We start from the raw sequence: 144,179 nt of genomic DNA, 5'->3' as shown, positions 1-144,179 counted from the left end.
GTCATAAGTGGGAGGAGATGGGAGATAGGAACAATGAGAAGACTAATAGCAATAGTAATGCAGCCTCAGTGAATAGTTTGACAGTAGCAATAGCAATAGCAGTTAGACTTATATACCGCTTCGTAGGGCTTTCAGCCCTCTCTAAGTGGTTTACAGAGTCAGCATATTGCCCCCAACAACAATGCGGGTCCTCATTTTACCCACCTCGGAAGGATGGAAGGCTGAGTCAACCTTGAGCCTGGTGGGATTTGAACAGCCGAACTGCAGAACTGCAGTCAGCTGAAGTAGCCTGCAGTGCTGCATTTAACCACTGCGCCACCTCGGCTCATCGACAGTGGTGAGGGAATTATTTGTTTAGCAGAAGGATGGCATTTGGGGAAAAAAACTGTTCTTGTGTCTAGTTGTCTTGGTGTGCAATGCTCCATAGTGGCTTTTTGAGGGTAGGAGTTGAAACAATTTATGTCCAGGATGGGAGGGGGTCTGTAAATATTTGGTTTTTGTCTGTAAATATGTGGTTTTCCTTCCAGGTGTTTATTTTATTTTTTTATAACCTACATACATATCCAACACACCTTCCTCCTGTTTCCTCACAACAACAACCCTTTGAGGTGGCTTGGACTGAAGAGCGACTGGCCCAAAGTCAACCAGTGGCTTTCATGCCTAAGACTGGACTTGAATTCGTTGCCTTCCATTCTGTAGACCAAACTGGCCTTTACCATTTAACTACTGCTGCAAATTTAAGGGGTGAGGTTGGAGTTTTGTGGCCTCCACTCAGTGGTGGGTTTCAAGAGCCGAGATGGCGCAGTGGTTAGGGTGCAGCACTGCAGGCCACTTCAGCTGACTGTTATCTGCAGTTCGGTGGTTCTAATCTCACCGGCTCAAGGTTGACTCAGCCTTCCATCCTTCTGAGGTGGGTAAAATGAGGACCCGGATTGTTGGGGGCGATATGCTGACTCTGTAAACCGCTTAGAGAGGGCTGAAAGCCCTATGAAGCGGTATATAAGTCTAACTGCTATTGCTATTGCTATTCAAAAATTGTTTGAACCTACTCTGTGGGTGTGGCCTCCTTTGTGGGAGTGGCTTGCCACCCATGTGACTGGATGGGAGTGGCTTGCCGGCCATGTGACTGGATATGAAGATGCCGATGACACTTGTCAGAACCACCTTAAATTCCCTCACACACAGCACTGTCATGCATAAGAATAGGATGTAAACTTGTTTTTTAAAAGGCATCTTTGGTTTGCGTTAAAACAACTTCAACACACGCAATGTTCTGATTGCACCACAAACGCATTAGTCATCCTTACCTTTCACAGAGCCACTGAGTTTTATAAATATGAGCATGATAGTGTAGAATAATCATATCCAAGGACCAGTGGTGGGTTTCAAAATTTTTTGGAACCTCTTCTGTAGGTGTGGCCTGCTTTCCGGGTCCACTGGTGGAACCTCTTCTAACGGGTTCGGTAGATTTGACAAACCGGTTCTACTGAATAGGTGCGAACTGGTAGGAACCCACCTCTGCCCCCACTCCTTCCTTTCTTTTTAATGGACACATCTTTTAGACTGGAAGCCCAAGAGGAAGTACTCATATTTTTTTATAATAATAATAATAATTATCACACCACACCTGACATAACAATAGTTGAAAAGAAGAAAGTATGGTTCATTGACATTGCAATACCTGGAGATGCACGAATTGAAGATAAACAGCAAGAAAAAATCACAAAGTACTGGGACTTGCAAATTGAAGTTGAGCGACTGTGGAAAAAGAAATTGTGTGTTGTCCCAATTGTAATTGGAGCCCTTGGAGCAATACCTAAAGGGCTACCTCGCTATTTGGAAATTTTTAAATTTATCAGACTTGAACATTCTGATTCTACAAAAAAACACCCTACTTGGAACAGCTTCTATCCTCCGACGTTGCCTTAACAGTTCCTAGGTCCTTGGTTAGGACTCGAGCTGTTGAGCTACCAACCAGCCCCAAAGGTTGTGAATCTCACCAAAGATTAACCAAACAACAACAACAACAACAACAGGTAGTCCTCGACCATTATTGGGACCAGATTTTCCTTTGTCAACTGAATTGTGCCCGATTTTACAACTTCTTTTGCCCCCAGCTGTTAAGTGAACCACTGCAGTTGTTAAATTAATAGTGCCATCATTAAGCAAACCCAGGTTCCCCATTGGCTTTGCTTGTCAGAATGACCCTGGAAATGTCACAACTATCATAGATACATGCCAGTTGCCAAGGGCCTGAGTTTTGATCATGTAAATGTGGGGATGCTACAATGCTTGTAACTGTGAGGACTGGTTGTAAGTCACTTGTTTCAGTATCATTGTATGTTTGAATGATTGCTAAACAATATAGAACAACACAGTTGGAAGAGACCTTGGAGGTCTTCTAGTCCAACCCTCTGCTTGACCAAGAAACCCTATACCATTTTGGATACGGCTGTCCAATCTCTTCTTAAAAACCTTCAATGAATGGTTTATAAGCCAAGAATACCTATAATAATGATTATGATGTAACCATATTGATTGAAAAGCAAGATTAAAAAAATAATACTGCTGCCTCATGCAAGATTATAGCCATTACAAATTGTATGCCGTTTCCATTGCAATTTCTACATTCATCTGTTTTCTAAAATTCTGCAGAACTGAAAAGACAAATGAAAGAATGCAAAGAAACCTAGTGCGAGGACAATTTTCCCCCAGATCATCATTTGATACCTCCTGGATGTAAAATTATGGGGGCATCCGTTTTGCTTTGGTAAGTAATTGAGAACAAGGCTTCCAAGTTTTACGATTGTGGGATTAGAAAAAAAAGATGGGGGAACGGATTTGGACAATATGCTGAGTTCAAATATAATCCACTCTTTTGTTGGTCTAGTGGTTGTGTGGGGAAAAATGATATTGTTATGTGCATATTAAATATAAATACTGTGCCACATTGTGCTTTATTGCATGTGAGTTCATTCTTTTATGTTGTTTCAGTTAAGTTTGTCATGTTATGTAGATTTATCCAAAGTTGAGGTGGGGGAGAGGGTTAGAGACTGAATGCATCCTTTTGTTTGATGGAATTTCTATTTCAGCCTACCATTTTAATTGCCTTGCTTCTTTGTTTCTCTAATGAAAAGCTTTGGTAAGTAAATTTTAGTTTAAAAAAGCTTGCTTTCTTTCTTTCTTTCTTTCTTTCTTTCTTTCTTTCTTTCTTTCTTTCTTTCGTTCGTTCGTTCGTTCTTTCGTTCTTTCTTTCTTTCTTTTCACCAGACCTGGGGTAGAAACAAAAGCAGCTGATATATAATAACACTTCATCAAGCCCCTAATACCAAGACACTCTTCCACAAACACAATTACAGACATTCAAAAAATATAAAAGAAGAAATAGCGACAGCTCAATTGCCATTGAACTACAAAAGTTTTGCCTAAATATTATTGTTCTTGCAAAAAGTTCAGTAACAAAGAGGCTGGGTGTACTTCAGGGAAAGTGTCATGAGGGGAGTTCCAAAGCATTGGAGTGACCACAGAGAAGGGCTGCCTTCTGGTCATGAAACAAAATAAAACGTTTTTACAGAAACAATTTTTACTGCATTTCCTTCAGAAACTATACAAGGCACTCCCTTTGACGTTGAGCTAGTTGTCGAAGTGTCCACTAGGTGGCTCCACTAACCTGTGACAGACCTGTGCCCAACTGCTGTCTACTGTATATTCAGCCTGTTTCCTGCATTAATTAATTAATTAATAATTAATTTTCCACAACGATTACAACGATTACAATATCCCTGAAATATTTTGTATTTTCTTGAATGCATCTTTCATTCTGTTTCAATCTCACCACTGCACCCTATATTCTGCTGCAAACTCACTACTCATTGTTCCCAAATTGATCAAGGAAGGATGTAAATTAAAATAATACTTTATGTTCAAAGGTCCCAGGGTTATGTGATCACCATTTGCAATCTTCCAAGCCAGACTCTGATAAGTACGTCAAGGGCTGTGGGAGCCAGATATGCTTATCAACGCCATGAGTCATTTAACAATTGCACTGATTTCGTTAACAACCATAGCAAAACAGGTCATAAAACCAGGCAAAATTCACTTATCAACCGCTTTGCTTAGCAACTAAAATCCTGGTCCCAATTGTGGCCACAAGTCAAGAACTGCCTATAGGTATTTTGCGACTAGTGTTGCCTATTTGAGCTAGTTTCCCATGACAGCTGTTGTGTGAATGTATCTACACCATAGTGTCCAGATTCTAAATCTACCCATCCTCAGGCGCCTACCTCTGGACTATTTGCCTATAATCCCCAACCAATTTGGCCTCCTGCAGGTTTTTTAAACTGCAGAAAGCTATTTTAGAGAATAATAATAAATTTAGAACCAAAGAGCATAAATTATTATACTAACATAACTGATCATGTGAGGTATTAATACAGCTCTATAAAGCCTTAGTAAGGCCACACCTAGAATACTGCATCCAGTTTTGGTCATCACATCACAGTATAAAAAAGATGTTGAGACTCTAGAAAGATTGCAGAGAAGAGCAACCAGGATGATTAGGGGACTGGAGGCTGAAACATACGATGAATGGTTGCAGGAACTGGGCATGGCTTATCTAATGAAGAGAAAGACCAGGGGAGACAGGACAGCTGAGTTCCAATATTGGAACTGCCACAGAGAGGAAAGGGTCAAGCTATTTTCCAAAGCACCTGAAGACCAGACAAGATGGAAACTGATCAAGGAGAGAGTCAACCTAGAAAGAAGGTGAAACTTTCTGAAAGTGAGCACAATCAACCAATGGAACAGCATGCCTTCAGAAGTTGCCTTCATCATTGGAAGCTTTCAACAAGAGATTGGACTGCCATCTGTCAGAAATGATGTAGGGTCTCCTGCTTGAGCAGGGGGATTGGACTACTAGATGATCTACAAGGTCCCTTCCAGCGCTGTTATTCTATAATAATACAGCATTGTCCGTTTACTGCTTTTCGCGCCTGCTCCTTGTGTCTTTCAGCAACAGACTTCACAAAGGAATCCTTGTGAAAGGATCCAGTAGCTCTGGCAATGGTGAAGTGTGCCTGGTTTAGAGAAAAGCCAAGATTTTACAAAGCACTTAATTTCTTCCTATTTAATGGCTTGGAGGTGAGAAAGCTTGCAAGATCAAACCCCCCTGCTCAGCCTTTTGCATGTAATTTGCAAATAAGTTGTCTGGAGTTTGCTCTCCAGCAAAGGGGGGCACAGAGCAGTCACTTTCATTGATTTTGAAAAGGAAATCACTGTTTCCCTCCTAGGAAACCCGTTTCCTCCCCACCCCCCCTAAGCTTATCTTTAGATGCTGTTAATCTACAGACTACCACATTTACAGCTTACTATGCCAAAAGAAGCATCTTCCTCTATCGTTTTTCTTTTTTCTTTTAAACCCCAGTGCTTTAACATTTAACCTGGTTAACAGTTTGGATTACTTCAAAGGCTTGCTCTCATAAGAAATCTTTTCTGAGCTACATGCGAGAGCCGTGGCTGCTTAGTCTGTGCTTAAAAGCATTTATTTCCCCTCTCCTCCAATTTGGATCAGAGCCCTGGTACTACGTGGGCGTGTGTAACTCTTTCCTTCCCTTGTTTGTTCTTCTAACAGTAACGGCACGGATAGTCCTTGACTTACGACCACAGTTGAGCTCAAAATTTCGGTTCCTAAGCCAGACAGTTCCTAAGTACATCGTCCCTGATTTTACAACCTTCATTGCCACAGCTGTTAAATGAAACACTGCACTTGTTAATCGCATGTTTAACTTATGACTATCATTTGTTAGTTATCTTATGACTTATGATTGTATCTTATGTTTTTATCAGTTTGTTGCTTGCGTGTATACTGAGAGCTTTTGCACCAGAGACAATGTGGGTCCAATCATATTTGGCCAATGAAGAATACTCTATTCCAGTGTTTTTCAACCACTGTGCCGCGGCACACTAGTGTGCCATGACATAGTGTAAGGTGTGCCTGGGAAAAACACCCAATATACACTCAATATAGGCACAGAGTTATTTTTTTTTTAACATTTTCTAATGGTGGTGTGCCTCGTGATTTTTTTCATGAAAAAAGTGTGCCTTTGCACAAAAAAGGTTGAAAAACACTGCTCTATTCTATTCTACTCTATTCATTCCATCTCATCCCAAGGTGGTTTTCTGCTGGTTTGCCCCGGATTGGGTGAACCGGTAGAAGCAGTGTCGGTGTCTGGAGGCTCTGTCCACCTGCCCAGACACTTTTTTGCGTGTGCAGAAGTGTCACATGCACACACGCTCGCACGAGCAAACCAGTAGTGAAATAAATTGAAACCCACCACTGATCCCATCCCGAGTCTGGCTTCCCACTTTGTGATACAAAGACCTTTTTCAGATCATAAAAACCGCCCTTTCCTGTTAATCTATAGCCAGGATCTTCTCAGACAGCTGTACAGGTAGTCTTTAACATAACCACAATTGAGCCCAAAAAATTTCCATTATTTAGCGAGACAGTTGTTAAGTGAACTTTGCCACATTTTACAAATTTTCTTGCCACAGCAGCAAAGTGAATCATTGCAGTGGTTAAGTTCGGAACAGGGTTGTTGAGTGGACCTGGCTTCTCCATTGACTTTGCTTTTTCAGAAGGTTGCATGATCCTAGGACACTGCAACAGTCATAAGTATGAGAACAATTGTCAAACATCCGAATTTTGATCACGTGACCATGGGGATGCTGCAATGGCCACGTGAAAAATGGTCATAAGTCACTTTTTTAAAGTGTTGCCATTATTTTGAACGGTTACTAAATGAACAGTTGTAAGTTGAGGACTAAGTGATTTTTTCAAGAGGCTACATACCTGTCAAAATGGTGTCTGCACTCTCCACTGCAGACACCACTGAAGGTCAATACTGGGCTAGTAGAGCTGTCCTTTTGTCCTTCTCAAAGATACTGGATTCTCTTGATGCCTGTGGAAATTCTCAGTCATCCAGGTCATAGTTGTCTCAAAGGTGCTTTTTTTTTGCATAATATTTTATTTCCATTTCATTCTATACAATCACATGTTTACTGTGCATAACCGGAGCATGTAACATTGAGTAATAAACACAGCCTTCACTTATATAGAAAATGCCCCCTACAATACAAACCCAATATACCACCTTGGCCCACCATACACCCTCTTTCAGCCCCCTCCAACTTTCATTCTTCCTTCTTACATACCCCTCTACTACCTACTTCCCCTCCCCCTCTATCACTCCCTCTCTTCATCCATTCCCTCCCTTCCTTCTCCTCCTCCTCTCTCTCACCCTCTCCACCCTCCTTCTTCTTTCGCTCAACTCCTCCCTTCAGTTTACTTCTATTACCTTCCAATATATTCAGCTTGTTCTATTTTAACACTAACATTAAAAAGCCACAGTATACAAGTGCAATCATGTACTTTAGAATTTAACACATATTATATTTCCACCCTCCCCCCTCCCCCTAGAACCCCACCTCCCTTTCCTCCCCCCGACTTCCCAGAGCACATACACGGTATAACTTTTTAACAATCACAGTCTAAAATGTCTCTACATTGAGCTCAGCTTCTTACTGTTACCCAAATTTTAAACAATGTGCTTTTTGAAAAGGCAACTGAACTGTTTTTTCTTGAGGAAGACGCTTTGCTTCTCATCCAAGAAGCTCCACCAATTCCGGCAGGATGGTTGCGGGCAATGGAAAGATTGGTAGTCCTCAACTTACAGCAGTTCATTTAGTGACCGTTCAAAGTTACAACGGCACTGGGAAAAACAGTGACATGACTATTTTTCACATTTATGACCACTGCAGTATTCCCATGGTCACATGCTCAAAATTCAGACACTTGGCAACTGGTTCATATTTATGACGGTCGCAGTGTCGTGAGGTCATGTGATCCCCTTTTACAAAATCCTGACAAGCAGGGAAGCCAGATTCAGTTATCAGCTTTGTCTCTAACGTAACAGCTACAGTGACTCACTTAACGACTGTGGCAAGAATGATAATAAAATGGGACAAAATTCAATTAACAAATATCTCACTTAAGTTAACAGCAGAAACTTTGGGCTCAATTGTGATCATAAGTCGAGAACTACATGTAGTTCATCGTAGAGATTGGCCGCAATGGGGGACACAGGTGAACCCATGGCACAGGTGTGTTTTTGTCTGTAGAAACCTTAATTATATTTACTCCTGCGCCATTCATAGTGTTCAACCTTGCCTTCCCATGTACCCTTCCCTTTTTTAAGCTGTATAATTTTCCCTTCCCATCTGTGGATCAGGTGGAGCAAAGCAGAAGATTTACCTAGTATAGATATCCTGTTGGACATTCCTACCTGCATGCCTCTTCTGAAATCTGCGCCTAAGCTCCTAGGCCTCTTCCAGAAATTGTCCCACAAACTGTAATTTTGAATGTGACAGAAGAGGAAAATTCTTCCCACAGGGGAAGAAATCCTCCTTAAATTGCTTTAAATTAATTGAATTTAAAATTAAATCAAAGCAGTGGTCTTCATCTTTGTCCTGATTTGCTTATTCCATAGAGCTCACTTCCTAGCAAGCAGCCAATGAAAAAAGAAGTATACTTTATATACATGTGTGTGTGTGTGTGTGTGTGTGTGTGTGTGTGTGTGTGTATACCTCTTTCCTTCCGATATTCTCATACCTTGCAAGTCCTTTTGTGGTTTTGCAAACTTACTTGTTCTGTGCCTTCCTCCCCTTTCTACCCCAGCTGTCATTTCCCCTTTCCCCTCTATTCAAATATTTTGCATTGAGCTTCAGTCCCTTACATTTTGAGCTGGGCCAGAAAGACCCAGGACCCTTCCATTGTATGGCGTGTCGAAGCGTTGAAACACCTCTGTACGTTTTCAGGGAATTATTTTTGAACCTGGCATTTCCAAACCTTTTGGCAAGAGGGCGCCACTGGCCTTGATAGAAATTGCTTGCCGGCTTCCACAGCAAAAGCTTATCTTGATATTAATTCATGCGTTCCTGTCCTGCATCCTTGTGAAATGGTGGTAGAGCAGGTGAAGGAAACCATGCTGAGGTTTGCAGCAACTGGTAATGCTGGAGACCAGTTTATCTCCTTAATGGTGTACCCTCAAATTCTCCAGAGGGAGAGGAAGCAAAGAGAGAGTCTGGGCTTTCTTAGAAAGCCATTTTGATGGTTGAATTTGGGCCTACCACAGGCCGAATGTTCTGGAAGGGACTATCCAGCCGAGGTAGTTATGAGCAAGGAAAGGCTGTGGAAATTACCAGAAAAATCCAGCCTATCTAAACAAGTCTATTTCTGGGCTACCAAAAGGCCATTCAGGTTGGAGAGCAAAAGTTGTAGAAAGCAAGTTAACAATAAAAACCTACTTAATTATCTACCCCCCCCCCAAAAAAATTTAAATAAACAAGCGGCAAAGATCTCTAACTCAGATGTGGGTTAACTACATTTTTATGATTATATCAACAAGTACACACAATGGTAATTAATATAAATATAATGCTTGTAATATTATTTTTCCACGTTATTTGGTGCAACCATCCTGGAATGCTGTGGGATATCTGGTGATCTCATCTGTCCAAGCTTCCGACTTTTGCACCTTCCCCTTGAAAGCCCCTGTGGCTGGTGCTTCACCCACAGCACAGCTCCAAGTTCAAGGAAACTATGAATTTAATCAAAAGGAAGTAATTATCTTTTGCTAGGAGGACGTGCCGTGACCAATTGTACACCACTCTTTTTTGCATTCAGGATTCTACCTTGTAGCCTGCCTATTGCTGGTTTTTCATTAAGATTTTCTCCTGTTTGGTGCAATTGGTCCACGAAAAGACATAATTTTCTGTTATTTCCTTCCTATCTCCTCCCTTTTAACGTTTGTTCACAAGATACGTGAGCCTGTCAGCACAGCAATAACTAGGCTTTGGGTGAAATATATAAATTAGAGAATGGAGGGGCTGGTTCTTTGATTTTCCTGGAGCTTTTAAGAAACCGCTAGATGTGTTTGTGATGTGTCCAGCTAGAAAATGCAATGTTCCTGCAAAAAGTTAATTTAAAAAAGTACACACACCAAGTGTGATGTTCCAAATGACATTCATTTAAGATGTGATAAGTGTACAGAATACAGAATAAGTGTACATGCTCTACATGATCCAGCCTTCTATGGTAACATGTACTGAATCTTTATGGTCAAACAAATGGACTGAAAAAGCACCAAGCATGTCAGCCATGGGTTGGGCACGCCAGCAAGACTGAAATATTGGGATATGCCTGTGTGTGCCTATGTCGTAAACATGGAGGTTTGGATCTCAAAATAATTTAATTAATTCAGTTTGATTTCCAAGTTAAAAGGCTTGGAGGAGAGATTTGCAATTGTTGATACTTATTGTTTAATAAAATTGGATGACTCTTTTTTGATGTTGCTTCCAGGATTGTAATCCTGAGTTGTGGTACATGATCTGCTTCCTTCTTCACTTGGAAACTAATAAAATCAGTATTTTTTTTTCCACCGAGCAACAATAAAGAAAAAAATCCCCATGTTGTCCTTCGCTCACTGGCATTCAACCTAACAGTAAAACACATTTGATACAGTATCTACACTCCTCATTTCTTAGCATTGACAGACCTTATAATCACCAATTACAGCACTGTAGGCTAAAGAAAAAAGTCAAACATTTAAAGAAATAATTACCTTGGAGCTAAATGCAACAGTTCTTTATTCTCCCTCCCTCTTGCTTCTAAAATGCTTCACTGTAACCACCTTCATTCTCCATATTGCACAAATTGACATTTGTGGTTCTTTTGATCCCAAATGTGAATTTTAGACGAGTTTAATAATTGCACAGAACATTTCAATTTTCTTCCAGCACGTATGATATTCTCAAATCATGTATGAAAATAAGGACTGCATAAAGCAACAAAAATTTCAAGTTACTGAAAAATGTATGAATCAAATGTGTGTATTTAAAACTCAGGCAATGCAGTATTAATTCTGTAGGCAAGATTTTGAGACTCCTACACATAGCTAATGACCAATATGTATTGTAATATTTCAAGAATATTTCTTACAATTTTTTTGTTACGTTAGAATCTGATCTCAGTAATTTCGGAAGCTAGACAGTTATATGTTCTATAAAAATGTTACGGCAAACAACGGAATACCCACCTGAATCCATCCAAATGCATCTCTCACAAATATTGTTTGTAGTTATTAACTATTTAACTAATGAGAATTACCACTTCAATAGCATTAAATAGCAACACTGTAGCATACAGTGAAAATTAACAAATTAGTTGCCTAAAATCTGACAATTCAGCATTCAGACAAACATGGTATGACTGTGTCATTCATATGATATTCTTTAAGTTTAATTAAATTCTGCACCAAATGTTTGAAGATTTCTAGTTTTTTTTATGTAGCATACATAAAATCAAGCTACAGCTACCACTTTTATTTTTAAAAAATGTTTTGCAATAATTCAACATCATAAATATATAACATCAAAGAAGGAAATTGTATCATTCTGTTTCTGAAAATTAGTTAGATTCCTTGTTTCACATTTCAGCTATAATATTCAGCTACCTAAATGTATTTGGAAATTAAAAACTGGGTAAGCTGCTTTGCCAAATTTGTCTTTCATTGATATTTAGGGCGTTAAATGAAAGTTAATTTCCAATTAATGTAATAATATTAAATACTGGATACATTTCTTCTATTTTTCTGCTTCCTTAGTATGTAGAACCTAGAATTCTAGTATGCTGAATTTTATTTTGCATAGATTCATAGTTTATTTCTTATATTTTTTTGCAAATCCATATTACAAATCAGATCTATTTAAACAATACTATATTTAACATTTCTATCTGATTAGATCAAAGGAATTAAAACATTGCAAACATCTAATGAAAATATTTAAACATGAGTCTTTGTTTATTGTACGTTTCTTGCAAAAGTTACATTTCTCAATGTCATGTTTAATTTATACACACTCATTTCATGGTTTGGTTATTAATTTTCTATATTCACTGAATGTAAACTTTATCATTGGTTTTATACATGATTTTAATATTTGAGGAGATATTCAGCAAGCCAAATAATACTTATCTTAATAAATAACCTGTAGAAACTTACAGCATTTGGTCTTCCTATATAAACAACAATTTACCTTTTATAAATTTTAAATGAAATAATTTTGGATATTAATCCTTGATGTGAAAACACATTATTTGAAAAAGAAATCTAATTTTATTTGCCATTTAGAATTATTTTATTTACTATTTTTTCTGAATACTGTATTTACTATTTACATTTTTATGTGGTTAATATCTCTCTTTAATTGGTAGTAAGTAATGCTACTAAATGCTTTATTTAACAAAACAGACTTATTTTATTTAGATACTGTATTAAAAATATTCATCGTTCTTAATCAGAGCATACATTATTTTGTATATTATTTTAATTCTAGGTGATATGCAGGATTTGATCATTTTGGTACATCACATTTCAAAAATAGTTCATATAGTATTGTATATTTTTCTGGTATACAAAATAATTCTATTGATCTCCAAATAATAATATGATTCTTAAATATGCGTTAAACATAATTAATTATTTTGCATATGGAAATTATGCTTTTTACATAAGATTACCTTGCTGTTCAGAAAAAGATGATAAATACAGCTTTTTGACTAAGACAATTGCAGCACTGTGGTTTAGCATACTTTGCATGCAAACCTCTTTAATTATTTTGGTGTAGGACATGTGAATAATTCTAAATAATATACAGAAATATTACTAATGTTATGTTTTGTATCCAGCAGTCCCAGATAGAACATTATTTTGTAAATTAGTTTTAAATCTGAATATGCACACAATATTTACCACTATTTACATACTACCTATAATATGTGCCTGTTATTTGGAATAATGGAATAGCGTAGCTTTCTCAGCAGTTTTTACTAAAAATTCTAATCATCTGTATATTTTTGCATATAATAACTGAAGGCAATAATTTTAATCCTGAATGCTAAATAGGTTTTTTTAAAGTGTTTGTTTTAATGTGCTTAGTTTCCCTATAATTATTGCTTCATCTCCTTTGAATAGTAATTATATTAAAATCACCAATATGCACAATATAGGATGTTTAAATTTTGATTTAATCTTTTCAGTATGTTGCATTATGTTCATAACCAGCAGATTTTTCCCTATGGTCCCTTGGATGAGGAAACATGCTGTAGCATACTTTTCACTTCCAAGAGATGGGCTTAAATTAGAAGAAGCCAATTATGGAAGGAAAACAATTGGTTATTATTAGGACCTTTTAATTCTTATGCCTAATCAATGAAAGTACAATATTGCAAAGAAGGGGTAAGGTATAACATACCAGCCAATGAATATTTTTTAAAGGTTTAGTTATATACATGTTATATATTATTTGCATATTCATACATTTAGTAATTCCAGGATTCTGAATTATGCATCCATAAATTTAACTACATTTAATAATTAATTGGTATGAACTTCTCTCCACAACTTCTATTTAATGCACTCAGTTTTAAATTCGGGGTGAATTTTTCCCTTTAGCTCCCTAAATTTACAGACATTTCACATCCTGTCAAATCCTGGAACCTTTTTCATATTCCCTTTATAGTTTATACCATTTGTTAGGATCATCGTATCTTAAAGTTGGGAAGTGCTTATCTCCTATGCCAAATTTTGCTATTTCCCGTCATTATCTATTTCTAAAGACTTCAAATCTTAAACTGCCCCCACTTCCTGAACTGACCCTTCCCCCACATTTTTCCTACCCCCCCCCCAATTTAAACTGTCTGGGTATTTTCTTCTATCCCATCTTCTCCCCAAATCTTTCTTTCTCTTTCCCTGTTCTGGAACTCTTCCCCCCCTCCCATGGATTTTTTTTATAATACGGAGGGTCCCTTATTTCTTCCCTCCCCTTCCCTCATTTCCAACTCCCCCCCCTCCACACCTCCGACTTTGATAAGGGCTCCTTTTCAGGCGCGCCCCCTCTCCATCCCCATCTGCTGTTGCTGCCCTGACCATCTTTTATCCTGGTGCTGATGCTGCTGCATCTTTCTCGTTGCCCGGGCAACCGTCGCCGGGAATGGGGAGGGGAGGGGGGAATTGATGGAGAGAATCCAGCGCGCGCCTGGGCTCGCGCTCTGAGTGCTGCCGCCGCCGCCGCCGCCGCCGCCGCCGCTTCTGCTATTGCTGCTGCTTCCCCCCTCAGTCCCTGTGTATCTGGGCTGCCCCCATGCGCGCATGGAGGAGTCAGCTTGCGCCCACCGATGGAAGCAGAGGTAGGTGCAGTCTCTATGCAATCCCCCCCCACCCCGCCTCCTCCTTTCCGTCTCCTTCCCTCTCTCTCCCATTTAAAAATCTTTAAAACTTTGCATATTAATATCTGCACTTTGCATAAATCTCACCCGCTCTTTATTGATTGCAAAATGCTTAATGCAGCAGCTGGTCTGTTGCACACACACGCAGAGAGACACGGCAGTCTATTCCTTTCTCTTCGTCTCTCAAACCGGCAGCTGCAATTGTTCCTTCCAAGAGCTTTCTTTTTTTCCTCTCTCTGGCATTTTTTTTTCATTATTTTTTTTTTAGATGGTGGTGTCCGTGGCTCAACCTTTAAGGAAAAGGACAAAAAAATGCAAACAGGGAAAATAATAACGGACGATACATACATATAAATAGATATAAAACAATGCATTTTTTTGAAAAAGCAAGTAAAAGGCAGAAATTATGCTGGCGTGGTTTTAAAAGACATTTTTATTCCTTGAAAAAAGGGAGGTGTTTTTTTCCCCAATGGTTACAAAAAAAAGGCAATGTGTTTGCTTCCTGTTATTTCCTTTTACAAATGGCTTTGTGCATTTTAAGCAAAGGTCGTTGCTTTTTAAAGCGTTCGCTAAAGAAGTGTTGCATGGATAAAAATGAAATAAAATCGGAAGACGGAGGAAGAGCTTTAGCGGATTTTCTGTAGCTGTCTTTTCGCTCTCGGCAGCGGTAGTTCGGCTTTTCTGATACTCTGGCTATGGAAGAAAGAAGGGAGGGGAATTGGAAGGGAACGAGGGACCCAAGGAGACAGGGCGTTCGTATCCCCGGCGTTTCCGATTTTGAAAAGCGGGCAATTAATGCTCGGTAAATATGCGTCGTTGCAATATTAAGAAACACCTCCCCCCCCCGCCTCCCCGTGTGCCCTGTGAATGGTGGGTGCTGGCTGTAGGGGCGAAGAACGGGACTGAGGCTATATGATTTTCGTCTCTTAATAAAACTCAAGTTGCGTAAGAGGAAAAAAGGAAGCTGGAAAGCTTTGGGCTATCCGGAGATCTGATGTGTGTGTGTGGGTGGGTGTGTGGAGAGGGGTGCGGGTAAGAAAAAAAAATAAGGGGGGGGAGGTGCAATGGCCGAAGAAGGGAGGGGAAGCAGATAAATACAAGGAGAAGTGGACTCTTCTTTTGTCCGCGGAAGGGGGGGGGTGTGATTGAAGAAGAGAAGAGGGAGGAAAGGATGAATGTTATTAATAATTATTAGTAGCCCATGGCAGCTATTGTTAGGAGCAGGAGGTATTGTCAGGAGGGGAGGATAGGAGAGATGGAGGGGAAAGGATGGGTGAAGAGGTCATATATCCAGACCGGGCCTGGATGTGGCGGGGCAGTGGGGTGTAGAGAAGGGAACCCATATTTAAGGAGAAGGTGGATAGAGGTGATCCAGGGAGCAGATGATGTGGCAAAGGAGAACAAACAGGGAAGAAGGTTAAAGAGGGTTGGTAGCTATCAAAAGCTCCAGGACGAAAGAGATGGGAGGGGGGGGTGGGGGGCATTATGCTGGAGCTCAAATATCAGGCACATTGGAGGCAAGCGAATGGAGAAAAGTAGAATATAGAATATATATGTAAGTGGGGGGATAGGAGAACAGGATTTAACCTCTCTTTTCCCTAAAAGAAAGGAAGAGGCTGGCTATTACAATGGGGCTGTTAGTTTCCGTTCTCCTGGCCCCTCCTGATCCAGATTCAACCCACCCCACCCCAATTCCTGCACCTGGAGCTCTGCAGTTTTGCAATCCTTGAAATGTTACTTCTTGCATGCTGGAGAGTGTGATTTTGCTAGGCAATCCTGCCAGAGAAGAACCTGTCTGGCTGCTGCTTCGTCTGCCTCAAACTCTCCGAACCACAGATTTGCATTTCTAAAGTTCTCCTTAGTTACTTGGAGTTCATAGCAATGATTTCCGGGCCTTGAGACGGAGGGGTGCTTGTACCTGGTGGCGGTGGTGGTGTCACGTGGTGGGCACTTACAGGAGGTTGCCATGGGGAAATTGAATCCCTGTGCCTGTGCTACCAAGACCCCTGCTGAAGAAACCCTCAAGAGGAGGGTCTTGACACGTGGCCCCTTCTGATGGGGAGCGTGCAAGGCTCCTTGACACTGACTCGCGCCTCCTTCCCGCTTGGGGAATGTACTAATTTCAGACATTACTTTTTTTTTTTTTACTCCTGGCTGCTAAATTGCAGTGTTACTGCTGCATTGTTGGTTAAGGGAGAGTTACAAGTCTCTTTGTATGCAGGGGGAAATAAATGCATAAAGGACAGTTGGGACTGGGAACATTTCTAAGCCAGGGGAGCAAGGGGAAATGACTGAGCCTGAATTGTGTGTCTCTCTGTGTATGTGGGCCTGGGTGTGGTGTGTAGGGGGAGGAATGGGCATGTTCAGGTATCCTTGGCTTACAACCAACCACCTGAGCCTGTTGTTAACTGTTAAGTGAGTTTTGCCCCATGTTACAACTTTCTTGCCCCAGTTGCTAAGTGAATCACTGCAGTTGATAAGTTAGTCACCTGGTTGTTAAGTGAATCTGGCTTCCCTTGCTTGTCAAGAGTCACAAAAGGTGATCACATGACCTTAGGACACAGGGACAGTCATAAGTATGAACCAGCTGACAAGCATCACACGTCATGGTTGATGCTGCAGAGGTCATAAGAGTGAAAAATGGTCGTCCTAAGTCCCTTTTTTCAATACTTCGAACAGTCACTAAATGAACTGTTGTAAGTCAGGGACTACCTGTAGTGAAGAGTTTCTATGAATTCCTAGACCTTTGTAAAATTAACCCCGCTAAGTTAAATATCCTGATCAAGATCATTTGAGGGTCACCCTTCAGGAGCGCAGACTGACCTCCGGAGAGAAGAGGTTGCTATGACAGCCTGTCTTTCCCAGTATGGAGTGGATTAAATCACCTTCTAATGTTTTTGTTCCCCCCAAAGTTAAGTGAACCAGTATGAGTAAATCAGAAGGCTGCACACCTTTTATTCCATAGCAATCTTTAAATATTTCTGTTCCGTGCTTTGGTGTCCATACAGAGGTAGGAATGGCCATTGTATAACAGCCGGAATTAGATACTATACTAAGCCATAACGGATTTGCTTTTGGCTTGTATGAACCCAGCATTGTGACCAGCAAACTGTGTTTGATGGTTTAGCATTGAGTGTAAACAAAAGTATTATGGCTTATTCAGCAAACTGTGGTTAAAGCAAACTGTCGCTTTTTGTGATAAGTGAATCCACTTCTGTGGTAGGTACTCTCCCATTGCCTGAATGTTCAACCCAAATACTCTGGGTTATTTAATTTGGAAGAGCTAACATTCTCTGACATGAAACAGAATCCTCATTTCTTGTACAAACATTGACAAAAGGGTAAAAAACCAAACCTGCCCTTTATCTCTTTGACTCGGCCTATAGTAAGGTAAGAGGCACCAAGGCTCTTTACAGTTATTTGCATTAAATCCTCTTGCATATGCACAGCGAGTATATATTAAAGGATGATTCAAGCATATGAAGGGGTAAAAACATCCTGAGGCCTTGAGTAAGTGCTAATGTAATTGAGCAGGTCCTTTTCTACACAAGGACTCACAAATTCTCCTCCAGAGCAGTTGTCGCTTTTCCTGTCTCCATCAGCTTCTCTATGGGGTGGATCTTGATAACTGGAAAGGTTGTGTTGAAGTTCGTGCTGAAGAGTATTGCAATTTTGGATCTCCTTTAGATTCCTTGCTAGAAGAAACCCACTCTTCAGTCATTTCCTCTGTATATGCAAAACTTCTTTTTCATCCTCCGGAAAAATTATTGTGGAGCGATTATCATATATTGTCAATAGCGGTGATTTTGATGGCAATAAGCGAAAGAACTGAGAGCTACCGTTCCCTTTCTATTTGTGTAAAAATTGCTAGGATTCCTCATTTTGTGAGGGTTGGAATTAGTCCTCAGGAGTCCTCGACTTACAACAGTTCATTTAGTTACTGTTCAAAGTCACAATGGCACTGACAGAATTGACTTATGGCCATTTTTCACACTTACGACCTTCGTAGCAGCCTCACAATCATGTGATCAAAATGTAGATGCTTGGCAATTGGTTCATACTTATGACCGTTGCTGTGTCCCAAGGTCATGGTATCACTTTTTGAAAACACCTGGCAAGCCAAATCAATAGGTAAGCCAGATTAACTTAACAACTGTGTTACTAATGTATCAGCTGTAGTGATCCACTTCATGTCTGTGACAAGAAAGGTTGTAAAATGGGGGCAAAACCCACCTAACAAATGTCTCATTTAACAACAGACATGTTGGGCTCCATTGTGGTCTTAAGTCGAGGACCATCTGTACTTTCTGTTTAGCCAATGAAGATTCCCCCTTGGTTTCTCATACTGTGTAAGAATTCCTCATTATGTATTAGAATCCATTCAGCCGCCCTCATTCTATGAGTGGTTGGTGGTTTTTAAGAGGTATATAATGCCACCACAGATGAATGCGTAGAAGAATGCAACCAGCTCTGGTTTATGGTGATCTTACTTTAATACATAGATGTTTGGTGCATCTCAGCCGGCTATGAATTCAATGTTTCTTTAAGTGTGTTTCCCGCCTCCTCCTCCTCTTTATAAGCCAGTACCTATACATCTGACATGGTTCACACTGTTTTGTGGTGTATTCTATCAGTGGGTGGGTAGATGTGATTGCTTGTGCATGTGTGCGTCTTTGTTGGGTGTGCTTCCGTTGTTGTCAAGTGAGACCTCATTTCTCTGCAGTGACCTTTTTTATTGATGCCTGGTGTGTGTGAGTGTGTGTGTGTGTGCGTACGTGAATGTGTGCACTTGTGTCTTTACTTCTCAGTAACTCTTTCACTACTGCAGGGACTCTGCCCCTGATCTTCCTCTACAGCTCCCCCTACTGGTATGGCCTAGCAGTGAAGCTTGATGGAGCTGGCCTGCCATTTCTCCAGGCAACCTGCTTTTCTGTCCCTCATTTATGCTCCCTTCTCCGACATTTCAACCTTGGTTATATATCACTCTAAAGCTTATTGCTGTTTACTGAGCAGCAGCTCACTTCTTTATCTGAGGAGGTGTATTCAGTTTGGCTCCAACAATGACCAGTTCCTTTTGCCTCAACGTTAGGACGTCTAAGGATCCGCTCACGTATTTCTTTTCTTTCTTTCTTTCTTTCTTTCTTTCTTTCTTTCTTTCTTTCTTTCTTTCTTTCTTTCTTTCTTTCTTTCTTTCTTTCTTTCTCATTGTATCTTTACACTCTTTTCAAACTGTGTACTGTTTTTTCCCCCTGGTCAAATATTATATTTTTAAAAAGCCTTTTTTCTTGCATTTGGACACCTTCCCTTTATTTCCCTTAAATATGTTTTTGCTACTTTCTTTCCAATGCTCGTTGTATTCTTTTTCAGTTTTCTCCTTTTCTCTTCTTCACAGACATTTGTGTCCCTCAGTGTCTATTTTGACTTCTTTTTTTTCCCTTTCGAGACTCTTTGATAGAACCCCCTCCAAATTCTATTCCTTTCTTGTCTCAGTGCATTAGCCCTTTTTGTCTAAATAACCTTTTCCCCCTGAAGTCCACCCTCCCCACCAGAAGTAATATTTCCATTGGAAGGGAAAGTATCTCCTTTTCTTCCTCTTTCTTGAAACCCAGAATATGAAATGTGACAGTACAGCAATTCTTAAAAATGAAAATGAAGACAAAACAAAACAGCATTTTTCATGTAGGGAATCGGAAGAGAGAGAGAGAAAGAGGGACTCTGATTTAAGCTTTGTAAGAGGCAGTGAACCTTACACCCAGTCATAAGGAATTTTGCTTGAGTGGAGAATTCTGAGCCACAGTTCTCCAGTGCTACGTGAAAAGCAGCCATTTCCTGGTCAAGAAACTGACCGCCAGCTCCATCTCACCCGACAAAGAGTCCAGGTCATTTATTCCCTGAATGTCACCTGGGGAGGGGGAGAAAGGAAGAGAAAGCAGTCATACCCTCAGCCATCAAACACACCATCTCCCCCCACCCCTGTCTTGTCCTACTTTGGTGTCAGTTTCATAGGGAATTAGATGCTTCCCACCACATCCTCAAGCACACTTTTACTATATATATTTTATCTGGGGTGGGGGGGAATCATTAGAAGGCCCGTTTCATTGGCGATTTGAGCGTCTGTTGTATAGGGAGAGAAAGAAAATATATCTGGAGTCATTTATCAGAGAAAAGAGCCCCACTCTTGAACTCAAGTAGAATGGAAAAGCCAGAAAAAGCAGCAAAAGGTGAATTAAAATCATTTCTCCCTTCGTTCGTCTTGAATCTCCTGAATGGGTAGACGGGCGTTTTAAAAGAAAGAATTGAAATTACAGATTCTCTCCTGTCAAAGTACAGAAGGGAAGATGTACAAAAGACGCTAAGCATCTTTAAAGAAAAAAGCTCCCCCCCCCACTCCCTTAACAATTAACAAGAATCTGTTGTTATCTGTACAATTTACTGTATCTCTTATGCTGCTCGAACTGGCTAAGAGATCCATTTATAAATGCATGTTAAAAGGAAGCTAATCAATTTAATTAATAGTCTGACTTATTTTCACATGTAGTGTCAAAGTATAAATGGCAAACCTATAAGGATAAATTATAATTTCCTGATTTAAAAGGTTTTGAAATTTAGTTAATAAAGATAACTATAGTTCGCAAATACACAAAGACACTTCACCTACAAACAGAGGGTTGATTTGTACACAGTAATTAAAAGTTACAAAACATTCCTATTTTACAATGTTAAGAGAATCTTTTTGAACTCCGTTACTCCTATATATGCATGCACGGACGCACGCGCGCGCACACACACACACAAACACACAGTGCAGTCTGAATTTTTCTTTACAAAGCCTTTCAACGTGTCTCTTCTTATCAATATTATTTTATAGATCTTAGGATAGGTACATATAATAGGTGTTTTGCTTCAGATTGGCACAGCTATACAAAAGATCAGTGTTTCGGTGATAATAGATAGAAATTCTCATTTGAAAGTATGTTTTGTTTTGAGTATCTGTAAATGGGTCTGTCAATAACAGAATCAATTGGTGAATTCATTCAACTGTATCAATAATATCCAGTATCTTTCTCTAGAACACAGTTCAATAAATAGAAAAGGATCGATGTATAAACCTATAAATAATATACATCACTACACCACATCCTTCATTCTCCATTACACCAAGAACACTTCAAAGCACTTACGCCGTGTAAAAGGACTACTGTATTATAAAACAGCCGATCGGGCCCCACTGGCTGCAGATTTTAAAAAGCACTCTAACCAGAATGAAGTGCTAGGCCAGAAATACCTGTTTTTTTAATATTTTTGCATAGATCTGCATAGTCATTTTGAGAGGCAGACAAATTATATAATTAAGTGCTTTCAATTGCCTACTAAATTGTAGTGTCTTCCTGTTCCTCCCCTCCCATTTTTACTCTGTCGTTCCTCATTACAGCCAAATTAAGCATAGCCCATAATCAGGTAGCTTTGTTCTAAATAATACTTGTATTACTTGAAGATGAAGACTTGACATGAAGCGATAGGGAGAACAAGATCTCTTACATTGGCTCCGCTGATCCTTACTCCCCTTCTTTAAAACATACTTTGAAATAATTGTAGCAGTTGCACAAGCTTGTAAATATACAATTGTCCTAGCTTAGTTTAAATATATAGATACAGATTATTGGTTTTTAAAAGAGATGCATTTGTATGGAAAAACTGCATGCCATATCATTTTAATATGCCCTTCTCATGCCAAATCTTGTAATCATTCTTTATAGGTACTATAATTAAGATTTATCTATGGTTCAAACATTTCCTATACTTTTGACATGATTCAAATTTATTTGGAATTAATGGCCTTCTGTTATATTCCAGATGCAGGAGGAGACTGAGGTTTCTATTTTTTGTTTAAAGTCAGCCACTGAAATTTGGGGACCAGATGCATGTATGTATAACACACCCAGATATACATATCTTGCCTTCCAATAAATTTGCCAATTAAAATTTGCTTCAGCAGTTGTATTTCAAAAACATCATCAATCATCTTTCATATAGTTCTGAACAGAGAAATTAAAACATTATTTCCCAGAAACGAGCCATCTAACATGAGCTAGAATGTTTTAGGAGAAGTGGTCCTGGGGTTTGGATAAGACACTTAAAAACTAAAAAAAAAATGTCAAGGTGATCTGAGAACGGGATAGAAGTAGTGAGAATTAGACTAATGGATGAAATAATATTCAACATTAGTGTTTTTGCAGAAGAAGAGCAGCTGGTGTGAAATTTGGATGGACAAAGACCTTTTATAATATAATGAGGTTTTAGACAAATTCTAGGCATGTATTCTTTGGGACTTTGCATTCTCCTTCGCAGAGGTAAATACCACTTCTCTAGTTACAATAATCCTGCAGCCTAACAGTCTGGTACACTTCAGAGAAAGCACAGTCACTCCTTTCTTCACCATGCTGGGCAGGATGTTAAATTTCCCCACAGCTGTGAAGACAGCCACGGCCACCTCATCTTGTAAGAGCGAAATGGCCTCCATGTTCTGAACGACAATGCACATTAATGGAATCCACTGAAAGAAACAAACAGTTCTGCGCTGGGGGAAAATATACATATATATATGGTGTTTGTGTGTGGATGTGTATATACAGATACACAGATAAATACGAATTCACACAAACATCTATCTTATGTATATTTTGGCATTATCCAATTGTCTTTAATTCAGGCCGCTAAAACAATTTGGGTTGCCTTCTTTGATTTTTGGTTTGGAAAGTAAGGTTTCTGAGGTAAAGATGCTATAATTTTTTTACCATTTTGGCTTAATCACCATACATGTGTGCAGTACAGGCTGATCCATATCTCTGTCTAGTTTCCCCTTTGCTTTTGAGGGAATGAGAAAATGATGGGTCCTTTGCGAATCACACCTGGACACTCCATTGTGAGCACATTTACGAAGGGTTTACAGTTGCTTCTCTCACTTGTCTTCAAACCATCTTCTGGACTAGACATAAAAGTGGCCAGGTAGGTATTCATGGATTATGCTGCTTTGATCCAGTGGCATGACTTTATTTCAAATGAAATGTATCCATGTCGATAGGGAGATAAATAGGAATTTTGATATTTAGTTTATATCTTAGTTTTAAAAAGTGGAATAGATTAAATCCAGGTATTTCAATTTAGTTATGTCTTGATTTATAATAAATGTTACTGTTTCTTTTCCCATAATGTTGGCTTGTATTTGCTGGTTTAGACATCATCATAATAGCCCTGATAATTATCAATATACCCAGCTTTGATCATCTGGGTACCATGGTGAGCTCTGGTAGAAACTGTTCCAAAATATATCCCATCTCTTGGCATTTTCCCCATCCCGATTTTTAATATTGTTAAAAGCAAGCCTGACTTCAGACTTACTATTTCAAGAAGACAGAACCAGAAAAATGTTTCTTTTTATCTTCTGAAAAATCCATAGGCCACTACCTAAGGTAGTATCTTCTGATTTCACAACGTTTTGATGAATAATAAAATATACTTTGTTTTAAAGCTTTTGAAATCTGCTCATTGCAAAATATATTTGGCTGGAATAAGCCACATACAGTATGTTGCTGTTAATAATATTATATCAAGCATTCCTGTTTTTTTCTATTGAATAATTCTGTATCTTAAATTCTATATCCACATTTAAGATGTGCCTGATTATTTTTAAAAAAAGCAGCTAAAATTGGTGATTTTGTTGTGGACCCTTTCCCTCTATTTCTTCTACTAATTTTGTTCCATATAAAAAGAGGTTTTTAATACATAGATCACATTGGAGGGGGGAAAACACTTTTTCTTTTCTTTTCAAAGACGAGGCAAGAAAGTATAAGTCTTTGGATTCTTGCATTTGATATTGAAGATTTTTAATATATATAATTTAAAACATTCGGAATTAAAACTCACATTATTGTTTTGGAATAAGAAGATCATGTTCCTTTTGATAGTTGGGGCAAGTGCTGTATTTTTTCACTCAAACCCCCCCGTAGGCCAATAAATCTGGACTAAATTAGCATTATTTTGAAGTGGATTGCTAACTTTTGCAAATGGATTAGAACTTGATTTAGCCCATACTTGATTGCTGAAAGAGACGAAAAACCTGTTTCATTTCCTTTTTAACCACCATGATTATGAGTCTAGATTTGCTCAAGTGCTTTTTAGCAGTAATTAAATGGTGTCAGGTATTTTGAATAGGCACTGTTTCAGAGAAGGGCTTCCTAATTAAAGTCCCTAAGAATTATGAAAGGCAGTTTGTTCTCTATTGCTTTTCAATGTGCGCCAAAGTGGGAGAAAACCATTGTCTTGGGACAGAAAAACAAGGAGAAGGCTATCATAGGTAAACATGTTCCCAGCATTTTCAGTCCAGTCAATAATCTGTCGGTACATTTTATTTTCATTTTGTGCTCTCAGTCAAGTAATCAAGTGACGAAATGTATAATTCTTTCTTCTCTTCCTCCTCCTGGTCTGTTTCAGACTGTACACCCCATTTTTTTTAAAAAAAAATCATTTTTGGGAGAATTTGAATGTAAAATCAGGGATGGCTTTAAATCCATGTTAGTTCATTTGTAATGAAGTTCTTGGAACGCCCCTCTCCCCCAGTGTAATCTGAGTTTAGCAAAGTTCCCCATTAGCATCTTTTTTAAGGAGCACATCGTACATTAAAAAAAACGATTGTTCCTTGTTTTCAGACCTTACAGTTTCTTTGTCTATACAACATACCTATTTTCAGGAAACTGCCCCTCGGAAGAGGCAGGGTGAAGCAGAGAGGGTATGTGAGAGGGTCAGAACAGAAAGCTTGAACTTCTTTGCTGTCGAGATGGGTCGTGAGAATGTAAAGCTTCAGCAGAGGAACATGGTCAAGGTAGAGGAAGAGATAAGGCAATGTGTTGTACCAGCAGCCTGGCGTGTAGAATCCTTGGGAAATAGATAATGCCTCTCCCTTAGACAGACAGAACAAATGGCGTGGCTGATTCCTGTTTTGGTGCCAAGCTTGCGCTGGGCTTTTAGTTTTGAATTTTTTATTTTAAATGATATAATTGGGGACACTGCTGCTATTTTTTAAAATCGTATGACAGAGGAGCAATGGCAGAATAACAGAGTTGGAAGGGACCTTTAAGGTCTTCTAGTCCAACTCCCTGCTCAGGCAAGAAACCCTTTATCATTTCAAACAAATGGTTGTCCAATCTCCTGACAAGGAAAAACTCAGCACGGTCAAAATTTCCAATCTCTGCTGAAAAAGCTACACAAATCGTCCTCAACTTACATTCCTTTGTTTAGCCAACTGTTCGAAGTTACAGTGACACTGGGAAAAATTGACTTATGATCTGTCCTCGCACTTATGACCATGGTCCTGTGATCAGAATTCCAGTGCTTGGGAACCGGCATGTATTTATGACTGTTGCAGCCTCCCGGGGGCCAGATGGTTGCTACTTGTGACCTTCCCAGCCGGCTACCAAACAAGCAAAGTCAAGGGAGACAGCTGGATTTACTTAACAACCACGTGACTCACTTAACAACGGCAGTGATTTGTTGAGCTGTGGCAAAAAAACCCTTAAAATTGGGTGGGACTCACTTAACGCCCGTCTTTCTTTGCGATGGAAATTCTGGTTCCAATTGTGGTTGTAAATTGAGGACTAGCTGTACCTCTTGAATTTCTGCAATTTTATCTAGCTGTTTAAAGTAGATTTTTTCTACTAGCGAAGGATGTGTGGCTCTTGTTGTTTGTTGGAGCAAAAGAAAAAGAGCCTGTAATTTGCATGAAGAGGAAAAGAAAAGAAAATTGTCTGTACTTTATAACTAATACCTGCAGCAGGTGGCAGCATTTGGCAGGCCTTGTCTGGGCCAGGAACTGAGGGTCAAGCCTGTTGACATGTGAGAGGGAGGCCACCAGAGAATGTAGGCTAGACAAAAACTAAAAATAAATTGTTGAAGAAGAAAACAATGAGCCAGTGCATGTGCATGTGCCTGTATTTGTTGCTTCCTGAAGACACTTTTAACTTTATTTTAGTTTACATCATGATGGAGAACGATTGGATGGGAGACCACCCAGAAAGCTTAAGAGTTGTAGACTGGGTTATTAAAAAAACAAACGCAAATCAAGGGTGTAAGCAGTGACCAATCATGTACGTGTTACTGCCTAGAAACCGTATAAAAGCATCTATGTAGACTTTGGGAGCTGAGTTCAAGTTAAGGGGGAACAAGGACTTGGTCCCTGGATCAGCTACGGGCTGAGGCATGCCAGAATCCGGGCCACACAAACAAATGAAGTCCCATCTGCGTGATACAGGCAGTGTGTGAAACCACGCCCCCTCCAGTCCGCACAAAAAAAAACATCTCTTCATAGAACTGGATTTCTAGTGTCCAAAAGGTTGCGGGGCGCTTCTTTAGATAGCCTGTTGAAATATAGGGATGCCTTTGATTTCAGTAGCATGCATTTTCCCCCCCCAGTTTTGCGCTGTTACAGATCTTTTGCTTCCTTTACTGTTTTTTGGCCGATGTCACAAAATACGTTAGGCTGAAAAACAAATTGGCTGGTTTGTGGCACAGCAGGCTGTGCGAAGACAGAAAACCTGAAGTCAGAGGGTAAAGACAGTGGTTGGGTATAATGTGGTGGAGCTGCTGCAAGTTTCGAGCTTAAGGTGATCTCCAGGTGTCTCCCAGCCCTGTTGGGTGGAGTTTGGAAGTTTTGTTTATTAGATCATCTGAAGTGAAAACTGTAGCTAAACCAAACATGATTTGAAGTTAGCTTGTGTTGAAGCATCCCATAGTTTAAGCTGTTATCAATAAAAATTGTATTGGTTCAGACAGTGCAACATGCTGGGGTTAATCACCTAATAGGAAGCACAGACTTTCTTTACAGCTGCAACTGCAGGCTCACTGCAGCTTTCTATGCTTAGCTGTGGCTCAGGGTAATGTCCACCTATGGCCATGGTGAATGGCCTTTCTCCATGGCACACTATATTAATTTATTCTGTAGTTGCTTGCCCTGCGGGGCTGTCTGAGACAAATGCATTGTTACGTCCATTGTTTACAAAAACAGAAATGCTCAATTTAATATATGAGGTACATGTGGTTCATATTAAATAAATATCACATGATATAACACACACAGGACTGGACATTATGCATGGAATGGTGTGTGTGATCACCCTGGCGACATATATTTAAAGCTGGCACAGCACTGAAAAGGTTCACAAGAGGAAGGAGGCAGACAATGTTATAAGAGGGTTTCAGGACCAGAAACAGTGGACAGCGTTTGAGACAAATTGGTACAGCTAACCAAGTAAAAGGAGAATTTATCCAGCTCTCTGCTTTCCTAGACTAGGAAAGGACTAGACTTTCCAAGGACTAGGGGCAACATAATAGCAGTGTTCCAATATCTAAGGGGCTGCCACAAAGAACTTTAAGCCTGGTGGACTTCAACTCCCAGAATTCCCCAACCAGCAAAGCTGTCTGGAGAATTCTGAGAATAGAAGTCCACCAGGCTTAAAAATTGCCAAGATCGAAGCCCCCTCTGCTCTAAAACACATGAAGGCAGGACAAGAATCAACGGATGGAAACTAATCAAGGAAAGAACCAACCTAGAACTAAGGAGAAACTTCCTGACAGTGAGAACAACTAATTAGAGGAAACGGCTTGTCTCCAGAAACTGTGGGTGCTCCAACATTGGAGGTTTTTAAGAAGAGATTGGACCAATGTTTCTCTGAAACGGTATAGGGTTTCTTGCTTGAGGAGTAGGTTGGACTATAAGGCCTCCAAGGTCCCTTCCAACTCTGTATTTCTGTTATTCTGCTTCCCATATTTCTGGCTGGGGATGGATGTATCCTTGCACGGTAGAAACCTCTGGCTTCTGCAAGTATATGTGGATCCTCTAGGAAGCTTGCAACTATGGGCAAATGTAATTATTCATGAGAGGTTTCATGCTGCTGTGGAGTGTGTTGAATCGGGATATTGCCGAGACTTCTGGTCCCCATCATAACTGTAGGTTTTTGTAGACCAAGAGTATTACTGTTAAACTAGGTTCAGCACTTGTAACGTATATAATAAAAGCAGAGGGAGAGGACGTGTTCTTTATGAAAGAGAAAGGAGTTCTCTACAACCGATGTCAGCAGAATATAGCTTATTTCATGGCATCCGAGGAGAGAACTCTACAAAAATTTCATGAATGTGATCCGTTGGGGTAAGTATGGTTATTTAAAATAAGAAGAGCAAAATGGAAATCAGCTTTCGAGATTTCTTCAGATGTGGAAATTGCCTTCATGTAGGCATAGAAATAGTGGGAATCTAATTGGCAATTTCTCAATTTGACGCTGTTCTCTTCTAGCCTTCCTCACAACTATGCTGTCTCTTTCTAAGGGGTTGGTTAAACAAAGCTACCTTTTAGTGGTACATTTAAACATTCTGGGGCATGAGAATTGATAGATTGATTAGAACAGTGTTTTTCAATCTTGGCAAGTTTAAGATGGGTTGGATTCAACTCCCAGAATTCCCCAGCCAACAGTGTGGGAGTTGAAGTCCAACCATCTTAAATTTGCCAAGGGTGAGAAAAACTGGATTAGAACATAGTTGATACCGGTCGGATTAAGGTGATTAGTGTTTTAAAAACCACTCTGTACTTTAACTAAAGATGGTAACATAACCAAAGGGTCTTGCCCAAAATCACATGAGAATTTTGTTGCAAACAGAATGAATCAATCTAGAAACTCTGATTCTCTGACTGGAATAGGGTCCATTGTTTCTCTCTCTCTACACTTTTATAATTAAAAGAAAAGGGAGCCTCATATCGTGCCCAACAGACTTTTACAAGTTTTCTCTTATTGTTAAACCTTCTGTAGATGTACAAAGGGAATGTCAACGCTAGCAAGATTTGAAGGGAGGGCAGTTTATCTGAAGGAGGTTAGATCAGAGAAGTGGACTGCGGTCGTGTAGCAATCACCCAAGTGAGTTCCTTAGCCGAGCAGATTTGAATGCCAGTCTCCTGGGTCTCCTGTAGTTTTGTTATCACTCTTGCTCATTCATGGTTTGATCCAACGACTTACAAAAATGAGTTTTGGACTTTGGACAGAGTCATTGGAGAATGCTACAGAGGCGGGTTAGAACCCACAAGCACAGAAGACAGTGGGCCATTATTTAGAGCAGTGTTTCCCAACCTTGGCAACTTGAAGATGTCTGGACTTCAACTCCCAGAATTCCCCAGCCAGCATTCGCTGGCTGGGGAATTCTGGGACTTGAAGTCCAGACATCTTCAAGTTGCCAAGGTTGAGAAACACTGATTTAGAGTCCCTGCGCAGTTCAGGCAAAGCCTTGCCTTGGGAAAATGACCTAACTAACACTCTAATCTGCAGTGTTTTTTTGTGTTGAGGGCTACATTTTTTAGTGTAGCCCATGGTAGCTGCATGTTACATGAGTTGAAACAAAAAATGGGTGGGCCAAACCCCCAAAGTAGCTTTTCTCCCCTGGTTTTTCTCCCATCGTTTCTGATTGTGACATCCTCTTCGCTTTCTCCAGTAGGGAAAAAACCGGGATTTCTTTCCCGAGACATCAACTTTTTAAAGTGAGGCCTAAGGGTTTTATGTAGCTTGTCCACCTTTGATTTACACTAGTTTTCTCAACCTTGGCTTGCTTTTAAAAAGGGTGGACTTTGCCAGCTGGGGAATTCTGGGAGTTGAGTTCCACCCATTCTAAACCAGCCAAGGTTGAGAAACTCTGATTTATACTAGAAGACGGTCATGGTGACAACCAGCTTTCTTTAGAGAATCTTGTTCATAACCGTAGGTGTTTTTTTTTAAACAAAGATTGAAAGCTTTAATGGAAATACTTTCGACACACATTTGGAGAGCACTGGAGTATGCAGGATCTATGCAATTGATGTGAAACAATTAAGCCCACATTTGCCTCTTGAAATGCCTGTTGCTTATTCTTTCCTGCTCTGGTCTAGTCTATTCTACTTAATAATTACACATGGTTGCCCTTCGTAACCAATGTAACTCTGGGTGACAACCAAGAACATTAAAAAAAAATGCAGTCCAAAACAATGTGAAAACCTAGCTGAGGTCTCTTTCACAATTGTCTCAACATAGAAGTTCTGGACTCTACTAACATCCTAACCCCCAATGCCTGGGGGAAAACCAGGTCTTGCCGTGGGGTGGGGGGGAGTTTGTGGAAGGTCAACAGGATTGAGTCCGTCCGAATCTTGGTGGGAGGAAAGTTCTTCTACAGGGTAGCTGCTATGACAGAAGGCACACATGTAGTCCTCAAGTTACAACAGTTTTGTTTAGTGACAGTTTGAAGTTACAACGGCACTGAAAAAGTGACTCACGACTGCTTTTCACACAACCTTTGCAGCATCTGCATGGTCACGTGATCAAAATTCAGCTGCTTGGCAACTGACTTGTATTTATGACAGCTGGAGTGTTCCTGGGTCCTGTGATTGCCTTTTGCAACCTTCTCACAAGCAAAGTCAACGGGGGAGCCAGCTTAACGTAACAACTGTGTTACTAGCTTAACAACTGCAGTGATTCACTTAAGAACTGTAGGAAGAAAGGATATAAAATGGGGCAAAACTCAACAGTCTTGCTTAGCAACAGAAACTATGGGCTCAATTAGGTCATGAGTCGAGGACTACCTGTACTCCCTGAATCCCTCCAAGTGAGTGTTTCACAGAGGTGATCCAAAACATGCCCACCATATCAGAGGTGGGTTGCCAATTTTTCTACTATTGATTTGGGGGCGCTCCGGAGCACGGGGCGCTTCTGCGCATGCGCAGAAGCATCAGGGTGAGTGGACGGAGCCTCCTGCCGCCACTACTTACCAGTTCGCCTGATCCGGGCCGAATTGGGAGCACCCCACCTCTGCACCATACCAGATCTGGTTGGATGGGCATAAACCGCCATCATAATATTCTCATAGCAATAGCAATAGCAGTTAGACTTATATACCACTTCATAGGGCTTTCACCCCTCTCTAATCGGTTTACAAAGTCAGCATATTGCCCCCACAGTCTGGGTCCTCATTTTACCCACCTCGGAAGGATGGATGGCTGAGTCAACCTTGAGCCGGTGAGATTTGAACCGCCGAACTGCAGCTAACAGTCAGCTGAAGTGGCTGCAGTTCTCATGTTTACTTCACTGGTTGCTTTTCTTCTGTTTTCAGTGGAAGTGCGGGGGCTTCTAATTCCTACGCCTCCTTCATATTTTCTAACAAGATAGGCAATGTGGATTCTTTTCAAAAGTTGAATCTTTCCATCTAGCTGCCTAGGAGGACAGGAGCAGCTATTCCAGAGGCCTGTAAGAGCCGCGTTTGATGAACTGCGTTTGCTGAACATTAAATGTCTGGGTGTACCCCTTCCCCAGTTCTTGTTTTGTAATATTTTGATACACCGAGTCCCCATTTTTAAATTGTCAGGAAGTTACTGGGATTCTATAATAACTATTTCGGAATTCAAAACTGCTAAGAACAGGCTCCTGCACACCATACCGCAAAAGGTAGTGTAGAAATGATAAATAGTAATATTGATCTTTCTGTATGTCCCTTAGGACAGTATTATCAGGCCTTCCAGCTATTAAAAGAAATAAACCTCTCTCCATATAGAGATGGTAAATCTACCGTCAGAAAGGGACTTTCTCATTTTCTAGCTCTCCTTGTCGAGGCTAACAACCTTCTAGGAGACTAAGGGATCCCATTTTCCTGAGCCAAGGAAAATCTGGTTCAAAGTTTACCAAAACCCACTACCTCTGATAGGGGTGAATGTTGGTTTGGTTGGCCAACCAACCAAATAATTTTCAGGGGGCTTTGGGCTGCAGATCCGGGAAGACCCCACTTTCTGAAGAGGGTCCTTTGTAGACTTTCCTAACCAAGTGTCTTCCTAGACCCCTAGCTGGGACAAGGTTCCTACAGGGGTTTGTAATGGTAAAATATTAATTTGTTCTCCGCCTCTCTTAAAATGAGCAAAAGGTCACTGACGCAAGTCTTTAATCAGTCCCCAAAACAGCTGGATTGATCTTGGCACGTTACTTTTCACAGTGGAGGGGTGGGGGTGGGGCCACCCAAAGGACAGCTGCCCATCTGGTTTATGTGGGCTGTAGAAAATCCATCAAATACTTCCAGGATCTTGGCTCACTGGATACTCAGCTTTAGCCTGGTTGTATAAAAACTTTGCATTGGCAGAAAATTATGCAGGTAGTCCTCGACTTAAAACAATTTGTTTAGTGACCGTTTGGAGTTACAACGGGGCACTAAATAAAGTGACTTATGACTGTCTTTCACACTGACAGCAATTGCAGCATCCCCATGATCAAAATTCAGATGCTTGGCAACTGCCTCCTATTTATGACGGTTACAATGTTCCGGGCATCAGGTGATCCGCTTCTGTGACTTTCTGACAAGCAAAGTCAACGGGGAAGCCACATTAACTTAACAACCATGTTGCTAGCTCAACAACTACAGTGGTTCACTTAATAATTGCGTCAAGAAAGGTAATAAAATGGGGCAAAACTCACTGAACTGTCTCGTTTAGCAGCAGAAATTTTGGGCTCAATTGTAAGTTGAGGACTATGAGCCACGGTGGCGCAGTGGTTGCAGTGCAGTACTGCAGCTACTTCTGCTGACTGCCGGCTGCCTGCAATTTGGCAGTTTGAATCTCACCAGGCTCACAGTTGACTCAGCCGTCAGTCCTTCCGAGGTGGATAAAATGAGGACCCAGGTTGTTGGGAGCAAGAGGCCGACTCTGTAAACCGCTTAGAGAGGGCTGCAAAGCACTGTAAAGCAGTTTATAAGTCTAAGTGCTATTGCTGTCTGTACCGCTGGGGTTGCTGGCTTTCAGACCGAACTGGGGTATGGTATTAAGCAGTTAAAATTCTATTTCTGGCAAGAAGGCTTCCAGAGGCCTAAGAACAGGAACTTTCTGGAGCAGTTCTTACCACAGACCTGTGTGGAAAGCTGGAAAGGACAGTTTGAAGCCTGTGATTTCTCTCCCTGATGGTTTTCAGAAGTAGGGTGAGTGTAAGCTGGTAAACACTGGTAGTCCTCAACTTAAAATGCTCTCAGCAGCAGTCAGAAGGAATAACCTTTCACAGGCCTGTCCTCGGTGAATTTGTTCAACACGCCCCCCCCCCCCCTCCATTCCTTTCCAAGCTGTCTAAATTAGTGGCCATCACCATACCTCGTGCTGGTGGTTTTCTATAAGTTAATTACATCCTTTGCGAAGAAGCTCCGTCTTTTGGTCTGTCGTGAATCTGTCCTGCTTAATATATGAACGAATATCTCCTGTTCCAAGCAGAAAGGGAAGGTCAAGCAAGAAGTTGACAACATGTCTTGCATCCATGCAGGAGGGGTGGGGGCGAAGTACAAGCAGTCCTCGGCTTACAACAGTTCATTTAGTGACCATCCGAAGTTGTAACGGTGCTGGAAAAATTGACATATGGTTGTTTTTCGCAGTTGTGTTCGTTCGGCCATCCCCATGGTCACGTGATCAAAATTCAGATTCACATTTACGACGGCTGCAGGGTCCCAGGGCCACGGGAACACCTTTGGCGACCCTCTAACAAGCAAAGTCAATGGGAAAGCCAGATTCACTTAACAACAGTATTATTAACTTAAGAACTGCAACGATTCACTTAGCGACTGTGGCAAGAAAGGCTGTAAAATGGGGCACTTAACAGAGGTTTCACTTAGCAGCAGAAATTTTGCACTTTATTGTGGTTGTAAGTCAATACCTATACCGTATGTCTCTTTTTTTCTTCAGTTGGGGCTTTGCAAAACCGGGGGATGCTGGGAAATTTTTTTGCTGCCCTTGATGACATGGGGATATTGCAATGGTCGTAAGTGTGAAAAATAGTCATAAATCCCTTTTTCCACGAACCATTGGAAGTTGAGCATTATCTGTACTTGGTTAAGAGCCTTTTGCACAGGGCAGGGTATCAAAGAAGGCACTGGACCCATAAATGGCACAAATAATTTGAATCATGGGACCGGACAGGCATTAATAATCTGATAAATTCAGTCAACCCGCTACCCCTAGATTCAGATGTTGCAAGCTCTCAGTCCTCTGTGCAGGTGCAACATAGAATTTTCTTTTCATTTTTTGAAATGCCAGCTGGCCGTGTTTTCATAAGGGTTCATGCGCATGTTTTAAATAAATCAAGATATAAAGAAAGGAACGTAGATGGCTACACTGGTGATTTAAGCTTCAGCCTCCGATTGAATCAGCTGGGAGTAAAATTTGAGGGTGCAAAGCCTGAGCTATTCTGCAGAATTTTAGGTGCTCTAATGGGAGGAATAATGCCTTATTAGACCAGTTCCTCCTCCATGACAGGGATTTTGTGAGTAGGTAGGAGCTTAGGCTATCTTGGCAACGATAACCGTCCTTTCTGATCAATAATACATAATGAACACCACGTCATTAAATAATTCATTCGCAGCAAATAATTTCTGTGCCCTGAGGAGAAGGAAAAAAAAGCCATCTCTTTAATGCCCCGCTGGGCCAGCCTTGTGGTTTGAGGTGATTAATTAGTTTTATTTCATAATTAGCCCCCATTCTACTGCCCTGATAGAAGATTCCCTTGCAGAAAAACTAGCTGGAAACCCATGGGGTTTTAGTAAGAAAATAGATCAGTGCTTACCAAATTGGACCTGATGTTTGGTTTAGTCTCCCTTCCTTCCTTCCTTCCTTCCTTCCTTCCTTCCTTCCTTCCTTCCTTCCTTCCTTCCTTCCTTCCTCCCTCCCTCCCTCCCTCCCTCCCTCCCTCCCTCTCATTTCCCCATCCATCCCTTCATTGTAAATAATCTCCCATCCACACACTCAGCTCTGTAAAATCTATTTTACAGCCAACTTTGTTGCTACAGTTTGTGTCTTGTGTGTGCATGTGTGTGTTTGTTTGTTTTGTCCGGAATTTTTTAAAAGGGGGAGCAGGGAGGTTTCGCAAATGTCACCATGATCTTGACGGTTCCTGGACTGCAGGAGGCCTGGATTTGCCTACCTTGGCCCAATCCCATTGCAGAGTCTTGATTTGTAGCTTCCCCCTATCTTTGCCTCTCCTCCCGCTCTCCTTTCCTAGAATAAAGCATTGGGCTATAACTGAGTCTGCTAACTAGATTTCTGGAGCAGATTTTTACAGATTCAGCAATTCCTGACTGAGAATGTTGGGCCGTACAGTTCAGTTTCCCATCCACATTTATTCTGATCCAGCAGTTTAAAAAGCAAGGGAAGAGAGCGGAAGCTGAGGTTACACCGTAGATTTTTCTTTTCTTTTTTCTTTCTTTCTTCAAGGATGTCTGCGTATCCTGCCTGGGTACACAGTAGAGCAGTTTCTCTTCCTTTGACCCTTGTTTGGTTTCTTGTTAGTTTCAGAATGAGTGGTGTTCCTCCTTCTGCAGAAAAAGACATGGGCGACAGCTGCCGTACAAAATGAGATATTATGCACGTCGCCAGCATCCCTGAGAGCATGCATTCAAGTTTGCAAACATTAACAGAGGTGTACAGTTGAGCCCAGCGCCCAGCCAAACCCCCCACTCTCCTTGCTTCCTGACTGTTGGCAGCATTTCTGGATGAGTTGCACCTACGACCCAACGTGCTGTTATTTTTCTCAAAGCGCTTGGGAGCACATGCGAATGTAAAATACATTTCAACTGTGCTGGCATGCTGCTTTTAAAATAAGACACCCTACTAGAAGGTATATTTACATCCATGAAGGTTATTTCACCCTACAACAAAAGGCTCAGAGCCGTTCTTGAAAATGAGACACCCTGGCATGCTTTTAAAGGACTCTGCAATCTTCCTTTACCAGGCTAAATATTCATCTTATTCACCATCCTCTTTCCAAAAATAACCCATGAGAAACCCACAAGCCAGATTTCAATGGGTCTTCTCCTTGGGTCCTCAGCACGGGAGTAGATCTTGGCCTAATTTGGAGGTTTCCTCTATTTATCCATTCCAATTTGACTTTAGTGCATTTGAAAGTGCAAATCCTAGGAAGCAGCCTTGAGCTGAAAGTGCTTTTTCCAAAAAACAACTGGACTTTGTTTTTCCTTGAAGACCTGTCACTTCTCATTCAAGAACCTGAAGAAGCTTCTTGGATGAGAAGCGAAACAACTTCAAGGAAAAGCCAAGTTGTCTTTTGAGAGAGAGAAAAAAAACACTTTGGGGATAACCATAACCTGGATGACTGAGAATCTCCATAGACGTTGACCTCTTCTGCTTTCTCTTTTTTTAATTTTATATGTTTATAGGTTCCTTTATTCCGACTCTGGAAGGTAGTTTGGGAAAAAAAGAAAAGAGAGGCGACGTATATTTTCTTTTCTGGAGAGCAGGCGTGGCAGGTTTGAATAAACTCACCCCAAACCTGCCTTTTCAATGACCATGATGAGAAACACTGCCTCTTCGACCATTTTCAATCCCCGAAAAAGCCATAATTATTTATGTCCCACATCCCCAGGGAAACGAATTAAAAACCACTGGAGCAAAATCATTAACATATATACTGTTACTTACTCCAAATACACCAAGAGAATGTATTTTCTCCTTTGCTCCATGTTTTGTAGCATGGATGAATTTCCTACTTTGGTAACGGTGCCGGCTTGTCTGTATTTTCTCAGATGTATGACTTTGGGGGGGGGGGAATCTATGTGCTATATTGTTCTGTTTCTCACTGGCTTGTCCCAGACATGATTCGGTTGTGTGTGTGTGTGTGTGTGTGTGTGTGTTTCCCCCTCTTGCTCATTTTTAGACCTTGGCATATTTTGTGGCCAATGGAAATATCGGGCTCCTCTCACCAATCATGTCTCTTAGCCATTATTCCTTGCCTGCCCTCGTGACCTTTACCACGATGGTTTCGAATTCATATTTATGGGGTCATAAAAGGTGAGGGTGGGGGAGGAGTGGCAAGACAATGGGATCCAGGGCAAACATGACCCCCACCGTACCCTGTACATTACCAGCCATATGGACACTCCACAACCCATACTTGCAATGTAGCCTCCGTCCAATCCAGGAGGATGCAATTGTGGGGGGTCGCCTTTAAACGCTGCCTGGAAGTACACAAAGCACCCCATTAATTAAACACCCTCAAAACGGCTAAAGTCTCGATGCCGTCCCTGCTGTACCTTATCCTGGCATGTTGCTCACGAAAGAAAAGAAAAAGGGGAGGAGGGAAACCGGCTCGGAGTTGTTGGAAAAAGAGGGTTGGGTGGGTGTTTTTATTTTTTTTTGCAAGGTATAAAAAACAGGAGTTGCAGCTGAATGCAGTTGACCTATTGGGGAGGCCTAGAGGGAGGTTGAAAAAGTCAGGATGGCGGCCACAGTCATGTGACCAGAGCCTCGCCCCCCCCCTTTCTTTTCTTTTTTTGCACACGCCGCCGTGACTTCACCATCCTCGAATCTGATGAAATATTTGTGCCAGAATGGGCTGCTGGTTGAGGTTCCTGCAGCCTGTTTTTCTTGCTCGGGGTTGGCAGAGATAAAAAGGGAGAATCAATCTCTTCTTTTCTTCATCAATATTACTGAATAGGTTCGAAGTTTTGTGTGGCTGCTTTAAGCCCCTCCCCGCCCAAAACATAGTAAGATGCCTTTATCCTTTATGTTGGTTGCTGGGACTGGAGCTGGATATTTGTGAGTCCCAGTTACAAGTCATCCTCAACTTACAACCACAATGGGGACCAGAATTTTTGTTGCTAAGTAGGACGGTGGTTAAGTAAATCGCTCTCGAGTTGGCAGACTTTTTTTTTTGCCACGGTTCTTAAATGAAAGGCTGCAGTTGTTAAGTGAGTCACATGGTCATTAAGCAAATCTGGCTTTCTCCATTGACTTAGTGCAGTGGTTCCCAAACTTGGCAACTTTAAGACTTGTGGACTTCAACTCCCAGAATTCTCCAGCCAGCAGAGCTGAAGTCCACAAGTCTTAAAGTTGCCAAGTTTGGGAACCACTGACTTAGCGTGTTAGAAGCCACCTAAGAAGGTCGCAAGTGTCAGTCACATGACCTTGGGAGGCCACACTGATGATGTTACCTAGTTTGGTCATGAGACATCTGCAAGAAAACCACCAGGCTCGGAGAGCATCAAGGACCCACACAGTTTAACCCTGAGCTGCCAATATTCTCTCCTCTCAGTCAATTACTTTGGAACTGAGTGAGCAGCACAGGTTTTGTAAGTTGGAAAAGAGTTCTTTTCTCTGTTCAGTTGCTATCTGCCATACATCTGGCACAGATGTGGTCTCCTACTTGAAACTTTGTTCTAAAAGCAAATGCATTCAAGGAGGTGGGATTGCCGCCGATGAGGTTAGTGCCGTGGGTGATACCTCAGCAATCAAGATTTAAGTTACAACTTTAAATGTTTAAGTATAAATCAGATCGCAGTCCCTAAACTTCCCTTCAGTCCCTTGAAATCCTCACATTTCTTGATCTCTTTCTAATGTTCTTAAGTCACTTTATAGTAGGAAAAAGCTCACCTAGAAAGCTGGATCCACGCCCCTCCCACCTCTTTGATGTCCTATATTTTCCTGGTTGATCACTGATGTTCTCACAGATCCTCCATGGCAGACATGGTGGACCATGAAAAGATTCAAAATGCTAAATTGCATTTCTTTTTTTTCTTTTTTTTTAAAAACAAGATGTTTCTAGACCTCAGGATTCCTGCTTCCATTTTTCATGGAAGCAGGAGTGGCCATTGGTTGGAAAATAGTCACTTGAACCGGCCAGCAGTGGGACAAAAAAATGGTGCTGCAATTGTGAACCTTTTTAAAACAAAGATGACAATAGAGGTAGGCTATTAAGGCAAATCAGTTTAGCCAGGACTCTTCAGTTTGGGGGACTTTGGCCCCGAAAAAGCAACTGGCAATGGAGTGACATGTTGAGCAGTTGTTCCCTGTTTTTCACAGGCTCCACGTGGGTCTTTTCCTATACCTCCTACCTAACCCACAGCCCATGTATTTCCCATTGCCCTGTTCCTGTCGATAAGTTAATTGTCCAGGGTCAAGGTTATTGACAGCCTGATTAGTGCCCCTGTCAACTCTCTACTACGCTAATCTAGGCAACCACAGCCTAGAAACACCAGCACATTGATTGGGGAGGGGGATTCCCAGTGACCCCCACTCTGACACATTGATCTGGCTCTGGGGAACGGGCGCTCCGTCAGTGCCTCACAGGAAGCCTTCCTGTCTGAACCACTTCTAGTCAACCCCACACTTGCAAGCCAGTCTGGGAGGAGTCTTGCCTTTGTAACGAAAGGATTTTCATAATATCCAGTGCACTGTCCTTTGCTCTAACCACTAGGCCCCAGCTGCCTCTTCCAAAAGGGCAGGAGGAGCAGCGTCTGACCCGCTTCCAACCTCGGTTTGAGACCCAGTTTTGAAGTGGGCCACTCTGGAGCTGCACTGCCCGTGAAAGACGAGCTTAAAATGAGGCTCTTTGATATCTCCTTCCTAAATAAGGCCCAGGATAATATAACCGAATAACAGAGTTGGAAGGGACCTTGGAGGTCTTCTCAGCCAACCCACTACTCAGGCAGGAACCTCTATACTATTTCAGAGAAATGGTCGTCTAATCTCTCTTAAAAACCTCCAGTGATGAAACACCCACAACTTCTGGAGGCAAGCTGTTTTACTGATTAATTATTCTAACTGTCAGGAATTTTCCTATTGGTTTTCGGATACGCTTCAAGGTGCTAGTCGTCCCTTATAAAGCCCTTCATGGTATTGGACCTGGGTATTTGAGAGTCCACCTGCTGCCAATTACCTCCAATAGACCAATTAGATCCCACAGATTAGGCCTCCTCCGAATTCCATCTACTGGCCAATGCCGACTGGTGACCACCCAGAGGAGAGCCTTCTCTGTGGCTGCTCCGACCCTCTGGAACAAGCTCCCCGTGGAGATTCGAACCCTCACCACCCTCCAGGCCTTCCGCAAAGCCCTTAAAACCTGGCTGTTCCGACAGGCCTGGGGCTAAAGAGCTTTTGCCCCCCCCCCGCCCTCGAATGGTATGGTTGTTGTGTGCTTTTAAATTGTGTATTGTTCTCTTCGTCTTTTTTATCCCTTATCTGTACCCCCTTCCCCTGACTTGGATTGTGAGCCGCCCTGAGTCCCCTTCGGGGAAAAGGGCGGCATATAAATGCAATAAATTCAATTCAATTCAATTCTCTTTACTTCTAGGTTGGTACTCTCCTTGATTAATTTCCATCCATCGTTTCTTGTCCTGCTTTCTGGTGCTTTGAAGAATAGGTTGACCCTCTCTTCTTTGTGGCAGCCCCTTGGATATTGGAACACTGCTACCATCTCACCCCTACTCCTTGTTTTCACTGGACTAGACGCATCCAATTCCTGCCAACTGTTCTTCATATGTTTTAGCCTCCAGTCCCCTAATCATCTTTTTGTTCTTCTCTGCATACTTTCTAGAGCCTCAGCATCTTTTTTTGTATCGTGGCAACCAAAACTGGATGCAATATTCCAAGTGTGGTCTTACCAAGGCATTATAAAGTGGTACTAACACTTTACGTAACCTCAAACCCTTTCTTTGCAGCCCCACAGGCTGCCTCTGATTGCTCCTGATAGAAATGGGTGGCATCCCTGTCCCCCATTTTAAAGAAGCCTTAAGGGGCTTCAAAAACCCCAAGAAATGCTTCTAAAATCCCCCCCCCAAAACCCCTAAATCAAAATGCCAACTTTTCTCAATTTGTATCATGGCTCCTCTCTAATTTTAAGCATGATGCACTCAGCCATCAAAATATTTTGCCTCCCTGATTGAAGGGGCATCCTGATCATCTCCCTTTCGAGGGGAGCCAATCTTTGATGCTTAATCTTAGGCCTCTTCCTCTTCTCTAGTCATCTCCTACCTGGTCCTTTATGGCAGGGATTTCCAACTTTGCAGGCATCAACTCCCAGAATTCCCCAGCCAGCCAGCCATTTCCCAGAGTTCACTGTAATCGTTGACTTCCCTCAACATATATCCTCCCGTCTTCCTGGAGCGGCTCTCAAATGCTTTGCTTTTTCTTCTTCAATCCCGGCTTCTCCTGAGAATGAATATTAAGAAGGCACCGGGGCATCTATTGCTGCAGCAAACGCGTTCTGCCCACCCATTCGTTTCAAAATGCTGTCCTAAGCAATGCCTGGCATTCAGCTTCCCCAAAAGTCTCCCCCATTTAATTCCCAGGGCCCTTTCATCCCTTTGAAAATGGTTTTTCTTGCCCCGGGAAGCCAGGTTTCTAATTGACCCAGAATCCTAGAGTTTACGCCATTGTGGCCCCAGAAGGGAGCCCAGAAAAAGCCGATCTTAATAACTCAGCCAAGGGAGATGGAGAAAAACCTGTGTAGCCTCCTCTCTAAGGAAAGAGCAGGTCGAAGATGCAGGATTTCCTTCCTCTGTCCCCAAATGCACGCTTCCTCCAGCTTTCAAGTTCTCCAGTGCAAGTCTGGGGTTCCCCTCTTCCCTCCCCCCCGCCCCCTGCCATCACTTACACAAATATTGACGCTAATGGCTGTGTAACAGGATGTAGAACATCCCAGCCTTCTAATTGTTGTGACTGGGGATCGGCAGGCCGATTAAACGGCATTGATTTTCTCATACTAACCGCATTGATTTTTAAATTTCCTATTGATTCCTGCCCTAAATCTCTTTAAGCAAAGACTTCACTCCGCAGATGACATCGGCTGATTAGCAGGAACAACTGTGGGTGTGCGCCATCGCCAGGGGTGGGATGGGGGGGTGGGGGCAAGGGGCAGGGGTGGGTGGGTTAGGTCGATTCTAGAGGGGGGGATGAGAATCAGGAGCGCAGAAAGATGAGTGGGCAGAAAAGGGTTACAGGTGGAAAGGAAAGGTTTTGGCAAAAGACATAGAAGGTGTATTTTGAAATAATGTGTGTATGTGGGTGAGTAGGGGAGAGTCACAAGTGCGCTTGTGAATTCTCCTGCTGGTCCATGGTGAAATCCAAAACCACTTTTATTCACACAAGAGAGGCTCCTTTCTTCCCTTTTTTGCCACAGGAGTACTTTGAAATATTGGCTGTGGGGACAGCCGAAAAAAAAAAGAGAGAGAAAAGATAGAGGAAGAAATATTTCTCCTTATCCTTTTCCAAGACTCGTCTTGAAAAAATTTCCCCTGGCTTTTTAGGGATGAAATATTTATTTCTGAGAATAGCCCTGACTTCGAGAGAAAAAAAAAAGGCCCTTTGAACTCATATCGTTGGTCAACTGCAAATTGTACCCATTTTTGTGATACTGGGCAGAATCCAGGGGTGGGTGGGTGGGTGGGAATTCATTGGCTGGAGGGTGCGTCCCTTTTAGAAGAGTCCCCCTGAGGAGGAATCTGATTCATCTCAGTTGTGTGACTCTACATTTAGTGACTAATTGGAGTGGGCAACGGGTACTCCCAGGAGGTAGCTTGGCACAGGCCATAGGTAGCCCATGGATGGCATACATGTAGTCCTCAATTTTGGGCAATTGAGCCCAAAATTTTCATCGCTAAGTAAAAGAATTCTTAAATGAGTTTTGCCCCATTTTATGACCTTTCTTGCCACAGTTGTTAAGTGAACCATTGCAATTAGTAACACTTAAGTGAATCTGTCTTCTCCATTGACTTTGCTTGTCAGAAAGCTGCAAAAGGTTAGGGTTAGGGTCACATGATTCCTGGGGACACTGCAATCGTCATAAATACGACTCAGTTGCCAAGCGCCCAAATTTTGAATACGTGATCTTGGGGAATGCTGCAACGGTCGTTAAGTATGAAAGACGGTGATAATCACTTTTTATTCAATGTTGTTAGAACTTCAAACGGTGACTAAATGAATGGTTGTAAGTCGAGGACTACCTGTAAGTGATAAATGATACAAGTTCAAGGATTCTTAGGGTTGACTCAGCCTTCCATCCTTCCGAGGTGGGTAAAATGAGGACCCAGACTGTGGGGGTGATATGCTGACTCTGTAAACTGCTTAGAGAGGGCTGAAAGCCCTATGAAGCGGTATATAAGTCTAACTGCTATTGCTATTGCTATTGATTCTGTAATACTAGTAAATAAAAGCAGGAAGGATTGGATGTGACTGCTAGAGAATGGACCTCGATGCTGTTTCCCTCCTTAAGCTCCCAAGCTTAAAAAGAAGGGGCAAAACCACACCGGATCGATTTTCTATTCTTTGTCTCTTTCTCTGAGTAGAGTAACTTCTAATAGGCGGCCCATACGGTAGGCAGGGATGATGACCAATGCTGACTTTGGCCCTCTGGAGACCTTCTGTCATTCCCTTTTCCCATAACCCCATTTCGGCAGCTCTGCCCCAAAGCATAATATTCAACGTCATCAGCCATCCATTGACACCCCGAGCATCATTGCTGTCCATCACTTGCAAGCTCAAAAGGAGCATGGATGTACCGAAGGAACATTTGCTTAGAGTAATGATATCCAGAATTTAAACTCTCTATTGGCCAGAAATTCTGACTTTTATAGGCCTATCTTTGAATCATAGTACCTTTGGTTAAGAGCCGAGGTGGCGCAGTGGTTAGAGTGCAGTACTGCAGCCACTTCAGCTGACTGCTATCTGCAGTTCGGCGGTTCAAATCTCACCGGCTCAAGGTTGACTCAGCCTTCCATCCTTCCGAGGTGGGTGAAATGAGGAATGTGGGGGCGATATGCTGACTCTGTAAACCGCTTAGAGAGGGCTGAAAGCCCTATGAAGCGGTATATAAGTCTAACTGCTATTGCTATTGCTATTGCTAGATCTTTTCAGGGCCTATGGATGGAGAGGTGGATTAAACTTCCCATCTCTACCTTACCTTACAGTCAACTTCACCTTTTGCTTCACATTTACAAACCAGATGCGCGGCTTCCGGATCGGTTGAGCTTGAGACAAAGAGGGTTTAAGACGGCTCGAAGGACGCCCTCCTTTTTCCGGTTCTGCTGTTGTCCTTGATCCGCCAGGCCCGGTGACTTTGCTAGCATTTCAAAAGTCTGCCAAACCTGTTTGCTTAGAGGTGGCTATGGGACAAAAGAGTGTGTGCAATAATATTGTGGCGAGCCAGTCGCTGCTGCTTTCTTAAGAACGATTGCCTGCCTCAAGATTATAAGATGTGTTAGCTCTTCAGACCTTATACAAATACATAACTATATCTATATTGGCATGCATACAGCAGTCCCAGACTTTCAACAGTTCATTTAGTGACAATTTGAAGTTTCAGTTGCATTGGGGGGGGGGGGAAAGAGGGAGAGAAAGAGAAGGAGAGGAGGGAGGAAGAGGGAAAAAGAGAAGGCAAGAGGGTAGGAAGAAGACAGAGGGTAGGAGTAGGGGAGAAGTAAGGGAAGGAAGAAGGGGAAGGAGAGGAGGAAGGAAGGAAGTAGAGAAGGAAGGGAGGGAGAAAAGAAAAGAAAGAGAAAATAAGGTGAGATGTGGAGGAGAGGTAGGAGAAGAAGAAAGAGGTAAGGAGAGGTGGGTGGGAGGGAGAGAAAGAGAAGGAGAGGAGGGAGGAAGAGAGAAAAAGAGAAGGCGAGAGGGTAGGAAGGAGAAGAAAGAGGGTAGGAGTAGGGGAGAAGTGAGGGAAGGAAGAAGCGGAAGGAGAGGAGGAAGGAAGAAAGTAGAGAAGGAAGGGAGGGAGAAAAGAAAAGAAAGAGAAAATAAGGTGGTGTCATAGCAGGTGTGAAGGATGGTAAATAATACATTCCAAATTATACCTTATACCCTTTTAAATGGAATAATAATAATAATATAAGAATGGCAAAGAAAAAGAATAACTATGTGAATGTATACCTATAACTGCATGTAAGAGAATAGATGACAGTAAAAATATAAAGCACAATATAGGTAAATAATACTTGATCATAAGTAGCTAAGTATAAATAAATAAAGAAATGTATATAAAAATGGATAATGAGTAACGAAATTACAAACGCAAGATAGAAATGCTAACCCGCAAAGAAACCGATTCGGAACTGCTGTATGATATACGATGGAACTTATTGTTCCTATGTTGTTTTTAAGTTATGTGGTTATTTTTGTTAATGTGTTTATGTGTTCTGTTGATGTGCTTATGTGTATAAAATAAAAATAATAATAAACAAATATATAACTATATCTATATTGGCATGCATACAGCAGCCCAGGACTTTCAACAGTTCATTTAGTGACAATTTGAAGTTACAGTGGCACTGGGGGGGGGGGGGGGGAAGAGACTCGTGATTGTTTTTCACACAATCGTTGCAACATCCCCGTGATCAGGTGTTCAAAATTCACTTGGCCGCTAGCATGTATTTATGACGGTTGCGGTGTCCCGGAGTCATGGGATCCCCTTTGGCGACCTTCTGACAATCAAAATCAACAGGGAAGCCAGTTTCACTTAACAACCGTGTTAGGAACTTAACAGCTGCAGTGATTCATTTAACACAGTGTTTCTCAACCTTAGCAACTTAAAGATGTCTGGACTTCAACTCCCAGAATGCGAATGCTGGCTGGGGAATTCTGGGAGTTGAAGTCCAGACATCTTCAAGTTGCCAAGGTTGAGAAACACTGATTTAACAAGTATGGCCCCCCAAAAAAGGGGTCGTAAAATGAGGCCAAAGTCACTTAACAAATATATCTGACTTAGTAATTTTGGGCTCAATTGTGGTCATAAGTCGAGGACTGCTTGTAGTTGACGCAGTGCATGCACAGATTTGGAGTGCCACTTTTTCAGTGGGCATCAGTGTGTCGTCCCCCAGGGGCTTTCTACCCACAACTGACTCATTTTCCTAACACAGAGTTTTCTCTCTTCAGGTTCTGGACTGGACTGGAGTGAATGTACTACAGCTGCTACTTCTGCCTCAGAGGTCAGTGATTCTCTATTTTCTGGGGCCAGTGGGAAACCTGTTGAATTATCCTCCTAAGGAAAAAAAGAGAGGAAACACTTCTTTTTAAAACCACATTTTAATTACACTCCTCTCACGGATAGACATATGCAGAAATCTAATACAGGTAGTCCTTGATTTACAGCAGTTCATTCATTTCATTTCATTTATTGAATTTCTAGGCCGCCCAATCCCGAAGGACTCCGGGCAGCTTACAGAAATGAAAATATTAAAAAAGAATTTAAAAACGATAGGACACAACAAAGTTAAGAAGAAGCACAACATACACCCAATCGGGGTGGGGGTGGGGTGGACCTCAGTCAAGGGGTCAACAGCCCCAGGCCTGCCGGAAAAGCCAGGTTTTAATGGCTTTGCGGTAGGCCGTGAGAGTGGGCAGGGCCCGGATCTTCATTGAGTGACTGTTCAAAGTTACAACAGCACTGGGGGGGAAAAAAGAGGCTTACAACTGTTTTTCACATAACCATTGCAGCATAACCATGATCAAAATTCAGATTCTTGGCAAATGACTCTTATTTACAACGGTTGCGTTATCCCAGGCTCCTGTGGTCCCCTTTTGTGGCCTTCTGACAAGCAAAGTCGAATGCGGAAGCTAAATTAGCTATCACTAATTTAAACACTGCACTGATTCACTTAACAACCGGGGCAAGAAAGTTCATAAAACGGGGCAAAACTCACTTCACAAATGTCTCACTTGGCCACATAAGTTTTAGGCTTAGTTGTGGTTGTAAGTCGAGGACTGCCTGTAATGGTTTTCTTGGGAAAGAAAATAATTTGAGGCTGAGAAGCATTTATGGAGAGAATCATTTCTCTCCAACTGATACCCTCTAGATATCATTGGGCTACAAGCGGATTTTCCCACAAGGTATGGTCAACGTTTTATCTCAACTTTCTCTCTGTGAGGCACATGAAAACAGACAAAGTTTTGATTCCAGTGGCAGCTACCCTTTTGACATTTTTTTCGGCTATACCTGGCGGTTGCATCCCTCTGCCTACAAGTCTCATCCTTCTCCATCAGCCTGGCCATTATATTTGCTTGAGGGTGTTAATTACTGTAATCAAATCGATTGCGGGCTGGGGAATTCTGGGAGTTGAAGTCCACATACTGCCTAGAGGAATAAACCTTAATACAACCCTGGGCCTCCTTTCTGTCTGTCATGGGTTCTCCTATCACATCTTTCAAGTTTTCTTATTATTCCCTCTTTGTCATCAGTAGCACTGGCTGATGCCTGTCTAGGAGCACTCTTAAGCCCGCTGTGCCCCAGTGATCCTATAGCATCCCATAATATGGCAGCACAATGGTTAGCGTTCAGGCTACTTCTGCTGGCTGCCTGCAATTTGGCAGATTGAATCTCACCAGGCACAAGGTTGACTCAGCCTTCCATCCTTCCGAGGTGGGAAAAATGAGGACCCAGATTGTTGGGGGCAATAAGCTGACTCTGTAAAATAGCTTAGAGAGTGCTGTAAAAGTATTGTGAAGCGGTATATAAGTCTAAATGCTTATTGCTTATCCTTCGTATGGATGCTATAGGTCTTCGCATGCTGCTGACGCACAAAATAAGGGGATAATATTCAGCAGTCCCGTCAAAGCCGCATTCCCAAGACGTTACAGATCAGCCTCTAGTCTCTAAACGTGGCAACTTTAAGACCTGTGGGATTCAACTCCCAGAATTCCCCAGCGAATCATGCTGACTGGGGAATTCTGGCAGTTGAAGTCCACAAATCTTAAAGCCGCCAAGTTTGGAGCCCCCTGTATAGCGGAAGCCCTAATGGTTAAACTGCATAAAACTAAAGACTAGACAAGTTCAAAGCGTATGAGCAAAATATTGTGTGAGGGAAATATATTTTTTTTAAGTCAGCTGAAAAGCTAGGAGACATTCTTAATGGAATAAAAATGCAAGGATTTTGAAGAGACACCCCTTGAAAAACAGGGGACTTTCAGAATTCTTTTTCATGTCTGCTACAACTTCTCTGCATACATTCTCCTCTGGAAGCTCCGAATAGTGAACGTATCCCAGAGCTCCAAATCAGCCTTGTATAACCGGGCAGTGCCCTCCAGATGTGCTGGGTTACAACCCCCCATTGTCCCTTAACATGCATAGCGTATCCAGAAAGCAACAGTTTGAGAAAGGTTGAACTCAATCGGATCTCCTGCAGAAATTTTCTTCTGACGACAGCTGCCATAGTGAGGAAGGCTGTTTAATCCTCTCTTCCTTCCCTAATCCATAACTGCTGTTAGCTATACAGAGGAAAATATACAGGTGCAGCCCAGATGAATGTTTTCTCCTTGGCAGCTAACAGCAGCTGCTATCTCGATATGTGATTTGCGGTCTGGAATCAGCATTATCAGGGCGGTTAAGTCTGCTGCCCAAGCCTCAGTTCTAGTAAATCTACCTGTGGCTCCTATTTGCCAAAAAAAAGAAAGAAAGAAAAGAAAGGAGGAAGACACTTGAAAGATGTTGGGAGGAGTATTAACAGAAGTCTGAGGTCATATCTGGTTGGAATGTAAGCAAGAACCATCACTCTGAGTGAGAAAGAGGAAGAGAAGGGGAGAGAAAGAGGGAGAAAGAGAGAGGGAGAGGGAGAGAAAGAGAGAGGAAAAGAAAGCAAGGGAGAAAGGGGGAGAGAGTGTGAGAAAGAGGAAGAGAAGGGGAGAGAAAGAGGGAGAAAGAGGGGGAGAGAAAGGGAGGGGAGAAGGAAGAGAGAGGGGAGGGAGAGAGAGAGGGAGAGAAAGAGGGAGAGATGGTTTTCCTTGCAGACAGTGATGGCTTTGGCTACTTTACAAGGAGGCTTGAGCATCGGGGATGAATCTTTACATTTTTGAGCATGTATTCCAGAAAGCAGATATTTCCAGTCTAGACAAAAGCCACTGTTACTCTTCACAGATTGACTGTCCACTCCTGAAATTATCTTTTGTCCTTTCTTCAAAACCGTCCTACTATTTCTTATCTAGCCAGTAGCAGTAAACAAGAATCCACGGGAGTAGCGTAGTGGATTAAGTTTTGGACCAGCAGTGAGAGTACCTAAATTTTGGCTCACCCTGTTATGGAAACTCATTGCCTTGACTGAACCTTCTTCTTTCAGCCAATTCTTAGAATGGTTGTGCAGGGAAAAGTTGGAGGAGACAGTGCTATGATCATCATCTTGAACTCCAGGAGGAAGTTTAAAATAGGAATTTAACCAAGAAATGCATGGAAGGAAGCTGGGAGTTTGGAGGAACATGGTAGCTTTGACTGGCATGTTAGGACCTGTTTTATCAAGAGACCATATGTAGTTAATGGACCTTGTAGGCACCCCCAAAGGAGGATGAAAGAAAGTTTGGGCGTTTGGTTTCCCAACCCTTAAATACTTGATGCTAGTTCTCTCTGTGGATGCTTAAAGAAAGGATGGGGGTCTGTATATCAGGTATTACTATAGTTAATCTTCTCAGATTAGTTTAAGAAGATACAATGCTAAGTAATGGGATTGAAAGATGCATGAAGGCACTAGGAATTCCAGCGGTGTCTGGACAGTGGTTCCTTTGGTGTCCTGCAGGCTTTCAAAAATGAGCAGAAACTTGATGGGACCGTTGGTGGTAAAGCGTGCTGGGATTTTTGTTGCCTGTACACTTTCTTCCATCGTTGCTCGATGGCCAGAGATGGTTTTTTAAAAAAGCTATATAAATAACCACATAACCTCCATGATCACCATCCAATTATTTTGCTCAGGTTTGTAACGTTGCTTGTAATCCACATGGAAGAGCTGGGATAGAGAACAGAACTTCATGTATCCAACCAAACCTTTACAATAGATAGATAGAGCCGAAATGGCACAGTGGGTAGAGTGCAGTACTGCAGGCCACTTCAGCTGACTGCTATCTGCAGTTCAGCAGTTCAAATCTCACCGGCTCAGGGTTGACTCAGCCTTCCACTATATATAGAGTATATAACTCTAACTGCTATTGCTATTGCTATTGCTACAATACAGAGTTTCTCTGAAGTGGCAAGGAATTTGGCCTTGGCCTCCTCTATTAGTCTCTAATCCAGAGTCAGAATAATTAGATTAAATATATATATATGCATCCGATTCCTATAGAGTATGTGTTTCATTTAGTGGCCCCCCTGATTCTGTGGTCCTTTTCAAATAAACAGCATTCTCCTGTTCCACGTTTAAAAATCCAGAATTGCCTTTATTGAGTGTTTTGCATGCACGAAGCAACAGACCGTACAGTTTTAGGAAAGTGACATAGATTATTACCGAGTGGGGTTTCCCTGCACACCAGCCTTCTGCCCAGTTTTATTGGCCTCTTGAGGAAAAGGTGTGAAGATTTAGGATGATGTTTTTGCTAAAAGTAGAAAGGATTGTCCCCAAAGCCTGCTGACATCAATACCCATGACAGGAATAAAGTAACGCAGAACACAGAGACCCTGCCACCCACATGTTGAAGGTTTGGCCCAGATGTTTCTCTTCTGTGTTACAGACAATGCTTCCTTTGGCACTTCCCTGCCATCCTTTTTGCAGCAATCGTTGTTGTTTTCTTTAAAAATATCTCCACTTCTTTGCACTGAGGATAGAAAGCTTTTTTAAATACCTCCCCACTTGCACCCTAAAAAGAAAAAAAAAAGGAAAGGGAAAAAAGATGATGTTCCCTCTCTTACATTCAGTGATGACACCCTAGTGAGTATTCTGTATCAACAAAGGAAGTCCATCTTCCATTCTTCTCTCTTTGTTGCCTCAATGCCCTTTTAATTTTATTTTACTTTCTGAAAGAGAAAGAGCCATTCTGATTAAATTTATCCCTTTAAAGAAAGGATTACCTCTCCCTTTCAAGGCTCTGTTAAGGTTTTTCTCTGTAACTGCTGGGAAATTAGTAAACAGCATTTAAAAAAAAACACAAAAAGCTTCAGAACTTCAGCAAGGCTCTAGAATTAAGAACCATAAGGAACCATTACTCATTTTTAGCATCTTTTTCAGAGAGTCCACAAAACCTATTAGATAATTTTATGGAAGAAAAAAAAATCAAATCCTTATTGATGTTTTACAGTTTTGGGTTACACAGCTCTTTAAACTTCCAAAGTTTTGGAGTGGGGTTAGGCTGCTATTAAGCATAGGTTAACTTTGTGTAGGAGGAGAGCTGAAATGGCATCTTTTTCATTCTAATAGTTGTTTAAAAGGCGAAGAGATAATAGGTTAGCAATGGGAGGGGTGTTGCATATTTCCAAATCTTTAATTCTCAGTGAAGGAGAAAAAAAATTCTAAATAAAAGCAAGAATATTATTTAGAACTGCACAGGGCAAAAACAGCAAGAATGCTTTCTCATCTGTTTTACATGATGGTTTTTAATATTTCAGCTCATCTATACACATGTTCTGTGATCATTTTTTAAATAGTTTGTTTTTTGGCCTGGTGCTACTAGTTCTAATTTAAACAATTCAGATAAAGAAAGATGTAATGGCTTTAGTTTAGCAAGAAAGATCTATGGATAATAGAATAACAGAGCTAGAAGGGGCCTTGGAGGTCTTCTAGTCCAACCTCCTGCTCAAGCAGGAGGACCTATATCATTTCAGGCAAATGGTTGTCCAGTCTCTTCTAGTGATGGAGCCCCTATTACTAACTTCTGGAGGCAAGTTGTTCCACTGATTAATTATCCTGTGAGGAAATTTCTCCTTACTTCTAGGTTGGTTTTCTTCTTGATTAGTTTCCATCCATTGCTTCTTGCCTGCCTTTAGGTGCTTTGGAGAATAGACCCACCCCCTCTTCTTTGGGGTATCCCCTTAGATATCGGAACGTTGCTATCATGTCACCCCTAGTCCTTCTTTTCATTAAACTAGATATACCCAATTCCATCAACGCTCCTTTATTTGTTTCAGCCCCCAGGCCCCTAATCGTGTTTGTTGCTAATAATTAGGTAATTAGATCCTTTTAAAAAATTATTTCCCCATCAAAAAACCTGTTGCTGCATCCATTTTTTTTAATTGGATGCAAGCATCTAGGAATTTAGTCTGCCCATACAATTCTGAGTAGCAGGAAACATTCTGTCCAGCCCAACACCCACATATGGATAATGCCTCTTCTTTCATCTTCTAAGAAACAGACAGGATGCAGCTCCATGCAGTGTGTGTAGTTATTATCTGCATCTTTTAATTGTGTGGAAAACCGTTTTGCACTCGAGTGTCTCTGAACTGCAGCTAGAAAGCTGGGTTAATTAGCACATACACACATGCGCACCTCTGTATGTTCTCTGGAGAAGAATGAAGGCCCAGAGAACAGCATGAAGGGGTGCTTTCACTGAAAAGGGCTTTAGCAAACTGTTATCAAGCAGGCCCTAGTTTTTAAACAATTTTAAAACCAGTTTGTGATATAGCATGAAGGAGAACCAGCTTATGAGGGAAAAAAAATAGTTGAAAATCCCACTGGCTTTGAGCTCACGTAAAGAATCACATTGAACGTTAGGCTATATATATATGTGTGTATTTTAAAAACCCCTCTTTTTATCCATTATTCCCCGTGCCATCTTCCCTTCCAGCTCTGATTTTATCTTCTCCCATACTTGAATACCTCTGTAGAAAAAAAAAGAGGAGTATGAATTGAAAGAATACATAAAGGTAATAGTAAATACTTTGGGCAGCCATTATATTGGAAAGCAGTTATTTTAAAGAGTTACTTTTACCTCTCTCCCCTTCTGGTCTCAGGGATTTGGAGCAGGTTGCATGATAAAAAAACCACCCCTGTTCAATTTTTGCTTCCCTATTGTGCCTGTCCAAGTACACGCTAGTACAGAATAGGTGGGGATTGAAAAAAATAACAGATCCACCACCGTATTATTTTTTTTTTTTTAAAGAGCAGAGTATTTCTGTTTGGCTTGGGCTGAAAGGGAAGGGGGAGAGGAGGCCTCTGGAGATGAGAGAGAAAAGCATTTTTTCACAGGCCACCCTCGTCTGGGAAGCAGCAGCATTTTGAATCTTGTTAATCTAGGTTAGGAAGTGGGACACAACACGACTCTCAAGGTACATTTAAATGACCCATGTGGGGGCTGTGGCACTTTTACTGGTTGAAGTGGCCCTTGTGAAAACAGCCCACTTCTTATTAGGTGACCCTGCTTTGTACGGTTTCTTTTTTCTCTCTCTCTCTCTCCTTTTTTTGTAGGGTGGGTGGCAGATTTGTGATAACTCAGCTCCTCTTTCCAGCAGTGATTTATTATTAGCAGTGTACAGACCTTTCTCTTCTCCCTGGAAGCAGGAACGCAATGCAACTGCAGCCTCTTCCTTCTTCCGAGGAAATCAAATGGCAAACCCCAAACCTCTGTTTTGGATTTTGTTGTAATGTAGGGGGGAAACATCTCTTACAATGGGTTGGGGTTGCGTAGGTGTGTCCTGTGTGTTTTGTTTTTTTTGTGTGACCTAGGCACCAGGAGAGAAAAAAAAAGAGAGAAGGGACATATTAACCCTCCCAAGACACCCACCACATACTTTGATGCTAGCGGCAGTTAATTTTTGACCTCCAAACCGTAGTCCTGAATCAAATAACTGCCCTCCTGTTTCTGCTATTTTCTCTCCTCTCTTTTTTCACTCTGGCGAAATCCTCTCCCCCCCCACCTCCTGCCCCATACATATTCATCTATTTGCCCCACCATCAATCTGATCTCTTTCTATATCACACAATATATATACACCCCTCTCTCCTTCTCCCTGTCAGTAATATATTTCCATCACATTTTCTGTCCATCCACCACCAACCCTCACTCGTGTCCTTTTCATATACTGAGTCCGGCTTTCTTTCTTTCTGTCTTCCCTACTGCACTCACTATACACATTCCTCTCCTATATACATTCTCCCCCCCCCCCTTTAGCCTCCTTGGTCTACTTTCCAGGGTGGGGGTGGGGAGGAGAAGGAAGGGTGGGGGGTGTCAAATGATGCACAAAAGGGGAGCTCTCAAATGGGATGCAAAAATAGCCTTGGCGGTGGGTTTCCTTTGGGCCACCGGTTCGAAATATGATGCTGCCACTCAGGGGTTGCGGAATTAGAGTAAGGTCCACCTTTTAAACGGGAGAATTGAGGAAGAGGAAATATTAGGATCTTTGAAGTGGGGGCAATTGCGAGCAGCGTTGGGTTTGGGGGAATGGGCTGGCCCTGGGCCCTTCGCGGTTCGGTTCAACCCGGTGGGTTTAAGGCAGAAAGGCCCGGGGAGTGAAAGAAGGAAAGTAGTAGAGGACAGCGAAGAGGCAAGGACCTGCTTCCTGCCCGCTTCCCTTCTCCCAAACGCTGAAAAACAGAAAGTGGCTCTCGCTCTTATTTCGATTAGTCGGAATCTCCTGCCCGCAGGCGATGGCGGTTCGGGGGCAAAGAACTGCGTGGCCGAATGGAGGAGACGCGAGGCCTCCGTCCTTGGTAGCCCTTTCGGGGAAGCCACGGCGGCCCCCACGGCCAGTTTGGAGCGCTCTCCTGGCCTCCTTTGACCCCCGAAGGGGGCCGAAGGGAGGGGAGGCGGAAGGCCCTCGTCCGCCCGGGGCGGCGGCGCCAGCAACAGCAGCAGCAGCAGCGATCTCCCTCTCGGGGGTCTTTTCTGGGGGGGGGGTCGAGGCGACGGTGGGCCACGAGGCCCTGCCTGGGCGTGGAAGAACCGGGCGGCGAGGCGAAAGCTCGCCCGGGATCCGGAGGAGTTGCTCGGCCTCACTTTCTCTCATCCGGAGGCACGAGCGGGTCAAAACGGGAGAGGCGAAGGCGGCGTTGAACTCTGCAACGAAAGTGGGAGCAAGCGAAGGCCGGCAGGGTGGAAGCCGGTGGCGGGGAAGAATTATTGCTTGCAAAAAAAAAATAAGAAAAAAAACCCCTCCTAATTATGTATCCTGGGGGCTGGTGGGGGGGGGAGCGGGAAGGTCACCCCTTTATTATCGCGGTGCTTTGCAGTGATTATCCGTGTAAATCTCTCCCGTAATAATAAACCTGAAAGGAGCCGCGATTGGCGGCGGGGTGGGGGGTGAGGTGGGGGGGGGGTGTTAGCGGTGACACGTTAATTTAAGGAAGCCGGAGGAGAAACTCCGCGGCGATTAACGCGGCTTATTTTTAGCGCCACCAAAGCGGAGTTTGACCCGCAAAGAAGGTGTCAGGTGTGTGTGTGCGAGCGCGCGCGCGCGCGTGTGTTGGTGTTAATTTTTGAAGACGGAAGGGCAGGCAAAAGAAAGATTATTTGCTGGGAGAGGGGCGGGTGCGTGTGTGTGTTTTTCTGTTAATTCTCCCTTTCCCCAATTCTGCTCCCCCCTCCTCTTTTTCTACACCCACAGTAAGCTTACACCTAAGGAGTAATTGCTTTTGTCTGGGTAAGGACTGTACTTGTGCAAAGAGTGAAGAAAGAAAGAAAAAAAAAGGGGGGGGGATATTGGAAGCGGAGGAGCCCGCGGGGGGGGGGGACTGCGAGGGACGGCAAGTCGCCCGCTTGGATGTCATCTGTCAAAGCGGGGTGGTTGGAAGGAGAGAGGGAGGGAGGGAGGGGGCGAGGGGGGGGAGAAGCGCGCGAGAGATAACGGAGAAGACAATAAAGTGGGAATCGCAGGCTGGGAGTGATGGGAGGGGGCCAGGCGAAGAGGGGAGAGGAGAAATTCGGACCAGGCTAAGGTGGGGGGGGGGGAAGAGCAGTGGTCTCTGAACGGGGGCAAGACAAACACGCATTCACAGGCGTTGTGGGGGGCTATCGGTGTGTTTTACACACGCGCACGCATGCATGCTCTCCCACTTCCCTTTCCTTCCCCCCCCTCTTTTTTTGTTGTTGCAAAAGCCTTAAAATGATCCGCAGGGTCCCGGTCGAGTGACCGAAGCCCACACGGCCTTGCCAGGCGGACACGCACGCACACACACACACACACACTCACAGACTGGTCTGGCTCCAGACCCCTGCCCGCACGTGTGTAAGCGCCGAAAGCGGAGCCTTGTTGGAGGGGGAGAAGGGCGAGCTCTGTCCCGTTCCCACCCCCTCTCCCATCCTCACCCACCCCCGCCGATTGTCACTCTCGGGAGATCGTCCCCCGTCCGGCGTGTGTCTCCCCCCCACCCTCCACCCCGCGCCCGGCTCCCTTTGCCGCTCGCCTGCCCCCCCATCCTTATCTCTCTCTCTCTCTCTCTCTCTCTATCTTTATATTTTTTCCCTCCGTGGGGTTATGCGGAGTGTCACTCACAGGTCCTCGCAATGTTCATCCCTCTACCGGTCCCCTTGGTCTTCCAAAGATCCGCCGGCCCGGAGCACGGATGGCGCCTCAAATCGCCGCTCGCCCTGCGCTCTGCAAACGGTAAGGAGGGAAGCGAGAGGAAGAAAGCCGGGCGAGAGAGGGAAAGGGAGCCCCCCAAAGAGGGCGCGGGACAGCCCCCCCCACCCGGCCCGGCCGCTGAAGCCTAGCCAAGGCGGTGAAAGGCGCCCCCAAACTCTTCCCGCCCGGCCGCCGAAGAGGAGGCGAGAGAGGAAAGGAGGGGAAAGCGGAAAGTGGCGAGGGGCGAGCGGGTTTTTATTCAGGCGGTATTGATCCGGAGTGTCACTGCTCCGTATCGAACCTCCGGCGCCGGCATCCTGCGGTCGATAGACGGAGGGGGTGGGGGGCAGAGGGGGTGGATGGTAGCGGCGGCGGCGGCAGCAGCAACAGCAGCGGGAAGAGCCTGCTGCCGGCCGAAGGCGCCGGTCGGAAGAGGACCCGGCAAACGCGGGGATGGGGAGGGAAGCCCTTCTCTGGCTGGCCAGGAGAGAGTGGGGGGGGGGGACGAAAGAACCGGCTGGCTCCTGCTTCCCCCCCCCCCAGCCGTCGCGATCCCAGCAGCAGCAGCAGCCTCAGAAATGTAACCGCGGTGGTTTCCCATCCCCTTAAAAGAGCTTCCCGCACCCCCCCCACAATTGTTCTGCGAGGTTCCGAAGGTTGGAAAACAAACCAAGGTTTTGACTGATCGGCGGATCGGGAGGTGTTTTTTTTGGAAATTTGGAGGAGGGGGAGAATTTTCCAGGACCAAGGGGAATTGGGGGGCAGAGGTGAGGGGTAGAGAGGAGGCACCTGTGAGATGCTAACAGAAACCCCAAGAACCCCCCCCCCAATTCTCATTTGTCTCAGCACATCAAAATTCTGCCTCCCCCTCCCCCCAATACCTGCTTGGAATTTCAGGTACAGCCTCCATCATACAGTTACTGCCATCCAGTAATTTCTGTTTTAAGTTGTCAGTGGTGCCCCGTCTCCCCACCAGAGCACCATTCTGTTTAATCAGATACCTTTAGTTTACATGCTCCTGTTTAAAACTGAGCAAGTTCCTTCCATGTTAATGATTCCCACAGAGTCCCCCTCTAGTTACTTTGAAGTAAATTCTGGACTTGTGAACCTCCATTCTTGGTCCCCATGGATTTCTCTAGGTGGGGGCAATAAATATGCCTGGTCGGTGGTTTTAAAAAAAAAACACCCTTATTTCCCCCTCCCCACTTTGCAGAATGTTTCTGGGCTTCTTGCTCTCCCCAGTTTTCAAACATTCAGGCCCCCAATCCAGGGGTTTAATCTCCACTCTTGATAGGAAGTTGCTCTGCTTCCTTTTGTTCAGCTGCTTCAAAACATTATGCCTATCACCATCTCCTCCTCTTCCTCACCCCCATCATCCACAGAGATCTAAGTGGTTATTAAACAGATTTTTGTGTTCCCGTACTGCCCCAACCATGGGCACTGAAGTCCAAAGATAAGCAGAGTGGGTTGGCAAGGCCGACCCTGCAGGGAAGGATGGTTGATGGGAGACTAGTGGTTAGATCAAAAAGCAACAGGGGTGATTTATTTGGGAGCTGGAGTCTCTTGAATCTACGAAAGACATTTTTAAGTGCCCTTGGGGAGAATGTATCTTCTGTCTCTTAAGATTATGAGGTGGTGGGTTGGATGGGGCCTGATGGATGCAGTATGCCAGCATTGGCATTCATGGTGGCCTCTCCTGTTCTTCACTCTTTTTATCTCCTGCTTCCCAAAGTTAAGAGGAGAAGCAGGCATTTGGATAACGGATGCTTCTACTATTACCCAGCTGATCCTGGGAGAGTCATCTTTCCTCATAGATTGGACAGATGAGATTTAGGAGTTGCTAGGAATGGGGAAGGGTCAGAAATATGGGCAGTGGGACATCCATGGCCGAATGGGGAAAGAACCGTAAGAAGGTGCAAAAGGCAGGCTGGGATGTGATCTGGGCGAATAAAAACCAAGAGGCGATTGCAGAATCTGCTCTTGACATGTTCCTCCTCCTCCTCCTCCTCCTCCTTGGCTGGCAGGGTGGGGGGGTTCAGAGAAGTGGCTGCAGAGCTGGCCCTCTGTGTACACCCCTCCCCCCAGCTCTGCTGCAGCCAGCTTGGTGTGGAAATTGTATTGGTGTCAAGCCCAGTCCGTGCTAATGAACCTGGAGGTCTGGGAAGTGAAGCTTGTTCAGAAGCAGAAATCGATTTTCCAGCCTGTAGTAACTGCCCCCCTCCACCCCCACATCCTTTCTCTCTTTCTCTCTCTCTTTCGCTGGGCAGAGTAGTAAATGTGTGTGTGTACACGCACATGTATGAATGTCTGTGCCCTTGGTACCTTCTTAGGTAGGGCTGGAAATGGGGGTAATCCCAAAACCTCAACCAAGCACTGAAGTTGTTGCAATGAGGTATAGGAAACTTGAGTGTTCTTTACACAGGAAAAAGGGGGAGGTGAGGAGAGGCGAAAGATGACTGTGACTTTGAGTACCACATTTGTAGATGATTTTTATTTTGGGGATCAATGTTCGCATTACACACAGGAGGGAAAAGGAAAAACACAATCAAGAAGGCAGCTGAGATTCCCCAAATGCTAGGAGGACCTGGTAGTTTCTTGGTTTTGGTAAACCTATTTGGAGAATTCGGTCTGAAATGCAGGTCCAGATGGCCAGCCAGATATGCTGAGGCTGGGGTTATGTCACTTTTGTGTTGCTGTGTGTGTGTGTGTGCATATCACTGATTTCTCATAAGATTGTATCTCCTTAAATGTTGCATAGTGGCTTTATGCTGTGATTCATATGTGTTTTTCTTCGTCCTTTTAAAAAAAGTGTTATTAAAAGATTTGGCTTTCTTTCCTCTTATCTTTATTTTCAGTGAAAACCCCTGAGATGTTTTTAAAGAAATAACAGTTGGTAGATTAAAAAAATCCACATACTAAAATGTCCTTTTCGATGCTGTATTTTAAAACTTCAGGTGTTCATAATTGGATAATGCTTTTATTGCCTGGTTTACTAATAGGATAAGGTAGAAAGCTTTTAAGTTAGACAAATGTGCACTTCAAATCGTTTTTAGTATCTTGTCTGTGTACATTAAATGGCCAAAATATGAGAAAGAGCGCGAGAAGAATAAAGGTATTGCAGTGGAAAATAAAACAATCCCTATGTCCATTACAAAAGAATAAAAATTTAAAAGACCACCTTTGATATACTTTCATCAGATTAAAACCATGCCTCTAAAATCCTCCCTAAATGTACAGTTTTAGATTTGAGCAACCATGCCTATTGGCAGCTGCTGAGATTTAAATTTGAATTTCACCTCTACATTTTTCATTTGACTAAACTTTGATTTGGGTTCCACAGTTTTGCATCGGAAATTTTGTTTTGTTTGCTTTGAGGACTGATTAAAATCAAAACATGTCTCTATTGGGAGGGGGGGAATTCCGAACATAAGTTATATTTTGAATTCCTTTCTACTCAGTTGACACTAGCAAGTAATATATTTGCTAATAACATACGGAGTCTTCTATAAGCATGAAACCTTTGTGAATTTGAAGGACAAATTTCCAAACGCAGAGAGAAATTGGGTGAACATGGGTTGCTTGGGATTTTGCTATGCTATTTTATAATGAAATATAAACTTTATATTCTACACAATGCTTTATGAGAGGCTCCTGGTACTTAGAAGCTATAAAGTACACCAAAGCCAGCTGAACAGTTCAAAGACATGGTGATAATATTTGCTTCGCACCACCATTTCCACGGCACGACTGCCACATGACCAAACAGTGGATGCCTTATACTTCCTGAATTCACATATGAATGCTCAGGGAACATTGTGATGCTGAGTTTACACAACACACTAAGCCTTAGATCCAGGTGAGGGGAACACAGCCACCATGTTTGGTGCTCAAAGAAATGAACCGTATTATAGTTTTACGATGGTCTTCTTTAAAATAGTAACATCTCCCAAAACCTGTCTTTTTCTTCCTAGCATTTCCCCACAAGTGCAGGGTCTGCTTTCCCCCCCAATCAAGTATAAGTATAATCTTTATTGTCATTGTACTTACATACAATACAATACAACAAAATTGGTTGCCAAGGGCTGATCCATTTGGTTGCCATAGGAATTGACTGACAGGGCTTGTCTCCAGAGCCTGTGGGCTGAGAGAGAGAGAAGGACTGGCGCAGAGTCACCCAGGTTGGTTTCAGGCCTAACGTGCGACTAGAATTCACCCTCTCCTAGTTGCCTTAACTACTAGACCAAACTAGCTCAATTCTTGTGACAAGAATTCTTGAACTGAACGACCAGTCTGTGGCCCAAAGCTGACTTTGGGTATATTTCTCCCAAACTATACAATCCCAGTTAACTTAACCAGAAGCATTGTGTGAATTGAACCCAGAAGTGTCTTAAACCACGAGAAGGGTTCATTGAGTTTTAAATTCATACCCTGATAGGCCATTCACAGCACTGGAAAGCCATGATCTCTTCCACATGCCTATTTTTACCTATAACTCGGTCAAGAAAGCTGTTGCGATGATGATGATGATGATGATGATGATGATGATGATGATGATGATGATGATAGTTCTCTGCTGTCTCAGATCCACAAGATCTTGTTAGCACAGAAACATTCTATATGTGTGTTTCATGTACACCTTGCAATTGTCAGTTATTATTGGTGCTAGCTCTTGGTCCAATCTTTGATATGTTAGGGGTAGAGTGGATATCCAAGCCATGGAGTTAAAAAAAAAAGAAAGGATTTGGTCAATATATGGAGGACACAAGCTAGCGTGGTCAAGGGATGTAGCTATATAAGCTGGTTTTTATGGGGGGGGAGGCGAGGGAAGAAAGATGGCTACATTTAACAACGGTATTGCTCAACCTTGGGCTTCTGCGGATGAGGAATCAGAGAGGGTCATTTCTAAAGGTTCTCTAGCTTTGCTCCAGAAGTGAAATATTCCTTGAATTGGCCAGTTGACCCCAGTGTAAGATGGTGGCGATCCTTTACACAGACCAAGGAACAGTCCTGAGTGAAAATCGAGGGATCTGTTCCCTTCTGCTAGCACAGCTGTGGGGGGGGGGGCAACATATTCATCCCTTCCAACCTTCTTGAGTGAGGAGGCCGCCAGGGGCTTTCTTACGGCTACTGAACACACGAACGCTCTCCTGTTGGGTCACGGCCTGGTTGATCCCAGGCAACATGGACTCCCAAGAGGCCGGGCAGGGAGTTTGGGCGACCGTGAGCCATGTAGGGGTATTTTCCATAAAGTGGCTGCCGAGAGGCCAGCTCTCCTTTGCAAAGCTCCCTTCCTCTTCCCCCTCCCCTGCCGCCTCCTGCTGCCTCCTCCTCCTCCTCCTCCTCCTCCTCCTCCCCCTCCTCCTTTCCTTGCCTCTGCTTTTTCCCTTAAATAATAATCATAAAAAGGTCAGCGGCAGGAGAGCTGCACACCCTGATTGGCCAAGCTCTGGGCCCTTTGTTCCAGCCGAGCCTCCGGGCACAGCCACGCGCCAGGGTCAGCAGGATTGGGGGGAGGAAAGGGGAGGAGGACAGTCTTCCCAAGGGACTGGCCTTGGTGATGGTGCAGAGAGGGGGTCAGTGCTGAAGCTGCTGTGTGTGTGTGTGTGCGCGTGTGTGTGTGTGAAGCAGGGGAATGAGGGCAGGGTAGAAAATCTTCTCTTACCGAGGCAGCTTTTCCAAGTCTCCACAACCCTCAACCTCTGCTCGCCTCTTTCCGTCGCTGGGTCCAGCTTCCTCCATCCATATGGATGATGCACCTTTTTTGCCACCATTGAAGTGGTCCAGATGTCACCAGAAATGGCGTAGGCCAGGATGTAAGCTAATGCCGACAAAGGGGGTGCCTCTGATCCTCCCCAGACATACCAAGCAGGCACCTCGGACATGTGTGACTCTTAGCTTGAAGTTTTTAGTCCTTCTATGTTGTCCCTTTTCCTTCTGCGATGCCTTCCTACCTTGTGTTTCTCATCCCACCTGCCTCCCTTATTGCCTCCCTCCTTTCTTCCTTCCTTCCTTCCTTTCTCTTCCTCTCCCTTTCATACCCTGATCCTTTCTTTATCACGCTCCGTTTCCCAAAACACCTCCTGCATGATGGCCGACGGTTCCCCATTAGAGAATAACAGAATAACAGAGAGGGAAGGGACCGTGGAGGTCTTCTAGTCCAGTGTTTCTCAACCTTGGCCCGCCTGAAGATGCTTGGACTTCAACTCCCAGAATTCCCCAGCCAGCTCTGCTGGCTGGGGGATTCTGGGAGTTGAAGTCCAAGCATCTTCAGGTGACCAAGGTTGAGAAACACTGTTCTAGTCCAATCCCCTCTCAGGCAGGAAATCCTCTACTATTTCAGACAAACGACTGGTCACTTCTTGAAAACCTCCAGTGATGGAGCACCCACAACTTTTGGAGGCAAGCCAGTCCCACCTAATTAACGGTTCTCACTGTCAGGGAATTTCTCCTTAGTACTCCCTTTGATTAGTTTCCACCCCTTACTTTTTGTCCTGCCTAATTCTAACCGAGTCCCACTAGAAATCAAAGTTTCTGGACGTCTCCTTTTTTTCGGAGCTCCTAGGATTTACACCGAGCCCTTGAGTAGGCAACATTGAGAATTTTGTATGAGCGTTGCCAATTAACCAAGGAAAGATGGAAGAAGCTAGGAGGCATCAGCAACTGTTGTGAAATTCCCAAGAGCAAAGGCTTGTCGGTTCTTCTGCCTTCCTTTCGAATCCGTCCCCACTGCTTTGCCTTCCGTTTTGCTGACTGCACATCTTTCTCAGTGCAAGAAATCCTTTTTGATCTGAGTATCTGCATTTCCCATCAAGCTAACCCTTGCACTTTTCTGCCATCTGATTTCAGTCTCCTTCTTTGGAGTTTTAAGTCTCCAAATTTACCCCTCTGTATTTGTTTTTTTTAAAACATGTCCTTTTCCCCCTGGCAGTTAAACACCAGGTGGGTTCACGTTGGTTAGCAAAAGTAAAATGGCTGCTTTCCTGACGTGGACACAGGCCAAGCGGAATTGTCTCAAGGCTCCTGAGTGTGAAAGGAGAGGCTGGCGGGGAGGAAAGGATCTTGATGAGCGTGTTGCGTTAGAGATCAAACCCATCATTGCCAACTTGTACCTGATTGCCCATATTCATGACTAGCTAAAGCGGGATAAGCTACTTACCTGCTTACCGTATGCTGCCCCCCAGCGGTTGGTTTCACATTTTGTCGCCACTGGTTTGCCGCACGTGCACCCACTTGCTTCATGGGCGCACACGCCCCTTCCGCACATGCGCCTGGCCTTCCACGCATGTGCTTTGCTCGCGCATGCCCCAGGAATGAATTACTGCCGGTTCGCTGCGTGCTATGCATGCGTGCGCAGTTGCTGAAAAATCCCTCTGCGCGTGCGCAGAACATTAAGAAAAGGCGCAAAAAACATGCCAGAAACGGCATGGGCAACCGGGAAACTGATTCGGGGGTGTGGCCAGCCAGCCATTCCTACTGGTTCGGCGACCCAGTCACAAAATCCACTACCAGTTCACCCGAACCAGTGTGAACCGGCAGGAACCCACCTCTGGCGTCCTCCTGGCCTCAAAAATGGGCCTAAATAGGACAGCATAGAGGCGATTTCTGCTACTGGTTCAGGCAAACCAGTCTGAACCACCTGAATACCACCTCTGCTGTTCCCCCTCCCCTAGGTAAAAAGATAACAATGGCTTAATTTTCATGAAGGTGTTTAATGAAGCTGCTTCAGATTGCAGGCCATTTGTTCTTGCTTGTACAAACCAGTGGCAAGAAGCCATTAAATACAAAACTGCTTCTTTATAAAGCCCCAAGAAGCTTCCAGATCGGTGTGGACTTCAGTTTCCATCACCCAAGGCCTACACCAGCATCTGGATTTCTTCACTGAGCCAGAGGTTGGAATTAGTGAGCTAAATCTTGGTCTAGTGGTGAAGGCACCAGGCTAGACACCAGGAGACTGTGAGTTTTAGTCCCATCTTAGGCATGAACTTTGACTGAGTGACTTTGAGCCATTCGCCAAGAGACTGTGAGTGCTAGTCCCATCTTAGGCATGAAAGCCAGCCAGGTGGCCCATTCGCTTTCTCTCTGGTCTAACTCATCACACAGAGTTGTTGTGGTGGAGAAAGTAGGAAAAGGAAGGAGTTTTAGATACGTTCATTGCCTTGAATTATGTCTAAAAATTATAAAGGTGAGCTAAAAAAGCATTAAAAATATCGCCAGTGCCTTCTTTATGATTGTTTGCTGGCTGCGGATGAGGGCAGCTGGATTTCAAGAATATTGGGTGCACGCGCATAAAGAAAACTTTAATACTATAGAAAGTTCATAACTAGTTGATCAAGACAGATGCTGAAAGCTTATCAGAAAGAAAAAGGCAAAGTCACTCCCGGCACACAAATATTTGCAAATCGTCCTGGGGTATATGATCCCTATCGATTCCAGTCATATTATTCATCCATTGCATCTTTCAATATGTGCCCTGCAGTCATGTGATGAAGTCCATGGGATTTTCATGCAGAATGCCTATACCTCTATCCTTGGAATAGGAATGCGTGTGAATTTCTATAGAAAAGTATTACTTGTTTGATTTGTATGGCCACCCACCTCGCCTAAGCAGTTGGGATAAACAAGTTAAAAACCAATATTCCAACTTATAAAAACGATCCGCAATTAATTTAAAAAGACATAACATTAGGAGGACCAGCAGCAGAATTCATTCTGTGTCAGTTGAGTACAGCCATTGTAAGAGCTCTCCACCAGGAATGGGGTCAGATCCATGTAGAGTAGGCGTTTCCAACCTTGGCCACTTTAAGCCAGCTCTGCTGTCTGGGGAAATCTGGGAGTTGAAGTCCACCAGGGTTAAAGTGGCCAAGGTTGGAGATGCCTGGTGTAGAGGCCAATCTAAGATCCAGGAAAATGGAAGCTTTGTTGAGTTGCCTGCATAGCAATGGATTGGCTGAATGGGTTGACTTGAGTTTGTACGTACCTACAAATTGCTATCGTTGTGTGCTATTTCTTGTGGCCAAGCCTGGCTGTTATCAGTTGGCTAAAATGGGATTGGACAGCATATCATGGTGTGATGTGAACCAAGCCATCATATTAGTATGGTTTTATTCTCTGAATGTAGCCTGTTATTGGATACGAACGGTCCAATTATGTTTGTTAACCCAAGTATTGAGTTAGGCGTTTTGTATAAAACCTAGCTTTTCTGTTTTACAAGCAAAATATAAGGATAATATATTAACTCAAAGGTGTGGTGGTAGGTTGTTAGGGAACCATATATACAGACTTTATGATGGAGCTTTTTTTGTGTATGCGGGGGACGATGATGACAAATTATATAGTGAGTGTCCCTTTAAGATGCTGAAGATGTAAGTAATGGTTTATAGATTACATTTAATCCAGCCTTGATGATAACACTATCTGCCCAATTCAGCCTTGGTACACACACACTTAAGTTTTTCTTGTTGTGACAAGCATGGTACTTTCCTGTCCTGCATTTTCATCCGGTCCTTCTTGCACTATACACCATAGGCATGATTTTGTGAAAACCATTGGTGGTTGTGCCTATTAGAATAAATGTCTATGGAGCTTCTCAGTCGTCCAGGTCATGGTTGTCCCAAAGGTGTTTTTTCCAAAAGACAACTGGACTTTTTTTTGGGGGGGGGGTCCTCCCTTGAGGACGTCTTGCTTCTCTCACCCAAGAAGCTTCTTCAGTTCTGACTCGGTGACTCTCAGGAAGAGTGCTAATGTCCAGATGACTGCAAGGAATACGAACCCTTTCACCATTCAGTCAAAGCTGAAGAAGCTTCTCGAATGAGAAGCAAAACGTCTTCAAGGAAAAACAAGGAAAGTCCAGTTGCCTTTTGAAAAGGAAAAAAAAAAGCCCCTTTGGGCCTCTTAGACTGGCAAATGCTTTAACCAAGGTTTATGTTAAAGAAAACAATGGCACATGTGAAACCAGCCCAAATGAGAAAAAGCAGGTAGAAAAGCTATGTGGATGTTTCAGCCTTATTAGCAAAATAATTCCTCGGTGGAATTTGCCGGGGACCATGAAGACGGGCTGCCTGGCTGAAGAACATAGTTTCCGGTTTTCAAAAATGTCTCTAAATGCTTCCTTGAGCCAAGGAATTAGATCTCAGATCAGAGACTGGAAGCTGCTGGTGGGGAGGAATGCCCCATCGTTAATGCTGTGTATCTCTGGAGGAAGGCCTTACATACTAATAGCACCTACTAAGGATACGATGCAAGAAAGAGGAAATGGTTGCCTACGTGCCTATGGCTTTCTGGCCGCTGGATATTGTCTCCCCAGTTTGCCACCAATAAGAGGTCATGAACAGATGAAAACGAATACAGGTGGATCCTTGACTTATGACCACAATTGGGCCCAAAATCTATGTTGCTACGCAAGGCTGTTGTTAAGTGACTTGTACTGGATTTTACAACCTTTATCACCAAGGTTGTTAAGCAAATCCCTGCAAGTTGTTAAATGAATCCTGCCATCATTAAGCAAGTTTGATTTCCCCCGTTGACTTTGTTCCTGCATGCTAGCTTTGTTCTAGCTTCAGTTTGTTTATTTATTAGTTTATTTAAATTTAGGGCCTGCCTGCTTCCCTGGTTGGATCATGTTATAAATATGAAATGCAAAAGATAGTAAAAAGAGAAGAAGGAAAAAATCATGAAATATTCCCAAATGTCCAGGAAAAGCACAAGGACGAACCACAACAATAAATCTTTTTCTTACTCTTATACAGCTCTTTAAGGGCAGGTAAAATTTTCTAAGTGGAGTATAAAGATTGAAGCATAAGACCATCCTTGATTGTAGTTTCTGTCCCCTGAGGGCAGAGGTGGGTTCCTACCAGTTCGCACCTATTCGGTAGAACCAGTTCGTCAAATCTACCGAACCGGTTAGAAGAGGTTCCACCAGTGGACCCGGAAAGCAGGCCACACCTACAGAAGAGGTTCCAAATTTTTTTGAAACCCACCACTGGTGGGTGTGTAATGTCCTGCAGTTATCTATGCATTAATAATGATCTAGTAATATTTCCTTATACATTTTAGGGACCTTTCCCTACATAATTGGTGTTTTCTTTCATACTTTTGGGTTTCTAATTTCTCTTTCCGTTAGTTGGCAATTGCTAAAACCAATCCCACGTGAAAAAGTATTCAAAGCCTTCTTGATTTTAATTGTCAATTTATTTATTCCTGCACATTGTAATATTTATTCATTTACATATCTCTGTTTTTCCACTGTTGTGCAAACACAATTCCAGCAGCTGCTAACATGTGTAAAATTAAATATATATTATAATCCTTTTCAAATAGCCAACAAAATATTTCTGGTTTTAATTCCATATCTTGCTTTACGATTGCTTCTAACCACTAACTTCTGAATAGCTACTTGGACCGACCTACGTACTAATTCATAATTTCATATCCGGTCACATGGGTGGCAAGCCACTCCCACAAAGGAGGCCACACCCACAGAGTAGGTTCCAACAATTTTTGAAATCCACCACTGCCTGAGGGACACAATATAGGTAGTTCTCGACTTACAACAGTTCATTTAGCGACCTTTCAAAGTTACAACAGCACTGAAAAAAAGTGACAGAACCGTTTCTCCCACTTAACAACCATTGCAGCATCCGCATGGTCATGTGATCAAAATTTGGGTGCTTGGCAACTAGCTCATATTTATGATGGTTGCAGTGTCCTGGGGTCTTGTTCAACCTCTTTGGTGACCTTGTGACAAGCAAAAGACAATGGGGAATCAAGGCTCACTTAACAACTTAGCATCAGTAGCAGACTGTTACTAATTTAACATGTGCAGTGATTCACTTTACAACTGTGACAAGAAACTTCATACAATGGGGCAAAACTCATTTAACAAATATCTCACTCAACAACAGAAATGTTGGGCTCTATTTTGATCGTAAGTCAAGGACTACCTGTACTCAAAGAAACAGGAAGGTGGAGAAAGAAACGGGGAAGGAGAAAGGGACGAGTGTTTGAGCCTGGCATTGCTTGTTTCTTTGGCTGAACTGTAATGCTGGTTTGTCTTCTTGTTCCTGAGAGATTTATTTTATCAAATTGGAGCTGTCCCTCTCAGATCAACCGGTTGCATCTTCCATTGCACCCAAGGTGGCCAAAAGTTTCAACTCCACATCCTGGTTAGGGTCAGCGTACGAAATAACTTTTATTAGAGATGACATCTGAATATTTCCCTTCCTCCAAGAATCTTCAGAGCAAGAGAACGTATGCAATGTGGGCACATACGTGTCATGTGTCATTTGACACCACTTTTCCATCCATCCATTGCTTCCAAAGCATTTCCACGACATGCGGAGAATAACCCGTCTTACAAGCAATGGCACGAGTGTGGCCAGGATTAAAATGGTGAAGTGTTTTGTTTCTTGACCATCCCACATAAATAGCAGTGTTAGCTATGCCAACTTTCGTAACTGCTTGGTGTTGTCATCAAATGGGAACAGGTCATGTTGGAGAAGAATTCAGATTGTGAGGTCTAACACAAGACGTGCAGTGGCACAAACAGGTGGCTACTCTTCAGACAAGCCCCCCCCCACAAAAAGGCTATTTTTTAATGGTCTGGAATCTCCATAGTAACTTTCACCCAAATCCTTTGTATATTTATTCAAAATAAAGCTTGACCGGTGGAATGGAAAAGATTCTTAAGTAAGCAAACAAAGGATTGCAGACTTGACCCTACATGTTATGAAAGTTATGAATGCCTTATATAGAATAGTGTAGAGCGGAAATATATTTTCAGAGCGAAATAGACATATTGGCAGGGTTTGTACTCTTCATCAGTTCCCTCTAAAACAGCCCCCACCATATTTAGCCCACCTTACTCCCATCTACTCATATCCATGCCCAACTGACCCCCCCAAATAAAGGGCAGGGGCATTTTTGACTCAAGAGTTCTCCCTGACAAAACTGGCCCTTTTATTTCAGCAAAGGCAGTTTAAATGCCAAGGTGAAATCTTTCAGTGGTTGGGTTCAGGAAACCTGCTTATTCCTGATAACTCCCCCCCCACCCCACCCTCTGATTTGTACAGTATAGAATATCCAACTAACTTTAGTGGTTCCTAAAATACTGTATGTTAGGACAAAAAAAAATGTTTGTGAACTCAACTTATCAATGCTAAACTCGTTGCAAAGCCCCTAAATCTTCTTCAAATATACATCTGTATTCAGAGACATTAAAAAAAAACCCCAGCCTAGGTGGGAAGGACAATGAGAGGATGGAGAGAAGGGTTCCACCACAAATCCGTGAAGCCCTTATCCGCGGAGACATAAGCGCAAAGACTAATTCGCGCCGTTCTAAGCGCTAAGGAAAAACGCGACCCTACCGCGATGACATAATCGCGGAGGGCAAATCCGCGCATTCCCAAGCACTCAGTACCCTAAACCTAACCCTAAACCTAAACCTAAACCTAACGCTAAACCTAACGCTAAACCTAACTCTAAACCTAACCCTAAACCTAACCCTAAACCTAAACCTAACCCTAAACCTAAAGCTAAACCTAACGCTAAACCTAACTCTAACTCTAAACCTAACCCTAACCCTAAACCTAACCCTAACCCTAACCCTAACCCTAACCCTAAAACAAACCCCTAAACCTAATCCTAACCCTTACCTTAATTGAAATCGGCTTTCTGCTGCGGCGCCATTTTAAAGCGCCCTTCTGTTGCCGCGCTATTGTCGCGGCGGTGATGACGTCGCGGCTTTAGCGCCGCGATTTTATCACCACGATTTTGACGAGCGCGGTTTTGTCGTGCCACGGGAGAGAAGAAGCCAGAGAGAGAAGGGAAATATTTTTCACAAGCTGCAGTGAAGGGATATGTACAAGTGTGGAAGGAAAAAAAAACCCTTGAGATTTTCTATCTGGCCTGTTAAATTGAAACAGCAAGGATTTATTTAGTTGGTTTTTTTTATATTCATTTAAAACATACCCTGGGCCTTTCCATCAAAGTAGACCCTCAAGGCAGCTTACAAAAACCTAAAACAACCCAGTGTAAAATCGCATAAATATGCAAGTAAAAAAAAATAAAAAATAAAATGCTACTTGGTGACAAACAAGGTCCAAGGAACATAACGGTGGTTTTAAATGCTGTTCAAATGGGCTTTTTAAAAAAAATGTTTTCCCCAACTAGAAAGCTAACGATGGGGGAAGGCCCAGGAGGATATGGAAGCTCTGGGTGTGCTGGAGGCAAGAAACTTCTCTAGCTGGTCTTCCCTAAAGTTGGAAGGCTTTGTGGCTGCATAATTAAAATGTCTCCCATTCTTATGTGTAACTGCTTGTCCTCCCCTGTCCTCCAAACCACTCAGATTTATCTGTGTGTGAATGCAATGGAAGCCTAATGATTGAACAACATGGAGAAATTGATTGCTGTCACCCTGAGCCAAGAAAAAAAAAAGAGACAGATTCCCCCCAATCTGATGCCCTGCAGATGTATCAGATACCAAGAGTCAGGCTAGTTAGAGATTCGGGAATTGGTAACTTGGTCAGATTTAGAGGGCATCTGCTGGAGGAACCTGTATGAAAGAACAGGGGGGGAAATGTAGTTGTGGCACCTCAACATTTCTGTGTCGTCAAGTCCAAGTGAATTGCCTTTTTGGTCTCTTCCACTCTGCAGTAAATCTGGCTAGGGTTGTTAAACAAATGCTTGGCTTGAGGGTCATTGCATTTTGTTAAATTTCTATATCATCAATAGTGCCCGATAATTAAAAGAAAGGAAAATTAAACAGTCTTCATTTTGAAAACTGCAGAAATAGAAAGTGCATTATATTAATTATTGCTTTTGTGAGGGTTTTTGTTTATTTCTTTGCATGGAGAAACATGACTGCAAACTCCTATTCACTCATAAAATCACGTTGGGTGAACTTGAGCCAATCTCAGTCTACGTTCCCTGATAGGTTGTTAAGCGAGGACTGGATGGGAGAAACTGAAGTAAACCAGGCCACCAGGGATATCCAACCTTAGCAACTTTAAGACCTGTGGACTAAGCTGGGGAATTCTGGGAGTTGAAGTCCACAAGCTTTAAAGTTGCCAAGGTTGGACATCCCTGCAGGCCACATCCATTGGCAGAACATAAATATGACCACTAGAGCTCTGGTGGTGACAAACAAAACACCTTTGGTGCCACATACAAGCTTAGGCCATAATTGGGAGGAAAGACTAGAAGCTTGAAATGTAGCACATCAACATTATTTTGAGTGTGTTAAAACCTTTTGTGTGTCGGGATTGCTTAGTAGTTGAAGCAATTAAGTAATGTCTTAAGAGCCATTGTCTCTTTTGAATAGGCTGGTATGTCTTTAAGACGTCTTTAAGACAAGTGGACTTTCTACTCCCAGAATTCCCTAGCTAGCCTGCTGAGAATATTGGGAGTTGAAGTCCACATCTCTTAAAGTTGAGAAACACCGGTGTAGGCAAAGGGGCAGGGAAGGAAATGTCTGCAGATGGCTACATCTTTGGATTTCAGATTGCCTATCCTAGCTGAGAACATTGAGCTCCAAATGCAAAGGGAATGACATACTTAGCATTTCCCTAGTAAGAAACCAATGCTTCTAAACTGATTTGGTGAGAGATGGGAGGCCATTATAGATAGTTCTCATCTTACAGCCATTTGTTTAGTGACAATTCGAAATTACAACAACACTGAAAAAAGGTGACTTACAAACCATTGCAGCATCCCCATGGCCACGTGATTAAAATTCAGGCACTTGGCAACTGGCATGTCTTTATGACAATTGCGCTGTCCTGGAGTCATTGTAACTTTCCCAGCTGGCTTCCGACAAGCAAAGTCAATGCGGGAAGCCAAATTTGCTTAATGACTGTATCATTCACTTAACTGCAGTGATTCACTAACCAATGGTGGCAAAAGAGGTCAAATACAATGTTGCCAAACCCACTTAACAACTGTCTTGCTTAGCAACATAAGTCTTGGGCTTATGTTGCGAGTCAAGGACTACCTGTATACAGAATTACAGAGTTCAGAAATCCTCCTTGGTGACTCTCTCCATCCTGGAAAGAAAAAAAGAAAGAGAGAGAGAGAGAGAGAGAGAAGGAAGGAAAGAGAAGGAAGGAAAGAGAAGGAAAGAAAGGAAGGAAGGAAGGAAGAAAGGAATTGAATTGAATTTATTGCATTTATATGCCGCCCTTTTCCCCGAAGGGGACTCAAGTTAGATGGGAAAGAAGGAAAGATTTTAGCTGGGAACAGAGTAAGAGATCACTGGAAGATTTGCCATAAACCAGCAGTGGTTTCTTACTTTGAATGTTCACGCCCGGCAAAAATTTCTCGTTCCATCCCATCCTCAGCTGTTGCAGCTCTGATTTTGAGTAGATGTGTAGTTTGAGACTTGTCTATGCTGATCATCCCCATCTAACTTGTTGCAAATAAATCTCCGTGTCCTCTTTTGCCTGTCTGGTGATTATAAGCATCTATTTAAAAAAAAAATGTTGACTGCACAGTTAACTGTGTATTGGTACACAGGGCTGGCTTACAGATTTTTGTTTTAAAAAGCAAACAGCCAAATCAAACCTATGGAGTTTTTGGAAAATTGCATTTCTCCCTTTTCCTCCAGCCGGACAAAAAGAGGAAGGGGAGGGGGAGAAGAGAGAAAGAAAATTAAAGTGATTTGGCAAGCGGTCATATTTTAGTCCCTCTCTCTCCTCGCTGTTTAATGAGGTCGGAAGTGAAGCTGCTTAATGAAGTTTAACAGGATTTTAATTACCAGCAACTCAGTGGGGACCGACTTCCAGCAGGGTGATGGGGGTGCAGCTCCCTTCCTAGTTGTAGAAAAAGCTGCCACGAGAGAATTTGGGATATGAAGCAAATAATGTTCTTCCTCTGCCCTCATCTGTTCTCCCTTACAGCTTCCATTTTATTGGTTTCTCCAGAGCAGTGTTTCTCAACCTTTGGCCATTTTAAGATGTGTGGACTTCAACTCCCAGAATTCCAGCTGGCTGGAGAATTCTGGGAGCTGAAGTCCACAAGCTTAAGGCCCAGGACAGAGGAAAATGATGGATTTGGGGGTGGGAGAGGGAGGAGATAATAGGTGAAGCCATCCTTCTGCTCTGCAACACCTGTATGTATAAAGATCGCAGGCAACGTTCGATTGCCATCAGAGATAAATGTTAAGGAGAGTTTCACAATCTACAGTCAGTGTCACTTCCACCTGTCCGTGTCAGGTAGAAATGACAACTTTTAAGACCAGCCCCAGAATACTGAATTCATTTTCCCTTGGTCCAAATTAGAAGAATTCCCCTTAGCCTCAGTTTTATAGTTTAATAACATGGGGAGGCATATTCTGTCATAAAACTACATCTATTCCAGCGAAATCCTATTAAAGTTGAAGTGGTTGTTTTGTAAAAAATGGATCATGGTTACGTTGAAACTGAATGTCCTATCAAGGTACAAATGATATGAGAATCAGGATTCAAATGGCTTGTAATTAAAGAACATTTGAACCAAATGATCTGATCCTATATAGCAGGTGGGACTGGAAATTCTGAATCCAACTACGTTTTTGTGGTGTTTTTTTTTACACTTGGGAGATGATGCCAATCCATTGCATTATATTCAGAACTGGGTTGTTGTGTTGAAAAAAGCTTTATTATAAGCATGCAGTCACTTTACATTCTTCAAGCAGATGATGCAAAGTGAAGAATATAAATACAAAAGAGCGATGTGCTAAAAGCAAATAAAAAGACGAGATGAGACATAATGACACCACAAGGAAGAACTTTTGAAGAGACCTCTTTCCTGTGGCAAGAGCCTTTAATAAGTCGGGTATAGTAGTAGCAACCGGGAGACCGGGAGTTCTAGTCCCGTCTTACTTAGGCACAAAGACAGTTGGGTGAGTTGGTTCCAGTCCTCTCTCTTGCCGCTAGGAAAGAGACAAGCGCAAAACACTTATTTTTGCCAAGGGAAACCAAGGGACGAATCCAGGAACCAGCACTGACTTGAAGGCACAGGGGAGGAAAATGCTGCATATCCAGAGATTCTGCCTGAACTTCATCCTTGGTGACTTCCTGAAAGTAAGAATTCCTTCCTTTGCTCACAACACAGAGACATCTCCTGGCAGGGTGGGGGGGGGACATAGGCTATAACCCCCTTTGTTACAGGAGGAGGTGTTACCATGACCCCCCCCCCCAGCCCTACTCCCGAACCCCTGAGGGTGCAGCATCCTCACCTCACAGCGTGACTCCGAGCAGCCGACGCAGGCCTGATGGACAGGTCTGGCAATTGGGCAAATTGTATGTAGGGGGAGTAGGAATTGCAAGCAGCTTGAGAGGACCACTGGATTGGTTTCCAACCCAGAAACTCGCCCTCCTCACAAGCACCCTGGATATTTGGAGCTTCCCAATCTCGTCCATGGTTCTCCAAAGTGAGCTGAAAGCCCCAGCCAGATGGGGACTAAATGCATTTTTCCTGCAACGCCAAACAGCTGCATTTATACAAATGCTAGACGAGGCTAAAATGAGGTTGAGTCATTTGTGTTCAGCATGTTGTGGGAAGCCATCCATCCTTCAGATGTTGCAGAATCGGGCTGTCACATTCAACCATAACATGGTTTAGTGATTTGGGTATTGCCTGGTAGGAATCACAGCCAGCGAATGTGCTTTGTTAAGTTTAGCGAGATTTAAAATGTGTTGTCACAACCCAGCCTTGGTCTTTTTGAGTACACCTGAAGACCAGTGCTACTACAGGTAGCCCTTGACTTACAACAGTTCATTTAGTGGCCAGTCAAAGTTATAATGGCACTGAAAAAAAGCGACTTGCAACTGGTTTTTCACATTTACGACCTTTGCAGCATCCCCATGATCACATCATTAAATTTCGGAGGCTTGGCAACTGGTTCCTATTTATGACCGGTCACATGATCCCCTTTTGCGACCTTCTGACCAGTAAAGCCCGTGGCACAACAAAACCGCGCTCGACTAAAGCGCGCCCGATTAAACCGCGTCGCTGACGTCATCAACAGGGCGACAACAGCGAGCGCGGAGAAAGAAGGGCGCTTTAAATAGCGCTTTGAAAGCAAGCCGATTCAAGTTAAGGTAAGGGTTAGGTTTAGGGTTAGGTTAAGGGTTAGGGTTAGGGTTAGGTTTAGGGTTAGGTTAAGGGTTAGGATTAGGTTTAGGGTTAGGTTAAGGGTTAGGTTTAGGGTTAGGGTTAGGGTTAGCTTAAGGGTTAGGTTTAGGGTTAGGTTTAGGATTAGGTTTAGGGGGGTTAAGTTTAGGTTTAGGGGTTAATTTTAGGTTTAGTGTTTACAGCGTGCTTTTTTCTCCACGCTGTTGTCACGCTGTGATGACGTCAGCTACGCGGTTTCGTCGAGCGCCCTTTAGTCGAACGCAGTTTTGTGGTGGAACCATAAAGCCAAATGGGGAAGCCAGATTCACTTAATTATTTCTTAGTTACTTAACTTATCAACTGCAGTGATTCCCTTAACAACAGTGGCAAGAAAGATCGTCAAGTGGGGCAAAGCTCCCTTAACAAATGTCTCACTGAGCCACATAAATTTTGGGCTCAGCTGTGGTCGTAAGGCGAGGACTCCCTGTATTGAGACGAGAGAGAGAGAGAATTGTTTAAGGCGTTACGGTCTGTAGGTTTTAATCCTGATAAGGCAGCAAAACTGGGAGGCTACTGAAGATGGCGGAGAGAAGAAAATGGACATTTGAACCCTGGGCCCTAATTTCCCTGCAAGCTTCGCTCAGCCAAGCCCAGCTTAAATAAAATGTAAGAGCAAAACGTACATCCTCGAATGGCTTTTATTGATTTCCATAATGCTGTGCCTGAAAACTCCTGTGGGGTGCTCTCTAGTTGAAAGGAGCCAACAGGTGGTAGCTAGAGCTTGGTGACCCATTTCTCCCGGCTATTATGTCTTTATCTCCTGTTTTCCACCACTCTGGGTGACCGATAAAGGCCACCGTGACATCATGTGAGGCCATTACGCAAGTGACACAAATTAATTCATGATGTCATAGATGTGCATGGTGGCATCATGACTTGGGCGACATCGTGCGTCCCACACTCCCCAGAGGCACCCATAGTCTGCCTTAGTTAACACCCACCCTCCCCCCTGCAAGTAAGCGATAAGACAACTGGGAAGGTGGGGGGTGGAAAATAATTTGATTTTTAAAATTTGTTTTGCCTTTATTTGTATGCCGCCCTTTTCCCTAAGGGGACTCAGGGCGGCTCACAATTCAAAAAGGGAGGGGGGAAAGACAAACAATAGACAATACAGCATGTTAAAAAAGAAAACACAACAATCGCACAGTTCGAGTGGGGCTACAATCTCAACCCCAGGCCAGCCGGGACAGCCAGGTCTTTACAGCGGCGTGGAAGGACTGGAGGGTGGTGAGGGTCCGAATTTCTACGGGGAGTTCGTTCCAAAGGGACGGAGCAGCCACCGAGAAGGCTCTCCTCCGGAACGGTGCGCCATTCCTTTTACTTTTAATTTTAATTTTATTTTATTTTATTTATAAAATTTATTGACTGCTCCTCTTATCCCTCTGGGCAGTTGGGGTGATTAATGGGGATGCAATTAAGGTAAAAGCTGAATAAGAGAAAAGGAGGAGAAAGCTCTGATTGAAAATGTATTTGCGGTGCCAATGTAAATCCAGGGAAAGTGTGAACAGCTTCATTTATTTATACTGATTTATACGGCTGCTCAGCTCACCAGTACAGAGATGGTCCTTACTTACAACAGCTCATTTAGTGACTGTTCAAAGTTACAACAGCAGTGAGAAAAACGACTGCGACCATTTTCCCATACTGAGGACCGTTGCGGCATCCCCACGGTCACGTGATCGAAATTCAGGCGCCAGGCAACTGTCTCCTCTATTTAGGATGGCTGCCATATCCTTGAGTCACGTGATCCCCTTTGGCAGCCTTCTGACGAGCAAAGATTCACTTAACAACCATGTTATTAACGCAACTGCAGAGATTCACTTAGCAACGGTGGCAAAGAAAGACGGGGCAAAACTCACTTAACAAATGTCTCACTGGGCAAGAGAAATTTGGGGCTCAACTGTGGTCGTAAGTCGAGGACTACCTACACAGTTCTATGTGCCAGTGTGGCGTTGCAGGGATGAAGGCCTCAGAGCAGAAATGGAGAAAGGCTGGTTTAACCTCAGCCGTAAAATCTCCACTGGGCCGTGTTGCGCCATTCGCTTCCACACTCCAACCTACCTTTTTTTTTTTAACGGAGCCGTTCTGGGGGGAAAATTGGAAGGGGAAATGTCTGGGGTGGGGGGGAGGTTGGAGGGGAAAATGTTGCCTTGAGCTCCCCTGAAGGAAAGGCAGGGTATAAATCTAAGATGACGATGATTTCTTGTACACTAATTGGACAGCAATAAAAGCAGGCTAGGAAGAGCTGGGGAAACATATCTGCAGTCAACGGAGGGAGATCTTGCAGGAAACCGTGGGACAGGAGGTTGAAGTGGGAAGGGAGAGAGAGAGAGAGAGAGACAATGGGGCGGCCTGGAATTGGGGCCGTTGAAACCATTCAAAGAGATAAAGTAGATATTTACGGAAGAGAGAAGAAGAGTTCAGAAGCAACTGGTGGTTGGGAAAACTGGGGGTTGGACTGGGCCTTGGTGATGCTGGGGGCTGGAGTTTCCAAAATTTGTCCATCTCAGTTGCCTCTGGGGACCCCCTGTCCCCATCCTGTATACGGATAGTCCTCTTGATCACAACTCAGCCCAAAATTTCCGTTGCTAAGGCAGACAGTTGCTAAGTGACTTTTGCCCTCTTTGATGATCTTTCTTTCTACCGTTGTTAAGTGGGTCCATCCGCAGTTGTTAAGCTAATAACCTGGTTGTTAAGTGAACCCGGCTTCCCCGTTGACTCGGCTTGTCAGAAGGTCGCAAACGGGGATCACATGACCGCGACCGTCATAAGCAGGAGTCAGTTGCCAAGCGTCTGACTTTTGATCACAGGGATGCTGCGGACGGTTGTAAGTGTGAAAAACGGTCATCAACAATACATCCCTTTTTTCCCCCAGTGCCGTTGCAACGGTCACTATAAACAAACCGTTGTAAGTCGGGGGACTACCGGTATTCCCAACCCTCCATGTTCTTCCCTGGCCGCTGCTCCAGCGTGATTAAGTGACCTTGTAATGTAGTTGCTGAGGTATTTTTTGGTGCCTCGGGTTCGACATCCCGATCGCACCCCATCCTTCCCTGGGGTTACGGTGCCATTATAAATTAAACAATCACCGTCTGCTGCCCTTTAACACAGCTGAATGCATTAGGCAGCGGCCTCGCTCGGGCCTAAATGGCTTTTCAAGAGGACCAAACTCAAACCAGCCCGCCCAGGGCTGCTCTCCACCCCCTGGGTCCCTTGGGGATGATGCCCGTTGCATGCCCGGAAGGATTTCTCCAGGGGAAGAACGGCCAGTGCTGATTTTGGGAGTCAGCAGGCATTTTGGGGTGAGGGGTACCAGTCTCTGGGTTGGATGCTGGCTGTGGGAAGCAGGAAGGAGGAATCAGGGTGCATTTTTGCCACCCTTCTGTTGTAGGCATTTTTGTGACCTTGGCAGGGGGGGGGGGCGGGTTTCCTCTACCTGTACAGTGGTGGCAGTTACTGATTTCTTTGTCAATGCCTACAAAGGCTAGCGAGGAAGGTTTGGGGGTTATCTCTTGGTTCTCCACTCTGTGCTTTAATTTAATGGGGCTGGGGGCGAGGTGGGGGGAGTTGGGTGAAAGGAAAGAAACCCAGCTGTTCCCCCAGGTTTTGTTGCTGTTATTGCTTTTAAAAAATTATTATTACTATTATAGCTTTGGCAAGGCATGCTGAGAACTGCGAAATTGTGACACAGAGAGAGAGAGGGAGAGGGAGGGAGGGAGAGAGAGAGACCAGACAGGGTGGGTATGTCACCTCCCCCCATTCCAAGCACCCCCCCCCTCCCCAAGTCTGCTGCAACGCAGAAACCAGGGAATGGAATAGGAAAGAAAATGAAATGCGTCTGAAGCGAGGAGAAGGGAGAAATCGCTGGGTGGAAAAGGTGTGGGGGGGGGAGGGTGAGAGAGAGAGAGAGAGAGAGCCAGCAAGTGAACGAGAGGCCTGGCCCTGCCGTAGCTAGCAGCCCCCCTCTCTCTCCCCCCGCACAGTATCGATCGGGCAGCCGTGGCTTGAAACCATTTTCATTGTCAGGCGCTTGGGCTGACGGATGCCCCCCCCCCTACAAAGCGCAGCCGCTGGGGGGATGGAAAGGGATGCTGCAGCTCGGGGGCCGGCTCCCCACGCCCCATTATATTAATCCTATTTATCATCCTGGCTTCAGTTTTATCCTTCCAAAATAATATCTCACTGAGAATTCCAGGGTCCCCCTCTGTATTTCTTTTTCTCCCCTGTCCCTATCCATTTCCACCCCCCCCTCTCCTCCGTTTCGTTGAGTAGAAGCATTGTTCACTGTAAGATGCGCCCCTCCCCACCTGTCCTTCCTGTGTTTCTGAAATTCCCCTTATCATCTTGGGGGGCACCCTCCAGATCCCTTCAGGTAAATTAGTTGCCTCCTTAGAGCATATTAAGCATTCTTCCTTACTTCCGAGCAGAGCTATTCAAGAGTGGTGAAGAGGTCGGGACATGCAGTTGCCCATACAACTACACACACACACACATACACACACACAGAGGAGGAGGGGAGGGAGGGATAGGAAGAGAGACTCTTTCAATGCTTCAGATCCTGTATGATCCTAATCAAGTCTACAAGTGTAAAACCAAGAAATAATTCACAGTAAAATTAACTTGAAGGCAGGCATGAGAAGATGCGGAGATGTTCCCCGTCCCCACCATGTATGATGATATGATAGAGTGTCCAGTACTAATCCTGCCCAGTGTGAGAATGAATATGTAAGTTGACTGAAGATTTATGGGTTGATTTTATGCGTAGAGTTTCAGGGGTGGATTGCGCCGGGCTTCCAGGCCTGGGTTAAAAAAAGGAGTACCGAGTGCAGAAGCTTTGTGAAGACTGGGGAGAAAAAAAATGTTGGAAAACATTAAAAATGGAGGCTTTGTTAAAAGCAAGTTTGGGACTTGAGAAGAAAAGGGAAACACTCAAGGATCGTCCATGTGGAGACAAGAGCTCGTGTCCCATAGTGTTATTTTTTACAATCGGTGGTACACACTGTGTGGAGATACAACTATTTAAAGCTCATTTGTGGCGTGATTAAGCTTAGACAGAAATGAAAAGACAGGATAAGTATTGTATTGTCAGCTCACCTTTTTCTCCACCTTCAGAAAAGTTCTCAGCATGGATTGTTTTAATGAGATAACAATACAGTCTTCAAATAATTCAGGAAATTTACATCCTTACAGTTACGGAGGGAGGAAAAGCGGTCACCTTTGAGCCAGAGAGCACTTGTGTGAATTGATTCTGAAACATGCTTCTCCTTTTACACAGCATTTTTGTAAAAATTCTGCATAGGAATCTTTATTGATTTACTTTGCAAGATTTACAATTTGTCTCAGTGCTGGTAAACTCTAAGCAAAACAAATACAAGCCAAATGTAAACAGTTCATATAATGTCATTAAAAAAAATATATCCACGGTGTTCCGTGCGCTTTTTCTTCATTGATGATGATGTCCGGCTAAATTCTGCCACCGGCCTTCATTGTGATGTACATTCCCCCAATTTCATACCCCATTCATTCATTCTTCCCTTGAACGTATTGTAAAACAGGTGGTCCTTTTGAGTTCCCTCCTTCATTTGCAGTGGTGCCGATGACATCGTCAAAACATCTTTTTTTTTACTTGGCAATTATTCTCTGGCACACAAAGACCATGTCTGTGTCTGGCACTCTCCTAGCTCCACAGACACCGTCCCACAGACACGTCGTCAAATCACGTTGTTACTTTTGCAGCGCGAGAGAAGGTACAAAAATTATTTTTGTTCACTCCTTACGAACACAAACGTTGTAGATTTCTTTCTTTCTCTCTCTCTCTTTCTCTCTCTCTCCTGTATGCAGCCGTTCGACTCACACCATTTCTGTACTTACTAAAAAAATATTTGCCCATTTTTCATCACATTTTAGAAACACGTCACAATGTGGAAAAAACAACTTTCCTCCCTTTAAATAAAAAAAAAGGGGGGAAAAGAAGCTATTGAGGATTTGTGTGAATAGTTACGACATAGGCAAACAACCTCAAGTCCTGAATTCTAATATAGGAAGAATGTGGGATTGTTACGTCTTAAGACCTTTTTTTTTTGTTAAATGGAATTTATTGTGCGTACTGAGCCCCCAATCTTCCCAATCCATTGTGTCTTCATGGGTGAGATTTTATGGGTGTCTCAGAAGGAATGAGTCACTGTCATATATTCACTCTGGTCGTTTCTAGAACTGGGTTCAGATAAGCTGAGTTGGAGACCCACTGGTCCAAGCGATTTCGGAGGGGGACGGGGGCTGCGGTTTATTCTTGGTAAGGGGAAAAGCACTTAGTCCACATTTAGACTCAATCTTTATTACTGAGCCGTGCCCTGAAACAAGAGTGCCAATTCTTGATTCTGATTAATGTCAAATTATCTGTGCTTCACCGTCATCACATATACCCCCCCCACCCTGCAAACATAGCCTTAGAATTTGTCTCCCCGAGGAGTCAACGTTCGTTATTTGTTATTCCTCTAGTTTTAAAATAAACAGAGCATTTCAAAGACCCTTGGGGGGGCGGGAAGAGAAAAAGACGTGTTCTTTATAATTATTGACAAGGTGCAAAGGGGAAAATTACGCGGGGGGAGATTAAAAAGAAATCTAATAAATGTCATTTATACACACACTCGGCAACTTGATGACCCCCTTTTCTTTCTTCGGTCTTTCGTTACTATATAAAAATATTGCAAAAGGGAGAGAAAGGATCAAAAGTATTTTTACAAAGAGAAGAGCAGGAGGGACTCGGGGAGAAGCCAGAGAGAGGCTCAAAGACAAATGAGCTTTTCTCCACTTAGTTAAAACTCCTTTTCAAACAAAACCTGCTCTGGATTTTCATGCATCATGGGCCGCTGTTTGAAGAGAAACCGGAAGCTCTACCACCTTATCATCCAGAGCACGGGAAGGAACCCCACCTTAATTTGGAGAGGATTGCTTGAGACAGAACAGGCTTGTCCCAGATGTTAGGCATACTCAAGACAGAAGATAAGGAAGACCATTAATGTTTTTATTACTACAAGAAGAGGCTAAGACAGGTGTAAAAAAATAACTCATGTATGTGCATACAGGTTGTCCTTGACTTAACAGCCATTCACTTATAGTGATTGTTCGAAGTTAACAAACAGCGCTGGAAAAAAGTGACATGACCATTTTTCACACTTATGACCATTGTCGCACGATCAACATTCGGATGCTTGGCTACTGGTTCATATTTATGACGGTTGCAATGTCCCGGGGTCATGTGATCACCTTTTTTTTTTTTTGCAACCTTCTGACAAGCAAAGTCAATGGGGAAGCCAAAGTCACTTAGCAACCAAGTGATTCGCTTAGCAGCTGCGGCAAGACAGGCTGTAAAATGAGGCAAAATTCACTTAACTGTCTCGTTTAACAATACTGGCAGAGGTTTTGGGCTCTGTTGTGGACGTAAGTGGAAGACAGCCTGTATAAACGCATAATATATGAGTGTGTATGGGTGTGCCAAATGTTTGTGAAAAAGGTGGAACTAATGTGAGTGTAAATGTGAAAAAAAACATGGATATGTGTGCAAAACGAAGCATTTTGCATAAGGTATACTCACCCAAAGTGTAATATGAAGATGGATATATTTCCTTCTTTTTCCTTTGTTTCTTGAGCACTGAAAATCCTGCTTAGCTTCATGGTAAGATTCTTCCAAGTTCTACAAGTCCTTTCAAATTTATCCTGGTTGCGTTGTGGTCTAGAAACCAGCTTTTTGAAAGCTAAACAGTGAGATTCTTGAACTAGGGACATGACTATGGACATTATCTGCAGCATTCCTGGCCTATTTTTTACTGACTGAAATTAATCCCTAACTATAGTTGAGATTAGTTTTATGTCCCGCACAACTGCGCTGCTTTGCAATTTAGCAAGCTCCAAGATCTGTGGCATAGGTGTGCGGCTGGAATCATCACTGCTGGTTTATTGCCAATATAATAATTGTTAATATTCTTCGGTATCCTGATATGAAAAAGCCAGTGCTTGCATCAGTTGTCCTGAAACTGATCCACTCCTAATGTTTGGATTGCTGTTCCCATCATCCCCAAACAGCCTAACCAGCACACCTGCAGTGCATCAGACAACATCGAGGCTATTAAAAGTGTGCATATTCTAAATATTACAATTTATGGGGAAAAAAACCCATGAAGATGTATTTCTCCCATCATCCCTCTTTAACAGCCCAAGAGCTATTTTATAGGGCCGCAATTCTAGCTAAAATATTCTTAATTGCCAATTATTTTCTCCTTTCTCATCACGATAACCATGTCTCCTATCTTTGGTGTTGCATATCTCATAACAAACCGTTTAGATTCCCCTACCTCTCTAAAATTTTTGGGCAGAGACTCTGGTCTTCTCTGTGCTGTATCTAACATCTACCAACTTGGTGATTCTACCTGCTTAAATGCAGAGTGGCTTGGTCACTCAGTCATCTTAGTATATGAAGTGGTGTCTGCTTTTATAGATGAGTCATTACACCTCAAAACAATTGGCACTCTGTCTTTGCTACTACATCAGAATAAGAGAGTTGGAAAGGACCTTGGAGATCTTCTAGTCCAACCCCCAGCTCAGGCAGGAAACCCTACACCATTTCAGACAAATGGATGTCCAGTCTCTTCTTGAAAACCACCAGTGTTAGAGCAGCCATGATTTCTGGAGGCAAATCCTTCCACTAATTAATTTCTAACTGTCTGGATTTCCCCCCCTTAAGTTGGTTCTCTCCTTGATTAGTTTCCATCTGTTGCTTCTTGACCTCCCTTCAGATGCTTTGGACTCTCTCTTCTTTGTGGCAGTCCTTCAAATATTGGATCCTATCCATCCATATAGATCCTATCCTATGATCAATGCCACTTGATATTATTGTTATTCAGGAATTGTGCCTAATGCCAGAAATGAATGCTGTCTCCATACCTTCATCTCCTGCCTATGAGGCTCACCAGTCCTGGCCTTATTGTCAGTGGAAACTCTTCCAGACCAAGTATGGTAGTTTTTGGTGTCATCCGGTCAGGGAATTTTTCTGCATTCTTATATATACTTATATATATATATATATATATACACAAGATATACTTGTGATAAGAATGCAGAGGCAGCTAATCTAGGTTAAGTTGACAAACCCCACCCCCCCACATCTGCTGGAATTGCAGTTTCTAGAATTTCTGCCCCGAAACAAACAGAGAAAAAAAATACGGAGAAAAAAGCCACACACAAAAATTGAAAAGGAAGCTAGAAAAAATTCTCCTTTGTAGACATTTCATAATATCTTAGAAACGTAATAGAAGCTTATACAAATTTTGCAGAGGGTGGGAAAAATGGATGTGTTTACCTTTCTTCCTTTTATAACCAACTCCTCCGCAGAAATTGAATAGTGAAAGGCTCAGGACAGACAAAGGCACTTGTTTTCACAACAGACAGCCACAGAGCTAACCTATAGAAACTCACACAGGTGGTGTGTTTCTGTTGGTGAGAATTACTAGCTAAGGATGCTTTAAGTAAAGGAGAAATAGAATATTCACGGACAGTAAAGTGATTGTCAGTGGCTAATCAGGAGGGCCATATCTACTTCCTGGATCAGTGCAAAATTCCTTTCCCTGAATCCATTGTCCACAGGTCATTATAGTCTCCTACTCCTTTGGTCACCGTAGGAACAGACCAGTGGTGGGTTGCCAATTTTTTTCCTACCGGTTGGGGCGCACTTCCAGGTGGGTGGAGCCTCCCGCTGCCACTTCTACCGGTTCGCCCAATCCGGGCTGAACCGGCATAACCCACCTCTGGAACAGATAGAAGGTGGAGTGGAGTTTCTCCCTCCTCTGGCCCAGGAAAGTTTTGCCAGATTCCCTTTGTAGCCACCTGAGGGAGTGGCAAATGATAAAAGGATTGTAAAAGGAGTCTGTGAATTGGCGTGAAGGTAAATTCACGCCAATTGAGCCAAGGTGGCGCAGTGGTTAAATGCCAAGGTGGCGCAGTGGTTAAATGCAGCACTGCAGGCTACTGCTAGATCAGCAGGTCAGCGGTTCAAATCTCACCGGCTCAGGGTTGACTCAGCCTTCCATCCTTCCGAGGTGGGTAAAATGAGGACCCAGATTGTTGGGGGCAATATGCTGACTCTCTGTAAACCGCTTAGAGAGGCCTGAAAGGCCTATGAAGCGGTATATAAGTCTACTGCTACTAAATCAAAATAGCTCAGGAAACTTTGTCAGGTCCAGCTACAGTGGCTTACTTAGTTAATTTAAGTAAGTGTTTGAAGTTGATTCGCGGTTGATTTTGATGAGCATTACCATCTGCCTCATCTGGAGGGCTTTGGGCTGGGAAAAGTGGCTGTCCTGAACTAGCTGAATCTTCCTGTGATTTAATATCAGGGTACCATAAAGAGAGGCGTGTAACTAGCTGAATCTTTGAGATTTCTGCAGACTCCAGAAGAATATCAGCTTATTGGAGAGCATTAAGAATCGGCCAACAAAGATGATTCGAAGTACTTTAGGACGTGCACTATGGGGAAAGGCCGAAGGATCTTAGGATCTTCAGTCAGATACACAGATTTAGCAGAAACGGAGATATAAAAATCATGTTTAGGGATGACTCCAGGGAAGATGGACCATGAGCTGTTTTTCATGGCCTCAGAAACTAGCACCATAAATAACAGGTGTCAATTGCAACTACCTAGATCCCATTTGAATATCAGGTCAAGCTTCCTGATGGTGAAATCCGTTCAACACTGCAATAGTCTTTCTGAATTGTGGCTTTTTCATCTCTAGAGGTTTTAAAGAAGAGGCTGGAGAGCCACCTCATGGATAATTGAAATGCTTTTCTTGCAAAATGCGGATAGTTGGACTAGGGCAGTGATGCCACAGGTTCGCCGTCACAGACCTAGTGCGTAGAGTACATTTTGTTTTGCTGCTTGGATTTTTTTTTTCATTTCATGTTATTTTTAACATGAATCTCCCACCCTTTCATGCACAGTGACTTTGAGCAGAAATGCCTAGGCCTAAGCTTGCATTATTCTAGAGTCACTTGGTTGGGGTGGGTGGGGTAGAAATTTAATAAATAAATACATAAATAATCCTGCATGCAAATACAAAGTCAGCCAGTGAGCTACGGGCATTGGCATAGATTCAGCAAATGTCTCATCCAGGCAGGCGACTTTATTAGAACTTTACAATGAGCAGGTGGCTTTGAGAAGAAGACTAGAAGTTTAGGAGACAAACTTATTTCAGCCCCAAGAGGATCATTTCCCCCCACTTCCTTTAAAAAGTAAGCAGCTACAGTCCAACTCTCTTTGGAAAAGTGGATTTTGGTGAGAATCATGGAATCGTAAGTTTGGAAGGAGGCGCTTAGGCTGTGAAGTCCAACTGGTAGTTCTGTGCAGGAACCTTTATTGGAGAAACTCCAACGGCAGAAACGTCTAAAGTGAATTGGCCAAAAAGGGTTTTGCATGCTACTTTTCAAATAATGAAATATTTATTGGCTTTTGGGCTTCCCCCGCCCGCACATTTCCAGGTTCTGGCCACTCACTGATGACCACTGTGATGGAGTTGGAATTGTCTACCTCAGGGGTGTCCAAGCTTGGCAAGTTTTAAGACTTGTGGACTTCAACTCCCAGAATTCCCCAGCCAGCCAGCCTGTCCACAAGTCTTAAACTTGCCAAGCTTGCCCCCCCTCCCCCAATCTGCCTTTAATCAACTTCTCACACATTTGCCAAATGCCCTTTGTGATACACAACCCTTCAAAAGTGCCTGGCCCAGAGTTTCCTTTTTGATATTGATAACCCTTACATCTACAGTAGGAGGCGTAATTCCCACCCCCCACCCCATTTCCTCTTCTTCTTCTTCTTCTTATTTTTTTAGGCATGGTTATTTTACCTCTGACTCCATCTCCGATGCGAGAGCACAGTGAGGTTGTTTTCTGGTTCAGTGCTATGTTCTTGCACATGCTTAAAAGTGACCCTTTTCACAGCCTCTGATGTTCTGTCACAAAATAAATGTGTCAACAAAACTGTGGGCAGGCTTTGGGGCCTCAAAGCCAGTGTGGTGATGAACTGGTTCCATAGATATAAGGAGACATTCTTAAGACTAGTAAGAAGACAGACTAACTTGCATTAATAGCTTCTGGTTGACATATAGCAATAACAATAGCAGTTAGACTTATATACCGCTTCATAGGGCTTTCAGCCCTCTCTAAGCGGTTTACAGAGTCAGCATATTGCCCCCAACAACAATCCGGGTCCTCATTTTACCCACCTCAGAAGGATGGAAGGCTGAGTCAACCCTGAGCCGGTGAGATTTGAACAGCCGAACTGCAGAACTGCAATCAGCTGAAGTAGCCTGCAGTACAGCACTCTAACCACTGCGCCTCCTCCTATGGCTAGGAAGGTTGGGGAAGGCAGGGAGAGCTGTTGCTGAGCAGGCTGAAAAAATACTCCGTGAGGCTGTTCTGCGTGGATGGCAAGTGATTGTGGGGCGTATGGGGCATGTTCCCCCCTCCCACCAGGAAATGGCGAGGACCGGCTGTGCATGTTTTTAAATATTTTAGGGGAGGACCTAATTTTGGGAGAGGGCTTATTTAGCAATAGCAATAGCAGTTAGACTTATGTACCTTTCAGCCCTCTCTAAGCGGTTTACAGAGTCAGCCTATTGCCCCCAGCAACAATCCGGGTCCTCATTTTACCCACCTCGGAAGGATGGAAGGCTGAGTCAACCCTGAGCCGGTGAGATTTGAACAGCCGAACTGCAGAACTGCAGTCAGCTGAAGTAGCCTGCAGTGCTGCATTTAACCACTGCGCCACTTCGGCTCTTATTTAATGCATGCGCTCAAAAGCCCGATTGGGTTTACTATCCGTGGAGATCTTATTTTGGGGGGAAACAGGGTAGCATTAGGCCACATTCAGGCAAGCTAAACAATAGTTTAGTGACTTAGGGGAAAGACTAAACTCCATTGAATCTTGGAATCCTGCCTTTCTCCAAGGCACTTTTTCAAAAGGCAATTGGACTGTATTTTTCCTTAAAGATCTTTTGCTTCTCATCTTCGGTTCTGATGCTTCAGTTCAAAACGGAAGAAGCTTCTTGGATGAGAAGCGAAAGGCCTTCAAGGAAAAACAAAGTCCAGTTGCCTTTTGAAAAAGCAGCTTTGGGACAACTATGACTTGGACAACCGAGAATCTCCACAGATAATCCTGCCCTCTCTTTCTCCTCCTCTGGCACAGCCCCAAAGATACCTTGGGAAACTGCCACACGCCGTTCACATTTACCACATTGTCAGAAGCTGACGAACGATGTCCATCTTAATTAAGCATTGTGGAAACGACGACTTTTAAGCCACGCTTGGCGAAGCTGGTGACTTTCAACCGAGCCTCGTTAAGATTAATCACAATCTCAGTTGGGATGGCACGCTGAATTGTGCTTAACACTCAGTGGAAAGCAGAAATGGCGTCCGAGCAGCGAAGGCGTGCACTCTGGAGTCTGGACCAGAAGCAAAAACTGAACGGCAATCACACCTTGGAGCAGAACTTGAAGTGTGTTTTTTGAAAGCAGGGGTGGGGAACAATGGCCGCTTGATGACCTGTGGACTTCAACTCCCAGAATTCCTGAGCCACGGCTCAGCCGTGGCTCAGGAATTCTGGGAGTTGAAGTTCCACAGCTCATCAAGCGGCCATCGTTCCCCACCCCTGCCTTAGAGTGAAATATATTAAGGATACCCAAAGGCGTTTTTTCAAAAGGCAGCTAGACTTTTCTTTCTTTTTCCTTGAAGACGTTTCACTCCTCACCCAGGAAGCTTCCTCAGTTTTGAACTGAAACTTCAGAACTGAAGAAGTTTCTGGGATAAGAAGCGAAACACCTTCAAGGAGAAACAAAGAAAGCCCAGCTGCCTTTTGAAAGAGAATCTGTGGGACAGTCGTGACCTGGATGGCTGAGAATCTCCACAGACAGAGAGTGGGGTGAAATGACGAAAATCCCAAAGAGCTGAGCAAAATTTCTCAGCAAGGCTTCAGTGCATTCCTAGTTTGCCACTTAGCAAGGTTTGAGTGTTGAAGTTTGGAAACTTGGGCACGGCTCCTTCGTTGAGCACTTTTAAGGAGGGCCAGATGTTTCAACACCTGGAGCTAAAACTTAAGGAACTTTCGCACCGGTTTAAGCGAGAAGTGCACTCACGTTACGTTCCTGGTGGACCGTCTTGGGAAAAACTCGTTTCTCTTCCTAGGCAAGAGAAGACACAAAGATTCTCTACTTGGTCCCCTCCCTCTCTCTCTTTTCAAACTTGTCCTGCCATCGTGCCCCCCCCAAAACATTCTCTCTACTTTCAACACCCCCCCCCCGGCCCACTCTTTCCCTCTTCTGCCCACCCTGCTCCTTGGTCCCCTGGGAGCGCACTCTAATAATGTATTTGATCGACTGGCGGCCGCGGACAAGCGATTATTGTCTTGTAGGGAGTCAAAAGTATTGATCGGGGGAGAAATATGAGCAGCGCGATGGAGCTGGCGCGTCACATACAATAACCACAGCCCCGGGGGAGCGCCCGCGACACCGGCCGTCTCCTCTCATTACCGCCTGCCTCAGCCAGCCATGGGAACAGGGAGACGGGGTTGGGCAGGGTGCCTGCCTCTTGGACCTCACTGTTGACCTATAGGCCTATTGCTATTCTAGCCACAGGTTCCTCACATGCAGCACTGGGGAGGGTGAGGAGGAAACATGGCCAGTTGTTTAATGAATCTTCCCCCTTTTGCCTTGTACCTGTAGCTGCCTCACCAGTCAAATACCAAGCAGAAAAAAACAAACATTCTCATATTTCGGTTGGCCAGCAATTCCGAACGGTGAAGGCAAGATCCGGGGCGCAGATGCCCATGGAGAAGGGGCCACACCGCAAGGCCAACGAGCCAAACCGCAGATCAGAGGAAACTCTCGGCTGAAATCGCAGCTCCCAAACTGCTCCACGCCTAACAATTCCCTCGGTCTGTAACTTTTGATAGTCAACTCGGGCAGCTTTCTGTGCACTTTGGGGATGTTGGGTCCATGCGCAGGAGTCCCCAGAAACTTTTGGTGAGATTTATTTTTAGTCTGCCGCTAGGAAAGCGGCAAGGCTGATCTCAGCATGGGGTCTGTCTTCACAGCAACGTTTTAAAATAAGCGTTGGAAGAGTTCAAATATTAGATGCTAGATTGTTCTCTCAAAATAGAGCTCGGTGGCCATCAGTGGCTTATATTGCAATCCTAGACATCTGATGAAGACACCGATTTTATTAAACTTAGAAGGATTTGTTTCCAGGTATTTTAAAATTGGGCTGCTAAAGCCAACATCGGTTTCAGCTTTCTTTCTTTCTTTCTTTCTTTCTTTCTTTCTTTCTTTCTTTCTTTCTTTCTTTTCCTTTCTTCCTTCCTCTTTCTTTGTCTCACTCTTCTTTCTTTCTTTCTTTCTTTCTTTCTTTCTTTCTTTCTTTCTTTCTTTCTTTCTTTCTTTCTTTCTTTCTTTTCCCTGTAGAGATCAGCAGTGACCCAATTTTACAGGCCTAAATGAACCAGGATAATTTTTTTAAAAACTCACAAAACTATTTTTATACGGCACTTCTTTGAAAAATGACGCACTTCCCATTTTACAGATAGTGGGCTGCAGTGATTAAACCGAATATATAAATATAGGAAGCTCTCTCATGTGAAGTTCAGTTCTTTTAATCACGTGACAACGGATCTTTAAGCGATCAATAAGAGTTCCTTCCCAAGTTTGCAAGCTTTTACATCTTTAAACCGGAAGACGTGGGCATTGGAAGAATGGATCATACATTTTTTTTTTCCTCGGGACAACATAACGTTTTATGCAGGATGGATAATTACTGATTCTGTAGCTTGGTAAATTTCCCTGTTGCTGAGTTAAACTGCTCTCCCTCCACCCTTGAGTCAGCAGAAAATTATAGCATAATACAATTTGAGTTTCCATTGCAGATGCCCATCCTGCTTCTGCCCGCTTCTGTAGCCAGTCGCATCAGTCACTTGGCTTCCTTTCAGGTTAATGGGACATAAAGCCTCACAAATTTTAGACACCTCGAGGCTGCCCTTGACTAACGCTGGGAGAGGAGGAAAACAACTTAACCCCCGGCACTGCTAAGGACAACTTAAAACTGGCTTATCAAGGGTTGGGGGACGAAGCATGGCAACCTCACAGGGACACAACAGGAAAGGTGATACCAGGTGTGAGTGTGGTTAAAGTCCCTTCATCTGAGTGCTGTGGGCATAGAGGGCAGCTTTGTCTAGATGTGAGCCCAGAGTTGCCAACTTCTGTAGAAAATTCAGCTTTGTCTAAACCTCTACTCTATATGCCACACTGAGATGTGACAAGGTGTGTGCAGGAACGAGCGTGCTTGGCCCCGTAATGCCCTTCAAATGTACCTCTGAATTGTCCCAAAGGTGCTTTTTCAAAAGGCAGCCGGACTTCCTTTGTTTTTCCTTGAAGATGTTTTTCTTCTCATCCAAGACGCTCCCTTCAGAGATTTGAAGAAGCTTCTTGGATGAGAAGCAAAACATCTTCAAGGGGGGGAGAAAAAAACAAAGAAATCCAGTTGCCTTTTGAAAAAAGCACCTTTGGGACAACTGTGACCCGAGACTCCATAGATACCTTTGAATTGGGTTACATCTGCAATGTGGTTGTCTCCAGACAGACTTTTTTTCCCCTTTTTTTGGCATTATGTGGGTTCATTCTGAACAGGAGAATGAAATGCTCCCATGTAGAAACACTCCTTGTGTCTCCATCTAGTAGGGGAGATCAGGAGTAAAAATTAGTGAAGACCATAGAGGCCTCCTCCGTGCCTGATGTTGAGGGATGATGATGATAAACTCTGATGCTAGCATGGTATTGCTGTCTCCCGACTGTTGTGCGTTGCATGGTCACAACAGGTGAGTTGGAGAATTTGTGGCATTCTGCTTCCCCCAAGTGTTGAGTGCACAAAAATGCAAGTCTAATCGTTAACATGCAGCTGTTCTCCGTGGTCGTCTTTAAACCTTTAAAGGTAAAGGTTCCCCTCGCACATATGTGCTAGTCGTTCCCGACTCTAGGGGGCGGTGCTCATCTCCGTTTCAAAGCCGAAGAGCCAGCACTGTCCGAAGACATCTCCATGGTTATGTGGCCGGCATGACTCAACTCCAAAGGTGCACAGAACGCCGTTCCCTTCCCACCAAATGTGGTCCCTATTTTTCTACTTGCATTTTTTACGTGTTTTCAAACTGCTAGGTTGGCAGAAGTTAGGACAAGTAATGGGACCTCACTCCATTTACACAACGCTAGGGATTCGAACTGCCAAATTGCTGATCTTTCTGATGGACAAGCTCACCATCTTAGCCACCGAGCCACCGCGTCCCACTTTACAGACATTAAAAGGCGACCTATCGGAACTTAGCTCCAAACCATATTTTAGTTGCTGCAGATCAGCCCTAAATGTGCATAAAGTAATAAAAGGTCCCATGGACCATGAACAGCCCAGCTAGATTCTTTCTACTTGATCTTTTAAGATTTCCTGCGCTGAGATTTTCCTAGATACAAAGACAGGCGAACAATTCTCTTCTATATACTATAAATATTTTAGATCTAACAAAGCTGGATCCCTTTTGGGTCACATGCAGTGAGTTTTGTGGTTCCCTGCAATGAAGTAGGTTTTTATATAAGTGATGGGGATGGATGGAGTTACTCTGGTTTGCTAATACAGATGCCGAGATGTCACCAGGATGACAGTGGTTGGGTAGGTTCATGCACCGTGCTAAGTCATGAGGGTTGTTGAATAAGCCACACTGGCTGGACCCACATATTTTGCCAAGCCATAAGCCTCATTTACAAACTGCAGCGGCTGAGTTTGCACAACACACCAAGCCAGAGTCGAACAAATCAGGTTTGCATGCTAGGCTAGGCTATTGGGACCCCAATTTCCACTGCTGAGAAAGTTGGTTGTTAAGTGAAGTTGCTCTCAATTTTGCAACCTTCTTTCCCCCCTCAAAAAAACCCCGCTGCTCAATGAAAGCTCCTGTGGCCATTAAGCGAACATGCCATCCCCCATTAATTTTGCGCCTCAGAAGGGGGCTTGGAAGCTTGCAGAGGGCGAATCACATGCTGCAATGGTCATAAAGACAGGCCATTCGCCAAGCGCCTGGATTTTGATCATGCGATCGTGGGGATGCCACACTGGTCCTCAGTCCAAGGACAGCTTCTGGTGCTGTTATAACTTCAAACCAATGCTAAATGAATGGGTTGTAAGTCGAGGACCACCTGCCGTTCACAACATGCTAAGACTATTCACTGAGCCATAAAATGCCCAATCACATTTTAGGCTAGCTACACCTTCCGTAGATCCTGTGCCATGCCAATCCTTTGAACTCAGCCATGGGCTGCCCTGAGCTCTGGACACCGCAGACTGAAGCATGGGCATCTGCGGGTACCGCGGCAATTGCACACGTATCTCTGTATTTGCTGCCTGTCAGCCCTTGCAGTCTTCTTCACTCCCCCCCCCACCCCAGAACACGCACACACACCCTGCCATGTCTTCTTCCTCCCAGCTGCTTCCTGCCACATTCACTGTTCTTGCTTCTCAAGCGCCTGGGGACTCCCCAGGCCTGCCCCTAGCTTAGAGGCCCTTCCTTGTCCTGCCACCTGCTTTTTCCTCTCTGGAACAAGTACCATCCGTCACTGGCAGGCAGGCCCCTTTGGGTCTGTCTCTTCCACATCAGAAGAATTATAGCCATGGTGAACTCCGGCCTGTGGGCAACAGGTAAGCGATAAGAGGTATACTGCAACTTGGAGGCATCTCACTGCGTTTCTCTCTCTCTCTCTCTCTCTCTCTCTGTCTGTCTCTCTCTCTGACTCCCTCTCTCTCTTTTTCCTTCTCCGGAATGCATTGCCATCTTCATCTTGAGATTTCCTTGATGCCGGCAAAAAGTTGATTGTAGATTGGGCTGGCAAAAGGCAGGGCAAGGGTAACGGAAGCAGTGCTGCCTATTCTTGCTGCTTCTCCTGCTTTGAGGCTCGTGATTGCTCTGTCCTAAGCTTCAGGACTCATTAAGGCAAAACCCCTCTCTCTACAGAGTGGCGGAGTGTGTCCCGACAAATTTCTGCCTGCCTCCGATCCTGCCTTGCATGGGGTGGAGGGAGAAGAGGAGACAGTGTTAGGGGAGGGGCTAGTAAGCCTGAGATTGGGTGGGGGGGCACCGGGGTAGGAAGTAGTGCATGTAAGGGGAATTGCACCATTCAGTAATGCAGGAGGTCAGGAGGACTTGGGAGGCATGGAGCAACCTTACGCCAAAGATCAGCTAGAGGATCAATTCAAGAGGAAAGCTTGCCCACTCAGCAAGAGGGCAAGCTACATCGATTGGATTCCTATCGAAGTCATTGGATCTTTGAAAAAAAGGATCTTCCAACCAGGAGCTGTGGCAAGGGGTTGTGTTGGGGTTTTTTTTTTGGACTAGCTTGTGAGCCAGCCACCGTCACTGTGCTTTAAACAGCGGTGCGACACACAATCATGGTTCCTTTCCTTGCTGTGAAGTTTTGCTGCTGATCTCTGCAGATGTTGAAGTTTGTTAAGGGCCGTATCGCCAAGTCAGATGTTGGTCTCTAGAGCAAGCTGCCTTGTAACCAAACCATGGCTAGTGTTTTGGAGAGCGGTGAGTCTGCTAACCAGGTTTTGTTGGTTAGTTTGTTTGTTTGGAACAGGGGTCTCCAACCTTGACAACTTTAAGACTTGTGGACTTCAACTCCCAGAAATTCTGGCAGTTGAAGTCCACAAGTTTTAAAAGTTGTCAAGGTTGGAGACCCCTGGTTTGGAAGGTAAATCATTTCAGTAGGCTTTTTCTGGTGTGCAATGTATATTTCAGGTAAAAGTGGAATTTCCACCACCACCCCCCCTGAAATTTGCAAAGTATGACATGAGAACCTACCTCCTTTTTTCCCCCCCACAGGCCACTCCAGTGTTTTTAATCCCAGCTTTTTTCCGTCATTGGGCAGCCATAGAAAGCAAGGCAGGAGAACTAGGATCAGAAATGAAGAGGAGGAGAGAAGGAGGAGCTCTACCCAGAACTGGCAAGGGGGCTGGTTTGGGGGCTTCTGTTTTTAGTTTGAGTTTCAGTAAATTGGAGGCTTTTTTTAAACCATCTAAAAATGTGAAAGGGAAGCAGAAGTGAAAGCCGACAAGAGTGGCCAGCAGTTTGGAAAGGGGGTGGGGGAAAGCAAATCCCTGGTCCTGATAAACTGGCTAGCATTTCCTGTGTTTCCTTAACCCCCCACCCCACTTAAAAAGAAAATCCCACCAGATTAGAATTTTTCCAACGTATGGCGTATTTCACCAAGAATAATCCAAACTCATTCTCTGCAGTACTTAAATCTCTCCAGAAACTCTGAATTTCATCAGAGAAGTTGCCGCTTTCTTTTACCCTCCCTGCTCGTGGTTTGGAACATCCACTTGATTCTCAGACGTATTAAATTTCCTCATCTGGATTTTTTTGGGGGGGGGAAATGGAGAACATTTCACTTAGTCTATGCCTGTAAGACCAGCTGCTACTAAAAGGTTCAGGAGCAGAGCAAAAACGACGTAGTAAAAGCAGCAGATCTGAATTACAGGTTAGACCTCGACTTACAACGACAATTGAGCCTAGCATTTCTGTTGATAAGTGAGACATTTGTTAAGTGAGCTTTGCCCTGTTTTACGACCTTTCTTGCCATAGTTGTAAAAAGAGTCACTGCGGTTGGCAAGTTAGCAACAAGGTTGTGAAGGGAACCTGGCTTCCCCATTGACTTTGCTTGTCAGACGGTCGCAAAAGGGGATCATATAACCCCAGGACACTGCAGAGTTCATAAATATGAATCAGTCGCCAAGCATCTAAATTTTGATCATGTGATTATGAGGATGCTGCAATGGTCACAAGTGTGAAAAATGGTGATGTCGCTTTTTTCGGTGCTGAATCTGGATACATCTTCAGTCCCAGGCTCTTAACGCTCAACTTACTTTTTTAAAAATATGGAGCATGCATTATTCACTTACACTAGATCAGTGTTTCTCAACCTTGGCGACTTTAAGTCCTGTGGACTTCAACTCCCAGAATTCCCCAGCCAGCTATGCTATGCTGGCTGGGGGATTCTGGGAGTTGAAGTCCACAGGACTTAAAGTCGCCAAGGTTGAGAAACACTGCACTAGATATTTAACAAAGAAGCTATAATTTGATTTGTTCCATCACATCTTGTGGGAGCCATTGTTACTTGGAACCAATACAATAGCTTTTCAAATTTTTGTTTGATTTTTAGATTTTATTTTATTACTTTATAAGTAATGCAAACCAATAAGCGCACGTAATTCTATTTTGCCCTTCTATTTTTCTAACAACAACCCTGTGAAGTGGGCTGAGAGAGAGGAACTGTCCCAAAGCCACCCAGTCAGCTTTCATGTCTAAGGCGGGACTAGAACTCACATGCTTCTGGTTTCTAGGCCAGCCTCTTAACCACGATTCCACATTGGATCTCTAAAACATACAAATAACATACAATACTTTATGGCTTAGCGAAAATTACAAATTTAGCCATGTTTTCTTGCCTCTACTCCTGCTCGCTACCACTTTTTCCTTTTATTTCTTTCTATCTTTCCTCCCCTTCCTCTATGCCTGCAATCGGATCACTCCACGTAGGTTCAACCCAGGGACTAACCCTAACCTAAGGTAAAGGTAAAGGTTCCCCTCGCACATATATGTTAGTCGTTCCGGACTAGGGGGCAGTGCTCATCTCCATTTCAAAGCTGAAGAGCCAGCGCTGTCCAAAGACGTCTCCATGGTCATGTGGCCGGCATGACTAAATGCCAAAGGCGCACGGAACGCTGTTACCTTTCCAACAAAAGTGGTCTCTATTTTTCTACTTGCATTTTTACGTGCTTTCGAACTGCTAGGTTGGCAGAAGCTGGGACAAGTAATGGGAGCTCACCCCATTATGTGGCAGTAGGGATTCGAACTGCCGAACTGCCAGCCTTTCTGATTGTCAAGCTCAGCGTCTTAGCCACTGAGCCACTACATCCCTAACCCTAACCTACCATTTGCTTATTTAAATGGTGTGGATTCCTCCTTTTTAAAAAAAAAAAAAAAAAAAACACCTTCACAGGGTACCTTACAACACATGAAAATACAAATAATGCTCATAGTTCAGGGATAAAACAGTTCTAGAAATAATAACATATGAAGGAAATCCACAATACGAGCATCTATAACACAAAAATAATGACTTTCATTTTTGCATCACTTTTAACCAGAAGTGGCTGCTGTTGACCTTCCTGAATCCAATCAACGTCCTTCTAATGAAAACAATGAGCTGTTTTGCATTTTGTTTTTTAAATCGACAGTACTACAGCAAAGAAAGACAGAGATTGAAATATTCTAGGAATTCCAGAATACAGGGGGAAAACATTGCAGCTGGAGGGAACCTTTGCCGCATTTCTGTTTTTTAAAATTTAGTACATTGACTTTTAATAGTGCTGTATTGCAGAGTCTAGTGAAAAATGAACAAGAGATTCAGACGCATCCCAAATTCAGTGTTCTAACACTGAGCCATCCTTAACAGAATAACAATTTGAAGCTGATTCTGACACGAATAAAGAAACCTGCACTGATAGGTCTTGCTCGAAGAGCCGGTAGCAGCTGTAGCAGAATAACAGAGTTCGAAGGGACCTTAGAGGTCTTCTAGCCCATCCCCTTGCTCAAGCAGGAAACCTTATACCATTTCAGACAAACGGCTGTCCAGTCTTTTCTCAAAAACCTCCAGAGTTTGAACACCCAAAACTTCTGAAGGCAAGCTGTTGCACTGGTTAATTGTTCTCACTGTCAGAAAGGGTCTCCTTAATTCCAGGCTGCTTCTTTCCTTGCTTAGTTTCCATCCATTGCTTCTTGTCCTGCCTTCAGGGGCTTTGGAAAATAACAGGTTGAGCCCCTCCTCTTTGTAGCAGCCCCTCAAATACTGGAACACTGCTACCAATGTTCTCCAGTTCCACCACAAAACCGCGAAGCCCTTATCCGCGCCGACATAAGTGCGGAGGGCAAATCCGCGCCAAAGCGCTAAGGAAAAACGTGACCCTACTGCGATGACATAATCGCCGAGGGCAAATCCGCGCCTTCCGAAGCACTCAGCACCCTAAACCTAACCCTAAACCTAACCCTAAACCTAACCCTAAACCTAACCCTAAACCTAACCCTAAACCTAACCCTAAACCTAACCCTAAACCTAACCCTAAACCTAACCCTAAACCTAACCCTAAACCTAACCCTAAACCTAACCCTAAACCTAACCCTAAACCTAACCCTAAACCAAACCCTAAACCTAAACCTAACCCTAACCCTAACCCTAACCCTAACCCTAACCCTAACCCTAACCCTAAACCTAACCCTTAACCTAACCCTAACCCTAACCCTAAACCTAACCCTAACCCTAACCCTAACCCTAACCCTAACCCTAACCCTAAACCTAACCCTAAACCTAACCCTAACCCTAAACCTAACCCTAAACCTAACCCTTAACCTAACCCTAACCCTAACCCTAAACCTAACCCTAAACCTAACCCTAAACCTAACCCTAAACCAAACCCTAAACCTAACCCTAACCCTAACCCTAACCCTAACCCTAACCCTAACCCTAAAGCAAACCCCTAAACCTAACCCTAACCCTTACCTTAATTTAAATCGGCTTTCTGCCGCCGCGCTTATTTAAAGCGCCCTTCTGTCGCCGTGCTGTTGTCGCGGCAGTGATGACGCGCGGTGATGACGTCGCGGCTTTAGCGACGCGGTTTTATCACCGCTATTTTGGCGAGCGCGGTTTTGTCGTGCCATGGTGTTCTCCATGCTACCTCTTCTACATCTGTGGGATGTAGACCTTCAATCAAGAATCAAGAATTAGTTCTCCCTTAGTTTTCTGTGTGTCAAGAAAAGCTTCTTCCTGTTGAATATCTGCATGCTTCAGGAATCTTGTTAGAGACAAATGAAGAAACATACAGTTCCAGATGAAAATTTGCTTCAGAAAATCCACCGCCAGGTGCTTTTATCCCAAGTGATCCCGGGAATCACCGTCGGATTTCTTTTAGCTCTGAAAAAAAAATTAATAGCCGGGGACATTGTTGATGAAAAGATGCATTTAACTTGAAAACCGCCTCCATTATATGTTGACTCTGCATTAAACAATATTCACAGCTAAGAGGTATTTTCATATCTCTCATAAAAAACCTCCCGTTCAGCTTTTATTCGGTCTCAAAATCCAATTTGATTCTTATGTACATAACGCCTCTCTATTATCTTTGATCACAGATTATAGATTGACATTTCTGGGTTATTTCACCAGCTGTTATCGTACCTATGATCGGTCCCGTATTACAAAAGGCTTGCAGCATTAAATGCTAGCTGTGCAGATTGTGGTGGATATATGAGAGAGTGCCATTTGCCCAGCATTACATACACTACGTCTTTAGTGTGGGCTTGATGGACAGAAACTGGGTGTGAACTTTTACCTTCACTATACCAGGAAAAGGTTCTCTGTTTGCTAATTCTCTATGGGTATCAGCTAAAAAGATCGCAAGCCTAATTCCTTTAGTTGCTAAAGTTCATTTTACTATGGGAATTAAGTTCTCCAACAGCCAACTCTCATCTAGTCAAAGTGGCATCAATCTTGCACAAATTTACGTTTTTTTGCAAACCTACCAACTTCTAGATGTGTTAATCTCTCTCTCTCTCTCCAGGGGAGGGCTTCAAAAATTTCAGCAATGGGTTCTCTGCCCGATTGCTGGGTGGGCGTGGCCATGGGTGGGCATGGCCTACTCAGCCTCCTACACCATGGCAGGAGGCCCGTTTTCACCCTCCCCAGGATCTGGGGGTTTTCCTTGAGCCTCTGGGAGGGTGAAAATTGTCACCCTTGGGCTCTGGAGACCTGTTTCTGGCCTTCTGGAAGTTCCAGGAGACCCATTCCCCCCCACCTTCTTGAGCCTCTGTGCGGGCCCTGTACTTACCTTCCATCCAAAACAGGCCGTATGGAGACTCCTGGGAGGGACAAGGGGCAAGACAGGGGGGGAGGAGTGGGCAAGTCAGGGGTGGGATTTGGAGGTTCTCCGAACTGGCCATAATGTTAGCTACGGGTTCTCCCAAACCTGGGCGAACCTGTAATAGCCGACCCCTGTCTTTCTCTCTCTCCCTTTCCCTCCCTCCCCTCTCTTTCTCTCTCTCAAAAGCTACCAGATTGGTAATTATGAATTATGCTAAAAAACAACGGGGTGACATGGAGACTGTAGGTAGGATTCTGATAGGGAGAAGAGCAGAAATGTCCCATAAAGCAGCTGCTAGCTTTCAGAAGAGTTATGCAATGTAAAGCCAGACAGGAAAAGGAATAAATCTGAATATCTTAGAATAAGTTAGCCCATAATTGCAAAACAGTTAAGTGAGTTTTGCCGCTTTTTACGACCTTTTTTTACCACTTAAGTGTTAAGGGAATCCAAAAGGGGATCACATGACCTTGGGATGCTGCAACCGTCATAAATGCGAGTCAGTTGCCAAGCATCTGAAATTTGATCACGTGACCCTGGGGGTGCTGCAACAGTTGTGAGTGTGAAAAATGGCCGTAAATGACTTTTTTTTTCCAGCGCCATTGTCACTTTGAACACTCTGGATGAGAATAGTTTTATCTAGCAACATTTAGTTACAAATCTCAAACTTTAGTTGCAAGTTCTGAAAATACTTTGCTTTTCCTTTTTTTTTTTTTTTGCATGGCACGCCCTGAAAACTGGTAGAAGGTGGGGGGGGGGGGAGAGTAGGAATGGCCTTCCCTCCTAAAGATCGCTTTTGATGACGAAGTAGATGAAGAAATGTCATGGGAGATGCTGAAAAGGGCTCTTTCCTTCTTCCCTGCTGTGTCTTTAATAGGTGCATGTTGGGCTGATTCTGTTGGATTTATCCTTCTCATTACATGAAGGTAAAATCAGCGGTGATGCTGGTTGAACTCCTGCTCTGATGTCCGTTTTTTAAAAAAGTGATAGCTTTCAGGGTTTGCTTACGAACCAAGTGGGATTCTGACTAGTTTTGAAGGAATAGGAAAAAAACAGAGAAGGATTTATCACACTGAACAAGTGCCTTCCTTTCCTGCTTCTCCATCCCTTTTCCATCCCCTCCCTTCCCTTCTTCTCCCTCCTCCTTCCCTTCCCTTCCTCCTTCCTTCTACACTTCCTCTCTCCTTCCCTCCCTCCCTCCCTCCCTCCCTTACTATCCTTCCTTCCTCCCTCCCTCCCATATTATGCTAGGTTTTAAAAAAGTGATTATAAAAACTATAAAATGGCAGAACCTCATGGATGGAAAGGGTGAATTATCTTGGTGGATGATGATGTCACAATACTAACCGGTAGATTCTTTTGCCTCCAGTGGATCGTGAACAGACGTATGGTGGACTCTAGTGGTAGGATGGTCTCCTTTTCCAATCCCTGTTTTACTAGATTACCATTCATAGTTTAGATTAGACTACAATAGGTTATTTAGCACACAACTGCAGCAATATCTGGAACAGAAGAACGGCCAATAAATCCAAGCTGCTGGATAACCAGAGTTGGCCACCTCCAGCATCAAGCTTAGTCCCTCCAAGACGGAGTGGCTGTGGTTTCCGTCATCCCGATTTGTGCATCTTGTTCCATCTTTGATGATAGGGGGAGAAACTTTAGCCCCCTCAGAAAGGGCCCGCAATCTGGGAGTCCTCCTGGATACGCGGCTTAGTTTAGAAGAACATCTGACGGCCGTGACCAGGGGGGCCTTTTACCAGGTTCGCCTGGTACGTCAGTTGTGCCCCTTCTGGATCGGGATGCTCTGTGCACAGTCACTCATGCCCTCGTCCTTTCTCGCCTAGACTACTGCAACGCTCTCTACATGGGGCTGCCTTTGAAGAGCACCCGGAGGCTTCAGCTGGTCCCGAATGCGGCTGCGCGGGTTATCATGGGGGTTATCATAGGTGCTCCCATGTTACACCCCTTTTAGGCGGCCTGCACTGATTGCTGGTTGTTTTCCAGGTGCAATTCAAGATACTAATTATGACCTTTAAAGCACTCCATGGCTTAGGCCCAGGGTACCTGCGAGACCACCTACTGTCACCGGTAGCCTCCCACCGTCCAGTGCGATCCCACAGAGTTGGCCTCCTCAGGATGCCATCGGCCAGACAGTGTCGGCTAGCGACCCCCAGGGGGAGAGCCTTCTCTATGGGAGCCCCTTCCCTCTGGAATGAGCTGCCCCCGGAGCTTCACATAATCCCCAACCTCCGGTCCTTCTGATGCACCCTAAAAAGTTGGCTTTTCTAGCGAGCCAGCCTGGCCTGAACAGAATAAAATAATTAATTTAATTGTTAATTTTAATCTAATTTTTAAAATTGTATTGTTAAAATTAATTGGGTTTGTTTTTGGATACTTTATTTAATTTCCTTTTTAACTTTTGTAATATGTGGTTTTTTTAAAAATGTTCTACGCTGCCCTGAGTCCTTTGGGAGAAAGGCGGCATATAAATCCAATAAACAAACAAACAAAATAAACAAAACAGCATCTGCTACCAGAGACCATTGTCTTACTTTATCTAATGAACAATATCAACAACCAGTTAGCATAATTTCTTGGAAAGAAATCACTAAATAAAGTGTCACCGAGTTGATGTCCCTGATAGGGGTTTTTTATCTCTATCCACTGAGATGAGGAGACCTTAGTGTTAAAAGAGGCTTACTTGGCACAAATTTCCTGTCTCAAAAAGGGAATAAACCTGGTTCTCAACCATGGAAGCAACATATCAGCGTGACCCGTCAAAACCGCGGTCCACTAAAGTGCGCCCGATCAAAGCGCGTACGTGACGTCATCAGCAGCGCGACAAATAAAATTAAAAATAAATTAAATTAAAATTAAAATTAAATTAAAGCAAGCCGATTCACATAAAGGTAAGGGTTAGGGTTAGGGTTAGGGTTAGGTTTAGGGTTACGTTAAGTGTTAGGGTTAGGTTTAGGGTTAGGTTAAGGGTTAGCGTTAGGTTTAGCGTTAGGTTAAGGGTTAGGTTTAGGGTTAGGTTTAGGGTTAGGTTAAGGGTTAGGTTTAGGGTTAGGTTTAGGGTTAGGTTTGGGGGGGTTAGGGTTAGGTTTAGGTTTAGGGTTAGGTTTAGGTTTAGGGTTAGGTTTTCGTCGCGCTGTGATGACATCACGTACGCGCTTTCGTCGAGCGCGCTTTAGTCTACCGCGGATTTGTGGTGGAACCCATATCAGATTAGTTTTCTCAACAGCAGGCAGTGCTTTCTAGAATAGAATGTGCCCATTTAGTCTGGTATGCAGGGGCTTGGGGTACTCTCCTGCCAAAGTTTGGATGGTCCCTATCCCTGCTTGCATTTCACCAAAAAAAACAAAAACAAACCTGAGCATTATTTGGTTTCAACTTCTTTTGATTTTGGTGACTTCTGAGGCCACTGGATGTTAACTTTATTTATTGAAGTTTTGTATTATTTTCTTGCATTGTTATCTGCCCACCATGGAGGAGGTATTTAGATATTGGGGGGGGAAATGAATATATATATATAAAAAAGCTAATTCTTGAAAATGTTAAGGGCCCTGCAAAAATCTAGAAAATTACTGAGTGGCGAATTCTAGCGGCCATCCATATTTCTGCAGTTCCAATGTTTACCTCGTTTCTGTTTCCCCCCCCTTTTTCCTATTTATCCATCCATGCATTCATTGCCCAGATGTTTTGAAACGTTTAATCTTTTAAGTATCTGTTGTGATGTGCTCAGCAAAAGGTTTGGATTTAGGTGCAGTGGTGGGATCCAGCCAGTTCTCACTTATTCGGGGGAACCGGTTGTTAACTTTCTAAGCAGTTGGGAGAACTGGTTGTTGGAAGAAATCTCCTTTCGTTTTTTCCCACTTTAAAGAGCTAATCCTGTAAGGAAGGGAGGAAGGAAACATTCTGGTGTTGTTTCTAGCTTAATCTTTATTTTACCCTGCTTACAGAAATTGCCTCTCTGGTTAACCCTTATTACATTGTCACAGCTAAGACGAAGCGCCCCTTAACCTAAGTATTGTTGAATTGGCCACACCCACAGTCACATGACTACCAAGCCACGCCTACCCAGTTGGCCATTAGGGCAGCAAACCGGTTGTTAAATTATTTGAATCCCACCACTGGGTGAGGGTCTCTAATGGGTGTAAAAAAAAGAGGTTTTCTTGGTTCCAAGCAGGAATATAGACTTCTCAGGGATTTTTTTTCAGCTGCTTTGCTGAATTACAGTTTTCATTAAAAGAAAACCAAGATTAAACCATTTTATTTCTCGGAGGAGATTTAAATATATATATATATATATGCAGGCAATAACCTTCCCACTTTTTTTTTTAATATAGCTACCCATCTCACACCAGTGACTCCAGGCAGCTTGCCAAGATTAAAACACTGGGAACTCACAAGCAATAGTTTGGAAGTTTCAGTTATGGTGTGTTAGAATCAGTTGACATCTACGAGGCGTTTATTTTCAGATTTTATACGGTTTGAATTCTGCCGTGTCATATTACAACCTAGAAATGAGCCAGCCTCATAATTTAAATTTTTTCTTTCATTTCATTTCTTTCGTTTTAAATCCATCAGTGTTGGTTTCTTCTCCAATTCTCCATTTTTCGTTTGATAGTTTGGTGCAAGTCACGTTACGTAGATTTGGCACATAATGGAGCCCTGGTGGAGCAGTGAATAGAGTTCAATCCTAACTAGCTCCAGGTAGACTCAGCCTTCCATCCTTTCGAGGTCGGTAAAATGAGGACCCAGATTGTTAGGGGCCATAGGCTAAGGTGACCAGATTTTAACATTGGTAAAGCGGGACACCATTGACCGGGGGGGGGGGGTGTTGATTAAAAAACAAAATCGGGACTTTTTTAAAATGCCGTGGGACGCGGGACAAATTATTAAAAATCGGGACTGTCCCGCCAAAAGCGGGACATCTGGTCACCTTACCATAGGCTGACTCTCTAAATCACTTAGAGAAGGGTGTCTATCTCAAGGCCTGTGGGCTGAATCTGGCCCACAGGGTGCTTAGACCTGGCCCGTGGGACCGCTCTGGAAACAACGAAGATCTGGCGCACAGTACCTCCGCTAGCGAAAATGGAGCTGGGGTGGGGGACTGTGCACAGCCCTCATGAGTTCTGTTTTCAGCCGTGACAGCCTCCTGCAGCATCTGCCAATGAAAGCAGAGCTCCCAAGCTCCGTGCGCGGTCCTCCTGAGCGCCGTTTTTGATGACAGAGAGTTTCAGGAGGGTGTTGCAGGTGAAAACGGAGCTCGGGCCACAGGAATCCCTAACACAAGTGACATCAAGCTGGCCAAGCCCCCCTTACCCCCCTCCAGGTCAAATATAACCCTGATGCGGGGCCCTCAATGAAATCGAGTTTGACACCCCTGGCTTAGAGAGAGCTGTAAAGCACTATGAAGCAGTATATAAGTCTAAGTGCTATTGCTATTGGCATTGATTTCTGGCCCCACTATCTTCTGTGTACCTTTATTAAAACTCACCTGCATTTTCCTTTCCCTTTTTTTTTTTGATCCTTTTTCTCACAGAAGTAAGAATGTCTAAGCCCTTGGAACTGGAGAAGGTGCACCTGGAGCTGCAAGAAGACCACACAGGTAAGTTGGTTTGATGGGAAGAATAAGGATGCATTTATTCATTAGCAGAAAGGCTGTTGCGGAGGCCGGTTGAAATGAGAACGCACTTTTCCCTGCAGTCTCTGCAGCGATGGCTTCTTTGAAGCTAATTCATTTTCTTTCCCCCTTTTAAATTTAAGAAGGTATTAAAAATACAGAATGCAAGTGAATGAATAAATAAAGGAGATCCCTGCAGGGTCAGATTCCAGCTTTCCGTTGTAGGGCCTTAATAGAAAAGTCAGGAGCCCAGAAATTGGCTTTTTTATACATAATTTTTCCCCCAGTCATCTTCAAGATATAAAGGAGTCATTAGGCCTAATAAATAGTATTAATATACTCCTGAGACAAGTCGGTGCTACTGTATTGCATTAGCCAGTTTTGGACATGAATCAAAATTAGTATCCGAAGTAGTGGACGAAGAGGAACAAGAGAATGGGAGGAGGGCTTCTCGGTGCGCTGAGAAACAAAGCATTGGGGGGACAACCTTTTAAAAGTTACTGTCCTGAGAAAAATAAGGACCTAAACAAAGGAGAATGGACCAAGTAGAAGAATCAGGCAATGTTTAGCATAAAGCATTCAGGAAGGGCAAGCAAAAAACCCACTGGCTTGATAATACCAAATCTGATGCAAAGTTGAACATCCAACAATTGAAAGAAGCCGTGATTGACAGGGTAGCATGGACAGTCCTTGCGTATAAAGTCATCAAGAGTCGGATATGACTAAATGGTTAAAAAGAAGCCAAATGACAAATTGTTATTCATTGGTTTGGGTGTCACTTCCGCCATTGACGCCTTAAATGAAACATCTCCCTCTGGGACACCATTACCAAATAAATAAAATTTAAAAAAAAATATTCAAATGAGAGGCTGCTACAAAGAAGGGAGAGGGGGGTGTCAAGCTATTCTCCAAAGCACCAGAGGGCAGGACCAGACGCAATGGAGGGAAATTAACCAAGGAGAGAAGCAAACTGGAATTAAGGAGAAACGTAACTAACAGTAACGGCAATTAACCAGTGAAGGAGCTTGCCTTCAGAGGTTTTGGGCGTTCAAACATTGGAGGTTTTTAAGAAGAGGCTGGACACTGGACAGCCACCTGCCTGAAATGGTATAGGGCCTCATGTTTGAGCAAGGGGTTGGACTAGAAGACCTCCAAGATCCCTTTCAGCTCTAGTCAAGTTGAAGAAAATAAGGCAATTCTGCTCCATTGGGCGGTCCCATTCTTTTGTGCAATAGCAATAGCAGTTAGACTTATATACCGCTTCATAGGGCTTTCAGCCCTCTCTAAGCAGTTTATAGAGTCAGCATATTGTCCCCAACAACAATCCGGGTCCTCATTTTACCCACCTCGGAAGGATGGAAGGTTGAGTCAACCCTGAGCCAGTGAGATTTGAACAGCCGAACTGCAGAACTGCAGTCAGCTGAAGTAGCCTGCAGTGCTGCATTTAACCACTGCGCCACCTCGGAGCAAAGGTGGGAGCAAGCCAGAGATGGGTTTCAAATCCCGTCGCTACCAGTTCGCTCATGCGTACACTCGTGTGCACACGACACTTCTGCACATGCACAGAAGCATCCAGGCATGTGGGCGGAGCCTCCCACCGCCACCACTACCGATTCGGCCAAACCAAGCTGAACCGGGAGCAACCCACCTCTGGAGCAAGCGCTTTGTGACTCTTGGATTGCCAAGAATGGGATTGTCCCAATTCTGGATGGCATGAGAATCATCATCATCATTATTATTATTTATTAAATTTATAGGCCGCCCAATCCCGAAGGACTCCGGGCGGCTTACAGAGAAGGAAGAAAAAAGAAAAAAAAAGACAAATAAAAAGAATAGTTTAAAATTCACAAACATGCATTCGTTCTAATCAGGGGCTGGACCTTAACAATAAGGTCAACAGCCCCAGGCCTGCCGGAACAGCCAGGTTTTAACAGCTTTGCATCTCTGGTTGGGAAGGCGGGATGGATAGAGATTGCTCCAAAAGAAGGCGTTGAAGGGGAGGATTTAGGGGAGGATTAGGATGGTTTGGAGAGCCACTTTTTTTCCTCCAGCTGGAAAATATCCCCCACTTCAGTGGTGGGATTCAGCCAGTTCGCACCTATTCGGAAGAACCGGTTCTTAACTTTCTAAGAGGTTCAGAGAACTGGTTGTTGGAAGAAATCTCCTTTTGTTTTTTCCCACTTTACAGGGCTAATCCTGTAAGGAAGGCAGGGAGGAAACATTCTGGTGTTGTTTCTAGCTTAATTTTTATTGCCCTGCTTACAGAAACTGCCTCTCCGGTTACCCTTATTCCATTGTCACAGCTAAGGCAAAGCGCCCATTGATGTGAGTGACATTGAGTTGGCCATGCCCACACGGTCACATCACCACCGAGCCCCACCCACCCACCTGGTCATTAGGACAGAGAACCGGTTGTTAAATTATTTGAAACCCACCACTGCCCCACTCTATTTTAGAGAAAAGACAAATAACAGAATAGTAGAGTTGGAAGGGATCTTGGGTGTCTTCTAGTCCAACCCACAGCTCAGGCAGGAAATCTTACACCATTTTAGCGAAGTGCTGTCCACTCTCTTTTTAAAAGCCTCCAGTGCTGGATCACCTACAATTTCTGTAGGGAAGTCGTTCCACTGATTAATCGTTCTCACTGTCAAGGAAATTTCTCCTCCGTTCTAGGTTGGTTCTCTCGGTTGGTTTCCATCTATTGCTTCTTGTTCTGCCTTCAGTTTTCTTTGGAGAATAGGTTGGCACTCTCTTCCTTGTGGCAGCCTCTCAGAGATCGGGCCACTGCTATTAACTGCTGTCGCAGAAGTACCACATTTTCAGAATGAATTTTAAACTAATCCGAACATTAACAAGACCACACCAATAACTTGTGAATGATGAACAGTGATGCACCATCACACACCCATCAGTTATTTAATACTTTCGCAGACCAGCCTTAAAGGATCATCTATCTTTTATCCAAATAAAAATAATGTGAATAAACTGAGAATGGTTGTAGGTGACAAAAATAACGATTGCTTCTATTTCTTTATCAGCATTATCAAAACAATCAGGGCCATAACAAGGCTTGTACACACTGATCTTGTTTATGGAAAACGAAGAGCGTGAACTCAAAATACCACTAGGCAATGCATTATATTCTAGGCATATTTCCTCATTTTTTATTCCTTTCTGATGTGTCGCTCTGGAGTCTGTTATCTATCCCCATGTACAGCGGTTATCCGTGGCCCAGAGCCAGTGATTCAGATATTGATATAACACTGCAGAATTGTAGAAACATCTTCATCAGACGTGGAATTCTTCCAGTCACTATAAGCTGTAGAAGTAAGCACGGGATCCATAAAGAGAAAGAAAGAAATGGATCAGCCTCTGAGGATCTGTTGGGGAGATTGGAGATGGGTGGATTGTTCGATCAAGTTGGGGGTTCTTGAGACACTTTTAGTATGGACCCTATGTGGTGAACGTAACTTTTTTGCTTCCAGATACAGAAAGAAATGGACCTGACACAAACCATCAGGTGAGGACATTTGGGGGAGGAGCAGTGGGAGTAAGGAAATAGTTATATCTTGAGGGGGGCCCCAGTCTTAAGACTGCCTGTGCTGAAGTTGCTTCGTGTTCTCCCTTCCAGACTCAGCAGAGCAAACCTTCCCCGTTCTCCCCATCCCCAACCATTACGGGCACCAAGGTAAGTCCCACTTTGCCTCTTGACTACCTACGGAACCAACGAGGTGGTGTCATTTCTTCTTAGAATTCCCCACGTTTCCCAACCTTTGGCTACTTTCAAACGGGTGGAACTCCAGCTCCCAGAATTCCTCACCAGCATTTCTGGCTGGGGGAGTTCTGGGAGTTGAAGTCCACATCGCTTAAAATCGCCAAGGTTGAGAAACGTCGCTCTAAAGGCATCTGGCATTCAGATTGGACCAGGGGTGGGTTCCTGCCAGTTCTAAGCTCTTCTATAGAAGAGATTCCACAAATCTACCGTGCCGTTTAGAACCGGTTCCAGCTCCCTCCCCTGCCCATCTGCACCACGCTTGCCCTGCCCACCACTCATTGGTTGGCTGGCTCACTAATTGCCCCGCCCGCCTCTAAGAGTCCTATCTAAACCTTAAATCTTAAAGCTGTCAAGTTTGAACACCCCTGAGGTTTTTTTCCTAAAGGGTTAGAGGTGCGAAGGCCTTGTAACTTCACAGCTTTAAGACTTGCGTGCTTCAATGCCAGAGTTCCTGAGCCAACACAACTGGAGGAGGAATTCTGGGAGTTGAAGTCCACAAGTCTTAAAGCTGTCAAGTTTGAACACCCCTGGTTTTTTTTTCTAAAGGATTAGGGGTGCAAGGGTCTTGTAACTTGACAGCTTTAAAGACTTGCACACTTCAATGCCAGAGTTCCTGAGCCAACATTTTGGTTGCTAAGCAAGAGCGTTGTTAAGCGAGTTTCACCACATTTTGCAAGTTGGCCATGCCCACCCAGTCACATGACTGCCAGGCCACTCCCACTTGGTCGCATGGCTGGCAAGCCACTCCCACCCAGTCAGATGGCCGGCAAGCCACTCCCACAAAGCAGGCCACACCTACAGAAGAGGTTCTAAAAAAATTTGAAACCCACCACTGGCTTGGACTGACTTGGGGTCAGAAGCTGGGTTGAGGTGAGCTTTAGCTTCCATCCAGGACAAAAGAAAAGGGTGCATTCTTAGGGATGAGACAATAGGCGTTGTCATCTTTTGTTCTGCAGAATTCCGGGAGTTGATGTCCACCCATCTTCAAGCTGCCACGGTTGAGAAACACTGGACTAGGCCAGTGATGGCAAACCTTTTCAGTACCGAGTGCCCAAAACCGGAATGTGCACGCATAACTGAGCCCCAGAAACCTGAAGGCCACCTGGTCTTCTGGTTCCCAGTGCGTGCATGTCCGTGGGCCAGTTGGTTTTCACGCACGCCAGAGCCCCAGAAACCAGAAGACCAGATGGCCGGTGTGCGCATGCCAGCTGGTCTTTGCATTTCCGGGCCTCCAACACACACAAAGATCAGCTGGCCCAGAAGAGCAGCTGACAATGAGGTGCCCACAGAGAGCGCTCTGCAGGCCACCTCTGGCAAGCGTGCCATAGATTCGCCATCACGGCTCTAGGCTAATGCTTTAAAACTGTAACTGGGTGTATTAAGTCCTGATGACCAGCTCAACAAACATCTCACTTGTCAAGGATTGTATACATAATCTTTTTTTTTCTAAATCTTGGAGGTATGATGTAAGGTAGTCATGGCCCATAATTCAGCACCCCAGTTTTTAAACTGGGTCTTTATCCTTGTCTGTTTGGGTTTAGCTTTGAAATGAGACCAGAACTCTTGACGCCGGCTTGAATGATGCTATTAAGAAGCCTGTAAACTCTCTCTGTGCGTGTCTGTTTTAGCTGGATTAATCACTTGCATTTTGATTAACTGATTGCACAGAAAAAATTTGCATATTGCCCAAACCACAATCTGTTCCCTTTTTTTCTCTCTCTTTCTCTCTCTCTCTCTCTTTTGAGACATAGAATTAGATAACTTCAACAGCTCAGCTCTTAACGTAATTTTAAAAGTTGCACTTTCTGCAATATTGCAAACAATTCTGGCTGCCCCCTCCTGGAAATCCTGAAACTCCCCCTCCCAACAAGGCCAGAGCCGGGCATTGCAGGTCAAAATCACGCTGACAAAGAAAGACACCCCCCTCCTCCCCTCCCCAAAATGGGAAGTGCCCTGTGCTTTTGTTATCAACCTGATAGGAACTTTTGAATCAAGGTTGGTTTGAGGGGGGAATTCCCTGCGCCCCAACTCTGGCAGAAAAACAGGAAGCCAAGTAGCGATAAATCATCTTGCACTGGTCAGTGGGCGGGATGTGAATGTATTGCACTGCATTACTTCTCATCCCTACAAAGAACTCCTTACCAAATATCTGCAGTGTAGCAGAGATTTAAGTTTGCTGGGTTTGGATCAGAGAGGTGGGTTGCTCCCGGTTCAGCCCAGTTCGGCTCAACTGGTAGGGGAATTCAGGCCTGGGTCACAGAACCGGCAACGACCCAGGTCTGCCACACCCCCTGAACTGGTTCCCTTGCCGCCGTTATTCCACCGCCATTTTGCTTTTTAGTCTGTGTAAATATGTTTTATTTTCATTTCATTTCGTACAGTCACATATATACTGTGCATAACCGGGGCCATATAACATTGAACAATAAACACAGCCCTCCCTCTTGTCAACAATACCCCCCAAAATACAAACCCAATATACCACTTCGGCCCTCCATACACCCTTTCTTTAGCCCCCCTCCAACTTTCGTTCTTCCCTCCAACATTCCCCTCTACCCTACTTCCCCTCCCCCTCTATCACTCCTCTCTCCCAATACACTCCCTCCCTTCCATCTCACCCTCCCTCCGATCCTCTCTCCCACCCTCTCTACCCCTCTTTCTTCTTTCCCTCTGCTCCTCCCTTCGGTGTATTTCTACTATCTATCAATATATTCAGCTTGTCCTATTTTTACACTAGAATTAAAGAGCAACAGTATACAAGTGCAATCATGTTACTTTAAAATCTAACACATACTATATTTCCCCCCTCCCCCCTAAGACCCCACCTCCCTCCCCCCCCGACTTCCCATTTTGCTTTTTAGTAACTGCGCATGCACAGTTCACCGTAAGTTGTTCTGCACATGCGTGAAGAACAATTTACATTGAACAGTGCATGCGTGCACAGCATGCGTCTGGTGCGCGCGAGGGTTGCGAAACCGGTAGTAAAACCGGCAGCAACCCCACCCCTGGTTTGGATCCCATTGCTCGGAATTCCTCAAGTTGAACTGCAAAGGATCTTGGCTGCAGTGGAGGAGGGTCTCCACTGAATCAGCCCCTTCATCTCCCTGCTGGGACAGAGGGCTCAATCTCTCCAGTACAGGATCCTTCCGACAGCTGACCCTTGGTTCTAGTGTGAGACATCACTATTCGTTTCAGAGAAGCGAGCTTCAGGGTTTTTTTAAAAAATACAAGAAAGGAAACATCTCAGGGGTGGGATTCAGCCGGTTTGGGCGAACCGGATGCTAATTTTGCATTTGCTTCACTGAACTGGTAATTGGAAGGACTGGCTGGCCCCGCCCACCCCTTCCCTATCCCGTGGCCCATTCATCATGCCAGTAAGTGCAGGGCCCGTGTTGAGGGTCAGGGAGGGCAAAAAACAGGCCTCCTGGAAGTTCTGGGAGTCTGGAAACAGGCCTCCGGAGCCCAGGGGCCACTGTTTTTGCCCTCCCAGAGGCTCGAGGAAAGCCTCCGGAGCCTGGGGAGGGCAAAAACGATTCCCCACCATGATACAGGAGGCCAAGTAGGCCGTGCCCCCATGACCACGCCCTCCCAGCAACAGGGCAAAGAAACAGTTGATGACATGACCCCAGGACACTGCAACCGTCATAAATAAGTCACTTGCCAAGCGCCTGAATTTTGATCACGTGACCATGAAGCTACTGAAACGGTTGCAAGTGTGAAAATGGTCCTGTTTTCAGCGCCGTCGTAACTTTGAGTGGTCAGTAAATGAACGGTTGTAAGTCAAGGACCATCTACATTAGGGTTGATCACACACTCGGCTAGATGTTCAGACTGGATTTGACATTTTTATCCGCCTATCTGGTCCTTCCCAAGCATCTGGGATGGGCAGATGTGGATGTTCGACTGTGTTAGAGGCCGCGTCGCAGGATGGAAGCTGTTCTGAGCAGTGACGTGCGGTGAGGTTTATGGCTGGTGAGGCACTGACGCAGTGGTGGGTTTCAAATTTTTTTTAGACTTGTGGACTTCAGCTCCCCCTACCTCCCGACCCACATGTACCTTTTCCAGTTGTTTCAGAGAGGATTTCAACTCTGCTCTTGCCTCGGGTCCTCTGAAGAAGCCCGCCCAAACGAGCGCCCTCTACTGTGAGGCAGGAGAACTGCGTGCCTCACCTACATCAGGAATTTTTAGGCTTTTAACCCTTGCTTAACTCTACTTGAGTGATCATAAAACACCTAAAGTCAGACTAGATGAGGCACAGAGTTCTGCCTCATAGTAGAGGGCGCTTTTTAGAGGCTTTTTTAAACAGTTAAGCAGAGTCATCCATGGTGAGGGAGCAACTAGCTCAGCCTGACCTCAGCTCTTGCCTTTTTCCTTTTACATTTTTTTTTCTTTTCATGATGGGAGTGGTGAGGCTGTGCCTCCCCTGCCTCAACTGACTGCACATCATTGGTTCTGAGTAAAGCTGTTGTTTGCAATTGACTGATGGCGATTTTGTCAGTGCCGGATGAAGTTCAAGTGTTGCTCCAGAGGCTTCATAATTGCACGCAAGGCGCCTATTACTCTTACTCCATATGGGTAACCTGCAGTTAGATTCACAGTCTTAAGACTGGTGGAAAACTCAACAATCCAATACATAGTAATTAATCATTGGTGCAGAATTCCATTCAAGGTTATTATTGTTCCCTTCCAGATCAAAGCTGAAGACTCTACAGAAATGCCTCCAGCTCCAGCCCCAGCTCCAGCCCCAGCCCCAGCCCCAGCCCCCCAAGCTCAGCAGCCGCACCTACCCCAGGCTCAGCTCATGTTAGCAGGCAGCCAACTTGCTGGGGTAAGTGCAACGGGCAGTTTCTGCAATTCACCTTTGGCTGAAGAGAGGTGGAACAGAAGGGGATTGAAACCTGTTGAATCATTTCTACCTCGAGTATTGCCACCAAGGGTGGAGGAAAGTGGAGGAGGGAAGTTGCAATCCGTGCTGGCAAAATTCAAACCTTCACTCTAGGATTAGCAACAGCCCTTAGACTTATATACCGCTTCGCACTGCTTTACAGCCCTCTCTAAGCGGTTTACAGAGTCAGCATATTACCCCCAACAATCTGGGTCCTCCTTTTACTCGCCTCGGAAGGAAGGGACCTTGAGCCACCGAGAATCGAACTGTCAAACTGCTGGAAGCTGGCAGTCAGCAGAATTAGCCTGCAGTACTGCATTCTAACCACTGCGCACCATACGGGCAAACGGCCCTTTCTCCTAAAAGGAAAGGAAGTGCTGAGCAAACTTAAGTGGTTTATTGTTATCTAGACGTTACTTACACAGATGTTCATAGGAGGACAGATTGAGCCCACCATTTCTGTCGTTAAGTGAGATATTTGTTAAGTGGCTTTTGCCCCGTTTTTGCAACTTTTCTTGCCACAGTTGTTAAGTGAGTCGCTGCCGTTTGTAAGTCAGAATTGTCGAAGTCTGATTCAGTTTGTCTCGGCTTACAAATCTTCACAGTTTCGGTCACACGTTGACTTGCGTGGACCTTACTCCATACTTAAGGGGTCAGTAGAGGAGACGTGCCTATCATCCCTCTCGTTGTATTTTCATTCTCTTATCCTTGTTCTCGGGTTCTGTTTTTGTTTTTGACAAATTCCAATAAATAAATAAAATAAATAGTTGTACCGTTGTGAAGCGAACTGGGCTTCTCCGTTGACTTTGCTTATCGCCAAAGAGAATCGGGTGGCCTTCCAGACGCTATGACGGTCATAAATATGAGCCAGGTGTCTAGATTTTTGACCATGAGACTGTAGGGGATGCTCGCAACGGTCGTATTTGTGATAAACGGTCATCTACGTCACTTTTTTCAGTGCCGTTGTAACTTTGGTCCCTAAAGAAATGGTTGTAAGCCAAGGACCACTTGTAATCCACCAAAACAATAGCAATAGCAGTTAGACTTATATACCGCTTCATAGGGCTTTCAGCCCTCTCTAAGCAGTTTACAGAGTCAGCATATTGCCCCCAACAACAATCTGGGTCCTCATTTTACCCACCTCGGAAGGATGGAAGGCTGAGTCAACCCTGAGCCGGTGAGATTTGAACAGCCGAACTGCAGAACTGCAGTCAGCTGAAGTAGCCTGCAGTGCTGCATTTAACCACTGTGCCACCTCGGCTCTATCACATTGGGAGGGGTTGTCTGCCCCACACAAGGAAGGGAAGGACATGGGTAGTTTTGGAGCCCCACGTTCTCTTCGGTTGCGCATGTTAGGGCTCTCCTGGGATGGACGGAGGCCGGGGAAGCAGATGGCGATGTCTCAGCCTCTGCCCCAAAGGTCTCTGGGGAAGGGGATGCAATTCCACCCTGCAGAGTAAAACTCGGCGGCTGCTCCCCTCTTAGCGGCAACTCTCCCTTCTCCCTCCTGGGCCTTTTCCCAGCGGACAGGGAGGAATCCAACAGGTACACCTTTCCCTGAACCTCCACACGCGACAAGGAGCAGCACACCTGCTTCTCTCCTACCTGGCCAAGTTCTCTCTGTGGTGTGTGTGAGTCCAGTCACTGGGAAAAGAAGAACTGCATGGCTGCCTACCTGGGAAGGTTTCTGGCTTTTTGCTGAGGACAGAGAATGCAGTTGACTAACTTGCTTCTTCCTTCCTTCCTTCCTTCCTTCCTTCCTTCCTTCCTTCCTTCCTTCCTTCCTTCCTTCCTTCCTTCCTTCCTTCCTTCCTTTCCTCCCTCCCTCCCTCCTCCCTACCTGCTTTCCTTCCTTCCTCCCCCTTCTCTGATCCTTCCTTCTTCCTTTCCTGATCCTTCCTTTCTTCCCTCCCTCCCTCCCTCCCTCCTCCCTACCTGCTTTCTTCCCTCCCTCCCTCCCTTCTCTGATTCTTCTTTCCTTCTCTCTGATCCTTCCTTCCTTCTTTCCTTCCTTCCTTTCTTCCTCTCCCTTTGCTTCCTGCTTGCTCCCTCCCTCCCTTCTCTGATCCTTCCTTCTTCCTTCCTTCCTTCCTTCCTTCCCTCCTTCCTTCCTTCCTCTACCTTTGCCTCCTGCTTGCTCCCTCCCTCCCTTCTCTGATCCTTCCTTCTTCCTTTCCTGATCCACCCTTCCTTCCTTCCTTCCTTCCTTCCTTCCTTCCTTCCTTCCTTCCTTCCTTCCTTCCTCCTCTCCCTTTGCCTCGCTTGCTCCCTCCCTCCCTTCTCTGATCCTTCCTTCTTCCTTTCCCAATCCACCCTTCCTTCCTTCCTTCCTTCCCTCCTTCCTTCCTTCCTTCCTCTCCCTTTGCCTCCTGCTTGCTCCCTCCCTCCCTTCTCTGATCCTTCCTTCTTCCTTTCCTGATCCACCCTTCCTTCCTTCCTTCCTTCCTTCCTTCCTTCCTTCCTTCCTTCCTTTCCTTCCTTCCTTCCTTCCTTCCTTCCTTTCCTTCCTTCCTTCCTTCCTTCCTTCCTTTCCTTCCTTCCTTCCTTCCTTCCTTCCTTCCTTCCTTCCTTCCTTCCTTCCTTCCTTCCTCTCCCTTTGCCTCCTGCTTGCTCCCTCCCTCCCTTCTCTGATCCTTCCTTCTTCCTTTCCCAATCCACCCTTCCTTCCTTCCTTCCTTCCCTCCTTCCTTCCTTCCTCTCCCTTTGCCTCCTGCTTGCTCCCTCCCTCCCTTCTCTGATCCTTCCTTCTTCCTTTCCTGATCCACCCTTCCTTCCTTCCTTCCTTCCTTCCTTCCTTCCTTCCTTCCTTCCTTCCTTCCTTCCTTCCTTCCTTCCTTCCTTCCTTCCTTCCTTCCTCTCCCTTTGCCTCCTGCTTGCTCCCTCCCTCCCTTCTCTGATCCTTCCTTCTTCCTTTCCTGATCCACCCTTCCTTCCTTCCTTCCTTCCTTCCTTCCTTCCTTCCTTCCTTCCTTCCTTTCCTTCCTTCCCTTTCCTTCCTTCCTTCCTTCCTTCCTTTCCTTCCTTCCCTCTTTCCTTCCCTCTTTCCTTCCTTCCTTCCTTCCTTCCTTCCTTCCTTCCTTCCTTCCTTCCTCTCCCTTTGCCTCCTGCTTGCTGCCCGCCCGGCTCCTCTCTCATACAGCTCACTGCCCTGATGCCTGCTCAACAGCAACTGCTCCTGCAGCAGGCGCAAGCACAGCTTTTGGCGGCTGCCGTACAGCAGTCTAATGCTGCTGCCGCCGCCGCCGCCTCCTCTCAGCAACCTGGGGCTGAACTGCCAGCACCACAGAGCCAGCCCCAGGCGCCCCAGCTGGCCTTGTCCCAGCCAATCCAGCTGACGGCACAGGTAAGGGCTTGGGCACGAAGCAGGGAGCTTTGCAGGGCCAGCCACCAGAGGTTCTCCGCATTGCCAGGCCACTTGCCCTCGGAAGGGAAGGCGCTCCCTCCTGGGGGGGATGTTTGAAAGGAAAAAACTGGTTCTCGGATGGCCTGAGACATGGCCTGCCTTGCATTGTCCATTGAAAGTGGTGCCCTGGCCATCGCCTCTTTTCCGGGCAGCTCACGGGAGCCGTGGTTCCGGGTGAGAAAAGCTCTCGGTGGTCTCAGGGCAGGTATAATTCTCAGAAGAAGCTCAACCGCCTTGAAAATCAGGTCCCTCTGCACCCCGTGGAGATGTTTTCACCGTAGTTCTCCTCCCGGTTTCTTTTCCTTCCAGGATATCCAGCAGCTGCTGCAGCTCCAGCAGTTGGTCCTCGTCCCAGGGCACCCTCTCCAGTCCCCTGCACAGTTCCTGCTGCCACAGGCCCAGCAGGGACAGCAAGGTGAGATCTCTCTCTTTTTTTTTAAAGCATCCTTCCTTCCTTATTTTAATCAACAACTCGAGGTGGCAGACATACTTGAGAGACCGCCTGCTGCCAATTACCTCCAATAGACCGATTAGATCCCACAGATTAGGCCTCCTCCGAATTCCACCCGCCAGCCAATGCCGACTGGCGACTACCCGGAGGAGAGCCTTCTCTGTGGCTGCTCTGGAACCCTCCAGGTGGAGATTTGAACCCTCACCACCCTCCAGGCCTTCCGCAAAGCCCTGGCTGTTCCGACAGGCCTGGGGCTAAAGAGCTTCTGTCCCCCTTCTCGAATGGTATGACTGTTGTGTGTTTTTTAAATTATGCATTGTTATGTTTCGTCTTTCTTATTTTCTGTCTGTACCCCCCTTCCCTGTTTGAATTGTGAGCCGCCCTGAGTCCCCTTCGGGGAAAAGGGCGGCATATAAATATAATAAAATCAATCAATCAATCAATACCTAATGCTTTCTCCTATTCCCCACACCATAACAACTCCGTGAAGTGGGTTGGACTGAGAGAGAAAGATTAATCCAAAGTCACCCATTTGGCTTTCATGCGTAAGGCAGGACTAGAACTCAGTGCCCAGTGGTGAATGGCCCAAAACCATCCAGCCAACTTTCATGTCTAAGGAATACAACTCACTGTCTCCTACCTTGTTTCCCCGAAAATAAAATTTGGGTCTTTTTGCTCCAAAAGATGCATAAGGGCTTATTTTTTGGTTGGTTCTTATTTTGGGGGAAATATGGTCTTAATTGCATCCATCTGGCTGATGATCTTAACTGGAGATTATTTGGGGGGTCGGGCTTATGTTCTGACCCCCCTCGTTCCACACCAAAGCACACTCTGAGCCAGAGATAAATTACAGCATTTAATTAACAGACAGACTGGTCCTTGGCAGCAACTCAGCACAGACAAGCTTGGGCAGCAATAAAACACAGATAAGGCTTGGCAAGCAATCCAGCCTGCCAAGCTCATACAAAGTTCTCCGACATTCGATTCTGTGTTGACTTCTGCAAAGAGGGGCGTGTGCACAAGTAGCCTTTTTATAGTCTGGAGAGGAGCCTAATGACCACCAGCTGAGTGCAATTACCTCCTGTAATTGCGTAATTGTTCCTGACGCCTAGTAGCTCTTCGATGCCGTGCATCCAGGAACAACTCACTACTGGCATCCGGCTCATTCTCCCTTGTCTCCTCCCCACTGGTCCAAGGCTCAGGTGCCTCCTGGTGACCAACCAGCCTCTCTGCGCCCTGCTCGGAGTCAGAACCCTGTCCAGGGTCCTCCACATCCTCCAGAGCCGACTCAGAGGTCCCCTCGCGGTCGGAGTCTGGTGGCAGCTCCAACGGCACCTGCTGGGCCACAACAGGCTTATATTACAAGCATCCCGAAAAATCATGCTAAAGCTTATTTCTGGTGGACTTATTTTTGGGGAAACAGGGTAGTGAATTGCCAACCGTCACCCGGCCAACTTTGATGCCTAAGGCAGGACTAGAACTCACCGCCTGCTGGTGATTGGCCCCAAAAGTCACCCAGCCAACTTTCATGTCTAAGGACTAGAACTCGCTGTCTGCTAGTGATTGGCCCAAAGTCACCCCAATCAACTTTGATGCCTAAGGCGGGACTAGAACTCAGCATCTCCTGGTGATTGGCCCCAAAGTGACCCAACCGGCTCTCATGCTTAAGGCGGGGCTCAATGTTAAGCTGTTGCTGCTTATGGCTTAACTGGGCTGTAACTTGGCACACAAAGGACAAAAATATGTTGGGTCTCTTCAGAAATAAACTCGGTTTTTTCCTCCCTCACTTCCCCACAGGGCTGCTTCCGACACCAAATTTATTTCAGCTACCTCAGCAGAATCCAGGGAGCCTCCTGCCGAACCAGCCTCGTGCAGGACTCCCAGCACAGGTGAGCATGGAAGGGAGGAAGGAAGGAAGGAAGGAAGGAAAGAAAGAAAGAAAGAAAAGAAAGAGGAAAGGAGGAAAAGAAGAAGGATGGAAGGGAAGAAGGAAGGAAGGAAAAGAGGGAGGAAGGAAGAAAGAAAGAGGGAAGGAAGGAAGGAAGGAGGGAAAGAAAAGAGGAAAGGAGGAAAAGAGGAAGAGGATGGAAGGGAAGAAGGAAAAGAGGGAGGGAGGAAGGAAAGAAAGAGGGAAGGAAGGAAGGAAAGAAATAGGAAAGGAAGAAAAGAGGAAGGATGGAATGGAAGAAGGAAGGAAGGAAAAGAGGGAGGAAGGAAGGAAAGAAAGAGGGAAGGAAGGAAGGAAAGAAAGAAAAGAGGAAAGGAAGAAAAGAGGAAGGATGGAAGGGAAGAAGGAAGGAAGGAAAGAGGAAGGAAGGAAGGAAGGAAGGAAGGAAGGAAGGAAGGAAAGAAAATAGGAAAGGAGGAAAAGGAAGGATGGAAGGGAAGAAGGAAGGAAGGAAAAGAGGGAGGGAGGAAGGAAAGAAAGAGGGAAGGAAGGAAGGAAAGAAAATAGGAAAGGAAGAAAAGAGGAAGGATGGAAGGGAAGAAGGGAAGGAAGGAAAAGAGGGAGGAAGGAAGGAAAGAAAGAGGGAAGGGAAGGAAGGAAAGAAAATAGGAAAGGAGGAAAAGAGGAAGGATGGAAGGGAAGAAGGAAGGAAGGAAAAGAGGGAGGAAGGAAGGAAAGAAAGAGGGAGGGAAGGAAGGAAAGAAGGGGAGGGAGGGAGGGAGGGTCATGTAAAAGAAAGAAAGAACATGTGTAAAACATTCATTGAGGTAAAAGAAGGAAATAGAACACCATGCAGATATTTTGGTTTGCCCCTGGTTTTTTTTCTTTTATAGATGATTATAACTGCTTTCATTTTCTCCAGTATTAAATCAGTTGCAAGCATTTCAGCCCTGAATCTCAGGGAGCAAATTCGTCCATTCCTAACCCGCCAAATACTGAAAGAAGTAAATGACATTTGCAACTCATGGAGGCAGGGAAGTGACTACCATCTTGGCCCAGGCATAGCAATCGCTATTAAATAAATGGATAAATTCTATTTCTATGAGGTATTATAAGAGAAGGCTATTGCAAAGGGTCAATAGACCTAATACTTCACGTCCTGACAGCAGCGAGAATGCTTTATGCACAGCAATAGAAAAGTGAAAATACCCCTTCAGAAAAGGAGATAATATGGAAGATGTTAACTTGTGCAGAAAAGGATAGACTAACGTTAGAATTTTAAAAAAACAAGGGAGAGACAGAATATTATGACATCTGGAACAGGTTTGGTCAATGGTTGGAAATAGGAGGTGGGAGTTGGAAGACGAAAAAATTAGGCTAAGTAGACCTGGAATGAGATACTTTATACGTATTAGAATGCATTGGTCAAAAATAATTGTACAAGACTTGCACTGTGTAAGTAGTAGATACGTTATTTGTCTTTCACTTTGGTTTCTATTGCGGGTGAAATGTCACACACTGTGTTCGATATACTTGTATGTAAATAATAAAAATATATTTAAAAAATAAATTAGTGAGAGTACTTTTCCACTCGAGTTTGGTAACGCAGTCTGCCTGGACTTGTGGGTGGTTCTTCTGAGTCTCTTGGATTCCCATTCCTTTGATTTCTTCCTCTTCTCCAGCAAGTGACTCGGCCTGGCCTCCCCGAGTCCCACCTCACTCACTCACAGCCACCCAAATGCCTGGAGACCCCTTCTCACCCCGAGGAGCCCAGCGACCTGGAAGAGCTGGAACAGTTTGCCCGCACCTTCAAACAACGGCGCATCAAACTGGGCTTCACGCAGGTACACCGCAGAACGCCGGGCTCAGATGAGGAAGAGTCAGTTCATTCGCTCTCCCTCGTGGAGGAAGAAGGGTTACGTGCGGGGAATTTAGTTTAATGAATCTAGTTTAATGAAAAGAAGGACCAGGGGAGACAGGATAGCAGTCTTCCGATATCTCAGGGGTTGCCACAAAGAAGAGGGAGTCAAGCTATTCCCCAGGGCACCTGAGGGCAGAACAAGAAGCAATGGGTGGAAACTAATCAAGGAGAGAAGCAACCTAGAACTAAATAGCAATAGCAATAGCAGCTAGACTTATATACCACTTCATAGGGCTTTCAGCCCTCTCTAAGCGGTTTTCAGAGTCAGCATATCGCCCCCACAGTCTGGGTCCTCATTTTACCCAGACTTGGAAGGATGGAAGGCTGAGTCAACCCTGAGCCGGTGAGATTTGAACAGCCGAACTGCAGATAACAGTCAGCTGAAGTGGCTACAGTACAGCACTCTAACCACTGCACCACCTCGCAGAAATTTAATAAATTATCAGTGGAACAACTTGCCTCCAGAGGTTGTGAGTGCCCCAACACTGGAAGTCTTTAAGAAGATGCTGGAAAGCCATTTGTCTGAAACGGTATAGGGTTTCCTGCCTAGGCAGGGGGTTAGACTAGAAGACCTCCAAGGTCCCTTCCAACTCTGCTATTGTATTGAATCGTGAAATCTACGTAGCCTTGGCATTCTCTTCATAATTGCTCCTCTCCCTTTTCTTCCTTCCATCCTTCGCAGGGTGACGTGGGGCTGGCTATGGGGAAGCTTTATGGGAATGACTTCAGCCAAACCACCATCTCGCGCTTTGAGGCACTGAACCTCAGCTTCAAGAACATGTGCAAACTCAAACCTCTTCTGGAGAAATGGCTGAATGACGCTGGTAAGGAAAGACGGCGGGGTGGGATTCAAGCTGAGTCCTGCTCAGGATGAACGGTCTGGGAGTTGGATAACGTTAAGAATGCCTGAGAAGGAAAGAGAATTTGGTCAAGGAGACTATTGTGAAAGTTGCAGTGAAGGTAACAGGAAAGAGCCAGATGCATTCACACACAAGCTATTGCTCCAGTTTGGGTCACCACAATTTTTTAAAAAAGATCTTGAGACTCTGAAAAGAGTGAGGAGAAGAGCAACAAAGATGAGAGAGATGGAGACTAAAACATATGAAGAACGGTTGCAGGAACTGGGTATGTCTAGTTTAATAGAAAGAAGGATTAGGGGAGACATGATAGCAGAGTTCCAATATTTCAGGGGTTGCCACAAAGAAGAGGGAGTCAAACTATTCTCCAAAGCACCTGAAGGCAGAACAAGAAGCAATGGGTGGAAACTAACTAAGGAAAGAAGCAACTTAGAATTAAGGAGAAATTATAAGTGAGTGGGAACAATAAACCAGTGGAATGGCTTGCCTGAAGAAATTGTGGGTGCTCCATCACTGGAGGATTTTAAAAAAAGGATTGGACGCCCATTTGTCTGAAATGGTATAGGGTTTCAAGTATAGGCTTGAGCAGGGGGTTGGACTAGAAGACCTCCGAGGTAACCTTCCAGTGCTATTATTCTGTTACTCCTTTTTTAAAAAAAAGGGCTTTCCTGCCATTGGTAGCCCAGGTAAACAAGCTTAGCATGCCGTGGGAATAGCAATAGCAATAGCACTTAGACTTATATACCGCTTCGTAGGGTTTTCAGCCCTCTCTAAGCGGTTTACAGAGTCAGCATATTGCCCCCAACAATCTGGGTCCTCATTTTACCCACCTCGGAAGGATGGAAGGCTGAGTCAACCCTGAGCCGGTGAGATTTGAACCGCTGAACTGCAGATAACAGTCAGCTGAAGTGGCCTGCAGTGCTGCACTCTAACCACTGCACCACCTCGGCTCTTAAGCCGGTAAACTATGGCTCATTCAAAAACCATAGTTTAGCGTGATGTAGGGGCCAAGTGGCAGCCTTCGTGGCTGAGCCTGGCAGAAGGAAGATGGGGTAGCACGATACAAGCAGGATTGAGTGGTGGGAAATAGGGCACCTTCCAGGGAGAAACTCAAGGGTGGGATTCAGTTGGTTCGAACCAGTTCGGGCAAACCGGATGCTAATTTTACATCTGGTTCGCCGAACCGGTACTTGCAAGGACTGGCTGGCCCCGCCCATCCCTCCCCTCCCCAGACTCTCCTTGTGGACCATTTTGGGTGCCAGGTAAATGCAGGACCTGTGTGGAGGCTCTGGGAGGGCAGAAAAAATGCCACCAGGAAGTTCCGGATGTCTGGAAATAGGCCCATTTCCAGCCTCCAGAGGATTTTCGCCCTCCCGGAAGCTCAAAGAAAGCCTCCAGAGCCTGGGGAGGGGGAAAAACAGGCCTCCCGGAAGTCTGGAAACAGTTGCTAAAAGCTTTGAATCCCACCCCTGGAGAAACTTTGTTCTTCTTTGCTCCATCAACACAGGATACATTCCTACATAATTCCGATTAAGTGGGGGAGAAAAGTGATGCCGTTTCTGGGGTCGGGTCGTATAGGGCAGGGGTCTCCCACCTTGGCCACTTTAAGTCATGAGTCTTTTCTTGTTCAAAAGTTTTATTTCTTTTAAAACAAAGATTTCATCATTCCTCAATCAGTAAGACATCGAAGTACAATTTTTTGTGTGTCAAAATAGTTCTAGTTTACCACCAAAGTCTTGTCTAGCCTAATGTATGCCCCTCCCTCCCTCCCCCCTAACCCCCCTCCTCCTCCCCCCCCCCCGACTTCCCAGAGCCCGTATACGGTATGGATTTTAACAAACACAGTCTAAAATCTATTGAGAAAAAAGAAATAAAGAAATTAATGACATTCTACATTGACCTTAGCTTCTTCTTGCTGAACTAACTTTAAACAATTTAAATCATTTCTGATCTTAAGCATAGGCTAACTGGAATTTCTTGGTCCCGTATTTATTTTGTATATAGTCAATCCATTTTTTCCAGTCTCGTTTATATCTCTCATTTGAGTGATCTTTAAGATATGCCGATATTTTAGCCATCTCGGCTAAGTTTGTAACTTTCAATGTCCATTCTTGAGTGGTAGGCAAGTCTTCCTTCTTCCAGTATTGCGCCACCAACAGTCTTGCTGCCGTTATTAGGTGCAGAATCAAGTTAGTCTCTACCACTGTAAAGTCAGTGATGCCGTTTCTGGGGTCGGGTCGTATAGGGCAGGGGTCTCCCACCTTGGCCACTTTAAGTCATGAGTCTTAAAGTTGCCAAGGTTGGAGAGCCCTGGTCTAGGAGATGTGCCCGATGAGCCTTACTCAAGAGGCGAATAAAATGTTCCTCCTCCATACGTTGCAGAGACAATGTCCGTGGACTCCACGCTTCCCAGCCCCAATCAGCTGAACAGTCCCAACCTTGGTTTTGATGGGCTGCCGGGCCGACGCCGCAAGAAACGGACGAGCATTGAGACCAACGTCCGCTTTGCATTGGAAAAAAGCTTTCTAGCGGTAAAAAAAAAAAGTTTCCCTCCCTTGTCCCTCCCCTCCCCGAGGTCATAAAGTGGGCCAAATCTTGGTTAACAACTGTCTTGCTTAGCAACAGGCATTTTGGGCTGAATATTGTGGTCGTAAGTCAAGGACTACCTGTAAACCCACTGCAGGTGGCTGTACACTCAGTTTTATCCATTTTGTCCGACTGTCAAAGGATGGTTCCCTGTCCTGCTGTTTGCTCCTCGCTTCTCGCGAGGACCGGATGTTGCTCTTACGCTTCTATCTCCCCCGACAGAACCAGAAGCCTACCTCAGAGGAGATCTTACTTATTGCCGAACAGTTGAACATGGAGAAGGAGGTGATTCGTGTCTGGTTCTGCAACCGCCGCCAGAAGGAGAAACGGATCAACCCTTGCAGCTCTGCTCCCATTTTGCCTGCCCAGAGCAAGCCTCCTGGCTACAGCCCTCACTTGGTAAACTCCCACTTTTCCCTCCCGGGTGACCGTCCCTCTCGGTTGGCCTCTCTTGTGGCTTTCCCAAGGGGGACGCTGAGGTTTGCAAAAGTCCCCTTGAGGGACACATTATTTTTGCCCACTCAGAAGGCTAAGAGTTCAATCCTAGGTAGCGACAGGTACTTCTCTCCTGAGGCGCGAAGGAAAAATATCTGCTGTGACCTCTGCGTAGGTGTCAGGAAGGGCATCTGGCCAGTAAATGCTCAACTCCATTCAGTCGTCCCGATTCTGCCCCAGTTAGGGGCTACAGAGTCATAAAGCAGGAACTATCAGTGCAAGTTTTTTATCTGTGTCAGAAGCATCTTCAAATGAAAGTCATGCAGTGTTCAACACTAAGCAAGTAAACCAGTGCAGGTAGCACCACCACCCCCAAACTGCATATCCATTCCATCTGGGGAAATGTAACCTTTTGGAGAACTAAGCTTGGAAAATCCTCAGTATAGACTGGTCCATGAACCTGCAGCTACTTAAGCATGCTGAAATAGTGGCTAAACCAAATGTGCCTCTCCGTCCAGACGCCAACAGCTTCCAGGCCCTGGGACAAGGCTTGGCAGCATCTCTTGGTCAGCCAGGGGTCCAGAGATACGGTTGGCTGTCCTCAGCAGCCGGTCCACTATGGCTGATGCCATCCCCTCCATTCAACAAGTCCCTAAGTAGCCCTTTAGGGAAAACCTTTCCTGCCCCCTGGTGGTGGAAGAGAGAAAGCGTGCTACCTGTGTCTACATCAATCGGTGTCGGTGACAGATTCTTGTCTATATTTTTCTTCCTCAGGTGACCAGCCCAGGCACCGGCACAGGTTTGCCCCTCTCCCAGGCTTCCAGTAGTCTGAGCACAACAGGTACACGCTCCCCCTTTATTTCCCTTTCCTTTATTTCCCTTCAGAATAGTTTACTGGGCTGGGAGTGATGAGAGCTTGTTGGGACTGGGGGCATTAAATTGACCTTCTTAAGCACAGGAATATAAGAACAGCCTGATCTTTGACTCACAAAGTTGGTTGAGGGATTTTTGAGATTGCTGGCACTCTGGATGATAAGAAGGCAACATCAGAAATTGATCATATTGGACGCAGTGGTGGGTTTCAAAAAATTTTGGAAGCTCTTCTGTAGGTGTGGCCTGCTTTCCGGGTCCACTGGTGGAACCTCTTCTAACCGGTTCGGTAGATTTGACGAACCGGTTCTACCGAATAGGTGCGAACTGGTAGGAACCCACCTCGGATTGGACGCCTGAAATTGTGGAGGGGGGCACTTGGTTGCAGTCTTCTGGGATCATGTGATCCCCTTTTGCAACTTTCTCACAAAGTCAGTGGGGTAGCCAGACTCCCTTAACAACTGCGTTATTAGCAAAAAAAAACATGCAAGGACGCGTTTAACATCCATGGCAAGGAAGGAAGATCATAAAAGAGGTTCCACCACAAATGCGCGCACAACAAAAGCGTGCCTGACTAAACCGCGGTGTCTAAAGCGCGGTGACAAAACCGTGCGACGAATGAGCGACTAATTAGCCCTAAAGCGCGCCGACAAAAGCGCGCCGACAGAAGCGCGCTGTAACGTAACCCTAACCCTAACCCTAACCCTAACCCTAAACCTAACCCTAAACCTAACCCTAAACCTAACCCTAAACCTAACCCTAAACCTAACACTAAACCTAACCCTAAACCTAACTGTAAATCTTACCTTAAATTAAATCGCGCTTCTGTCAGCGCGCTGTTGTCGGCGCGCTTTTGACATCGCGGTTTTAGCACCGCGGTGTTGTCGGCGCGCTTATGATGTTCGTGCTTTTGTCGGGTCATGATAAAAGAAACCTATAACTCACTCACTTTGCTTAGCGAAATTTTGGGCTCCATTGTGGCCATAAGTGGAGGACAACCTGGGGAGATAGAATGCCTAGCTTCTCTGGGCTTCTCTGCCCGAAGCTCTCATGTTAACGTCCTGTTCTTATTTTGGGACAGTTACTACCTTGTCCCCAGCAATCTGCTCCCTAACCCCCAGTCGGACAGCGGTTGGAGCAGGGGGCACCACCCTCAACTCGGCCACGCCGCCCCCAAGCAACAGCACAAATCCCAGTCCTCAGAGCAGCAGCCATCCAGCTCTCAGCTTGCAAGGCCTGAATCCCAGTACGGGGTAAGTGGCAAGACTGGAAAAGCTTTTGGAGGGTTGAGTTCTCGCAAAGGTTGGACTTCGATCCTCGGTGGAGCCTCTTTAACAGAATATCAAAGTTGGGGGGGGGGACCTTGGAGGTCTTCTAGTCTCAACACCCCTGCTCGGTTCCACCACAAAACCACGGACGACAAAATCGTGCTCGACGAAAGCGCGTACGTGACGTCATCACAGCGTGACGAAAACATCGTGCTGTGATCGATAAATGTAAAAATAAAGCGAAAACCTTACCCTAACCCCCCCAAACCTAACCCTAAACCTAACCCTAAATCTAACCCTAAACTTAACCCTTAACCTAACGCTAAACCTAACCCTAAACCTAACCCTTAACCTAACGCTAAACCTAACGCTAACTCTTAACCTAACGCTAAACGTAACCCTAACGCTCTAAACCTAACCCTAACCCTTAACCTAACCCTAAACCTAACCCTAAACCTAACCCTTACCTTTATGTGAATCGGCTTGCTTTAATTTTATTTTTATTTCAATTATTAATTTTTTTCGTCGCGCTGTGATGACGTCAAATGCGCGCTTTCGTCGAGCGCGCTTTTGTGGACCGCGGTTTTGACGGGTCACGCCCCTGCTCAAGCAGGAGACCCTCCACCATTTCAGACAAATCTCTTCTTAAAAGCTTCCACTGTTGGAGCACCCACAACTCCTTGAGGCAAGCCGTTCCACTGATTCATTGTCCCAACTGTCAGGAAATTCCTCCTTAGTTCTAGGTTGCTTCTCTCCTTGATTAGTTTCCACCCGTTGCTTCTTGTCCCTGCCTTCAGGGGCTTTGGGGAATAGATTCTTTGGGGGCAGCCCTTCAAATATTGGAAGGCGGCTGTCATTTGAGTCATGGGGGACTAACTTCTGGGTTTCTTTCTTTCTTTAACACATTTATATAGCCACCCAACTCGTACAGAGATGATGCTGGGCAGCTTACAACATTTAAAAATCCATCAAAGAACCTCCCCCCCGCCGCCCCACCCTGTATGACAGAAATAATACAATCAAATCAAGTTGGTCGGCCCTGTTTTTAGGGCTTTTCAGGGTGTGAGACAACCATACGTTGAAGGGAATGATATTCTATAGAGAAGGGGCCTCCACCATGAAGGCCCTTTTTGCAGTCCCACCAGATGTATATTCCTAATCAGTGGGACCTGTAACATGCCCTTCCTTCCCACCCTTCGTTTAGGAATTCTGGGAGTTGAAGTCCACAGGTCCTAAAAGGCTCCTAGTTCCCCATGCTGGCTGAGGAATTCTGGGAGTTGAAGTCCACAGGTCCTAAAAGGCCCATAGTTCCCTATGCTGGCTGAAGAATTCTGGAAGTCCACAGGTCCTAAAAGGCCCATAGTTCCCCATGCTGGCTGAAGAATTCTGGGAGTTGAAGTCCACAGGTGCTAAAAGGCCCATAGTTCCCCATGCTGGCTGAGGAATTCTGGGAGTTGAAGTCCACGGGTCATAAAGGAGCCATAGTTCCCCACCTCTGTGCTAGAGGATAAGATATAAAATCTACATTGACTCAACCATTCTAAGTTGGATCCTTCTGATAATTCCTGGACACACCGGAGAGGAAAAAAGTGGGTATGGGTGTGTGTGTGTGTGAAAAGAGCATGCTCATCTTTGCCACCCCAAAGCCCCCACTTTAACTCGCTGCCTTTGATTTGATTGCAGAAGCACAGTGCTAGGGGTGAATGCAGGGTTAAACCCAGCGCTAATGGCCACCAACCCACTGGCCACCATACAAGGTTTGTGAAAGAAAAGTCCAAAAAAACCCCAACCCATGGTGTCGTGGCTGCCATCCCCTCCACTGGCTTGCTGGCGTGGGAGAAAAAATATGCGAACGAACGGCTGTGAGTTTGTAAGAGGTCGCATGTTGGGCGCACAGCATCTGCGGATTGCTGCATGTCTGGCAAAGCGTGGAAGAGGCCTGTTTGTGTGTTGGGTGTGTGTGTGTAAAATAACTATGGATCCTCTTAACGACTGAGTTTGAGTTTGAGTTTATTGATCTTGTATGCCGCCCACTCCCGAAGGACTCCAGGCGGCTTACAATAAACAAGGGAAGGGGATAAATAAACACTCTAAAATACACAACATTCACAGTTACCGTGGGGCTGGATATTTCACAAGCCCCCCGGCCTGCTGGAGCAGCCAGGACTTGGTGGCTTTGTGGACGGCCGGGAGGGTAGTGAGGGTCCGGATCTCCACGGGGAGGTCGTTCCAAAGGGCTGGAGCTGCAACAGAGAAGGCTCTCCCCCGGGAAGTCGCCAGCCAACATTGGCTGGCAGGTAGAATCCGGAGGAGACCTAACCTGTGAGATCTAATCAGTCTATGGGAGGTAATCGGCAGGAGGCGGTCTCTTAGACTGCAACAACTTATGGGTGTAATTCCAGGCTCATTTATGGTCGTAAGTTGAGGACCATCTGTAAGGACCAAGCCTTGAGAGAGGGGCCATAGACTTGACTGTTTATCCCCCCACCAGCCTAGAATAGATGTCAGAAGCAGCTGAAAGATGCAGGACAAAAGAAAATGCATAAATGCTATCCGTATTTAAGGTGTACCTCATATAAGAAGCCAATGGAGAAGGTTATCTATCAGTTTGGAGTAAGGTATCCTCCACATGTATAATTTATGCAAATCCATTGGTTGTTTTTAATCCCTCCAACTCCCCGCCGCGTTATAATTGTAAACCAACAGAGTTGTTTTTGGAATCAGGTGGTCCTTAAATCAAATGAACAAATAACAGGGATGATCCCAGTTGTGGCTCTCCACCTAGAATCAAACAGGAGAAGCTCTGGAGATCATGATGTGACGGCTGGCGGTTGAGCTTGGCAAGGCAGGGTGATGACAGCATCATCCACAAGAGGGGATTTCTACCATCCTCACCCCTGGTGTGGGACGGCTGATTATCTGGGTTCTTTTTTCCAGCCAGGACCTTGGTATGAATCCTGATCGAAAACAACCGAGATAAACTGCTTCACTTAAGATCTTTGGCCCTTGTTTGTGAGCGTGCAGGTAGAAATTGTCTAATCCGGGGCGTTCAAGAGAGCTCGCACCATTTCCTCTTTCAAGGAGGCATTTACTGGATTACGCCTCTTCCCCGCCTCTTGGCCTGACCTAAGAGACGAGATTGCTTGTGAGCCGGTGTGCAAGTGTAATAACACAGAGTGTGTGAGAGTGCAGCAGCCAGTCGGTGGAGTCCCACACAACCTCCTCTCATTCATCTTGAGGGCTTTCTCCATTCCATCTTGAATTTGCACCTAGCAGAAGCCTTCACGCTCCATTACATGCATCCTTCACATCATACATGCTAACCATTGATTGTGCAACCTGTCTTCTCACACCGTGCGTCTTTTCCGTGTGAATCATGTCGGGGGGGGGGAGAGAAATGACAGAGCTGTCGGGGGACAAGGAAGAGCCGTTTCAATCATACCAGTCTTTTTGACACGGGAGAAGAGGAAGCTTCGAAAAATATTTTCTTTACAAAGATAATCATGGTTTCCTGTGAGTGGTGCAGTGGCCTAGAGGTGGAGCTCTCGCCTCACCATCTGTGAGTTCGATCCTAGGTAGAGGCAGATATTTCTCTCTCTCTCTCTCTGGGCATAATGAGAATATATATGTTGAACAAAACTCCGCATTGGCAACAGGGAAGGGCATCCGGCATGTAAATACTCAGCTCCATTCAGTTGCCCAGACTCCACCCGGCAAGGGATTATGGGGTTGTTGAAAGAATGGTTTTCCTGCAAGATTATCCTCCAAGAGGGCAGCCTTGGCCCTGTCTCTCCTTTGGGCCAATTCTGTATTGATCCCAAGGCCAAGGACGAGAAGCCATTGCAGGTGTGGTCTAACCAACTTCTTTTTCCTCTTCTCTTCGTGTAGCCCTGGCCAGTGGTGGAAGCCTGCCAATTACCAGCCTTGATGCCAGTGGTAACTTAATCTTGGGTACCACTGCGGGCACAACTGGAAGCCAGAGCATCGTGACCTCGCAGCTCTTCCTCAACCACGCGGGCCTGCCTTTGCTGAGTGCTGCCCCCGGAGGCGTGGGGCTGGTGTCGGCAGCTGCTGCCGTGGCTGCTTCTATGCCTAGCAAGTCCCCTACCCTGACTTCCTCCTCCTCCTCCTCTTCCTCTTCCTCCTCCTCTTGTTCCTCATGCAGCTCCTCCAGTGACATGGCGCAGACAATGGGGCAAGTTGGACCAGGATCCACCGAGCCGGATGCCAAGACGGAGTGAGGACTCAGGCGCATCCACGCTGCCTTTTCTGACATGGCGGGGGGTAGCCAGGAGTGGACGTACAAAACCGACACATGAAACCAAAAAAAACAAAAAAACACCAAAACCAAGCAAACCAAACATAGAAATATCAGCAGCAGCCAAACGAAAAAAAAACAAAACAAAAACCCAACAACCAAAAAATAAGCAAAGAAGCAAAGCAAAAAGGGAAAAAAAAGGAAGAAACCAAAAATTCAAAAGTTCCCCAAACCTTTGGCATTCATTTGTTTTTCCCCTCTGCAGAAGGTTGACAGTCGAGATGGTCTGTTTGATTTTTAATGATTTATCTCTTTTTTCTTCTTCTTCATCTGCTCGTTTCCTGGACAGTATCAGAAAGGAAACCAATAAATGGGGATATTTTTTTTTTTTTGTAAAAAAAGAAAAAGAAAAAAAATACTTTTAAAAGAACCTTTAAAAACCCTTAAGGGGGAATACAGATCTCACACCAAAAATCACCAGTTCTAGCTTCACCCAAAGCTTTTTACAAACTTTTCTATCTTCAGTGTCTGGTCGAATGTCTTTCAAAATGCTTTTATTTATTCTTATTTATTCTTTCTCTTTTCCTTAGATCCGGAAAGGGTTTGGGCAGGAAAAGAATGGATTGATTTAATTTCAGGATCTTCCTATAAATATTTTCTTTATTTTTTAAATGGTTAACAAATGTTTCTGCTTTTCTTTTTTTTGCTTTTTTATTTTTTCTGAAATGAAACAAATAAGAAGCTTTATACAAATAGGGGGATTCTTATAAGAAATGAAGGCTAGGATTTTCAAAGGCAATAATGAATATCAGACACCGGCTTCCTTCTCTGGAAACTGGTTTCTTGATTGATGTCCTGCAATGAGTTATTTTTTTTTTAAATTATTTCTGCTGCTTCTTGTTTGCAAAGAGGTTATTTGATTAATCGGCCTGGCAATAGGCTCCACCAAAGGAGTTTGTGATCACAAAATTCAGATTACTTGCCAGCCAAAATCTATATTACCAGTAGTTCTCTGGGGCTTGAAGCAAGGAGGTGGGGAACCATTTTACAAAATTTCTTCGTTGAAGATCCTCCTGAGATACGAATACGTTGCAAGTATTTGGTGCCTCAAAGCCCAGATATTTGCAATGCCTGTTTCTGTCCCTCTCAAAAAAAACTCCCTCACTCCTACAATAAGGATGAAGGGGTTACGTCCGGTTGGAATTACTTTATTATGTTGGAAGAAATGTCCAGCATAACTATTAGCAGGGCTACTCAGAGGGCATATAATGTAAGTACTTTTTGCAGGACAAGAGGCATTATTGAAAGTCACAGTCTTCAAATTTTTAAGGATGGGCAGCACTAAATCTATGCTTTTTTTCTATCGGCTTGAATCTTTTTTATTTGCCAGCTTTAATTTTCTATTGAGCTTAGCAGGGGGGGGGGGAATTGTTTTTAATTGGTTTTGCCTGGGGTTAGTATCAGGGGTTATTTTTCTGAAAACGGGACGTGCGGTTTTTTATTTTTATTGTTATTATTATTTTTATAGCTGTGTTCTGAAAAATAAATACTCATATTCCAGTGCCTGACAAAAACCAAAACAAAAAAAATATATATGAGAATTTCAGCATTCTTTACATTTTTCAGAAAAAAAAACCAAAAATTGATAGACATCACTACAGAAAACAACAAAATGAAGACCACTGGGGGAACATAAATAAAAGCAAAGACAGAAGAAGAGGGATAAAAAGAATTCTTCTCAGAAAGTGGGTATCACAGAGACTCAGAGGCGAGAGAAACTTTTAACCAAAAAGAATCAAACACAAAGAAGGAAAAAGAAATAACCACAAGAAACTTTTAAACGAAGAGGAAAGGATGAAAATGTGGGGGGAATAAAGGGGACATCGTTACTTTCTCTGGTTAAGACAAAATGGCTCAACCGTCTTTCTCTGTCCTGAAAAAAATGAAAAATACCTCATGGAAAATTGTGTTGAGAAGCCAAGATTTTATAAAATGGGCAAAGAGACAAATAAAGTAAACCAAATCAACTGAAGTGGGAGGGCGAGATCAGAAGATCCTGTGACTTTCTCCCGGAAGTCTGGAAAGCTTTAAAAATGGCTTCTCAAAACACTTAATTTTTATTTGTTTTGTTTTTAAACTTTTTTTGTACGTTTCTTTACTTGGTCGTCTTTGGTTTCGTTTTAACTGGATGGTTTGGGATCTTTTTTTTAAAAAAAAAACACGTTGGGTGGGTTAATTGATGTTTTGGGGGCTCTATTGAATGTTTGTCTTTTATTTTCAACTCCTGCGAACCAAAGTTTTGCTGTTGCAGAGAAGGAAGTTAGCCATGGCATACTGCGATCTGGTAGAAAACAGAAAAACCAAACAAAAGGACAGAGTTTAAAAAAAAAAAAAGATAAACAAGCAAACAAAAAAAAAGTACTTTGAACCTTTCTTAAAGGACAGAAAACAAAGAAAAACCCTCAACCTCATTTTATCTCCTGCTTTTGCTGTGCTCTAACGTTCAGGTGGGTTTGAGATAACAAAAGAAGAAAAAAAATACTGTGAAACTTTCCAAAACAGAAACAAATCAACAACAACCAAAAAAACAACAACAAAGGAACCAGGAAACACCTAGTTTAAAAGACTTGAAAGAAAGAAAAGTTTTCATCCCATTCTGTGCGTGAGTGAGAGAGAACTGCCAAGTATTTATTCAGATTTCAGTTATGGTATAATCGTGGACATCTGAGGGCGGGGGAAAAAAACATTGGAGAGAAATATTTCTCTCGTTTTCTCTCTCTTTCTCTCTCTCTCTCTCTCTCATGTGCTACTGAACGTGTTTCTAGGTGGAATGTAACTGTTTTAGTGATCTTTGTTATTTTCCTTTCCTTTTGACTTTTTTGGGGGGGTATCTATTTTTTTTTAATAGAGAAAATTCTATGTTCCGCTTTATCGCTTCTTACTGTATTAAGAAAAAAAAAGACAAAAAAACAAACGCTAAAGGTTTGCAACAAAAAAAAAGATAAAAAGGGGAAAAAAGGAAACAAAAAACAAACAAAAAAATACCAAAAACCAAAATGTGTTTTTTTTTAATTTAAAAAAAAAAAAGAATTGATTCTAGACCAAAAATGACCCTATCTCCATGCATGGAGCTGAGTGGTGGTTGAATGGCGTGGAGGGAAAACTCTCAAGATTTTATAGGGCAAGTAAGGATGTTGGGAAGTAGGTTAGATTGCTGTCAATCTGGAGATGAGGAGGAGCAGCTTTTTCAGAAAGATGAAAAAGGGGGTGGCTGGTAATTGCTCCCTCTTTTAGCCGCCAAAAACCAGCCAAATGTTTGACCGGAATGAGACAGAAGAAAATATACACAAGCAGATTGTAGATAGGATGATGCCTCTTTTGAAGGTTAGCTTTAGCTTTAGGAAAGGAGATGTGGGAGAGACATCTAAATCACAGGGACATCACTATCTCCCCTTCCAAATTGCTGATTATATAAGTCGTGAAACGTAAAACTAATTTTGCTAGAGGGAAGCTTGAGGTTGATGGATCCAGAGCAAGACGGCCTGATCTTTAGTTTTAAATTGGCCGGTGATTTTTATTGATTGGTCAAAGGCCATAAGCAACTGTACCTCTCTAGTCCACATACTTCTTCAACTGGCTGGTTTAAGAAAGAAGATGCTTGAAAAATAGCTGCATCTCTCTGTTCTGCTGAGCTCTCCCACTCCTAGGAGTTTTAGAACGAGGAAGGAAATAAAGTAAAACCAAAGCTGTCAAACCAAATATTTGCTCACATGCCTCCGTGCCAGTGCCTGTCCCAGGGTTGGGGGGAGGGCACGAGGGAGGGAGACAGGCTAGCCACCCCCCTCCCTCTCCTTACAGTGCCAAGACATCCACCACAAGGCTCTTTGGAGATAGCCCGCCATATACCTCATATACTTTAATGATAAACCAAATAGAAAAGCTTTATTAAGGGTGTGTGCCGTACAGGTCTGTTTTGGGGCAGTGGGGGGATCGGGCGCAGCATTCCTCTCGCCCCCATGGAGGGAAATCAGTAGGACAGCCCAGGTCCAATGAAATCTGATCTATTGGAAGCTTCTAGGGTTCCAGGGGATACGTTCTATCTGGAAAAGGACGACGACGTGGTTAGGATGGAACCGTGACAAGGACTGAAGACTGCATCCACAAAGACAAGAGAGAGAAGGAGAAATTAAAAAAAGACACGCTAGGGGCTGGACATTAAGGGCCTCACTTTCCCCGATGTAACTGGCACTTTGTACATCAGGGTTAAATTGGAGGATAGCTGGAATTCGGCTGTGATGCAAGAGCATTTTTTTGTATCGAAAGTTGGAAGCTGGGCTTTTCGTTTCTCGTTGGACGCGAATCTCCTTTAGAAACCTTGACTGGGACCACGTTCGGGTCTAATTGGAAGGTCTTCCTCTGCCTTCCGTTGAACTGGCTTCTCCAGGTTGCTCTCTTATCAACTCTGACCGGCGTTGAGGTTAATGTGAAAAAGGGAATCTCGTTGATATGCCCAGGAAGGTCGGTCAGTTTGATAGCGCCTAGAGGAGTGGATCCAATGGGCTGGCCTTTTGCATGAAGGATGCTGCACTAGAACCCAGTTTCTTGCCGACACCACCCCAACATGACTGGCCTGTTGCTGTAGCCGACCTGGGAGCAGTGGGAAAATCGTGTGATAACTTTGCCAAAGGTAGTTAGTTCCTAGTATTCATTTTTTTTTAAATTTTTAATCTTCCGGGGTCTGATCCTGTCTTGTTAATTTATTTGTAACTGTGGGGCTTAGAAGTGACTTGAAAAAAAAATGATGATGATGATGATGATGATGATGATAATGTAACAAATATTCTGAGTGCTTTTTTAATTTGTTCTTTCATTTGGTTCTGTCGTGGTTTTGTGTTTTTTTCCCTGTCTTTTTTTAAAATTAAAAACAAAAAACACAATAAAAATCTTGCAACCAAAGATGAGTTGAAAAGAAGTTGAGAATCTGTTATGGTGACTTATTTGTGGCACAGAACTTGCAGACCACAGGAGGAAAGCGAAAAAATGTGGATCAGCAGCCTGGCACCTGAAAACACGTGTTCTTCCTGCTGGTGCGTCTTCGCCACCCAGTTAGGCTCCAAAGGTATTACTGGAAGATAATGTGATCTACAGCCAATTGCTTTCTTTGCCTTCTAAGATAAGGGCACGGGTAGTCCTTGACTTATAACCATAATTGAGACCGTTACTAAGTTAAATAAATTGTGCCGATTTCATGATCCTTTTTTGCTATGGTCATTAAGCAAATCATTCGAAGCACACAGTCATTAAATGAATCTAGATGCCCCCGTTGTCTTTGCTTTTCAGAGGCGGGCGGTGAAGTTCACAAGTGTCGATGGCGCAACTGTCATAAATCCATGCCAGTTGCCAAGGGCCTGAATTTTGATCCTGTGACCGCAGGGATGCTGTAATGGTTGTAAGGATGAGGACCGGGCATCTCTCTTCTTCAGTGCTGTCATAACTGAACAATTGCTAAATGAATGGTTGTAAGTTGAGGACTTCCTGCATAATGTATATTGTGATTTACCACTTCCATTACTCTGATGGATCTTTTCGTGGCAACAATAGCAATAGCAATAGCAATAGCAATAGCAGTAGACTTATATACCGCTTCATAGGCCTTTCAGGCCTCTCTAAGCGGTTTACAGAGAGTCAGCATATTGCCCCCAACAATCTGGGTCCTCATTTTACCCACCTCGGAAGGATGGAAGGCTGAGTCAACCCTGAGCCGGTGGGATTTGAACCGCTGACCTGCTGATCTAGCAGTAGCCTGCAGTGCTGCTTTTTAACCACTGCGCCACCTTGGCTCTTTTAACAATGGTGCTTATAACGTCTCCACATTCCAATTAGGGTCACTTGTCCAAAACTGTTCTGGACCCCTATTCTAAAAGTCAAAAGTATTGCGGAGGGGAGGGAAAGGCTGCCAATCTTACCTCCCATAATTGACTATTGACGTTCTCCATTGCTGTGCTGCTGTATCCAAATGTTCTCATTAAGCCGTTGGCAGCATTACCCCTAGCCCTTTGCGTGACGTCCCTTGAGCCAAGGTGGCACAGTGGTTAAATGCAGCACTGCAGGCTACTGCTAGATCAGCAGGTCAGCGGTTCAAATCTCACCGGCTCAGAGTTGACTCAGCCTTCCATCCTTCCGAGGTGGGTAAAATGAGGACCCAGATTGTTGGGGGCAATATGCTGACTCTCTGTAAACCGCTTAGAGAGGCCTGAAAGGCCTATGAAGCGGTATATAAGTCTACTGCTATTGCTTTCCTTTTTTTTGCTGCAAAACCAACGGAGGATAGATAGCGGAGCTGAAGGGTGGAGGCTGACTTGGCACTCCTGTATTGGGTACCGGGGGAGAGAGGGCTCTTTGGCTATTCTGAGTTCTTGCAACACCTGTATTGGGATAAGGGTGGACCTTAACAAAGGGGCCTCAGCATTTAGGGTATAACAACTGTGGTTTTGTAAAAATGTCCAGAAAAAGAATTTAAAATTTTAGAAGGACAGCTGTTGGCCACAAAAGAAAACAGAGATAGAAATAAAATTATTGTCTACATTCTTGGTTATTTTTCCAGATATTTGAGATTGTCCTTTTATATATAATATAAATATATAAATATAAATATATAAATATATAACATAAAAAACAGGCCAAATTATTTTTCTAAATCTCTACCAAATTCTATACCCAAGTCAAATTTCCATTTTGGCATATGCATGCCATGTTGGTATATGATAAATTCAAAAGTTGTTTAACAAGCATACAAGCACCACCATAGCATTTTAACTGTTTAGAGGGCTCTCTAAACAGGTTTGTAATTCACCATCTCACCCAGTTCTAAATCATTTGTCATAAATTACATATCCCGGTTTCTAGAAACCCAAATTGTGGTTGCTGGATTTTATGTTATATTGTAGACGGTTCCCATTAGTATACACTATTTCAAGAACTGGGGAGTATTAAATGATCCACTTTGGTGTAGTAGTTAAAGGCATCAGGAAACCAGGGAACTGTGAGTTCTAGTCCTAGAACTAGCCAGTAGTCCTGTCTCAGCCCTAGAAAGGAGGCAATGGCTAACCAGTTCCAAAAAATCTTTCCAGGAAAACCAATTGCCGGGAGTCAAAATTGACTCAAAAGCTTTGTGTGTGTGCATGTGTGTGTGTGTGTGTGTGTGTGTGTGTGTATTAAAATCATGTGCATACTTCACTACTTATGCCCTTATATTAACTTTTTAAAAATGTCCTTTATGCAAGCGTACAAATGGATTTGTACAAAATTAAGGCAGAGCTTTCTATATACAGCATAGACATTTTTTTTCTGTCTCTCGTTGTAGGAAAGATTGTGCTGAACAATCATCTTTTCAATCCCACATCTTACTCTAGCTGCAGTTTCAGTGGTCCATCTGACCTTTGAGGGCATAACAAAGGCTTTCATATTATTCCTGACCTACCATCTTTTGGGCCTTTTAAAGAAAAACCCAGTTAGCGACTGCTAAATCTTTAACATGGCAGTGTTTTATAAGCTTTTCTCTTTTTAAATCTTTTACAGTAAGCTCCAATTGTAGCATTGGCATTTGTACTATATGAATTAAATACCAAGGATTAGTCTGTGTTTAATTTTAAAAGTTTCTTCCTTAGATAGCTAGCCTTTTTCTTGTTTTATTGCTTAGATAGAGATTAGCAATTCATTGTTTATCAATTAGTCAATTTCTCTTTCCTGCTGAGGGTTGGGGATTAATAACTGGCTTCCTTTAACTCCCCCCCCCACCTTTATTGTGAAAAGGCAGTTTTTCATTATAAAACAAAGAGGGGAAAATAAGAGAAACAAGTAATTAAAGCTGCCATCTCCCCCTTTGTGGAGAGCAGAAGCACTCTAATTAAGTGGTAAATCACCACTAATCCCTCAACAAACTGAGCAGAAGAGCAATGAAACAGGAACAACCTGCAAGGGGGAAACTTAATTGCAGGGAACCTTTGCTGAACTGTGCTTGCAGATGAGTAAACATTAAAAAAGAGAGATCTCATCTCTGTGGAGCGCCATTAGGAGGTTAACATGATAACGATTTTAAATCCTGTAGGTCAGAGAGGTCCCCAACTCTTGGCCCATGGGCTGGCACTGGTCCACAGCATGCAGAAACCAGGCTTTGCAAACAACCGAAGCCCCATCCATAGGATGCAGGCAGCACACAAAATCAGCCCCCCTCCGGTCCTCTGGAAAAACTTCTCTCCACGAAACTGGTACCCAAAAGGTTGGGGCTATACAGTCCTTTTTAATTCAACCTGCAGCTGGCTGTAAAAGCAACCCAGGTTGGACGTTTCCCCCAAGCGTGTCTGCCCACGAGGACTTTGGGGTTCAACTGCCTGGCTTCAAAAACAAAATTTCTAACACAGTTTCCTATCATTTTTGCCAATTCACTTTCTTCGGTTTCAATCAAGTAATACTCAGTGTCTCAGTATCTGTAAATTCTAATTACCAGAAAGAACTACTGAACCCTACCAGACGGGCAGTGATCAGGTGCCACACTTTCATGCTGGACACACCTCTGACATTGCTTTACTGGCTGCCGTCTGGTTAGGGGGTAATTTCAAGCAAACAGTCCTAGTGGCTCATGGAGAACCTGTTACTATTTTGTGTTCTTATGCTCTGGCGGCAGATCGGATGCCAGGTCACAGCCCCTTGGGATCCGGGCCGCACAAGCAGTAGGCAAGCACATGAGTGCACAAAGCTGCATTCACGCTATCAATACGCATGTGTGCAAAACCATCGTCTCTTTTCCCCCTTTTGCCACCACTGCCGGTCTGCAGAGGTTGGGGACTGCTGATTAAGTGCAAGCAATCACTCTCTATTTCATCTCCTGTCCCACCACCAAATAAGACCTACCATAGATGCATTGAGGATCTGTTTGAGATTGAGAACACGGGGAGACACACATTTTGAATCAGTATGCAAATAGGAACAGATGATCAAGTGCACCGCTCACCATAAAAGCACTTGAAGAGAAAAATGGATTTCGGAGGGAAAGGAGTCAACACCGTCACACCCGGTGCATGTAATTTGCAAGTTATTCATAAATCCTCCACACCCGATGTGCTTTTTTTGTAGACGGTTTTCACCAACAGAGGATTAACGGGTTGGGTTGTGTATCAGGAGGCCAAGGCGCTAGAGAAGCTGGCAAGGACCGTGGTAGACAAGCCTCCTTATCTGTTCAGCCAACAAATTCTAAGTACGCTGTAACATAGCAGTTGCATATCTTGCTGTTACTGTTTTTCTAGAGGCTGGCTTGAGAATGAGGTGGGAAATAGGGTATGTGATTTTTTTCCAGTAAAACAATCTACAACCATGGAGGAATGCACAGGAAATTTCATTCCACCGGCTTGTGAAGCATATAATGAGAGCATAGAAATAAGGTTGCTGTGTCTGAAATTGATGTTTCCTGTGGTTTCTGAAGTGCCATGCTGGCTTGCTAATGGAGATTTGTAACTGGAATGTGTGTATTTAGCAGCAGAGTCACAGTAGTGTGATGGTGTGGTAGACCGCAGTGCCAGGAGGACAAGCTGGAGCATGCATCATCTATACCAGGAGTGAGTGAGAGTTAACACACTGATAATGACAATGTGTGTGTAGATCCAACTTCTGTTCCACATTACTATTTTAATACTACATATTTGCAGTCACCTGATCCAAAATCAAAAGATGCTTGCATCTTTAATATTTATAAAGAAGTGGGAACATTTTTTGTTCAAAAATACGAACAATGAAGGATTGACTATTCCTACTCGTCAAGAAAGAAAAATATAGACAGATTGGATCAAAAGAAAGAAGATGTTAATAGCTAACCTGCAAAGTTTCAATAAGTGGAAGTTTTCTCGCCAACTCAATCGGAAGTAGCCCCAAGATTGGGATCAAAAAAGTCAGAATAGCGGCCATGACAATTCACCCAAATCCCCAAACCATCAAGAGGTAGGGGAATGAATCTAGTCTCTAGGTGCCCAGGGCCTTTTTGAAACAAGGTGGATGGCAAATAAACGTAAGAAATATATTAATATATCCTAGCTGATTGGCAAGAAACAACTGCAAAGTATCTCTTTCTCTGCCTTAGAAGGTCTGCAATTAGTAGGACAACCTCATGGCGTTTCTTCCCCAAGGCAGTTCTTCCTAATCTTTCCTTCTCTAAACAGTCCCTTTGCTCACTTTCCTTCCATCTTCTTCTTTTTTGGTAAAGGTAAAAGTTCCCCTCGCACATATGCACTAGTTGTTCCCGACTCTAGGGCGATGCTCATCTCCGTTTCAAAGCCAAAGAGTCAGCGTTGCCAAAGATGTCTCCGTGGTCATGTGGTCGGCATGACTAAACGCCAAAGGCGCACCGAACGCTGTTACCTTCCCACCAAAGGTGGTTCCTATTTTCCTACTTGCATTATTACATGCTTTCGAACTGCTAGGTTGGCAAAAGCTGGGACAAGTAACGGGAGCTCACTCCGTTATGTGGCGCTAGGGATTCGAACCACTGAATTGCCGACCTTTCTGATCGACAAGCTCAGCATCTTAGCCGCTGAGCCACGACGTCTCTTCTTTTTTGAGAGCGAGCTTTTTTTCTCCCTTCGTCTTCTCTTTCACCGATCATTTTTCTTTCCTCTTTTGGTTGCTTCAACATCTTTCTCATGATGCCTATCAAGAAGACCTCAGATGGGTGATTGGGCGGGCAACCAAGCTGGGAGAAAAAAATATTGTAGAGGAATCTCTCTTCCTTTCCTTCTCCCTGTTCCTCCAAATTCAGAGGCGCACATCTTCCCAAGGACCCTCTTGAATCGATCTGCCTTCCTTTCCCCCCCCCCAAGTTCAGATCTGCAGCTGGAGAACAGAAGAGGGGAAATATCCTGCCCAAAGGTCTTCTTTATGGAATTTATCTTCTTTCTTTCAAGACAGTGTTTCTCAATCTTGGCAACCTGAAGACGTGCAGACTTCAACTTCCAGAATTTTCCAAGGCAGCACAGTACAGATGTAGCGATTCATCCGTTCATTATTCAAGATCTCTTTAACTTGTACCTATTTTATTCTTGTATTTTATATTTTATGTCATATATAGTATGCCCTATGTTAATTGTGATGCTTCTGAGACGAATAAACAAATTCATAAATCATAATAAAACATTAGTTTGAAGCATGAAGGCGTCAAGAGGTCTGAGGAGAATTTCTGAGACGAGATTAATTTTCTAAATGTATGTATGTATGTATGTATGTATGTGTATATATATATATATATATATATATATATATATAGATAGATAGATAGATAGATAGATAGATAGATAGATAGATAGATAGATAGATAGATAGATAGATAGATAGATAGATAATCTCCCAAT

The 144,179-nt window shown here is 44.2% G+C and overlaps 1 protein-coding gene and 1 long non-coding RNA gene across 2 annotated transcripts; one reads left to right on the top strand and one right to left on the bottom strand.

Moving 5' to 3' along the window:
* Positions 1–50,172: 50,172 nt before the first annotated feature.
* On the bottom strand, positions 50,173–56,448 carry LOC148042924 (uncharacterized). The gene is made up of 3 exons (XR_015698386.1): positions 56,311–56,448; positions 53,358–53,541; positions 50,173–52,701 (listed from the first exon to the last, which is right to left on the bottom strand). It is a non-coding gene; the product is annotated as an uncharacterized LOC148042924 (long non-coding RNA).
* Positions 56,322–133,940, top strand: POU2F2 (POU class 2 homeobox 2). Its single transcript, XM_087728142.1, has 16 exons — positions 56,322–56,421; positions 106,109–106,174; positions 109,675–109,709; positions 109,821–109,877; positions 114,655–114,792; positions 117,989–118,192; positions 118,562–118,667; positions 120,501–120,592; positions 122,274–122,435; positions 123,195–123,336; positions 125,752–125,900; positions 126,178–126,354; positions 127,165–127,231; positions 128,342–128,513; positions 130,212–130,285; positions 132,417–133,940. The coding sequence occupies exons 1-16, from the start codon at positions 56,322–56,324 to the stop codon at positions 132,767–132,769; spliced, it is 2,094 nt and encodes a 697-aa protein (XP_087584268.1). The 3' UTR covers positions 132,770–133,940.
* The last annotated feature ends 10,239 nt before the right edge of the window (positions 133,941–144,179 follow it).

This window comes from Thamnophis sirtalis, unplaced genomic scaffold, assembly GCF_051295495.1.
Source record: "Thamnophis sirtalis isolate CommonGarterSnake01/CBP01778 unplaced genomic scaffold, rThaSir2_p1.2 scaffold_13, whole genome shotgun sequence".
NCBI lineage: Eukaryota > Metazoa > Chordata > Lepidosauria > Squamata > Natricidae > Thamnophis > Thamnophis sirtalis.
Note: the sequence above shows the minus strand (reverse complement) of the source record. Positions and strands in the feature narration are given on the sequence as shown.

Coding starts and splice junctions, on each gene's coding strand:
- POU2F2 (XM_087728142.1), top strand. CDS start 56,322: ATGTTCATCCCTCTACCGGTCCCCTTGGTCTTCCAAAGATCCGCCGGC. Junction 118,193..118,561: donor CAATCCAGCTGACGGCACAG/GTAAGGGCTTGG, acceptor TTTTCCTTCCAG/GATATCCAGCAGCTGCTGCA. Junction 120,593..122,273: donor GTGCAGGACTCCCAGCACAG/GTGAGCATGGAA, acceptor CCTCTTCTCCAG/CAAGTGACTCGGCCTGGCCT.